The sequence below is a fragment of the Syzygium oleosum genome, unplaced genomic scaffold (genome assembly GCF_021117445.2).
Source record: "Syzygium oleosum isolate NSW1041296 unplaced genomic scaffold, Sole_v2.1 Sole_v2.10, whole genome shotgun sequence".
Lineage (NCBI taxonomy): Eukaryota > Viridiplantae > Streptophyta > Magnoliopsida > Myrtales > Myrtaceae > Syzygium > Syzygium oleosum.
This window is the reverse complement of record NW_026607494.1, coordinates 8638961-8755324: the sequence shown is the minus strand read 5'-3', so window position 1 is coordinate 8755324 and position 116364 is coordinate 8638961. Positions and strand designations below refer to the sequence as shown.

Here is a 116364-nt window from a genome sequence, read left to right as displayed (position 1 = left end):
AACCGAGTCCAAGATGTTCTTATTGGACTCGGCAACCCGCAAAAACAATAACATTCGGCCTCTTGTTCGCTTCGTTGAAACGAATTTGAGTCGCTGCCGACGCTGCTGCTCTCCATTTGCAAGATTGAGCTTGTAACTATGGGGGCGAATCAAAATAGGGTTTCAATTGGGGAGAAGATAGCCGGTTAGGGTTGCAAATTGAGGGATTCTCTCAATTTGGGGATTTAGGGTTCTTATTTGGGGGGAAAGAGCACTAAACTGCGTCGTTTTAGGGATGGGATGCTGACTGGACTCTCCGGCAAGCCACATCGGCTTAAGAAACTAATAAAAAAAAGGCCACGTCGGATTTCCGGCCAAACTGATCAGAGTTGGCACTGAAATAAGCATTTTTCAAAAAATTTGGCACTAAAGTGATCCAAATGAAACTTTTGGCACTAAAGTGAGTGTCGTACACAAGTTTTGGCACTTCTGCTATTCTTCTCCCGGCTTATTACCATAGTTGAAGAGACAAATCACGTTGAATGCTACCTCGTTTGGCTCATCACTTTGTATTAAATAAGGAAAATTTACTTAATGTAAGACTTTCACAATGTGAATACCAAGAAAAAAAAATGACGTGCGCCATCTCAAATTAGGGAACAAATGCAACATTATTTTTTGGGCCTCTATCAATAAAGTCCTAGTTTTGTTAAATCAAATCATTTTAGTCCATGATGCATATGAGATAGTGTTCAAAGGATAAGATGATGTGTCAAGGATTGAAAAAGAAAAAAAAAAGCCTTTCTCTACTTGCTTAAGGGACTTACTCAAAGAGCTCTGTTATAGACTAGAATCTGGTAAATTTGTCAAGGATTAATTGAATTTATTTTAGAAAATTAGGGTCATTTAGAAAGAAACTTATTGATGAGATCAAATTTGACAAATACCCGCATATAAGACTAAATTCTTGCAATAGATGGCAACTTATCATCACCTTTTTATTGGACCATGAAATTCGGTAAGAAATTGATATCATTGGTATATCAAGCATATATTCTCATTAAATGAAAATAATAGCATTTCACCTCTTCATACCCTTATATAAATGTGCCACACTTGTTCATCTCAACACATCACTGCTCTAGCTCACAAAGCTATCAAAACTCATTGTGTGAGAGAGAGAGAGAGAGAGAGGTTACAAATAGTTTAAGTGGGAATAGCCATGGAGGTAATAGCATCCAAGAGAATGGGGTCGATGATGCTTGTGGCGGCTCTGATACTGTGGTCATCCATCAACGTCGACGTGGCATCCGCGTCGTGCAAGCTAACTTGTGCGTGTATTGGAGCGCCATTTTGTATTCCCCAATGCTTCAGGGAATGCTCTGGTGAGTCTTTGACGTCCCTGGCATCAGAGCACTGCAATGTCGGTTGTTTCTTGTCTACTTGCCTTGACTACCATCCAGGTAATAATCTTTGTATTGAGATTGAAGATATAACATAACTTCTTATGAGATTCATAAAACCAAGAAAGTCATTGTATAAACTTGCTTCTTTATCGGTGTCTCATTATTATATTTTAATTATGAGAGGATGATTCCGTATTAAATCATTTTATTTCCTTGGACTAATATATTCTCTAGCTAAAAAAAATTCATTTTCAATTTTGATGGGAGTGACTTTTTAAATTTCTTGTTTCATATATGAACTCATATAGGCACCGAGAAGGTTGGAGTGGACGTGAAGAAGGTTAAAGCTTGTGAGGATTCATGCTCTCAAGGTTGTAAGAAGACCTATCCATTGCACTAAAGTTTGGAAATTTTCCTTTTTTTTTATAAAGAATGAAGGCAATTGGGTTGTGTAATGCCTTTGTGGTTTCATATCACAGGTAATAAATAATGCCTTTTTAATTATTTGCTTGGCTAGGAGGGAAGTACATTTCTTTTGAATTTCAATTGTGATAAAATGAGTTTGGTCTCAATTATCCGAATTTAGATTATGAGATACAAATACAAAAGAAAAGATAACCTTTAGAATGAATCGATGTTGGGTTTGTCACGAGTATGCCTTCGCACAATCAAAGTTTTACGATGTGCAAAAGAATCTCAATCTCTGACACGACATGATATGCAAGCACGATTCAGTGGTGTTGCAAACTAGACGATCGAAAGTTAATTTAAGAGTATGTGTTGATGCGAAAAAAGAGCCGTATATACCATTCACCATAAGTTAACTTTGAAGAATATGAACAGATGGCAATTTGCAGTATGACACGATATCGAATATTTTAGGGATATGTTCACCGGAAGTTCTAAAACTTGTCACGAAAGTGCATTTGACTTCTAAAACTTGCAAAAAGTGCAATCAAGTCCTAAAACTTATCAAATTGGATCTATCAAACCCTAAAGTTAACTCCATCCAATTTAGCTGATGTGGCATTTTTATTATTGTTTATCCTACATGGCGATGACGTGGCTTTTTTTATTATTACTTTGACACAAATTTTATTTAAATTCAATTTTAAAAATAATCTAAGTATTAAAAAAAAGAGAGGAGGAGAAGTCAGGCGGGGAGGGTTGCAAGCCCCCACAATCGTCGGGAGGGGCCGGTGAGTGTGGGGGACAGCAAGCGGGGGTTGCTGGCCTCCGGTGAAAATTTATCATACAATTGAAATACTCGTTCAATAGCACACACGTCCCCTCATCCACGAAATTAAGAGCAAATCAAGCGAGTTAATCTCAAATAATTTGACCTTGATTAGTGACCTAATCTCAAATAATTCCACACTAATTTTCAAATACGGTGGAGAAGACAAAAACAAGTTCAAGTCAACTAGAAATCTCTGTACATTTTTTATTTTTGGATAATGGTAGAGATGTGTACTTAACATTGTGGAGATATCGAGGATGAAGGTGTTCACCACTAGAGTGGGACGACTTTTAGTCCCCAAATTTCAAATAAATGAATATTTATTTATTTATTACTTATTTAATTCGAGGAAAAAAGAAATTAATAGTCTTCCCCGGAATCTCTAACCAAACTCTTTTAGACTTTTGTTCAGGTCAAGCACACATACACACTGTTCACCGGTCATGCCTTCTTCCATATTCGTATGACTTTCCAAATCTAACTTCTTGCTAATTCCAAGAAATTTTGACCAAAACAAACGAAAACTCGAAATTTAAATACTAAAAAGGGGGAAAAAACATTTTCCTGCTTTGAATTTTCCTCGAGACGAGTCGACGGTGGAGTTGGTAGAACAAACGAATTGCTAAGGGAACCTCTGGGGCTTTTCTTATATGTTTTTATGAATATTCAATAATGTTACACCAAAAATCCAGAGTAAGCTATAGCTTGTCGGCATCTCACGAGATCAACTTCCCACTTAATGCATGCTTTGAAAATGATACATTGAAATGGTCTCCCGAGTACGATATGGGATCAAATTATTGAGGGAGACCGCATCATATGGGGATTGAAGTTGTTTCTATCAATTGGTGGATTTTATTGTATACCATCTCATGGCTTTTTATCAAATGGACTTTGTAAGGGAAAAAATGACCAAAATTTCTAAATTATACCCATTGTAATACGTTTACCCCAAACATGGTAACATAAAGTCAAATGCTCCAAGCCTTCCAACGCGGCTGTCGTAAAGCAAAATGATTGGTCAACAATATGGCCATTTGATTATGTCCGTATATAACCATGGATAAAGTCGTTTGAAGCGACACTGGCGGTGCATTGGATTTTTCTTCTTCTTTCTAAGAATCCATTTTAAGCTACGTTTAGTTGCCAAGACATAAAAGTCCGATAACGATGACCATGCGAGAGTGCCAGCCACCACAGCAACATGAAGCGCCGTTCTTGGTGGCCAGCACTACTCTCTGTTTCTCTTCCCTTAACCCTCTTCTCTCTCCAACCGCACTTGTTCTTAGATTTGTCATTCCACATAGTACTTAAATTTTTAAATTTTTAGTACACGTAGTATTTCTATAAAAGCTATTTACCATAGTAGTCGGATGAGTTATTCTGTCCGAAGAACATCAAAAAATACTGTATATAATCATTTTTGTCCGATCCAAGCTACCAAGCACGGCCTTTAAGGCATAGCTCTCTTTGAATCCACCACTTTATGAAGAGTTTTACGTTAGAATTAGGCATACAAACACAACGAAATAGAGATTAAAGGTAAAAAAAGAAAAATTGAGACATAAGATTTTATCTTGATTCACCCTTCAACTAGGGTTACATCGAGGAGATGATTTCACTATAATTAGCGCTTCCCACATTTTTATTACAATTTTCAATTACAAGAGAAAGAGATTATATATAGACGGTACAGTAGCCATTCATAGACCCAAATTCAAGCTAACAATAAAATACGGGCTCAAACTATAAAAGTTCTCTGCTACCGCTGGGGCAACGACTCCCGCCGAAGCAGAACCTTCGTGATTTCTTATTGACGGGGATTATGAATCACACCCCCAACATCTTAAACCCCAAAAGGTACCTTGGCAGATAGCTACGAAGACGCTGTGAACCTCGTTTTGTTCCTTTGCGTGGATCTTGACAGAAGTCAGCCAATATTGATTTCTCTCGCCTGATCGGAAAAAAAAAAAGGGCTTAGATTCTCCCTCTCTTTCTCTCTCAAAAATACCTAGCTGTTCTCCTCGAAAACTTCAAAGTAAACTCTTAAAGTTCATGTAAACGCGCATAGCAGCAAATTTTGAATATTTCTCTCATAGCCCAAATGCACGAAACTAGACTCACCAGTTTCTCTATATATACAGAGCAAACCCACGGCTTGTACTCACAAGTTCTAAGCAAAGTTAGAGAGCTCGCTTTCACAGTCACGAGTCCAAATTTATCTCTCTCTCTGTCTCCCCAAATGGCCTCTAATATCAGCTTCCTTACTGTCGCCGTCACTATTGTATCCCTTCTCGTGTGCCCTGCGAATGCCCAGCTTTCACCGAACTTCTACGGAAGAACATGCCCGAATGTTCAGGGCATCGTTCGCAATGCGATGACGCAAGCCGTTCGAAGAGAGGCAAGAATGGGCGCTTCGATACTTCGCATGTTCTTCCACGATTGTTTCGTAAACGTGGGTAACCAAATTTCCTTCCTTTCATTTCTAAGTGTTGGTTCTTCAAACAACATTTTTAGATGCATTTTTTTATCGGAGGCTAAACTGGATTTTCTGGTCATCTAGGATATACTTAGGCATGTTAACCTAGTAAAGTTGAAATTTAGGGTTAAGTGTAATCCATATTGTTAAAATACATGGTTATAATGTGCCTTATAAAATTATAGTCTCGCTCAATCTAATTGCTTAAAGTTTTAGGTGGACATTCTATCATTTAGTAATTTTTTGGACTTTTAATATATGGGAACCAAAGGTTGGACCTATAATGACCCGAAAATACCGTGGTTGTCCCTATTTTTAACGTCTCAATAATTTTTTTTTTCGTCTGAACTTCTCGATAGAGTTGGCTAGGTAGGGAAAGAACATGAATTTTACGTACACTATAAACCAAAGAAGTATTGTCACACTATAGATTTGGTTAATCTCCCATTTTTAAATTTGCATGAGATTGACTTGGATTTTGGAAACCAAAGAGCACGCAATGAGATTATATTTCTTTTGTTATTAAATTCGAATTAGAAAGCCATTCTCTAAATTTGTTCTATTGGATAATTTAAACGAATCATAGATAAGGAAAAAAAATGAGACATGTTTCTAAGCGCTATAAAAAATAATACAAGGCAATTTTCTAGTTTGATTGCTTATTAATAATATATAATAACTAAATTATCGTAGCCAGATCTTAGAGTAGACTTGCATCTGACCTAAGACGATTTCTTCCACATGTATTCAATCCATCACTAATCAAAGATGAAAAAAAGATGAAATGTTAATTAAGCCATAAAATGCAAATTGTGACCTTCTCTTTCGATACAATTTTTTTAAATATGTCGGACTTCTTCACTCGCGTAGGGATGTGACGCATCGGTTCTTTTGGATGACACGGTCACCTTTACCGGAGAAAAAACTGCTCGGCCAAACCAAAACTCTCTTAGGGGATTCGAAGTCATTGACACCATTAAGTCCCGCGTTGAAACTGCCTGCAATGCTACTGTTTCTTGCGCGGACATCCTTGCACTCGCTGCTCGAGACGGCGTTGTCTTGGTGAGTATCTCATATATCCTAATCGTGAATAACCTTTTTTTTTTTTACGCATGATTTTCATACATAACATTTATATGGAGACCGATCGTGGTATGTGCATAAATTGTAATTACTAACTTTTAAAGTGATGCATTGCTTAACTTTACAGTTGGGAGGACCATCATGGACGGTGCCTCTAGGGCGGCGAGATGCAAGGACCGCCGGTCTAAGCGGTGCCAACAGCCAAATCCCGTCGCCTTTCTCCAGCCTCGCTGCCCTCATCTCCTCCTTCGCCGCCCAAGGACTCAATGCCCGTGATATGACCGCCTTGTCAGGGGGCCATGCCATTGGCCTGGCCCGGTGTAGCTCCTTCCGGACCCGCATCTACAACGACACCAACATCGACGCTAGCTTCGCTACCACCCGGAGGACTAACTGTCCCGCCTCTGGAGGCGACACCAACCTCGCGCCCCTCGACCAAACCCCGAACCGGTTCGACAACAACTACTACCAGAACCTTGTGGCACGGCGTGGGCTCCTCCATTCGGATCAAGAACTGTTCAATGGAGGATCGCAGGACGCGCTCGTCAGGACTTACAGCAATAACTATAGGGCTTTTACAAGTGATTTTGCGGCTGCGATGGTGAAGATGGGTAATATCAGCCCGCTCACCGGAACAAAGGGAGAGATCAGAAGGAATTGTAGGGTGGTGAACTAATGTTGAATGCACCAAACAAACAAACAAAATTAAGTAAGCTGGATTTTGCTAAGTGTTATGAATGTTTAATGTATGTCTATCTCCTCTGCATATTTCTTTTCCTGTTTTCAATAAGAATCATGCTTGTGAAGGGTTTGGTCAAGAAGTTGACAAGTTGTATTGCTTTGTTTCTGAATATATGTATTCAGACATCAAATCCAAGTGTTGTTTTCCCTACTCAATGTTATTTGGTCTAATACTCACAAATCGGAACATATCCTTTGGAATTTTTTGTAAGATAGACAGCTTGCTGACCCATTTGTTACATAGGTTATCCTCATCATTGTTTTTTTTTTTTTTTGGTAACCGAGAATCCACCACCATTCCCCGGGGACGAGCCCGCACAGGTAATCGGGGCACCTATACCTCGGGGGAGACTAGCCCAGCAACCCACCGCCAGGGCCCTCCACTTAAATTACAGAACCGAGCGGGGATACGAACCCTTCATCATTGTTGATATAGATAATTATTAATATTTGATTTTATTTATTTTAATTTGAGGAAAAAAGAAATGAATAATCTCCCCCCGGAATCTCTAACGAAACGAAGTCTTAGACTTTTATTCAGGTCAAACATACATGCACGTTGTTCACTGGTCATACGCTCTTCCATATTCATCTGACTTTCCAAATCTAACTTCTCTAACTTTTTGCAAATTCCAAGAAATTTCGACCAAAACAAACGAAACCTCAAAATTTAAAATACTGAAAAAAGGAAAAAATAAACATTTTATCTGCTTGAATTTTCCTCGAGCCGAGTCTACAGTGGAGTTGGTAGAACAAACGAATTGCTAAGGGAAGCTCTAGGGCTTTTGTTATATGTTTTTATCAATGTTCAATAATGTTAGACCAAATCCAGAGTAAGCTACAGCTCGTCGGCATCTTACGGGACCAAAGTCAACTTCCCACTTAATGCATGCTTTGAAAATGCTACACACTGAAAGTGTCCACGAGTACGATGTGGAATCATATCAACGAGGGAGACAACACCATTATTTCGAAGTTGTTTTCGATTTTCCGGGTTATGTATTTGCGGATTTTGTTGTATATCGTTTGACGACTTTGATCATATGGGTTTTGATTATAAAAAAAAAAAAAACCACCCCTGTGATACTTGTTAAGGAGCCATTTGAAGAAAGTTTGTGATTTTCAATGCACTGTTTTTCTCATGCAACTTTTTATAAGTCGAAACATTCCATATCAAGTATGCTTAATGAGTGTCAAGAGACATTCGTCGGTAAAGCCCTTGTTAGCCTAGAAGGGAAAAGTGCCAAAAAAATCCTAAACCTTTTGCATTAGTGCCAATTTAGTCCTAAACCTTTTTTTGGTGCCAATTCAGTCCTAAACCTTTTGCATTGGTGCCAATTTAGTCCTAAACCTTTTTTTGGTGCCAATTAAGTCCTAAACCTTTTAAATTGGTGCCAATTCAGTCCTAAACCTTTTGTTTTTGTGCCAATTTAGTCCTTCCGGCCAATTTAGACCGGAATTTGCCTACGTGGAGCCTTGCCGGCCGGTCGCATCACCGGCGCCGACGTGCGCCGACGTGGACAACTTAAATATTTTTTAATATTTTTTGAATTTTTCTTTTTTCCTTTTTTTTTTTTTTTTTCCACTTTTTTTTTGGTTGTCTTCCTCCTTACTCGGCGGTCGCCGGTCCAGACCGGCCGAGGCCGAGGCCGGCGAGGCGAGCCTCGCCTTGGTCGGGCGAGGCTCGAGCCCTCGCCGGAGGCCGCGGCGAGGGCGAGGCCCGACCTCGCCGGATCCGGCGAGGTCGGCGTCGACCTCGCCGGATCCGGCGAGGTCGGGCCTCGCCGACCAAGGCAAGGCTCGAGCCCTCGCCGCGGCCTCCGGCGAGGGCTCAAGCCTTGCCTTGGTCGGGCGAGGCTCGCCCTCGCCGCGGCCTCCGGCGAGGTCGGGCCTCGCCATGGTCGGGCGAGGCTCGCCCTCGCCGCGGCTCCCGGCGAGGGCGAGGCCGCCCTCCCCAGTGGCCGGCGAGGTCGAGCTCGCCGGCCAGATGAAGAAGAAACCAAAAAAAAAAAAGTGGAAAAAAAAAAGAAAAAAAAAGAAAAAAAATAAAAATTCAAAAAAATATTAAAATATTATTAAATTTGTCCACGTCAGCGCCACGTCGGCGCATGACGCGCCGGCCGGCAAAGGCCCACGCCGCAAATTCCGGTCAAAATTGATCGGAATGACTAAATTGGCACAAAAATAAAAGGTTTAGGACTGAATTGGCACCAATTTAAAAGGTTTAAGACTTAATTGGCACCAAAAAAAGGTTTAGGACTAAATTGGCACCAATGCAAAAGGTTTAGGACTGAATTGGCACCAAAAAAAGGTTTAGGACTAAATTGGCACTAATGCAAAAGGTTTAGGACTTTTTTGGCACTTTTCCCTAGCCTAGAAAGACGCCTAAGCTTGTTTTGACATCTCTCTTTAGCTTAATATCTTTGATTTCTTGATATTCAATGCTAATTTAAAGGAATCATGGTTCTGCATAAAGATCCTTTTTAAAATCTATCTAGCTATCAGGAATGCGCGAGTGAAAGAATGATTGAGACTCGCAGCGTCTAACAAACTCATAAATGGGAGTAAGTAGAGCATTCAAAATTGATTTGAGCCTTCTAAATCCGACGATAATGGGTCCGATTTCATTCTATTTTCCGAGTGCTAATATATTAGGGTTATATTTTCCTTCAGCCACTCATCTGATTAATGGGTTATAAGTTGTGAACATCATCCACATGCAAAATTAAATTATATAAATAGGAAATGATATCCATGGTTTTAATCCACCATCTCCAATCGAACATGGGCCTTACGAATGACGAAAGTTTGAAGCGTGGAAGCTCGACATATACGTTACGAAAGAATGTTCGAGACCTACGTGTGCTAACAAAGATTGGGATACCACAAATAATGGAAAAGCGAATATGAAGAGCACCATTTTCCTTAAGAGTTTTGAGTCATAAGGAAATAAGTCCAAAACATGTTCCATAAAACATTCTCTTAGAGAAAAACCGACACCTGAGAAAATACATTGGCCGCCTACGTTGCGTTGGTTCTCAAGACCACGGTGGTAGATTGGAAACAACACCGCACACAAAAAGGGGAAGAGATAGATCGAGCATGCGAGTCCGGTCGAGAGTAACGATCATCTCATGGCCATCGCCAACATCGCCCTTGTACGTGGAGATTGCCAGCAACACCTGAGAACAACGACCGCCATGGCAATGGCCAGCACCTCTCTCTCTCTCTCTCTTCCCCTAGCTCTCTTTTCTCTCTCCGGCACTTCTTTTTTCAATATTCATTTTCTGCATTCTGATAAAATCTCGGTACACGCATTGCTTGCTCTACAGCTATTATACCATCGTGATGAGTTATCGGACATTTTATCCTGAAGTGCATCGTCAAGTTCAAATGAAGCATATGATAATTTTTGTCCTGCGTAAGCTACCAAACGCGGCCTTTCAGGCACAGCTCACTTTGAAGAATCCATCACTTTGTGAGAGATCTGCAACCCTAAAAGTTGCGGGATTTATGAAAACTCCCGGATCATTTGCGAAAATAACTACGAAGTTAAAAAGAAGCTCCAATCTGTCCGTCGCAGCGCATGCTTTTTGGAGGCATTCACGATGAACATCTAGAAAAAGGTGAAAAAGAGATGGCTCTTTTATCTCTTTTAAATTGCATGCTTTCAAAGACGTTGTGAAACCTTATTTTGTTCCTTTGCATGCATCTCGACAGAAGCTGGCCTCGCCTTTATTTGCTACCCCAAAAGAATATTGATATCTCGCTGTTCTCGTCAAAGCAAACTCTGAGAATTCATGTAAACGCGTATAGAAGCAAATTTTGAATATCCCTTTCTCTTAGCCACATGCATTTACCTACTATTTCTCTATTATATGCAGAGCAACCCCAAGCTTGTAGTCACAAGTTCAAAGGAAAATTTGTCCAAAAAGTCCTAAACATATTGCACTTTTACCAATCAGTCATAGACTTTTCAATTTTGCCAATTGAGTCACAAACATTTTCATTTTTTACCAATTGAATCCATCTGGCCAATTTCGGCTAGAGATCGCTGACATAGACACCGGCCGTTTTACGTGGCATTATCGGTGTTGACGTGAATAATTTTTAATAATATTTTTCAATTTTTTTTTATTTTTCTGCCCTTCTCCCCTTTAGCCGACAAGTCTTGCCGACCTCTAGCAAAGCTTGCCCCCGTCGGCCACTGGCGAGGGCGAGCCTCGCCTAGATTTGGTGGGGTCGAGCCTCACCCAGCCATGGCGAGGCTGACCTCTCCATCGCTAGGCTCTCCCTTGCCCAATGACGGCACAGTCGGCCTCACCTTGGTTGGGCGAGGCTCACCTCGGGGGCGAGCTTCGCCCTCGCCGGCCAAAGGGGAGAAGGGCAGAAAGAGAAAGAAAAAAAAGGAAAATAAATAAATATATAATTTGAAAAAAATATATATTATTAAAAATTATCCAAGTCAGCGTCGGCGATGCCACGTCAGAGATTTCCGGCCTAAATTGGTAGAATTGACTCAATTGGCAAAAAGTGAAAAATTGAGAACTCAATTGGCAAAATGGAAAGGTATAGAATTGGTAAAAATGCAATAGATTTAGGACTTTTTGGACAATTTTTTCCGAGTTCAAAGCAAAGTTAGAGAGCTCACTTTCACAATCACAAGTCCTAATCCATATTCAAGCAAAAATAAGAAAGTCCTAATCCATAGTCAAGAAAAAAAAAAGTCCTAATCGATATCTCTCTCCCTCCCTCCCTCCCTCCATTCCCAAATGGCTTGCAATAGCCAGTTCCTCATTGCCACAGTCATCATCGTATCCCTCTTCGCGTGCCTTGCGAACGCGCAGCTTTCGCCAAACTTCTATGCAAGAACATGCCCGGACGTTCAAGGCATCATCCGCAATGTGATGACGCAAGCTGTTAGAAGAGAGCCAAGGATGGACGCTTCCATTCTTTCCCATGTTCTTCCATGATTGTTTTGTAAATGTGCATAACCAAAAATTCTTTGTTTTCATTACGGAGGCCAAGCTAGATTTTTTGGTCATCTAGGATATGACTAAGCATGCTAACCTTGTAAACTTGATATTTAGTGTTAAGTATATAATCTCAAGCTTTTTAAGTACAGGAGTTAAAGTGCCTATATCTATGTAGTCTCCCTCCATCTAATGACTTTTTTAGATGGACATTCTAACATTTAGTCATTTTTAGGACTTCTTTTATATATTAGAATCAAAGGGTTAGACCTACAATGAACCGAAACATTGCATTTGGTCCCCACTTACTACGTTTCCTTAAAATTGGCTAGTTAGAAAAAGAACAAGAATGTTAGGTATTACATTCAAACGAGATTATATTTCTTTTGTTATTAAATTCGAATTAGAAAGCCATGCTCTAAACTTGTTTTACTAGGTCATTTAAACTAATCATAGATAAGGAAAAAAAAAAAAGGAGACGTGTTTCTAAGCATTATAAAAAATAATACAAGTTAAAGAAATTTTTATAATGTGATTGGTTATTATGAACTATATAATGATTAGATTTGTTATGGATAATTAGAAATTTCTCTAAGATAATTTCCTTTGTTAGAGATGTTTTGATAATTTTTATTATCATTCATATCTCTCAAAATTGCACCTATATTTTACGCAAGTTGCACGCACATTGCACATATATTGCACGCATATCTCTCTTTAATTGTACATATCTTGATTGAGATATTGTCTTAGATATCGAAATATACATAAATTCCATATTTCCCTTTTCCACATCATTATTCTCAACTAAATTGTTGCAGTCAGATCGGACTTGCATTTGATCTAAGAAAATTTCTTCAACATGGACTCAATTCATCACTAATCATAGACGAAAAAAAGATAAACTCTTAATTAAGCGATATGGTGCAAATTGTGACCTTCCTTTCGATACAATATTATTATATATCTTGACCTTCTCACACAAGATGGGACGCATCAGTTCTTTTGGATGACAGCCACCTTCACCGGGGGAAAGACTGCTCGACCGAACCAAAACTCTCTTAGGGGATTCGAAGTCATCGACACCATTAAGTCCTGTGTTGAAGTTGCTTGCAATGCTACCGTTTTTTGCATGCGTTCTCTGCTCGGGATGGCGTCGTCTTGGTGAGTGTCGCATAATGATGATCAGGAGTATCTTTTTTAATACTCTGTTTCATGCATGATTTTGGTGTATATCAACTTCAAATCTCTGACCATATCAATTACTTAATAGTCATCCCTTGGTTTCATGATTGGATTCAGTCCATATTTATGGGATAAATTCACATTTTTTATACATAACATATTTATAGGACACTGACTATGTACATAAATTGTATGAGCTTATGCGATTGGAATTGTTATCACAATTGGGAGGACCATCGTGGACGGTGCGGCGGCAAGACGCAAGGATCGCCAACCTGAGTCGTGCCAATAGCCAAATCCCATCGCCTTTCTCTAGCCTCATCACCCTCGTCTCCTCCTCCACCACCCAAGGCCTCAACGCCCGTGACATGACCACCCTGTCAGGGGCCACGCCATTGGTCTGGCCCGGTACAACACCTTTCGAACCAGCATCTACAACGAGACCAACATCGACTCTAGCTTTGCTACCACCCGGAGGACTAATTGCCCTGCCTTTGGAGGGGACGCCAATCTCACGCCCCTCCACCAGACCCTGAACCAGTTCAACGACAACTACTACCATAACCTCGTGGCGACTTCTCCATTCATACCAAGAGCTATTCAACGGAGGATCGCAAGACGCGCTCGTCAGGACTTACATCAATAACTATAGGGCTTTCGCAAGTGATTTTGCGGCTGCGATGGTAAAGATGGGTAACCTCAGCCCGCTCACCGAAACAAAAATAGTTGAGCAAGCTCGAATTTGCTGAGTGTTATAAATGTTTAATGCATGTGACACGGTCCAAGGGAGCAAAGGACTCCGAGCCCGTCCATGAAGCCCCTTACGTGCATGGGACGCACGTGCATGGGACATGGCCCATTCGTGCATGGGACGTGGCCCATCCGTGACTAGGCGCGAACATCATCCGCGACCCTTTAGTTGCCTCTGACACACGACCCTACAGCTTCCCTTGGCAGATGTCCCTTGAGCTTCCCCACGCCCTAGGGCCTTTGCAACTTCTTAAGTAGTTATGTAATAATTGTATCGGTTTAAACACCACCGTCGGATCATGAGGGGATCAACAGATCAGAATAGATCCGCACTTGTACATATAGGGGACCCTCCCCCTTCATTTGTACATGCTCATTTTCTGCAAGAAATACAACTACGAAGCTTTTTCTCCATTCTTGTGAATTTGAGTGTGTGTGTGCAAGGCTGACTTGGGAGTGATCCTAAGGCCGCACAGGTGTGGGATCGTTGTTAATCAACCGACCCGTGACACATGTCTATCTTCTCTGCATATTTCTTTTCCTGTTTTTAATAAGAATCATGTTTGTGAAGGCCACAAGTTTTATTGCTTTGTTTCTGAATATATGTATCCAGACATCAAATCCAAGTGTTCTCTTCCCAACTCAATGTTACTTGGTCTACTCTCGGAAATCGGAACATAGCTTTCTTTGGGATTTTTTATATGGTAGACAGCTTGTGTGACCCATTCGTTACCTAATTCACCTTCATCATCATTGATTATAGCTTGAAAATTTGATCGACCATCCAAATCAATGATGATGCATCTTACTTGTAAAGAGATTACACAAGCTGTGCATTTAAAATTTACCCTATCTCTTTTAGCATGCAATTTACTAGACGAGCAAGTTCGAGTTTATAAATTCGAGGTCCAAGATAAATTCAGATTACGTTTTGTTTTTTTGTTTTTTCATAAATCCGATAAAGAACATATTTATTAGTTTTCCCATTATACATCAATTCAAATCTTGATCGCAACTTATGTTGCGAGTAAGGATCCTTGGCTTTCATGAAAACCAGGAAATGTATACATGCATATAAGATAAAAAGAAGAATCTGTTGAAGAAACTTTCTGCTTGAACTTGTCACAGAGTTTTTGATATTGAGGGATGAAACTTTTAATTTTGCTTTCTAATTTTTTCATAACCTGAATTACAAGGATTGATCCAGGTCCAAACTATTAGGGGGGCCAAAGATTTGGAGAAAGAAAAGTATCTTGGTCGAATAAGATCATGGCGGGCGATAAAATTGGTGAACTCCTATGTTTATTGAATATGTTTTTTCCTCAAATGTGTACAATTTTATAGTATTTTACATTTTAAGATGGTAATAAAATACTCGATAAATATCCAATTAATTAAATGAGGAATAAATTTTAAAAATGGAAGTCTAAAATATGCATGGTAGTCGTTAAAATTGTGATTAAAAGCAAATTTTTCTTTTGAAATTTCAAAAAATTCGCTATTTGGACCTCTATAGCAGTAAAGGGCCGCTGAATGTTTGGGGCCATGGCCCATTGGGCCCCTTTCACCTGTCCCTACCAAAACACTTGAAATTTTCACAATATACGATTTTTGATATATAGATTCATGCGTAACTTTTCCTCGTAATTTTTTTGAAATTCGAATAATATTTAAGTTTTGGCAGGAAAAATTAAGATTTTTCAATTTGTAGAAAGCGGAACCAAACGGGCGAAATTATCTTCGATAAAAGCGCTTACACGTTGTTTTTCCCGTGAAATTTCTAATCTTCCTCGAGCGTTGGAAATCTTGGAATCGATTCATTAGGATTCTGGTTAGTGGGCCTACTGCTGGGCCAGGCCCAGCCTCCCCAAATTCATGGGACTGGTCCAAGCCCAACCCCCTTCCCCCTACACAAAGTGGCATAGCAAGAAGGAAAATGAAATAGCAAGAGGATGTTGATCTTTCTCTTCTTTTTTTTCTTTACTTAGTTTATATATCTCTCATTTTCAACTCAAGTCAATCAAGACCGAGTGATCCCTACGCTTGGTACACAAGCCGAACTTACGCCACGGTTAAAACTGGGTTTTTCAGAGATTGAGAAGGGATAGGACAATCTGATCTTATGACTAAGGAGATGTTTCAAACCATTTGAGAGTAAGTCTTGACTAACTCGATCGGTCACCTCGATAATGAATAAAAATCAATTAAACTATTTCTTTTGGGAGTTATATAGAGATAAGCTAGATGTGATTCCATTGATGAAATATGATGAGTTCTATATATTAACGATAAAAATAGTACGTTTGATTAGCTCTAGGTGTATAAAAAAGCATCAGACTCTCCAAAATACATCTAAAAAGATGGTGCGAGGTAAGTTGAAACTATCAATTATACTCTTCCATTTTTTTTCTTCTTTTTGGTTTCACTAAATAACCCAAATAGATGTTGCACCCTCAAAAACTCTCAATCCCCAAAATTCTTGGTCCATTACTTTTTAGTCTTATAATTACATTTTTAATATATTTATCTTTGATTTCGCATTCAATCCATTCAAAACCATTTCTTCCAATCCAGCGAGACGCTATATCAACGTAATTCATTTTTCGTTCCTAATATCACTCTAGCACGTTGCATTTGTTTCTTAATTAAATATCGATAAAATAATCAACGTCGGTCGATAGCTTTTATAACCACGTTTCATTCTCATCCTGTGTATTCATTAACATCTGAACACGACTTGAAACTCAATTTCTAGTTCTAGGTCGTTTCAAATTATGCATAAATTATCTATAATCCAACACTCAAATTCTCTATTATATTTTTTTCAAGTGAAAAAATAAAAAATAAAAAAATAAAAAGAAGGAGACAGAGAGAGAGAGAGAGAGAGAGAGATATGGTGGTCAGAAGGTCCAAAATTGAACAGCGTGGACTCGAGCCCACGCCGTTTTCAGCTCTTATCTTTCGGCAACAACAACAAACAAATAAAAAAGAAAAAGAAAAAAGAAAAGAAACGGAGACAAGGAGAGAGACCCGCATTAATTGGAGCCCACTGATTGGAGCGTGCCCTCCACTCTCCCCTCCCCCTCGCGTGGGTCTAAACCTCCCCCTTCCATCCCCTCCCCCTCTCTCTCTCTCTCTCTATGTCTCTCTCGCTTTCTCTCTCTAAACCGTCCTAGTTTTGACACTGAGGGAGGAAGGGGGGAGCAGGAGGAGGACCAGACCGAGGAGGAGAGAGAGAGAGACGCAGTTTCATGGTGAGGAAGAGAGAGAAAGGGGAGGAGGAAGAAGAGGAGAGAGATCAAAGAACAGTGTTGTCATTCATTGAAGAGAGAGAGAGAGAGAGTCTCTCTCATCAGTGTGAGGTGTGAAAGTCCCACATGGCCTCCCTTCCCCCGGGGCCTCACCACCACCACCACCACCACCACCACCACCAACCGCCGCCGCCGCCAGCTCCTGCTCCAGCTCCAGCTCCGGCTCCTCCCGACTCCGACAAGGTCTCCCTCCTCTCTCTTCTCCCCTCCCTCCCTCTCTCTCTCTATCTGTGTGTCCTGTGCCGCGTCTCGATGATTAGATCTTCGGCGATCCAGCTCCGGAGTCCCGCCGCCGCGCGAATTCCGGGGCGATCTCCGCGCCCCGCGCGATTCGTCTGCTCTTTCCGTGCCGAGATCCGAGCTGGCTCGCCGGAGCGGCCGCGCTCGAGGTTTCTTGCAGCTTCCGGTCGTCATTTCCCCCCGGCCCTCTTGCGCTCGCTCCTCTTTTCTGGGTCGTTAGGCGATGATTCCCCTTTTCGCGAGGGGTACGGTGCCCCGTGTCTCGGGGTTCGGCTTCCCTCTTTTCTTGATCCTAGATTGATTCTTGCGGGCAGTTCGTGGTGAGCTTGTGAGTAGTGTTTGGAGGGGGACGGTGCTGAAACGAGTGCTCTTTGGAGCTCTGTAAATTCTTGGCATTTGCTAAAATTAGACAGACGGGTAAGATTGGGAATTCGCTGCGGCGGTAGACTTTGGGGAAGTGGGTCGTTGTCTTTCGGAGTACTCGGGCGTACCGTCCGGATTCATTTCCTTTATTTAGCTATGCCAGTCTTTTGGGTGTTGTAATTGTGATTCGCGACTCGAAAGATTCAGCTGCGGTATCTTTTGGGTTGCTTTTCTTGCGTCGTTTTCCCTCTCTTGCCGCCCTTATGCAGGGTTGCTTCCGGATGTCAATGTGCTTTGATTCTCTCTTATCATATCATTTTCTTTTGGTAAATGGAGCGACTTTGTACTGGTTTCCGATGCTTCCTTGTTACCTATGGCATCCTAATACCTTGCTTCTCTGGTTCATAGATCTTGCTTTCTTTGCACTTCGGCTTTCCTTATCCTTACATGCATGATGCGCACTGTTCATGGCGGTTCATCCATCTGTGTGGGTTAGTTCGTTGTATTGTTATTACCCTTTTGATGTGTCGGTGTTTGGCATTAATGTTCAAAGGCTGCATGCGGATTTTATGGTAAGTTTGAACTGCCTTTCTGCATGCGAAATGAGAAATATGCGGGCTACATGTAGTGCCGTTTTGCAAGCTGGCAACTCTCCCGACATTTCTGAATGCAATCGTGGCAATAGGACCCTGTGTTTTGGGTGTCATAGATGCATGCGTTTCTCTGGATATAGTCATATTTTAGTACCGTACCTTTTGGGGTAATGAAGCAACTGACAAAGATTAAAGGAAATGATTAAGCAATGCTTGGTTCATCCATCTGTGTGGGTTAGTTTGTTGTATTGTTCTTACCCTTTTGACGTGTTGGTGTTTGGCATTAATGGTCAAAGGCTGTGTGCGGATTTTATGGTAAGTTTGAACTGCCTTTCTGCATGCAAAATGACAAATATGCGGGTTACGTGTAACGCCGTTTTGCAAGCTGGCAACTCCCCCGACGTTTCTGAATGCAATCGTGGCAATAGGAGACCCCGTGTTTTTGGTGTCATAGATGCGTGCGTTTCTCTGGATATAGTCATATTTTAGTACCATACCTTATGGGGTAATGAAGCAACTGACAAAGATTAAGGGAAATGATTAAGCAATGATTGGTTTCAAAATCAAACTGGTGGCATCGACGGCTTGTGTTTATTTTGTGCATGCCCGTAGTCATCCCAAATTGAAGCTTCAGATATTGTGCAAAGTTGGTGTCGGTTACATGTAGGCATGAGAATTGATACCAAAGTTAAGGGGTCGATTTACTCCTTTGTGCATGTGATCTTGGTGCCTCCGCCACATAATCGTACAATTAGAGAAATCAATCCCAACTTAATAGCAAGAGCTTATTTTAGAACAAAAACCAATTCACTTGAGTGAGACAGATGAGAGTGGAATTTCGTGTGTAGGGGTGGAATCCGGAGAAAATCCTCTACACTGTTTAACCTAATTTAGTCTTTCAATAACCACAAACGCTAACTTGGATGCCGCATTCTCATAATCACTTTGTTTGAAAGTAGTCAATTGATGTACTTAGTTTGTGATCTTGAAATAAAGCAAGGTAAAAGAGCTGTTACTTTCTTATATTACATAGTGAATAGCCCGAAGGAATGCTTCCGAGCTTTCTGCAATCCCCTTAGCAAACCAACTAAGCCTCTATATCTAACAGGCCGCTTTCATGACAAGAGATGTACCCATTGCTGTTCCTGTTCCCGTTCCATGAACTGTAGCACCTAACATGAAGTGGTTAACTAACTAGGGATAACTTTGTTTGCATACCAGTAGCTTTTGTGTTGTGAGTTTTAACTGGATGCTTCTGCATAATTTCAGGAAGTGTCACCAGCTGTTTACGAGAGTAAGAATGCTGTAACAGGTCACATCATATCGACCACTATTGGTGGGAAAAATGGTGAACCCAAGCAGGTGAGGAAGAACTCGTCCTGAGATTTTCAAGTTTTAAGGAATTTCACGTTTAAAACTTACAACAAGAACCAATGCTAATCATTGCATCAGTGATGGACATTTATTGATTGTGATTGTATTTGACAAATCCAGCTTATGTTTTTTCTGTATCATAAAGGTACTGCACTTTGAGCGATTCTAACATACCCAAAAGGGAATAGAACTGTCAGTTATGAATTACTAGCTATATGGAATCTAAGAGTTTAAATTTGAAGACTTGAATTCTGAGTTCCAGAAGTGATTGTAGATATCGTGAGCTTCTATTATTGTTTTCCTGAATTTGACACCCAACTGAGTAATGCTGTTAATGTTCCCAGACCCTCAGCTATATGGCAGAGCGCATTCTAGGCAATGGATCTTTTGGAGTCGTGTTTCAGGTATATCATTTGGATTTTTGACAATTCCTGAGATCCTTATCTTTCATAAATTACATGCGGTAAGCATTTACATCTCAGGCACGATGCTTGGAAACTGGAGAGACAGTTGCCATAAAGAAGGTCCTGCAGGATAGACGATACAAAAATCGTGAGCTGCAGTTGATGCGTGTGATGGATCATCCAAATGTGGTGTCCCTGAGGCACTGCTTCTTCTCTACAACAAACAATGATGAGCTTTTCCTTAATTTGGTTATGGAATATGTCCCTCAGAGTCTCTACCAAGTTCTGGAGCATTACAGGAGTATGAATCAGCAGATGCCGCTGATATATGTGAAGTTATATACCTATCAAGTATGAAGAGTGCTGTCATTTTCATATCTGTCTTTGGTATCCTCCGGTCCTCGTCTTAAAAAATGGAATGTATATCGCAGATCTTCCAAGGGCTGGCATATATCCATTCCGTGCCTGGGGTTTGCCATAGGGATGTAAAGCCACAAAATATTTTGGTAAGGGGCCTTCAGCCTTTCCTCAATTTCTAGTTAAGGTTCTTTTTTTCTCGAATGAAATTGTCATTCCTGATATTTTCCTGCATATGTTCTGCAGGTGAATCCTCTCACTCACCAGGTCAAGCTTTGTGACTTTGGTAGTGCAAAAGTTCTGGTACATCCTTATCTTTGTCTATTATTTTGTCGGTCTTCTTTCAATAAATGAGAACAGGGGAATCTAGAGCACAAAAGTTAACCCCTACATTGGGTCTGGATCTGAGTGTATTTGATAACTTAATCACAGAGCAACTGTTTTATTTTCCCTGCAGAGTTTGAATTGCATCTTCTTCATTTCCAGATTATCTGCCTCTGTTTTGTTACATATATGTATATTAAACAGGTCAATGGCGAAGCAAACATATCCTACATATGCTCCCGCTACTATCGGGCTCCAGAGCTTATATTTGGTGCAACAGAATATACCACATCTATCGACATATGGTCTGCTGGTTGTGTTCTTGCAGAGCTTCTTCTGGGACAAGTTGGTGACCTTGGCTTATAGATTCGATAACATCTGTATCTGCTGCTCGTTAGTCCTGATGATTCCATTTTTTTTTTTTGTAGCCACTCTTTCCAGGAGAAAATGCAGTGGACCAACTTGTAGAGATCATCAAGGTGAATCCTCATTATCTGTTTTGATTGTTGTCTTCATTCACGCGTTCTAAGGGTTTAATTAAGGACCTTGTTGTAGGTTCTCGGTACTCCAACGCGAGAAGAAGTTAGATGCATGAACCCTAATTATACAGACTTCAGATTTCCACAAGTCAAGGCTCATCCTTGGCACAAGGTATTTATTCTGGTTTTTTATGCCAATATGGCATTTCCTTTCTGGTTAATAGAGACTATTTTAATCACTTATTCAGAGCTGAAGATGTCTTTGCACAAGTTTGCAATTAACATCCTCAATTCTTCGATTAGTTATCTGATTTATTCCATTTCCAACTCCGAGTGCCAAAATAGGTCAAGCATCATCCTCAGCATTCTTTTGTAGGTCATCATTAGATATGATGCTGCCAACATATGCAGCATATTCTAATAGATGAATGCGAAAGTTAGTATGGTCTGTTTTATGGCATTATAAGGGATGATATTTGGTGATCCTATCGCAGCTGTGGGAACAATATGGCAGCATAATTGCCTCTCCTAAGTTGTTTGTACATGTCATTGACAATCAAGTATAGACATTTGAACCATCTTTGGATCCTGTGTTCCGTCACAAGGTTCAAATATTACTGCTGTTTTGACTGTCACACACCTTTTTATGCCCTTGGCTGAATTATTCATATCTGTTATGACAAGTGATATTGAAAAACTTTAAGGAGTCCATCTTGTACTTTGGTTTTTCATGCTTCAGTAGTTAATAATCTTACATATTTCTTGGTCCAGATATTCCACAAACGGATGCCTCCTGAAGCGATTGACCTTGCTTCAAGGCTTCTTCAGTATTCACCAAGTCTTCGCTGCACCGCCGTGAGTTAAACTACTCTCTCCATTATTTTGATTTTCTTTATATGTATATTTTCACATGAGAATCTGTCGGTCTTACTTATTGTCAAGAATTGAACTTTGACGAATGAGTATTGAATGTATGCATGCTTTTGCTCTCTTGTGGGTTATTGGGAGCTAAGTAATTATATAGTTTCCTGAACATCTACCACTCCCCTATTTGGCTAATGTTCTTTTTTCGTTTAATTTCATTTCAGCTAGAAGCTTGTGCCCATCCCTTCTTTGATGAGCTTCGTGAACCAAATGCACGCCTTCCGACTGGTCGCCCCTTGCCCCATATTTTCAATTTCAAGCAAGAGGTTTGTGTTTTGATGGATTGACTTGTTCAAAAATTCGTGATTGTGTCTATGGCAGTTATGGATTATTTTGCTCTTATAGCAATGTGAGCTCACAACACGTAAGGATTATTTTGTTTTCATAGCAATGTGGAGTTTCTGGATAGTCAATGATAATCAAATGTAGCGACTTGATTGACTTGGACATATGATTTTTTTGACTGCCTGCTGATAAAGTTTCCTTTCATTTTTTGCCCTTATTCTGCTTTTTAAGTTTGCATGGTCCAACTTTACAAGCCACTCACTGATTCATTAAATGCACTTCAATTGTTGAAAAGTTACCGCGCTGAAGGAGGTTTTACCAATGCGACAGATAGTTAACCTTTGGTGCAATGACACATAGAGGTCTGAAAGTCAAAAGGGTGGAAACTGTATTCCATGAAATTAAACAAAAACAAATCTGCTCTTGGGTTGATCGGTTTTGTTGAAAACATGTAGCAAAGAATAAGCTGGTTGTGGGTTTAACTTGTTGACCTAACCAGATTGACTGTACTTTTTTTGTTTTTTTGGTCAAATGATTGACTGTACTTTGGACTATTCCTTTTTATCGTGTTTGTCCAACTTCTGCATTGATATTCCTTTTCTTTTAACAATTCATATTGACATTGCCGATGCTTAGAAATATTCGTCGAACTGGATCCAACAATAGAAACTATGTTATAGTCTTTTGACTGTAAGTTCTAAGTTGGGGCAAATAGTGTGAATGGAATACTCCTGTTTTGTCTGACATTTTGCCTGCTTCCAATCCATGTACAGCTGTCTGGGGCTTCACCTCAATTAATCAACAGGCTAATACCAGAGCACGTGCGACGATTGAATGGCCTCAATATCCCTCATCCGGTTGGTATGTAAATGGAAAGATAAGCTAAGTTGATTTTCCCCAGAGCTAAGGGAAGGGACGTAGGCAAAACCGCAAGAACTTTTGTGAGAGCATTCTGGTAAAATCAGCAGTTTTTCTCACCCTGCAAGTTGTATACATGTACCGTCTTTACAGCTTTTCTAGTGTCTTTTACCGTCTTTACAGCTATCTCTAGTGTCTGTATTTCATTTCAGCTAAAAATATTGTACTTATGTTGTAAATCTTGTGATGTGAAAGAGGGAAAAGAAAGAATAGAAAGCTTGTAGTCTAAATGTGTAATGCAATCAATGTTATGAGCTGTGTAGGGCTGTCAGACCAGAGAAGTCCACGTGGCTCCATTCAAATAGCGTGGTTATATTTTCTAAATGAATTTAGTTGGTATCAGATAGAAATGGTGACAATGAGCAGCTGTGCTAGATTCAAAGGTTGAAGTAGCTATATATCTTATTGTGTTGCCAGACATTTAGCTGTTCAGTCACTTCGGCTTCGTAGAGTGATTCCAAAAGACTGACAACTGGGATGTGTTTAAATGGTAATACTACAACAAAAAGATGTCGAGTCAAGACTGCTGTGGCAGTGTAAGTGGAGATATGAGGTGAGTGATGAAATGTGAATGTGATTATGCAGCCAGCATTTCTGTTATTGTCATTCAATAATCAAGGAAGTTTATTCCATTGATCGTTAAGTAGGGAAGTTGCTCTTACAAATTCAAACGTGGACAACTCTGCCGACTCTGTACTTCTGCAATTCAGTGACTCTTTGCTGTTGAAGAATTCTGACTCAGCTTTAATTGGGTGAATAGGCACAATAGCTGAGCTTATTGTCGTCCCTGCTAAATTTTTTCAGATGGATATTGGCCACCTTACCCATTCATGAGGTACTCAATAGTTATTTGCGATGATAAGCATTGATGAACATCGACACCAACCTGAGAAATTTAACTCAATGTCCGATGTCTTTGCTCGAGTTTTCCGATCTCTGAGGAGAACTGAGAATCACCATGAGGAGCAGCAGCAGTTCTAACTTTTCTGAGCAGGTTGGCCTACTTCAATTAGGTGCTCGTTGGTCAGGTTGTGTCAACAACATGGTCTGGTAACGCCTATCCATTAAGTTGAAATAACCATTGTTTAGATCATGCTTTACTGGTGAGATAACACGTAGGTGCATCGGGTAAAGTACGTTTCCATCGTAATTAGGATTACAGATTAATTAGCTAATGCCTTGCAAAGCATTATTGGAGCAAATGCATGATTTGAGGAAGTTTTTCTCTAACCTTGCCCTCACACTCACGGAATCGCATTGAGCAAGAGGAAGCAATGGACTGTGTGTGTCCAAGTCCTTGATAGTGTCCGTGTCTATTTAATTATTTATGGTCCAGTTGTATGATACATCTTATATGTACAATGCAGTTAGTCAGAAATCAATAAAATTCTGTAACAAATGGCAAACATTCGTCAAAGCTCCAGCCGAAGTTGTGAATTATATGAGAGCCGAATGGTTACGCAACATTATGGTTCCAAGAACAAAACCAAGTAGCTGACAATCTTAGCATAAATTGGTATTCATGTTTCAAGATGCAATTTTAACAAGATGAAGTCTCGTAACATAATTAGTTTTACTAGTAGGATTTTTATCCCTTAGTTCACTTTCAAAGTGAACCAGGGCAAAAGCGAAATTCGTTTCCAATACAAAGAGCAGGAAAAAAGCTGTGCCGTTCGTCAAAGGTCAAAGCAAAATCCCTGCATCCGCCAATGTTGACCCGGACACATGTTCACACTGCATAGATGTACAAAAAATTCACGGGCAATAAGATTTAACAGCATAAGGTCGACACAATCATTCGCTAGTTAATCATGAAAGTGCGCCTTATACCACGACTAGTAAGCAGTAAAAAGCAACCTTGCAGAGCACAGGTTTGTACTCTTGTCAAACTTTCACCTGACATAGAGACGGATCTTTGTTTACCATCTTCACCACCCAGAAAGCAGAGATATCAGAGTAACCCACTACATTGTTTTGCATAATATTACGAAGCCGTCTCATCTTTATGGCTCTCCGTTCCACATGCACACAAAATTCCATATGGAAGAAGCCGAACAAAAGCATGTGTATGCAATTTCTTACCTTATACATCCTATCCCTTTCACATATATGCGTCCACCAGGAGTGATCAAAAAGGCCTGAACCAATCCAGAGTGCAAAATTGCGGGATGTTTTTCTCCATATTGAATGCTAGTGCAGTGGGTTACTAATCTCCCATCCAAACGCTCCCGAGCAGTAGGAAGATGTACATATACACTGTGCACCTATACTACGATCTGACAATCTAGTGCTTTAAGCTTCCATGAATTGGTCCTTAAAAACTGAATGAGAACATGATAACTGTTCTTATGCATATCAGTGACTTCAGTTATATGATAACCTTCGCTTTCACACTCCTGAACGTTTACTGATGCCACTTATCGTGCAATAAACCCAAGCAAATGAATTGGACTAGTGACAACTGCTCCAGCGGAGAGAATGCAAAACATTCAGAGAGCAGTCTTTCATTGGTTTTCTTGAACACCTTCAAGATTGAAAAAAATAATTCCCGCCTCTTCCATATAACCAGCCTTAAATAACCTGTCAATCATGCAATTCCAAGCAACCTGGTTCGAGCCAAGACTTAAAACTTTCATTTTGTCTAAATGATGATGAGCCCCCTTGATATCACCTGCTCTACACAGACCATCAATGATAATTTCTCTCTGTGTCTCTCCGGTGACTCTCCTGTCTATTTGATCAGAACCTTTAGGTCCTCCAGGACTAACTGAATGGGTGGTCTCTCTCATAACTGGGTTTCGATCACCTTGAGATATTATGCCCCTTTATGCTCCACAGCAGCCCTCAATATCTTGTAGAAGGCCATTAAAAGATTAAGTGCTTACTAATCAATATCCTCCAATCACGCTGCATGATCCAAACTCAAAAGGAAACTTCCATCCTGCAGTTGACTTCCCAACCTTATCAAGCATCAACACTTCTACAAATTCCTGCAAAGGACACCATTGTAACTGACTAGTGATGATTTTTCAAAGTCTCATCATTAAGAAAACATGAAATAATGAGTATAATGAGCTTAAAGATTGATAGAGAGTGTGCTTTAACGAATAATGACAGAAATTCTCAATTTATCAGACCATTTAATTATTTTTACTATAGTAGACCAGATAAAAGGAAAAGTCTGATTCTTACATTAGAAAATTGCTCAAAGTTATAAGTCTAAATTGTATCTCATGATCCCTTGTTATATATCCAAATTATATTTGATCACCCCTTGTTTAAGGCAGCAACTTTGGACATGCCCCGATGGACATTTGAACCACATTGATGAAAGCCAAGAATTCGAAAAATGAGCAATCCTGGACCAGGAAAAGAAAAACAGATTAGGACATGTGTACCAGTGTATTGATTCAAAGAATTACATCGAGAAAATTTCAAGGAAACTCCTTTTCAAAATGACAGCCAACTATGGATTTCAGCACATCGAATAAAAAATTATTATATGTTCTTTCCTCATCCTAGGAGCACTAAATGTAAAACCCAAGAATGATGACCCAATGTTTAGGACAAAGAGCTTGACTAATGCTAGGCAAGAGAAAACCACCAAGAGCGGTACAAAACCTAAGCAAAATACATGTGCAAGCTTTCAAGCAACATTAGAATTCAATACGGAAGCAAATTACTTCTTAAGGCCCCGACCAAAGCTTTTTTATTTCTCTTTAGTATGGGAATGGTTGACCCCCCCACCACAGCTCTAAGCAGACTCTCCAACCACAAAATTCATTTCACCGTTCTCCTCCTAAAATCCCCATCGAGGGGAATTCATCAAAGGCGAGTCTAATCTAAGCCAAATGATGATTACGTACTCAAAAAGCAACATTCCCTTGTACAGTCGAGAGATCCTTTTACAACATCAAACAAAAACTCTTGATTGTTCTACCCAGTGCATAATTTAAGAAGCATTTCTTAACTACAAAATATGAGTGGATACACATCTGAAGAGTTAAGCTTAGCACAATTCAATTCATCAAACAGAGAAAATTTTATCAATTAACTGTCTTCTGAAAGCATAGATTAACTGTTGTCTCTCATCTATGTATCCTACTTCATGTTTGAAACTCGTCAACCCCACAAAAGACACCTTATTGTGTAATTTCACCGGGTAGCAGAGTTGTCTACTCACATGATCCGAAGCAAGCAAAGAGGGCGAGGCCACTGTTGTCGTGGTAAGATGAACAGCCATTTTGAACGATTTTAGTCCGGTCTTGACTATGTGAAAAAAGCTCGTACTTAATGCCATAAAAAAAAGAGGGGCATGCACCCACAACTGGTGCTGGTTGAAATTAAAGCTTGAAAGCAATCGTGACACTTTTGCTGATGGCACCACAGGTAGTGCAATTTTTTGGCCTGAGAAAGGGTGCAACTTCCACATTAATATCGTGCCAACACTCGAGCCATCAAAATCTTTGACTTGAGCTTTTTGGCGTCTTTCCTATATCCCGACTCCTTGAGGCCACTAAGAACAGCCTTTTGGGCAGACTTGAGTATTTTAGATCCACTTTCCAAGCAAGAAAGCAGTATCTTGTAAGCACTACGAAATCTCCCAACTTTACAAAGATTGTGCACAACTGATGAATAGGTAAAATCATCTTTAGTCTCCATAGTCTTGAACAATTTCATAGCCTCATTTATATAACCAGCCTTAAATAACCTGTCAATCATGCAATTCCAAGCAACCCGGTTCAAGCCAAGACCTAAAACTTTCATTTTGTCAAAATGACGTTGAGCCCCCTCGATGTCACCTGCTCTACACAGACCATCAATAATAATTGCGTGTGTGTAGGCATCCCACTCCAGACCACATTTCTCCAGTTCCTCCACCACTGTGTAGGCAGCATCTAGCCTACCTTCCCTACAAAGCAGATTAATCAGGGTATTGTAGGATACCAAATCAAGCCCTATTCCATTTTTCACCATCCGATGCATCCATTGATTCGCCTCCTCTATCTTACCAATCTTAACTAAACCGCCAACTGCTGTACAGTAACCAAAGCCATCAAAAGTATGACCTTGATTTGCCATCTGCAAGAAGATCTCAAGCCCTTGTTCGTACTTCCTAAACTTAAAGCAACATTTCATGACTGTGGTGTAGGTTATGGCATTAGGCTTTTCATCTGTTCCCAAAAGCTCCATCAACATTGTCTTCGCGGCTCTCCATCGCCCTGCTTTGCAGAGCCCGTCGATAAGAAGATTGTACGTCACTAATTCCGGAACAACTCCATGCCGCTGTAAATTTCTAAACAACATGAGGCCATGAATAACATACCCATTCTTGCACAGCCCATTGATCAGGATGTTGAATGTATCTTGACCAGGGGTGAGCTCGCTGAGCACAAGATTCTGGAACACCTTGTAAGCTTCGTCCGGCTTTCCCACCTTGAAAAAGCAGTGCATCAGTGTGTTGTAGCTCCACCGGTCGGGATGTATGCTTAATCTAAGCATTTCGTCGAACAGGTCGAGGGTCACCGACAAAAACCGCTTCCGAGTGGAACCAGCGACCAACGAATTATAAGTGATCACATCCGGGCTTATCCCGGCTTCCCTCATTCGATGGATAACGCCGAGAGCCGCATCCATGCTGACGAAACGACAGTAGGCATCGACGAGAGTGTTGTAAGTCACCACATTCGGCAGCACCCCTAATCTTATGGCGTCGATTAGGAGGACTTCAGCTCTCTGCAGCTGCTGGGTTTTACACACGGAAGCTATGCAGATGTTCAGCAACCTAGTCGATAACCCCCCCACCATCCTCTGGATTCAACACACAAGACTCGCATCACCGGCAACAATTGCAGCATACAACGCGTAAAGATTGGATTTGTCTTGTGGGTTCTTCCTCCCACCCTTTGATTGATCCTCCGCGTCCGCAACGACCCAGAAAGGCTTGACGCCCGGGCTGACTGCTGCGGCTGTTCTTGCGAATGCAGGGTCAGCTAAGAAGTCTCGAATTTTGTGGATCAAGATTGCGAGCGGCGGGAATGGTTAGAAGTTCAAGAATCGAGAGGCAAAGAGCTGAGACGATGCACCTGCTGCTACTGCAATGGGCTTCGCTTCGGAGTTGGATCGACTTTTGTCGGGACGGCGCACCCCCCCGCCCGAAGTCGTGCTCTTTGAGGTCCTCCTGAGCACCGGCGACGGCGAGCGCAGCAGCTGAAGAGACGTAGAAAGTCCCAGGAAAAGGGCCCAAACCCAAGATTTAACAACACGGCCCATTTCGACGGCGGGACATGCCGGGCTGGGCCTTTATGACAAGACGGGTCGGCACCGCACGGGCCCCGTGTCGGGCCGACCCGGGCCGTGGCGGTCCGGTAGCATGTTCGATAGAATCGATACTTACCTGCACGGGATCGGTGGTCGACCGAGAAGGCCCCATGACCACGACCTAGGTTAATAGCCTCCGTTGCGCTTGGGAAGGGCACTTGGCTCTGAGCTTAAAAGATAGAATTCGCGACGGTAGCACGTTTGATAATGGTGCGAATGGTAACCATTCTGCTCCAGAAATCAAATTCTTGCCAGAAATTGATTTTTGGAGGAGAAATCTGTTTAGTAAAACATGACTAATTCTGTTCCAGAAATTGATTTTTGGAACAGAAATCTGTTTTGATTTGTTGATTTTTTTTGCACCTAAAAAAATTTAAATTTTACTCAAAGTGAGTGGCCACAGGTATTATAAGCCATTTTGTAAAGTTTTGAAATTTTTGATTTTTTAAATTTTTTTTTGGGCACCTAAAAAAATTAAAATTTCACTCAAAGTGGGTGGCCACAGGTATTCTAAACCATTTTGTGAAGTTTTGAATTTTTTTTATTTTTTTGGGCACCTCAAAAAATTTAAATTTCACTCAAAGTGGGTGGCCACAGGTATTCTAAGCCATTATGTGAAGTTTTGAAATTTTTTATTATTTTTTGGGCACCACAAAAAATTTAAATTTCACTCAAAGTGGGTGGTCACAGGTATTTTAAGCCATTTTGTGAAGTTTTGAAATTTTTTATTTTATTATTATTTTTCTTTTTTTTGGGCAACTCAAAAAATTTAAATTTTACTCAAAGTGGGTGGCCACGGGTATTTTAAGCTATTCTGTGAAATTTTGAAATTTTTGATTTTTTTGATTTTTTAAAAAAAAATTCACCAAATTTCATATTTTCCCGAAATCTGACTTTTTTTTATTTTATGGAAATTTTTATGATTTTTTCTAGAATTTTTCAATTTTTATGCATTTTCTGAAAAAAAAAATTATGAGAAAATAAGGAGAATACATTCCGGAATCAAGAAGCTACAAAAAGTAGCTTCTATTTTTCTTGCCAAAAACTCATTCTGGAATCAAAAATGCATTCCAGAATCAAGAATGCATTCTGGAATCAAGTATTTTTAACAAACGCATTTTTATTTCAGAATGCAAAAATCGCTCCAGAATGCATTCCGGAAATTTTTTAACAAACGTCATTTTATTCCGGAATGCATTCCGGAACAAAATTTTTATTCCGGAATGCATTTCATGCACACCCTAAGTTTCAGCGGGTCATTTCATAAAAATTGCATCGAAATCAGCACTTGTCACTGGCCGGAGTAGACATTTTAGTAAGATGTATTTCATAAGAAGTTACTAATCAATGTAGAAAAATTTTCAATCCTGGTTAACAAGTCGTCGTGAATCCGCATCATGCACCAACACAAATATAAGAATGATAAAAATAATTCGAGTATAAAGACATTATTATAGTATCCGAATATATATTTTCTTAGAAAAAGATAATTATAAATGAATGCTTTTTAGTCTTTTGTTATAAGAATAATCTGCACAGAATATTGTAAATGACAAAGTTACCTAGGAAATCAGGGTACTTGAATAAAAAACTTCACAGCTCTAATAATCTGAATTTAAATAACCCCAAATAAATAAATAAATGAAGTCTCTTTACTTTTAAGAGTCACAATTCCTTGAACAATTGAACTCCTCATGACATTAGAGGATGTAAAGTTGTGCTTGAATGGCGTTCAAGAGATCTACTTAGTTAAGAGTCATTAGGTTAGGTTTAATTAATGCATTTTGAAGAAAACATACTTAGTAGAACTGAAAGCAGAATATGATGTAAAACTCATTTCTTTGCTAGATTGACACAATCTCAGTCAGCCTCCTTGATTACCAGCTCAGCATCTGAAACTACTCTTAGTCAACAATTTGCTTGGTGGGCATAATCTTACTTAACTGAGATTAAAAAATATTATAAAAGGTTTAGAACAAAAATTGGCAAGAAGTGATTAAAAGTTTAGGATTGAATTAGTAAAAATGCAACAGATTTAAGACTTTTTAGATAATTTTTCCGGACATTTTATATATCATCTCTAAAAATCTTGTGTATATATATAAACCTTGCAAGCTTTTGTCAGACTTGCCATGGAAATCATAGAGAGGATAAGAGTCACTCCACTATCACCTCCGCAAATTAAGGGGAGTGCAACTTTGACACGGTGTCCATGTCGTTGGAGTAGGTGAAATGTGCTGAAGCTGCCATTAAGTGGTGCTGAAGAGAACATCAGAGGATAAGGGAGGCTGTGAATTTACAGTTTATACGAATTTTGTCAACAAACTTCTGTGATTATCAATGCACTGTCTCTATAATGTTATGTACAATTGGCACATCGAAAATCCAGACATTTTTTTTTGTCAAGTTTATATAATGAGTGCTCTTAGGACATTTGTACGGACAAAATTATTTTAAGCAATCCAATCCGATCGTGGATGTTGTTCCCACTAAAATTCGATGGTCTATATTAACACAAACATCAGTATCATTCTCAAATTATAAGTGTGCTGCGTGTATGTACGAAACTGTATTAGACTGTGTGTCACGATGGCATATCTAAGCTGGAGTAGGCGTGAGATCTACCGGCTCTAAACGACGCAAATACAGTTCAGTACATGTAAAAACATCTTTCGTGATTAACTGTGCTTAGCTTAAGATGTCGAACCGTTGCTTGCTTGATGCATGAGCCAACGACAATCCTCCACAGGGCCGACACGTGCCCTGTCCTTGCCTCGCGTGCGTTGCGTTGCGCTTGCTTCTTTTTGGAGGGGTTCGTCCAGATTCCTGGACGATGCGTGGCCATCGATCCGCCATGTCAGTATTTCTCTCTTCCACGCCAAAATTCCTCCCTCCTCATAATTTCTCATATAATCCAATTTATCTGCTCCAAAAGATCTCCCCCTGTTTTTATTTCTCTTGCCCATTTCTGTTCTCTCACTCTGTTTCTTCCTCTGTTTTCAAGAACTCCGCATTCGGACCATCGTTCCACGGCTTTTCTTTGCTGCATGCTGGGACGAGGATGGCTCAGTTGATGTCTTCCGTGTGCACGGACGCGCTCAAATTCCATAACCCAGTTCTCAGCCTGTGCTCGCGAGGTCCATGCAGAGTGTCCGCCAAGGCCGGCGCATGGAATCCGCCGGGGTGCGGCGCGCGGAGAAGGGCCTGCGGGCGAGTCAAAGTGGCCACCGACGACTCGGCTTCGCTGTACTCGGTGGCTGATGACTATTACGCGGTTCTGGGTCTGGTAGTGTTCTCGATTCACCAGCTGTTCGTTTTTATAACGAGAGAAGTAGATCGAGTGATTGATGAGACGTTTTTCTTTTTTTGCCTTTTTCGAAGAAACAATTGGTGAAATGCGATCGGAGGTGGATGAGTATGATTCGACTAGAGGGTCGTATCTTCTGCAAATTGAATTTTCGGTCTTGTTCGTGTTTTATTATTAGTTTGCTGCTTGCAAAACAGAATGCCATCAATGGTGTGTGGAGAAGCTTATGATCGAATGTGGGAGTGTGGATTTTGATGTTGCACTTAATTACAATCCTTGACTTCAACTATTTTTATCGCATGCGCTCGCGATATACGATGTAGATCTACTAAGAGGTTTCGGGAGAACTCTTTAGAATGTTGTGAGAAATGTTCATTGATTGTTAAAGCAAGTCAAACTGTTTAGTATGCAGAATCTCAAGCGTTTGCAGAAAATAGAACTTTCATAGTCGCATGAATTTCCAAGTAGTTCTTGAATGAAGATTTGGAGTATCTAGCATTTCTCTGCTATCATCAACGTGAAGTCCATTAAGCAAGCACTTTTGAAGCTATCATAAACAATGTAGAGAGCATGCTTGCACCACGACTAACATTTAGTATATCTGAGTAGATTAAGCTTTCTCACTGTTAGTTCTTCAGTGCTCATGTCGATTACGCTTACCGCCTTCAAGCTATTTCGGATATCTACTCGATGGCCTGTGTTTTCTTTTCAATCCTTGGGTTGTGTACTTGCGACCAGTTCTGGTCTTATCTGACACATATCGGAATCACTGTTCATGTAGCTTCCAGATGCCACACCGGCGCAGATTAAGAAAGCCTACTATAATTGCATGAAGGAGTGCCATCCAGATTTGAGCGGCAATGATCCTGAGACCAACAATTTTTGCATGTTCATTAATGACGTTTATGCGGTGAGTTTCTGTTCAATATGCTCTGGTACTTAACGACTCATGCAAACAAATGCATATGTGTGTGAACATTCCTTCTTATGCTTCTACTGCAGAGCTTTTTCTTAATCTCCTCCTTTTTTCCGCCGCTCTAATTATTCAATTGCAGTGCAGGTGCTCAGTGACCCTGTGCAACGTATGGTTTATGATGAAATACATGGTTATGCATTAACTGCACTCAACCCGTTCTTGGATGACTCATGCCCAAAGGATCATACTTTTGTTGATGAGTTTAGCTGCATAGGTACGTGGCAGCTTATTCCTGAAGCTGTTACTTGAGAAGGAATCTCTAATCTCTATAGTCTTGAATTGTGCTTTTTAGCACCTACATAACTTCTACTAGCATGTCCCTTTGAAAATATGATGTCTCTTGAGATTGCAAGATCATGCGGATTTGCACATCGCTCATTTGATAGTTTGGGGTTTACCCAGAAAAAAAAAAGGACAACAAAAAGGAGATCATGTTGATGTTCCATATCTCTGCAAACTTCTTTAGGTGGTCAGGCATAAGAGCCATATGCAATTCACAAGACAATGATAACTATGTGGAGTTCTAGAAATATGTCTGATTTAGTTGTAGTTGGCCAGTTGGGTTACTGCATGTACCAATTTTACCGTGAAGGCATCTTGAAAATGAACATATCCACTGATATGGAACTTAAGTTATGTGTATATCGAAAGTAAAGAGGAGTTGCAACTGTTGTCATCTTGTGAGGGGCTTTTCTTTGGGCCTTGTAAATTGAGATTGAAGCAGATTCTTATACCTGGTCCGATCTAGTTTATCAATTGATGCTTCCCTGCTTGCCTTTTTCTCAGTCTATCCATTTAGCCCTCTTGGAGCATATGTTTCTGCGTCTGTAAATTATAGTAAGTACAGACACAGTGTATACACATTAAACTTCTAGTATCTTTCATGTTTTGCTAGGTTGTAAAAACTGTGCCAATGTAGCACCTGATGTATTTGCGATTGAAGAAGACTTTGGAAGAGCTAGAGTATACAGCCAGTGTGGTAAGCCTGAATTAGTTCAGCAGGCAATTGATAGTTGGTACGTATTTGCTGATTCTGCCTGTTCTTTTTCTGTGGATGGATTTTCCCTTTATAATCATAGCTGATGATGATGATTATGTTGGCATTGCTGAAAATGATCTTACTATACAGCTGTATATAGATATATCCAATTAGATTTCTGTGGAACTTATTGATTCCTTATTGATTGCTTTGAATAATTAGCGTGATCTGGGAATTTCACTGTCGCCTTTCCAGTTATTATTAAATGCCATCTCTGGTTCCCATGAATTGCACCCAACATCAAATGCCTTCGAGTGTGACTCCTATTGTTTTTTTCTTTTGCAATACGTTATTGGTATTAGGGCATAGCTTCTGTGCTCTTTCACTTGTTGGTATTTTAAATTGCCATTTTCAAAAGTTTTAAAGTTTCATTGACTGTCAAAGTATGTCTAGAGGATTTGTACTTATCAGATTCTTCTGTAATTCAGTCCGGTTAATTGCATCCATTGGACTTCTGCTGCACAATTGTCTCTTCTTGAAGATGAAATGCGCAGGGTAGAGAGAGTTAATGTAAGTTATCTAATCCACACGATTCTGTCCAGTCGACAATTACAGTGTCTTCCTAGACTTAGGATGATGTCTATGACACTTTTATTTGCTTTTCATTGGATAAATTGGTCCAACCCTTGCCTTTTGTTTTTCTTACTAAAGGGTTCTTTTGAATGATGACAGGTTGCAATGATGCTTTCAGGAATGGGATCTGGGTCTGTGGATGTCTTTAGAGTGGTAAGAGTATGACAGTCATTTGACCCTTATCATTTGCGATTGGTTTTGGGTGATGTCATTGTGTTCTGGAAATTCTAGACTGGATTTGGAGTATATGTTTTTGTCAACTGTATCTTCTGCATATAGCGCTGTTGATTTAGTGAGGATTTGACCTGCTTCCTTGTCCCCTATTTGAAGGGGTTATAATCGCTAAAGTTCTGCCGGATCTTGTCTGTGATAGAGAAATTAAGATAAAGACACCCGTTAGGTTTTCGATATAGAAAGTAACATACAGGAGAAGTGCCACATGAGAGAGATGCGTTGCTTTCTGAAAATAATGGCATTGCAGCAGATTTAAAGCTTCATGGATGCCTCTCCTATCGCTCTCATCATTCCAAATCCATATAGGGCATATCAAGAAAATGAATTTGCAACACATTGCTTAGTTCTCCAGATTAGGTCCTCTTGGTGAATTTAGTGCGACATGCAAATAAGGTTTTCATGAAGATGACTGAACTTGGACTTGTTTCTTTGTAACTCAAGCAGTTTGTGGCTGCTATGGCAGGAGCTGAATATTCCTTCAAAACAAATGAAATTTCTTCAAATAAGATCATTTGGAGAAATTTAATTTGTTTTGAAGAAAAATTCAGCTCCTGCCATAGTAGCCACAAACTGCTTTAGCTACAAAGAAACAAGTCCAAATTCAGTCATTTTCACGCTCTAAATTCACCATCAGGACCTAATCTGGAGAACTAAGCAATTTGTTGCATATTCATTTGCTTGATATGCCCTATACTGCTCTGGAATGACGAGAGTGATAGGGGAGTCATCCATGAAGCTTTAAATCTGCTGCAATGTCTTTATTTTCTAAAAGTAACATCATCTCTCTCATGTGGCACTTCTACTGTACGTTACTTTCTATCTCAAAAACCTAACAGGTGTCTAATCCATTTGGACCCCTTAAGGTTCCAGGGAGCACGCTCAGTGTAGGGCATATCAAGCAAATGAATCTGCAATAAATCGCTGAGTTCTCCAGATTAGGTCCTGTTGGTGAATCTAGTGCATGAAGATGACTGAACTTGGACTTTGTTTGTAGCTCAAGCAGTTTGTGGCTGCTATGGCAGGATCTGAATATTTCCCTCAAAACAAATGAAATTTCTCTAAATGATCTGATTTGTGCAACCTGCATGCTTGGAATTCCTTCCTTTGTATGATTATTTAGAAAAAATTCAATTGGATTAGTTCTACTCATTGATTACCATCTAATCTGTTGCAGGCGAGTTCTCGATGGGAAAAGAGGCAGGCAAAAGTCTTGGTATGAAGCCTTCTTTAGTTTTTGTTAAGCTATTTATTTTGTGCTTAAATTCTTTCCATTAGAGCGTTTCAAATGTTTCGTCTGCTTTAGTAAAGTCTACAAACAAAGCCACACAAGTTGTAGTCCAATTTAACGCACGCTGGTCTATATCCTGTGAAAAGTTGGCTACTCGGTTTGGTCGCTCTATAAGAGCTCGAAGAACACTTTGAAACTCTTTACACAATGAATACTCAATAAAGTAAATTGAATTACCAAAATATGCACGTAATAAAAAACGCAGGCTTACCAATTAAGCACCAAATAGTTGAAAATATGAATTAGGATGTCTTCTAGAAGGAATTCTGTTGTCTGGAATCTATGAGCTGCTGTCAAATGGAAGCACAACCATATCAACAGCGAAAAGCTTACCAACTAAAAAGAAATGAAATTCCCTAGTCAATTGCTTGAATTGGAAAAAGGTAAATCAGCATGTCAGAAAATTTTGGCCCCCCAACCTGAGTTAATTGTTTTGGTTTAGACAAAAGACATAAATTTGCCAACATAAAAGAGATCTGTAGAATGGGGTTCCAGGGGGAAAAGGGAAAAAAAGAAGATAAACCTGTTGAAAATTTAATATGAACATAGTTTGTACACAAGTTATGCAAAAAATCGACTACTCAGGTCAGCTCCCATAGGGTGATTGGCATTGTGTACAACACCCAGGAACAAATTCACCGCTATGTGGCTGCTTTGTGGTTACAGCTTCACACAGGCTAGTTGCTGCCTGCAATTCGTCAGATCTACATGGCTTGTGTAGTCAACTTTTTTCCCAGCTTGTGTACACTGGTAAAACTTACAGAATTTTTTGTAAATGTAACTGCAAGTTCATGAAAGGACGAAATCATTGTTGGGTAGTTAATATGTCCCAAGATATATCATCAAAAGGACAGCTGAACCAGTTGTCATGATTGCATACTAATGCTCTTTTATAACTACAGTGGAATCAGGGTACTCTCCCCTGTCCTAGAATTCCTATTCGAACAGAAAAATAAAAATAAAATAGTTGCTTTACCGTTCAAACAGCTCTTGTTACCTATCGGTTTGTTGATGCTTTGCTTATTTAGTGGGAGTGATGGTCAATTACTCCCAAACTTTTATGCAGGAAAAAGCTAAAATTAGAATGATGCAGCAAAAAGATTCTGGGAAATCCAATTCATACTGGAGTGATCTCTGGGGCAAACCAAAGGAGTACAGAGACTCTGGTGAGAATCAATTGCGTGTTACTGACCAGCCCTATTGGCTAAATTTCGTCCTAAATAGTGTATATCAGCCTATTCAATGCATCCCTTTTTCTCAATGCTTTAGCTGTATTAGACACTTTGCTTGTGCTGGTTGTCATTTGGAAAGATCTATATCGAAACACGATGGCAAGGGAGGCTTTGAGTTTGTATCTTATATTTAGGATTATTGTCAGTGTTCAAACAAGGAAAAGTAAAAGGAAGAGATCGTGGAAGCTTAACTAGGTGGCCCTTCACTCGTTTTGATGAACTGCATGACTGCACTCAGTGATACGGATGGTTGGAATTCAGCATGTGACGTCACCATTATGGGATGGATTCTGTTTGACAAGATTCACAAGTGCTAGGCTGTTCAAAATATTTCAAGCCTATGTCTAATCCAATCTGTTTTTCTAGCGCAAGATTACCTTTCATGAGCTTGTAGTAGAGGCATATAAGTAGATAGTGAAATTCACTGCTTCTTAGAAAGTCGATGCTCATATCTATTTTGTTCATTTTCCCGAAGAGGAGGAAATCAACAAGAGAGCGAGGCGCGCAGCTGCTGCAGCTCGAAGATGGAGAGAATATTCGAGTAGGGGGGCCGACAAGCCTCCTACCTTCAAGCTACCCGAGGCTGCATCCAACACAGAAAATACTCCGTAAATTTTTCAGACAGTTTCCCATTCATAAAATTTCAGTGCAAGTATAAGCTACAGTCAATTTATAGGAAGCTAAAGCTATATATGGAGTCCTCTTCCTCTGTAATTATATAATTCATGTGGATCTCCCGAATTGTAAGTGATAATGAATTCATGATGGGAAAGATATATACAGGTGATATTTACATTAAAATGCCTCGCTATGAGGTGACTGATTATGGCCATGTGAGTTAGTGGCTTGGCCATTTTAAGACAGAATATTTTTGAAGTTACGGACTGCAGTGTAAAAGTTATGGCAGAACTAGAGTCCATTCTCCTTTCCAATCCGATATATACACATTTGGCATAGCTGAAGTAATCTGATAAAAAAATTTCCAGACTCGCCCCTACTCTCTTCCAATTTTTGCAAGTGCATCCGCACATCTATTGGCTTCTCTATATACGTCTTGACCCTTGATCCATTGATGAGATCGAGTTCTAATCTGCTGGCGCTCCGCTATCCGCATCGATGCTTTTGATAGAATCAACTTTCATTTTGAAGCAACAGAGTCTTTGAAGATGCGATTGCTAATTTGCTAGGTGAAGTCAAGTTCCAGCGCTCTGAAAATGCCACTGCTATTGCTACCCTCTCTCTCTCTCTCTCTCTCTCTGTGATAATAGACAAAGAAACTAAACTATCTCCGCATAATGCCAGCTTCGCTCCAACATCCCAACGAGTATGAAAGTTTGCTCTGGAAAACAAACAAGGACCAAAACAACCATTGGCATTATCTGATGAAAATAGTTTGGATCCTAGAGACCTTGAAGTCGTTTCTGTTAACATGGTATGTTTTTTATTGCCCCTTTCAACTGTTGATCTAAAGATCATTCTTAAAGTATATTTATGGATATAAGTAGTTTTTAGGTGGTCCTAAATAAAGAAATTAGAGTTTCGTTAGTTTTCTTTTTTTGTTTTCTATAGTTTTCAATTCCCAAATTATAAAAAGTGGATTTTCTTGGGTGTTGCTAGTGCTCCAACTCACAGCATTTCATCTTTAGAAACTATCCCAATTTTGGTTAACACTTAACAATGCCTACCATGGATGTTATTCATTGCGGCACTCTCTTTCATTGCGAGCCTCATCAACAAGCGAAGTCGCTGTCGGTAGCCAGACAGCTGTGAGAGCCGAAATCGAGCATACCTTCGTTGAGTAGCCAAAGTTGAGCATCATGGGGTGATGCAATTTAGTTTGTCGTAACTTAAGTTTATTTCCAATGGTTTTATCAAGGTCGTGAGAGAAAGTGGTGTCAACATTCAGATCATGTGTTTCTTCAGTGCTTGGCTTAAATCCGACCCGATGTATTCGCATCCTTGTCTAAGGAGGCTTACATAGTGCTTTGATCGCAGACTTGACTTAGGAAGAAAGTTGCATCTGTGATATGAAAACCGAATGCTCCAGCTCGAGATAGAGTGTCCAAATTTATTTATGAATATTAGCCAGTATTAGTAAGTACCATAATTAAGTAATTATGATTTTATTAGTGTCTCTCGTATTCTATAAATAGATTTATAAACATACTCTTTTACAAAGTTATTGAGTAAAATGGTAGTCTTTGACTCTTTTCTCTCTTCTTCTCTCTTAAAGGACCTAGAATATTTACAATCATCTTTACAGAGCCGGCGACGAGCCCATTATTCTGCCTTGGCCTTTACTTGTTTCTTCGATAGAATCGACTGTCGTCAACTAGGAATCAGATTTGTGATGTTTACAGAGCATCGACTGATGCCTTCAACATTCCCGCGCGAGAGGGCGTCTTCTGTTAATTGTGAAGAGAAAATGCTATTCATGATCCTCTGATGTTAGCTTGTTTTCTTCTTGTGTTGTTCGTTGGTGTTTGCGCTCCAAAATCATGTTTGTTCTTTTACATGTACAATCAAGAACAATTCTTCAAGTTTCGATCTTTTCTTTTGTTTCGCTTTATTGGATTGTCGTAGATTCCGTGCCATTGTGCCGGCACATCGAAAGCATCTACATATAGTGCATGTAGGAGAAATTTTCTTGAATATCTTAATCTAGCAATTCCAAGGTCCTTGCACTTTTCGATGGAGCTTAAAATGATTGCATTCTCACTTCTTGGCTTGAGTTCCAGTTTGTTGTTTTCATTCTCACCTCTATGCTCGAGCAGGCAAAATTGAGCATCATGAGGTGATGCAGTTTTGTTTGCCGCAATTCAAATTGATTTGGTTTTATCAAGAACTTATGACAAAGAAGTGTCAATTTTTTGTCTTACGGACCGCATCCCTTATCTAGTGTAAGGAGGCTCGCGCAGTGCTTTGGTTGTAGACTTTGGAAGAAAGATGGACGTGAATGCTCATGCTTGAGGGGAGTGTTGAAGTATATATATATAGATATTAGTCAATAGTCATAAATAAAAAAAATTAGGAATTTGTTAGTGTCTTTCATATTCTATATATATAGAGCCATCGATATATTTTATCAAGTTATCGAGTAAAGACGTGGACTTTGACTAATTTCTCTTGTCCTTCCACTTGAACTTTTTAGAATATTTACAATTGTCTCTATGGAGCCGGCAAGGAGACCATTATTGTGCCTTCACCTTCATTTGTTTCTTCGATAGAATCGACTATTGTCGGCTAGGTGCTAGATTTCTGAATGTTTACTGAGCATCGATTGATGCCTCCAACATTCATGCGGCAAGGGGGCGTCTTCCGTCAATCGTGATGAGAATAGGCAGTTGATGACCGTCTGATGTCAGCTTGTTTTCTACGTCTTGTTCGTTGTTTGCTTGCGCTCTCAAATCATGTTTGTTCCTAGATATCAACAGTCAAGAACAATTCTTTAAGTTTCGATCTTTTCCTTTGTTACCCCTTCTTGAATTATTACAGATTCTGCGCCGTCGCGCCGGCACGTGGGACGCATCTACATCTAGTGTATGTAGGAAGATTTTTTCTGAATATCTTAATCTGGAAATTCCAAAGTTCTTGGACCTGTCAATGGAGCTTTTAAATTGATTGCGCTCTCACCTCTAACCTCGAGTTCCAGTTTCTTGTTTTTCATTCTGCTCCTCATTCCTCTCTCTGCTTTCCTTGATAACTCTAATTCCATGTTCAGGTCCTGGAGCCTTTGCTCTTTCGTTTTCCTTCTCCTCCTGCCATTCTTTTCCGGTTTAGTCTATGCTCTAGTTTACAATACAACTGCAGGCCTTTCTACTAAATGGATAGCCCCAGCACCTGGCAGTCCGTTCCATCGTTATATTTTTCCCGTGGAGCACATTCTTCTGAGTGGGCACAATGGCTCGGGCACGGCATTCACATTTGGCTTCTACTACCCTCCTGACCAGAAAGTTTGCTATCTTGGCATTTTTATTGCTCGCACCTGGGAATTGGTTGTAGGTCCGGCAATGGTGTGGTCTGCTAATCGAAACAATCCGGTTAGTGCCAACGCCACCTTGGAACTCACGGCAGAAGGAGATTTGGTATTGACTGATGTTGATGGATCTGTGGCTTGGTCTACCCACACTATTGGTATGTCTGTTTCGGGCATGAACTTGACAGAGACCGGCAATCTTGTGCTGTTTGATAAGAACAATGCCACAGTGTGGCAATCTTTCGATCACCCTACAGACTCACTTGTCCTTGGGCAGAAATTGAAGGTCGGGCAGAAATTGACCCCGGGTACTTCCTCAACAAATTGGACCGAGCAAGGTTTACTTTCAATTTCGCTGACTACTATTGGTTTATTTGCCCAAACAGAGACTGATCCTCCGCAGGTGTATTACTCTGTTCCGATAGATTTCCCAAACACAAGCGATGACTCAAATGGTATTGAATTTATCAAAGGATGTTTGGCATTGTTCATGAATTCCCCGACAAATGGGTCTTTGCTTTTTGGTCTTGATACATCTGCGCAGTACGTGAAGTTTGAATCTGATGGACATTTGAGATCATATCGATGGGATGTATATCAGTGGAGTAGAAGAGATGATATTCTTTTGCCAGATGATACGGGTTGTGGCTATCCAACGGTTTGTGGTAAATATGGAATTTGTAAATCTGACGGGCAGTGTAGTTGTCCAACATGGAGCGAGGGGATGAGCTATTTCAAGCCAATGAATGATAGTGATCCTAAACTTGGGTGTGCGGAAATTGTTCCTTTGTCTTGTGAAGCTTCGCAGTTTCAAACCTTGTTGGAGCTCAATGGCATTTCTTACTTCACCTCCACGCAAATCGCCCCTGATATAAGGAATACAGATAAGGATAATTGCAAAGAGGCCTGTGCCAACAGCTGCTCGTGTTCAGCAGCTTTTTTCTACGATGATTCAGGTTCTTGCTACTTAGTATCTCAAGTATTTTCACTTGCATACTTAACTCCTAGTCATTCCATTGCTTTCATTAAAGTACAGAATGTTAGGAAAAGGTCGAACACTCTTAAGGTAATACTCACTTATAGCGTGGGGTCACTCTTTGCCTTAATTATTTTTTATGTGGTCATAAAATTTCTAGTTCTTGGGAGGCAAGAAGTCGATGAAGTTGGAGAGGACTACCTTGAACAACTACCTGGACTACCTACAAGGTTCACTTATGATGATTTAATAGCCGTCACTGAGGGTTTCAATAAGAAGCTCGGTGAAGGAGGTTTTGGATCTGTTTTTGAAGGTACTCTGATTGACGGCACAAAAGTTGCTGTAAAACGGCTTGATGGGTTACGCCAAATCAAAAAATCTTTTCTAGCCGAGGTTGAGACTATTGGCAACATTCATCACGTCAACTTGGTAAGACTCATTGGAATTTGCGCTGAGAAGTTTCACAGGCTGCTAGTCTATGAGTACATGTCCAAGGGTTCTTTGGATGAGTGGATCTTTCATAAATCGAAAGGGTCGTTTGTGCTTGACTGGAAAAAGAGGAGGAAGATAATTTATGACATAGCTAAGGGCTTAAATTATCTGCACGAAGAATGTAGATGGAAGATAGTTCACATGGACATTAAACCACAAAATATTCTCTTGGATGAAAATTTTAATGCTAAGGTTGCTGATTTTGGCTTGTCTAAGTTGCTTGATAAGGACCAAAGCCGAGCTGTGACTACAATGAGGGGAACTCCAGGGTATTTAGCCCCGGAATGGTTGAGCGCAACAATTACTGAGAAAGTAGATGTCTATAGCTTTGGGGTGGTAGTTCTGGAGATAGTTTGTGGAAGGAAAGTATTTGATAGATCTCAGAATGAGGAAGACATGTATCTACCTGGAGTTTTTAAGAGAAAGGCCGAAGAAGGGCGACTGCTGGATATGATTGACAACACTTTAGAGGATATGCAACTGAATCGACCCCACGTGGTCAATATGATGAGTATTGCTGCGTGGTGCTTACAAGGCGATTTTTCGAAGAGGCCTTCCATGTCAATGGTCATCAAGGTGTTGGATGGAGTTATGGAAATTCCAGATACCCTAGATTATGACTTCTCTCATCGCACCTTGATGAATATTAATGTGATAGTTGGCCAGGAGAACATTGATATTGGTGCTCCGGTTTCTGTGCTACCCTCAATCCTATCCGGTCCACGGTGATCTTTTACATAACATTACTTCGATTTGTCTTCTATAGCGTCGTTTTGAGTTTTTGGCCATTCAATGTTGTTGTATTGTTGCCGAATCGCGGTCGAACTATTTCCTACTATAAAATGATACATGTCTGGACACTGAATTCAAACGAATTTGACGGACATTATAGTTGCTGATTATAGTTTCCATAGACAGTCAAATGAGTTTGAGTGCAATCATTTACAAACCTTATATGTTAAGAGTGCTTAAAGTGAGGTGGTGTTTTTTTTTTCTCTTGGCGAGGGCCCTCCTTATGCAGAGGACATATAGGAATCACACGGCATGAAGGAGCTGAACGAAGCGATTTTAGTCGTCGTCATCACTGCTTGAAATTGCCATAAATGCAAAACATTTTCATCTTGATTGGCCAATTTTGTGTATCACTTGAGAGATTGCGTGCCCGAATCCCTCTGTTCAGGAAGCTGGTTTTGGTTCTTATGACGTCCGTCCGAGCGCCAGGACGTCGCTGGTGATCCAACAACTGCCCTCCAAGTGAGGACGACTCCCAGCAGGCCCCCTCACTCCCTTGACCGCCCAACCCCCATATCTCTCTACATCGCCTCCTTGCCGTGAGAACTCGTCCACCAGGAATCGACCACGGCCGTTGATCGCCAAAAATCCAGATGGGGCCACCATATACCCTGCTCGACCTCAAATCAACCGATAGGCGAGGTCTAGGGCTCGCTCGAGCTTAGATCCAAAATCTGAGGCTCGAGTGCGCGGGCCGAGCTCGAGTTTGACGACGGCGAGGATGAACTGCGGCCAGGCTAGTGGAGACCGGAGGCGAGGGGCCATCGGCCTAGAGCAGAGGCTTTAATGGTGGAGATCTGTGGCTGAGGGGTTAGGAAAAACAGAGATCTCAGCGGCGGTTGAGGGCGGAATGAGGATGATCGGCTGCGGTGGTGGAAGTCGGCGAGGTGGTGATGGACAGACGGCTGGGACAGCGGTGAGGTGGTGGTGGAAGGCGGGTCACGGGCTGAGTCGACGTCCGGTTATCGTCGACGGCGGAGTGAAAGGAAGAACGAAGAGAGGAAAAAAAGAACAAAAAGAAAAGGGATATGTGCACTAGAAGTCCTAAAACTCGTCACAAAAGTGCACTTGAGTCCTAAAACTTTCAAAAAGTACAAATAAGTTCTAAAACTTGTCACGAAAGTGTAAATAAGTCCTAAAACTTATCACGAAAGTGCAAACAAGTCCTAAAACTTTCAAAAAGTACAATCAATGGAATGACTTGATTGAACCAATTTGACAAGTTTTAGGACTTGTTTGCACTTTCGTGACAAGTTTTAGGATTTGTTTGTACTTTTTTAAAGTTTTAGGACTCAAGCGCATTTTCATGACAAGTTTTAGGACTTGTTTGTACTTTTTGAAAATTTTAGGATTCAATTGCGCTTTCATGACAAGTTTTAGGATTTTGAATGCACTTATCCCAAAAGAGAACGAAGGAAAAATTGGAAAAACATATATAATTATGAGGCTGCATACAACTAGACCTGTTAAATGGGTGGATCGGGTCGGGTTTGGGTCGAGTCATAAATGGTCCGACCCAAATCGACCCATTAACCCGTTTATGACCCATTTATTCTTAGTGTAAATATCTCGACCCATACCCGACCCGACCCATACCCAACCCATACCCGACCCGACCCATATTGCTAAAACCCTTTTATATTTAACCTAATCTAGGAATACTTGTTTCTTATGATTTTTTTTTTAAAATTATACTGCTAAAACATTTTATGCAATACAAAGCTAGTGAAAATTTTTTATAATATTTTTTAAAATTGAGGTTCTGTTTGTTTTACGAAAAATGCGACATTTCTAGAAAATATTTTTCATAAAGTCATTATCCAAGAAAATAAAAAAATTAATATTTTTTATTTTTTAAATCGAATTTTTAATTATTTTTTATTTTTCTTTTTTTCTTTTTCCTTTATTTTTGGCCGATCGCCGGCCGCCGTGGCCGGCGACCGACCACAGGCGAGCACGAGCTCGCCGGAGGCCGGCGAAGCTCGTTCTCGCCGATCTGGCGAGGACGAGCTCGTCGGAGGCCAGCGAAGCTCGTTCTCGCTGATCTGGCGAGGCCGAGGCCTCGCCGGCCTCAGGCGAGGCTGGAGCCTCGCCACAGGTCGGCGAGGCTGGAGCCTCGCCGGAATCGGGCGAGCTCGAGGCTCGCCAGATCGGCGAGCTCGAGCTTCGCCGGCCTCCGGCGAGGTCGTCCCGCCCCGATGGCCGGTCGCCGTGGCCGACCACCGGCCGGAATAAAAAAAAAAGAAAAAGAAAGAAGAGAAAAGAAAAAAGAAAAAAAATAAAAGAATAAGAGAAAAAATAAAAATAATTAAATTTCGATTTTTTTTAAACATCTTTATAAAGAGAAAGAGAGTGTGTGGATGGGTCTAGTAGGTGGGTTGGACATGGGTTCCAAACTCAACCCATTTAGACCCATTTATCTTTAAGCTTTAAAATTTAAAACCAATTTAAGGTTGACTCTTTAAAATTAAGTGACCCATATATGACCCATTTATTTTTAAATGGGTCATATATGGGTTTAAGACCCATTTTGACACCTCTACATACAACACAGAATGTACTATGTAAGTTTTTCGCGCAGTTTCCCATTTATAAAATATCTGATGAAAATAGTTTGGGTCCTAGAGACCTTGAGGTCGACCGTGTCAACATGGTATGTATTTCGTTCCCCATTTCAACTGTTGATTCAAAGATCACTATTGAAGTATATTTATGGATATTAGTACGTAGGTATTAGGTGGTAAAAAAAATAGAACTAGAGTTTTGTTAGTTCTCTTTTGTTTTTTGCTTTCTATAATTTTCAATTCCCAAATAAAAAAGAGGCTTTTCTAGGGTGTTGCAAGTGCTCCAATTTGGGACAGTTCATCTTTAGAAACTTTCCCAATTTTGGTCGACACTTAACAATGCCTACCATGGGCGTTATTCATTGTGGGACTCAAATTCAATTGCGAGCCTTATCAATGAGCGAAGTTGCGGTCACGTATCGAGATAACTGTAAGCGCTAGAGTCAAGCATACCTTCATCAAGCAACCAAAGTTGAGCACCGTGGGTGATGTAATTTAGTTTGTTGTAATTTAAGTCGGTTTTCAATGGTTTTATCAATGTTGTGTGAGTAAGAGGTGTCAACGTTCATACACGTGTTTCTTCGGCAGTTGTCTTAAATCCGGTCCAATGTATTCACATCCCTTGTCTGAGACTTGACTTAGAAACAAAGTTGCACTCGTCGTATGAGAACCGAATGCTCTAGCTTGCGGGGAGTGTCGAAATTTATTTATTAATATTAGTCACTTGTATTTTTTTTTTTTGTCGGTCCTACTCTATCTCTCACTCACGATACACATTCAGACTTGCGCCCCACCTCTTGCAGGGCGTGGGCATCGAAACCCACATCTTAAACTACGCGGCCCCACCCCTACCCCCTGCGAAGGTGGGGATTCGAACTCCCCACCTCCCCCTTCTCAAGTGAGAATGGTGGCTACTGGGGTAAACCCCCAGTGGTTAATATTAGTCACTTGTAAGTAGGTACCATAAATAAGGAAATTACGATAGATTTATAAATGTACTCTTTTATCAAGTCAATGAGTACAATGGCAGTCTTTGACTATTTTTCTTTCTTCCTCTCTCTTAAAGGACCTAGAATGTTTACAGTCATCTTTACTAAGCCGGCAACGAGCCCATTATTCTGCCTTCACCTTTATTTGTTTCTTCGATAGAATCGACTATCGTCAGCCAGGAATTAGAGTTGTGAATGTTTACAGAGGATTGATTGATGCCTTCAACATTTACGCGCAAGGGGCATCTTCTGTTAGTTGTGAAGAGAATACGCTATTCATGATCCTCTCGTGTTAACTTGTTTCTTCTTTTGTTGTTCATTGGTTGTTTGCGCTCTAAAACCATGTATGTTCTTCGATATCAACAATCAAGAGCAATTCTTTAAGTTTCGATCTTTTCTTTTGTTTCCCTTTATTGGATTCTCATGGATTCCATGCCGTCGTGCCGGCACATGCGACGCATCTACATCTACTGCATGTAAGAGGATTTTCCTGAATATCTTAATCAAGAAACTCCGAAGTTCTTTTGCACTTGTGAATGGAGCTTAAAATGATTGCGTTCTCACCTCTAGGCTCGAGTTCCAGTTTCTTGGTTTTCATTCTGCTTTTTTCAATCCTCTCTCTGCTTTCTTTGACAATTCCAATACCATGTTCACATGCTGGAGCCTCCGCTCTTTCCTTTCCCTTCTTTTCCTGCAATTCTTTTTCGGTTTAGTCGCTCGAGCTTACCTGGGTCCAACTGCAGGCCTTTCTACTAAATGGATAGCCGCAAAATCTATTTGGTCTTTTCCACTAGGTTTGCCTTCTGGCTTTTCGCCCAATCTGCTGAGAAGAATTTATGGCTCAAACGATATGTGGCACCTACTTCACTGCCTATCCGAAAGTTTGCTGTTTTGGCATTTTTACAGCTTGCATCGGCAATCATGTGCATTTTCAAGGACCAGCAACGGTGTGGTCTGTCAATCGAAACAAACCGGTTGGTGCCAACGCTACCTTGGAGCTCACGTCAGAAGGAGACTTAGTATTGACAGACGTTGATGGGTCTGTGGCTTGGTCTACCAACACTACCGGTATGTCTGTTGCGGGAATGAACTTGACAGACACCGGCAATCTTGTGCTGTTTGATAAGAACAACGCCACGGTGTGGCAATCCTTCGATCTCCCTACAGACTCACTTCTCCTTGGGCAGAAATTGAAGGTGGGGCAGAAATTGACCCCGAGTACTTCTGCATTGAATTCGAACGAACATGGCTTTCTTTCACTTTCGCTGACTACTATTGGTTTATTTGCCCAGATAGAGACTGATCCTCCGCAGGTGTATTTCCCCTTTTGGATAAATTTTCTGAACACAAGCGATGACTCCAATTATATTGAATTTATAGAAGGAGGTTTGGCATCGGTCATGAATTCCGCAAGAAATAGGGCTGTGTTTCCTATATCTGATTCATCTGTGCGGTGCGTGAAGTTTGAATCTGATGGACATCTGAGATCGTATCAATTGGATGGAAAGAGGGGTGAACCAGGTGATCTTCTTACACCATTTCTTGGGGATTGTGCTTATCCAACGGTTTGCAATAAGTATGGAATTTGTAATTCCAAGGGGTAGTGTACTTGTCCAACGTCAAGCGATGGGACGAGCTACTTCAAGCTAGTGGATGTTAGAGATCATAGACAGGGGTGTGTGGAAACCGTTCCTTTGTCTTGCGAAGCTTCGCAGTTTCAAACCTTTCTGGAGTTTAATGACATTGCTTACTTCACCTATCGCACAGGCACGCAAATTACCCCAGGTCTATAAAATATAGATAAGGAGAGTTGCAAAGAGGCCTGTGCCAACAACTGCTCATGCAAGGCAGCTTTTTTCCGAACTGGTTATGGTTCTTGCTACTTAGTATCACAAGTATTTTCTCTTACATATTTGCACGGTCCTAGAGATTCCACTGTTTTCATGAAAGTACAAAATATTTCTAATGTTCCTTCTCATAGCCAAAAGTCAAACACTCTCGAGGTAATAATACCATGTGCTAGCGTTGGGTCAGTCTTTGCCTTGATTATTCTTTATGTGCTCATACGTTTTCTAGTTCTTAGGAGGCATAAAGTGGATGAAGTTGAAGAGGACTACCTTGAACATCTTCCTGGACTACCTACAAGGTTCACTTACAATGATTTACTAGCCGTCACTCAGGATTTCAACAAGAAGCTCAGCGAAGGAGGCTTTGGTTCTGTTTTTGAAGGCATTCTGATTGATGGCACAAAAGTTGCGGCGAAACGCCCTGACGGGGTATGCCAAATTAAGAAATCTTTTCTAGCCGAGGTTGAGACTATTGGCAACATTCATCATGTCAACTTGGTAAGACTTGTTGGCTACTAGTCTATGAGCATATGTCCAACGGTTCTTTGGATGAGTGGATCTTTCACAAATCAAAAGGGTTGTTCGTGCTTGACTGGAAGAAACGGAGGAAGATCATTTGTGACATAGCTAAGGGCCTAAATTATCTCCATGAAGAATGTAAATGGAAGATAGTTCACATGGACATTAAACCCCAAAATATTCTCTTGGATGAAAATTTTAATGCTAAGGTTGCTGATTTTGGCTCGTCTAAGTTGCTTGATGGGGACCAAAGCCGAGCTGTGACTACAATGAGGGGAACTCCTCGGTATTTAGCCTCAGAATGGTTGAGCGCAACAATTATTGAGAAAGTGGATGTCTATAGCTTTGGGGTGGTAGTTTTGGAGATAATTTGTAGAAGAAAAGTATTTGACAGCTCTTAGGATGAGGAAGACATGTATCTACTTGGGGTTTTTTAGAGAAAGGCAGAAGAAGGGTGACTATTCGACATGGTTGACAACCCTAATGAGGATATGCAACTGAATCGACCCCACTTGGTCAATATGATGAGGATTGCTGTGTGGTGCTTACAAGGTGATTTTTCGAAGAGGCCTTCCATGTCGATGGTCATGAAGGTGCTGGATGGAGTTATGGAAATTCCAGATGCCCTTAGATTATGATTTCTCATATCGCAACTTGATGAATATTAATGTAATTGTTGGTCACGAGAAACGATGATTTTGGTGCTATAGTTTCTGTGTTACCCTCAATTCTATCCGGTCCACGGTGATCTTGTACATAATGCTACTTCTGTTTCTCCTGTAGTGTCGTTTCAAGTGTTCAACCACTCAATGTTGTTGTCGTGCTGCCGAATTGCACTATAATATTCTTCATCTGGTCGGACCATTTCCTACTATAACATGATACATGTTTGGATAGTGAATTCGAACGAATCTAATGAACATTCTAGTTGCTGATTTTAATTTACATAGATAGTCAAATGAGTTTTGCAAATCACCACCGGACCGGCCATCAATTGCCATCGCTTGCCCCAACCCCACTCCGTCGACACAACCCCGCCTCCGTCTGAGCGCCAGGACATCGCCGGTGATCCAACAGCTCCCCTCCATGAGAGGACGACTCCCAGCAGGCCCCGTCACGAACCTGATCCAACGGCTCCCCTCCAAGAAAATAACGTGCAATTGACACGTCACACGTATTTGGCAGCATGTTAACGTTAGCCAAATTTGAAACTCGAACGGAAGGCGATTTTTGTTCGGACAAAACGAAATTCGGGTCAAAAGTGGGATTCAACGTAAAAATTAGTGCGTTTTTCTAGAATTAGGTCGTGACACAGTAATGGACAGAGGGAAGCGCTATTAGCAACAGGAAGTCACCGCAAGTGATAAAACCAGAATACACTTAAAAGATTGTAATCCGTCCAGTTTAATATGAAACTCTTTCAAAGAGTGTTGATATTCCTCGATAAAATTAATAAAAGCACAGAATGTCGATCATATCGAATAGCTCACTGATAACATAAGATGAAGCCCCGTTTCACAGGCTCTACGATTAGAAGCTTCAAATAGCAAAGTTTCTAGTAAGACACCCTATAAGAACACCCATTGCTTTCGAGTCTCGAGTCTCCAACGTGGAGGGAGCATTCGCCCCTTCCTCGCATTATTCCGGTATCTACTATTTGCATATCTTTTTAACATTTGAGATTGGGTCGTCAAGGGCATTAGATGGAGACGTTGAAATTCCAAGATGCAAGAGTTGCTCAGGAGGATGACGGCTTCGGTAACACCATTCCATTGTTAGGTCCACGATGATCCATGACACTGCTACTACCTTCTTTTGTTCATTATGTTCCAAAAAATGATAGAAATAGTCCCTGAATTTTGATTTAATGTGTAATGTCACCCATGAACTTTTAATTTGTTTAATATAGTCTCTGAATTTGGGTCCGATGTTTAATGTAGTCCCTAAACTTTTAAACGTTTTCATATATTCTATGTAATCGTTTACCAATAGTTCAAAGATCACATTTAATACACTAAAAGTTCTAGAGATAATATTGCACATTGGATCAAAGTTCTGGGATCACATTGCATAAATTAAAAGTTTAAGAACAACATTGCACATTGGATCAAAGTTCGAGGCCATTTGTGCTATTATCCCTTTTGTTTTTCAAGTTCGACCGTGCAGTGGATTGCCTAATCGCATTGTGTCGAATGAAGAGAGGGCTGTGTGTGTCAACCATACATAGGTTTCCCAAAGGCACCACAATACCGAGTATTAATCATTAACACGTGACTTCAGCACGAAATTAATATTTTGGCTTAAAAGTTTAGTTATACCAGAATAATCTTTTGAAAAAGACTTAAAAAAGGAGACTTGTAATTAAAAAATTCCAACTTATATCCATTTTTACGGACTATTTACTCCTTGTACATTGTAAGAAGAGATCATTACGATGTATTTTTTGTTTCTATTAAATGATTGAATATGTATTAGCCGTACTGTTCCTTTGCACTTTGAAAAATATATCCTAATAGTTGGGATATTATTAATTTAGTACAAAAGTAACATCATATACATAGTGGAAATTGACAAAACAAATATTAGATGTAACAAGAGCCGACGAGGTGCATGGGCAGAACATTCTATCAAACACAAAAATTTGTTAATGGGGTCATTGTCGTATCTCCTTGGCCATCACATTGACAAAGTCATCATGACTCACGCATTGAAAAAGTCATCATAAAAACGTCCGACGACTGTGCCACATAGGACGGTTAGTGTCCACGCCGGTGATTTCTAGCTAAAATTTGCCGGATTGACTATATTGAAAAATCGTCAAATTGTTTGGAACTAAATTAGCCAAATTGGATAGTTTATGACTGAATTGGGCGTGATACAATAGATTTAGAACTTTTTGGACAATTATTTCCAAATTCAGCGATATCTCCTTCATAGTTTAAGGTCATCTTGTTTAGTTTTTTTTCGGTCTGACATCTTGTTTAGTTTTTAGAGTAAGATTTGAGTACGCTGAAATTATTTCTGGAGATATCATGGAGGAACTCTTCTAAAACTTTCCTTTTCAATCTCTCTGTTCAATATTTTTACCACTTGCTTGATTCAAATATTTCTTCCTTTCCATCTTAAAATATCATTCTCATTTTACATTTCTTGTTGTAGGATGTAGCCTAGTTTTTTCTTTTTGGTCAAAGATGTAGCCTAGTTGAACATCTACTTTTTTTCTTTGTTTATTTCAAGTTGCTAGCAATTTCATTGTTTTTACTTATCATACAACCGAATATACAAAAAAATTAGTAAAAAGTTATTATCTTCTCATTTAGTTGAAATATGCATTCACTTTTTAGCTACACCTCGGGATAATGTTGACTGTGCTCTAACCTCCTAATCCTAACAACCGAAGAGTACGAGAATTCGCTCGGTAGCAAGAGCAAACAGGCGATATCGTAGTTGGTCATTCCATCGAAAGAATAATTTGGTAACATCTAATGAAAATGGCCGCCCCATGATCATTTGTAAACTTTGAACGTGATCGTTTGGAGAACTAGGCGCCTTTGTTGTCCGTTTCGAGTTGTTTATTCCACTGTCAAAATAACCTAATCAATGATGGAGCTTGGACAAACCAATGTTAATTGTCTTCACATCAGACGCTCTTGTTTCGAATTAATTGTGCTCCTCAATGTCGCTTTCACTGTCTATATGTAGCTTGGAATTGCATTTTGGAATCTTATTGAACTACGGATGCGTTCGGCAGTCGAGGTTGAGCGCATACTGTGAAGAAAATGAGTTCTTTTGGACTTCCCAATGGTGCTTACAATGACGGCAATTTCACCTTTAAATTGGAATACAGATGCTTGTTTCCGTCTCGTGGTCTTCTCATTCCTCTCCTGCTTCTTGTTTTTGATAATATCACACACTATGTTCACACCCTCTGGCCTTCTTGTTTTTGTCCTAACAAGCTTTATCAGTTTAATCAGCGCCCACACTGATGTTTATTCAACCGCAGGCCTTAACACCACATGGATTGCTGATGTTTCTACTCAAAATTACATCTTATTCTCATCGGTCCACGCTAGCTTTATCCCCGTGCTTCTGCGGAGCCACAATGGCTCAACATTTGCCTGTGGTTTCTATTACCAAAGCGATTCGGAAGTTTACTTCTTTTCCATTTTCATTGTTCAAATTTACCAGGATTTTGTCATCAATGGCAATGTGGCTCCAGCGATGGTGTGGTCTGCTAACCGGAACCGTCCCGTTGGAAATGGCACCACCCTGGAGCTCACAGAAGAAGGAGATTTGATATTGAAAGATACCGACAGGTCTGTCGTGTGGTCAACCCAAACTTATGGCAAGTCTGTTGCTGGGATCAACTTGACAGACACTGGAAACCTTGTGTTGTTCAATGAGAACAATGCTTCGGTGTGGCAGTCCTTCGATCACCCAACGGACATGCTACTCCCGGGACAGAAATTGAGGGTGGGACAGAAATTGACTCCTAGTGATTCCGCGACAAACACGACTGAACAAGGTTTACTTTCACTTTCTCTGACTACTGAAGGTTTGTTTGCACAGATAGAGACTGATCCTCCGCAGGTTTACTACTCTTGGCGCATAAATTTTCCGAACACGAGCAACGACTCTAATTATGTTGAATTCAACCAAGGACATTTTGCATTGTTTGTGAATTTCATGAGAAACGGTTCTTTGTTTACTGGTTTTAATTCGTCTGCGGCTGTTCAGTACTTGAAGTTAGAATCTGATGGAAATCTGAGGGTGTATCAGCAGCATCAAGATGAGTGGATCGTGGCACATGATATTCTAACAAGGTTCATTGGGGATTGCGGTTACCCAATGGTTTGTGGGAATTATGGAATTTGTGACGTACATGGAAATTGTACGTGTCCAGATCGCTACTTCAACTCAATATATGATAGAGATTCTAAACTCAGGTGCGCCGAAAGCATTCCTTTGTCTTGTGAAGCTTCGCAATTTCAAAGCTTTTTGGACATCAGTGCGGCTAGTTACTTCACCTTCAGGGCAGATCCCCAAAGCACCCCGGATCTTAGAAATACAGATACGGAGAGTTGCAGAAAGGCTTGTGCGAACAACTGTTCATGCCTTTTTTCCAAAATGAAGTAGATGGCTATGATTATTCAGGTTCATGCTACTTAGTATCTCAGGTATTTTCGCTTGCATACCCATTAAATTTGGCTCGACACTATATTGTTTTCCTTAAAGTGCAGAATCCGAGTGAACTTCAGATTTCTCCCGTTACAAGTGAACCTGCTGTTTCTCCCAATTCCGATAAACCTCCTGTTTCTCCCAATTTTGATAAACCTCCTGTTTCTCTCAAAAAGCGTAAAAGGAAAAATACCTTTCTGATAGTAATCATCACTTGTAGCCTCGGATCACTCTTAGCCTTCATCTTTCTTCTTGTTGTCATAAAATGCCTATATACAAACAAAGCTGTCAACAAGGTTGAAGAAGACAAAGGTGTCAACGAGGTCGAAGAGGACTATCTTGATCAAATACCTGGAGCACCAAAGAGATTCACCTATGATGATTTAAAAGCCATTACCGAGGATTTCCATAAGAAGCTTGGTGAGGGTGGATTTAGCTCTGTTTATGAAGGCACTCAAGCTAACGGTACAAAAGTTGCGGTGAAGCGGCTCAATGGTTTATGCCAAACTAAGAAATCTTTTCTAACTGAGGTTAGGAGCATGGGCAATATACATCATGTGAACTTGGTAGTACTTGTTGGATTTTGTGCAGAGAACTTTCACAGGCTGCTTGTCTATGAATATTTGTCCAATGGGTCCCTAGATAAATGGATCTTTCGTAAATTAGATGAGTCATTCGTGCTTGATTGGCTACAGAGGAGGAAGATCATCTTTGACATAGCGAAGGGCCTAAGTTATCTCCACGAAGAATGAAGATGGAAGATAGTTCACATGGACATTAAGCCCCAAAATATACTCCTGGACGAAAAATTTAATGCTAAGGTTGTAGATTTTGGCTTGTCTAAGCTAATTGATAGGGACCAAAGCCAAATTGTGACCACAATGAGGGGAACTCCAGGCTATTTGGCCCCGGAATGGCTACACGCAGCAGTTACTGAGAAAGTAGACATCTATAGTTTCGGTGTGGTAGTTCTGGAGATAATTTGTGGAAGGAAAGTTTTCGATGAATCTCAGATTCAGGAAGACATGTACTTATTAGGAGTTTTTAAGAGAAAGAGCGAAGAAGGACGGTTGTTGGATATGATTGATAAGAATAGTGAGGATATGCAACTGAACGGACCTCAGATGCTTGATATGATGAGGCTCGCCGCGTGGTGCCTGCAGGTTGATTTCACCAAGAAGCCTTCTATGTCAGCAGTCATCAAAGTCCTAGAAGGAGTGAAGGAAGTCCCAAATGACCTAGATTGTAACTTCTCATATCTCACCTCGACGAATGTAAGTGTAAGAATTGGACAAGAGAATGTTGAATTCAGTGCTACCAATTCTTTGGTACCCTCTGTTTTATATGGTCCACGGTGATAAATCCCAACCCTGTCGCATACTTCTCTTCTGCAAAATAATGCGGAGGGAATTGAGTTCTTACACACCATGATTTTGTCTATTTGTTCAATTGCACTATGATGTTCATGAACTGCATCATTCGATGACTATTTCCTACTGTAAAATATTTTATATCCCCTTGTTCATTGCTCTAAAGATTGAGAATGCATATTTACATGTCGATGAACTTTGTACCAGTTGAATTGCATGTCCATACGAAGGCAATTAAATGTATATAACTTGAATCATGTACTGTTAACTGCTGAGCATATATGATTTTTTAAATTTGATCGGTATTGTGCATATTATAACACAGTGCTATCTAAAACTTGAGAAAGGAATAGATCTCTGGAGAATTACTATTCCAGTAGATAAAAAAAATTATAGGAAAGGTATGATCCTGCCAATTCAATCTCTGTGCATAATTATTTCACACCTGTATTTACTTTTCACATATCATATTTGAAACTTTTATGATTATTAACTCGATCTGCTCTTAAGGATCAGATCTCTTCAAAAGCCCCTGACGAATCAAACTTAACAAACATCAATGCCTGAAGCATTTTACATCAGGATACGAGAATACCCTGGGCCTGGTGTCCTGGTTCCTTGAGCTGATGTTGGGAGCTAGTCTAGTCATGACATTCCCAAGTGCTTCGTCGTTTTCTCTAGGACTTTAGAATTAGAAGCTGGAGGCAAATACCCTAAAAAGACACTTGGTTGGTTAGTAACATCTCAACAGCTCGTCGAGCTTTGGCAGTGAGATGAGAAAGTCTTGCTCGTACCCGATGCATGTGAGCCCATTTCATCCGAACCATTAGGCTATATAGGTTCCACATGAGATCAACACGCTTCAGTGCATTAGATTATATGGGTTCACATGCTCCGGATCCAAATGAAAATTTTGTCTTCATGCCTAACATTTTTATGATTCGTACTGTTGGATCTTGGCTAATTAAGGGACTTGTCTCATTTTTTAGAGTGAAATTCTAATTTTTGTACAGTACAAATGGATTTGATTGCACTAATTTGTTAAGTTTTAAAACTCGATTGTACTTTCGTGACAAATTTTAAAACTTTCTATGCACTTATAACTTTTTTACTTGCAATGGAAAATGGAGGCAAGAGTTTCGATTGCAACCTAATTTAGCCCCCAAATAAGCAAACTGGGGCAAGAAGGGAAACCAAACAACATTGTTCGAAACGTTCTTTAATGACATCATCTCTCCGTTGAGTCACTGCAACGTAAGATTTTCAAGTACAGAAAACGTGATGTACTATAAATGGTTGATTTGTAAATGTTATGAAAATAAAATAATCGTTTGAAAAGTTGTGGCACTAAAATAAGCAACATACAACTTCTTCCAAGTAAACAGAAGGAGTTAAAACCCATAAGGACCCTCCAAAAATTGGGAGACATTTGGCTATGGGAAAGACTATAATGATCTAAAACTTCAATGGCAGGTTTACAGAGGGGCAAACGCATGCCTGCTTCTAGGCGTGTGAGGTAAATACATCATTCTCATCTGACCTGGTTATGGGCCTCATTGACGAGGTTGTTTTTTTTTTTTGTCGAAATATGGACGAGGTCGACTCAATCACAAAAGTCGTGTGCAACCCTATTATAAATTTATTGATAATATATTTACTTTTTTTTATTCTAATCAACATAATCTTTATTGAGAATATATAACTTTTTATAAATTTCAAGAAGAAAAAGAAATAAAAAAAATTAAAATATGTGGAATGGAGTGGTATCCACATAATAGATGAAGTACTGTTTATTGATAATCGGTAATTTAAGTAACAAGAAAATAAAAAAAAACTCGCAAGTCCCTTCATGGAGCATCAAAATACTTTGATAGGACTAGCCTAATGGCCCATGCATTGCAGGGGAATATTGATTTCTATTAATTACAATTCTTTTGGCTTTGTTTTGTCCGAAAACTTTTTTTTATTTAGGTTATCTGAAAACCTAATTCTATAAAATAAAAAATTAGAAAAATTAGACTCAATACGAAGACATAATTGAGGAGACCGCACTACTTATTATTTTTATATTTTCCCCTACTTTTTTTGTCCCAAAAGTACTTTTGACATTGAGTTCAATGAAAAGATTTAGTTCAAACCTTGGCAAATATTATGACATAGAACTTCTGTGTAACTAACATATGTTTACATTTAGCTACAAACTCTCCTGTGACCCAAATTTCAAGGATATATGCCCATTGCTTTTCGATTATAGTCCAGGCTATGTGGTGACTTGTACACGTGTGCAAAACATTGGGTACTGTGTTTAGTGCTAATGGTGTCATAAACCAAATTGTATATTAGTAGATCAAGTTCAAAGATTAAGATTTCAACTTTTATGGATCAAGGGATGAAAATGTAACATATTTTTCGTCTTCTCTTTGTTGCTCCCAGTAGCTAATAATGCTGATCGTGCTCTAACATCCTAATCCTATCAACTAAAAGTACGAGAATTTGCTCGGTAGCAGGAGCAAACAAGCGATATTGCAGTTGGTCGTTATATCAAATCGACAATTTGTAAAATCCAATGAAGATGGATGCCCCTAGGTTTTATCTGAAACTTTGGACGAGATTATTTGGAGAACCATGCGCCCTTTGTTGCCCATTTCAAGTTGTTAATTCCACGGAAAACATCACCTAATTGATGATGGAGCTCGGACAAACCAATGTTTGTGTCTTCACAGCACATCAGGCGCTCTTGATTCGAATTAATTATAGTCTTCAGTATTGCTTTCCCTTTCGGATGCCTTGGGCATTCAAGGCTGAGCGCACAATGCGAAGAAAATGAGTTTTTATTTTGGACTTCCCGATGGTGCTTACATGACGGCAGTTTCACCTTTTGATAATATCACAGCATGTTCACATTCCGTCTTCTGTTCCTCAAATTCCTCTCCTGCTTCTTGTTTTTGATAATATCCCACTATGTTCACACCCTCCAGCCTTTTCGTCCTAACGTATTTTTATGGTTTAATCGGCGCCCGAGCTGTTGTCTATCCAACCGCAGGCCTTAACACAACATGGATTGCCTCCGCATCTGCTGCCAATTACTTACGGTTACCTCTGGCCAAAGTTAGCGCGATCCCCCTTCTTCTGCGGAACGATAATGGCTTGCAATTCACCTGTGGCTTCTATTGCCAAGGCGATTTGGAAGTTTACTATTTTGCCGTTTTCATTTCTCCAACCATTTCCATCGCCAACTTCAGTCCAACGGTTGTGTGGTCTGCTAATTGGAACCGTCCAGTTGGAACCCGGGCCACCCTGGAGCTCACCGAAGAAGGAGATTTGGTATTGAAAGATACCGACAAGTCCGTCGTGTGGTCAACCAAAACTTCTGGTAAGTCTGTTGCTGGCATCAACTTGACAGACACCGGAAACCTTTTGTTGTTCGATGTGAACAACACAACGGTGTGGCAGTCCTTCGATCACCCTACAGATGAACCTCCTCCTAAAAAGAGTAAAAATGCAAACGCTCGTCTGAGAGTGATCGTCACTTCTAGCCTAGGATCACTCTTGGCCTTCATCTTTCTTGTAGCCGTCCTAAAATGCTTGTCGATGAGGTCCAAAAGGAAAAAGGTGTCAACGAGGTCGTAGAGGACTCTCTTGATCAACTCCTTGTAGCACCTAAGAGATTCACCTATGATGATTTAAAAGCCATTACCAAGGATTTTAATAAGAGGCTTGGCGAGGGTGGATTTAGCTCGGTTTATCAAGGGACTCTAGCTAACGGCACAAAAGTTGCCGTAAAGAAGCTCACTAGTTTATGCCAAACTAAGAAGTCTTTTCTTGCTGAGGTTGAGAGCATTGGCAATATTCATCATGTGAACTTGGTACGACTTATTGGATTTTGTGCTGAGAACTTTCACAGTCTGCTTGTCTATGAATACATGTCCAAAGGGTCCCTAGATAAATGGATCTTTCATAAATTAGATGACTCATTGGTGCTTGATTGGCAACAGAGGAGGAAGATCATTTGCGACATAGCAAACGGCCTACATTATCTCCATGAAGAATGTAGGTGGAAGATAGTTCACATGGATATCAAGCCTCAAAATATACAATTGGACGTAAAATTTAATGCTAAGGTTGCAGATTTTGGCTTGTCTAAGCTAATTGATAGGGACCAAAGCCAATTTGTGACTACAATGAGGGGAACTCCGGGCTATGGGCTATTTGGCTCCGGAATGGCTACATGCAATAGTTACTGAAAAGGTGGACGTATATAGCTTCGGTGTAGTAATTCTGGAAATAGTCTGTGGATGGAAAGTTTTCGACGAATCTCAGAATTAGGAAGACATGTACCTGCTAGGAGTTTTTAAGATAAAGAGCGAAGAAGTGTTACGGAAGTCAAGCGATCGAACAATAAATTTGACAGAATAAGAAAATAAATCGGACATCAAATTTACGTTATTCGGTCGTAGTGATCTATGTCCACAGGGAGAGCAGTACGAAATTCCACTATAGATCAAGCGATATAACGGAGATTACTACCACACTCGAGTCACTCAAACACTCTTAGTGTTTTCCAAGCTCTAATTACACATGATCAATCAAATAATGTTTAGCCCCACAATTCCTCACGAAATAATCTCTCAATCTCATGAAGAAATTAATTACAAATCTTACCACAAGATTTAATCTCTACAAACACTTGAACTCTTGGTGTAATTCTACGAACAAAACCACGGAGATAATCCACAAGCACTCGATGAAACGGCGCTTCAATATTTCTCCCTCTCTATCGTCCAACAGAGCAACCCGCAAATATATATATGTTCGTAGTTCCACCGCTTGAAGGATTGCAACAAACCGTCAAAGATGGCCACTGTACGTACAGGATAAGGAAGCAAAATTCCAGTGAGTTTCGGTCAATCCAATTCAAGTTGGCCGAATAATGTCCACACGTTGGACTTTCCAATTTCAACTCAATCCGAATATAAATCTGTCATTGTATTTCCTTCTCTAATTTTCTTCGCTGATTCTAATTTCATATCAGGAAATATCCAATTTAAAATATTCAGACCTCCACACAAATAATTCGAGTCGGGTTTCGTTTATCAAGCTCAAACTCGAAACATATTTTAACAAGAAGGACGACTATTGGATATATATGATCGATAAGCATAGTGAGGATATGCAAATGAATGGATCTCACGTGGTCAACATGATGAGGCTTGCCACATGGTGGCTTGCAAGTTGATTTTAGAAAGAGGCCTGCAATGTTGATTGTCATCAAAGTCCTAGAAGGAGTGATGGCAGTCCCAGATGACCTAGATTATAACGTCTCATATGCCACCTTGATGAATGCAGGTGTAAAAATTGGACAAGAGGATGTTAAATTTGGCGCTTCCAATTCTGTGATACCCTCTGTTTTATCTGGTCCACGGTGATCCATCCTGACCATGTTACATATTTCTTTCACTACTGGAAAACTGGTGCAGAAGGAATTGAGTTTTTACATAATATGATTTTGTCTATTTGCCTAAGCGCACTGTGATGGTGATGAACTGCATCCTATGTAATTGTTTCCTACTATAAAATCTTTTTATATCCCCCAATTCATTGCTCTAAAGATTGAGAATGCATATGTTAATGTTGTTGAACTTTGTACCAGTTGAATTGCATGTCCAAACGATGACAATCAGATGTATATACTATGATGACAATCAAATGTATATGACTCAAATAATGCACTACCGACTACTAAGCAGATATGGTTTTCTATTATTTTGATATGTATTGTAAACACCACGATACTGCTATTTGAAACTTTAGAAAAGAATAGATCTTTGGAAGGTTACCATTCCGGTGGATAAAAAGTACATGGACGGTATGATCTTACCTATCCAGTTCGATATTTGGGATCTTGTAGTGACACTCACAAGTGCTCAGTTCATTTCTCCATGACTTGAGAATCAAAAGTCGTATGCGAATATCCTTTTTGCCCTCATTTACAACAAACAAAAAGGAACTTGATTGGTCAGTAACATCTCATTAGATGGTCGCACATTGGCAGTGAGATGAGGAAGTCTCGCATGCACACAGCGTAGGTGAGTCACTAAACTTTTAGATTACGTAGGTTCCACATGGGACCTACACCTTTCAAATGGCTAAATTGAAGTGACCTCGCGTGTTTCTGATCCGCACACGAGTTGTCGCCTTCATGCTTTAACCTTTTTACCGACTCTACTGTTGCATCTTTGCTAATCTAGTGGCTTGTCACATATTCTAATTTTCCTGAAATGCAGACGGTAAAAAATAATCGGCTGCTGTTATTAAAATTTGCGCAGCTTGTGCCTTTTTATTGCGCTTAATCACAGTATTCCCATTAAGACAGGAAGGACTAAAGAGTAGAGATTACAGTTCACACCATGTGATTCATGATCTTTCCATGCTCAATCCAACTCCAAAAAAGCTGCGTATTGAACTTGGCTTTCTGAACTGGCAAAGTTAGCGGCACCCGCTCAAGCAAGAAGAAGCTTCACTAAAGCTGAAACTAATGCATATAGACGACCAACTGGTATGTGGGTCTACAAAGTGAAGTACAAAAATTATTTATCTACGTGTCACTGACAAAGTATGATAATCTCAAAAAGAAAATTAATTCTCACAGCAATATATTAATAGTATTCTGCAGAACAGTCGGTCAAACTATCATCGACATTCAGATTCAGTGGTATCACTTTGTGCTCGTGCGATTTTGTCCAATCAAAAACGAGAAAAAAAGGAGCTATTGTGAATTTGAATTGTCAGTAGAGGAGGGTGCTATAAAGTTCACTGCGCACATCCAGCAACAGCAACCAACACCGGGTTGCGTGCGCCAAACCTGTATTTTTTTTAAAAATTATTGAGATAAGTGCATTGGAAGTCATAAAACTTATCACGAAAGTGTAATTGAGTCCTAAAACTTTTAATGTCTTATGTTTGTTGGTCCCAATAGCTCCTCGAAATAATGCCTATTCGCTTGGTGGCAAGAGCAAACAAAGGCCATTCCATATGGTTATTCCGTCAAAACAACAATTTTGCTACACAGTGAAGATGCCCCTATATTTTATCTGAAACTTTGAACAAGATCCTTTTGAGAAGGGACAATGAAATAAATGGTCCCTAAAATTTGGTTCAATGTGCAATGTGGTCCCTGAACTTTAAATTTGTTCAATGTGATCCCTGAACTTTTAATTGGTTCAATGTGGTCTATTGAATTTTGGTACATGTTCAATTTAGTCCATGAACTGTATGAAAATGTTCAATGATGTCCCTGAGGTACAAGAATTCACTTGGTAGCAAGAGCAAACAAAGGCCATTGCAGATGGTTAATCCGTCAAGAGAACAATTTTGCAACACATGGTGAAGACGCCCCTATATTTTACCTGAAAGTTTGACCGAGATCCTTTTGAGAACTACGCCTTTCTTCGTCCACCTCAAACTGACGATGGAGCTCTTGGGACAAAACAGTGTTAGTGTCTTCCCATCTGGCGCTCTTGTTTCGCATTAAAAGTAGTCCCCAATGTCGAGTTGCCTTTCGAGGTAGCTTGGAATTAAGTTCATTGGAATCGTACTGAGTACGGATGCCTTCGGCATTCATGGCTGATTGCATACTGTGAAGAAAATAAGTTTTCTTGGACTTCCAATGGTGCTTAACTGCTTATATATATATTGACGGCCCTTCCAACTTTGACATGCAATTCTACTTCTTGTTTCCGTCTTCTGCTCCACACTCCTCTGCTGCTTCTTGATTTTAGCAGATACCACACTATGTTGACACCGTCCTGCCTTTTTGTCCTGACATATTTTTTGGTTTGGTCAGCCCCCGAGCTGACGTCTATCCAACCGCAGGCCGTAACACAACATGGGTTGCCAAAGAATCTGCTGTCAATTATATCCGGTTCCCTTCAGCCGATGCTAGCATGATTCCCATTCTTCTACGGAGCCATAATGGCTTGACATTCGCCTGTGGCTTCTATAGCCAAGTTTATTCGGAAGTTCATTATTTCGCTGTTTGATTGTTCCAACCAACTCGCCTTCTATTATGGACGACACGGTGGCTCCAGCGGTGGTGTGGTCTGCTAATCGGAACAGTCCTGTTGGAACCCATGCCACCCTGGAGCTCACGGAAGGAGATTTGGTATTGAAAGATGCCGATGGGTTCGTCGCGTGGTCAACCCAAACTTATGGTAAGTCTGTCGCTGGCATCAACTTGACAGACACTGGAAACCTTGTGTTGTTTTATGAGAATAACGCTGCAGTATGGCAGTCCTTTGATCACCCTACGGACACGCTACTCCCGGGACAGAAATTGAAGGTGGGGCAGAAATTGAAGGGACGTATCGAGAACTGAAACAGAACGATCACGCAGAAAACAGATAAAATAGACGATGCACGAATTTACCCAGGTTCACCCTCGATTAGGGCTACGTCCTGCAAAGAGATTTCACTATGTTTTTCGGTTTACAGCCACTCAACTCGTTACAATGATCAGAAAAACGAGTAAAATATATATATGCCCCAAACGGGCCCAAAACCTAAACCTATATGAAATCTCTTAATCTCGCACCATACGGGCTAGCCCAAACCCGTTGAGGTTTTGGTGCGCCCACTGTGGCGCTCACCGGCGAGCAGGCGGCTGACCGTCCGACCGGCCGGTCAGGCGGAACCCCGTCCCGAAGTGTGTGCGCCTGAACCCCGCCCGGCCCGGCCAGAGCGGCACCGGGACACCGTGTCGGGCGCTGCCCCAGAACCCCCGCGATGTCCGCACGCATGGGTCACATGTCGTCAGACAACACTTCAGTTTCCCTAAGCTCACGTGGGCGAATCCGGTGTGAGAAATAAGGGTCCCCGAAGTATTCGCCAACTCCAACAGAAATTGATCCCTAATGATTCTGCGACAAACATGAGCGAACAAGGTTTTTTTTTTTTTTTTTGGTTAAAGTAAGTAGAACATGAGCGAACAAGGTTTTTTTTTTTTTTTTGGTTAAAGTAAGTAGAACATGAGCGAACAAGGTTTATATTCGCTTTCTCTAACTTCTGAAGGTTTATTTGCTCAGATAGAGACTGACCATCCCCAGGTTTATTTCTCTTGGGACATAAATTTTCCGAACACGAGCAATGACTCTAATTATTTTGAATTCACCCAAGGAGATCTTGAGTGGTTTGTGAACTTCGCGAAGAAGCGGCTCTTTGTATTCTAGTTCTAATTTGTCTATGGCTGTGCAGTACTTGAGGTTCGAATCTGATGGACATCTGGGGGTGTATCAGGTGGACCAAAATGAGTGGCACATGGTAGATGATATTCTATCAAACTTCATTAACGATTGCGGCTATCCAATGGTTTGTGGGAATTATGGAATTTGTAATTTATTAGGGAACTGTAGCTGTCCGGATCGCTACTTCAAGCCAATAAATGATACAGATTCTGGACTCGGGTGCTCCGAAAGGGTTCCTTTGTCTTGTGCATCTTCGCAATTTCAAGGCTTTTTGGAAGTCAGTGAGATAACTTCTTTCGCGCACAGCAGAGATCTCCCAAGCGCCTTGGATAATGGAAGTACAGATACGGAGAGTCGCAAAATGGATTGCAAAAGGGCATGTGCGAACGACTGTTCATGCCGAGCGGCTTATTTCAATATGCAGATAGTGACACCTATTCTTATTTATATTCGTGCTACTCAGTATCTCAGGTATTTTCGCTTAAATACCCATTAAATTCGGCTATACACTCTTTTGCTTTCCTTAAAGTGCAGAATTCCCCGAGTGAAATTCCGGTTCCTAGTGGATCTCCCGTTCCTCCTATTACAAATGAACATCCCGTTCCTCTCAATACAAATGAAACTCATGTTCCTCCTTAAAAATACTAAAAAGGCATATATTGTTTCGATTGTAATCATCTCTTCTATCCTCGGATCACTCTTAGCCTTCATCTTTCTTGTTGTCAGCAGAAAATGCCTATTTAGAAAGAAAGGTGTCGACGAGGTTGAAGAGGACAAAGGCATTAACGAGGTCGAAGAGGATTTTCTTGACCAAATGCCTGGAGCACCTAAGAGATTCACCTATGATGATTTAAAAGCATTACCGAGAATTTCAATACGAGGCTCGGTGAGGGTGGATTTAGCTCTGTTTATCAAAGCACTCTACCTAACGGCACAAAAGTCACCGTGAAGCACCTCAATGGTTTATGCCAAACTAAGAAGTCTTTTCTTGCTGAGGTTAAGAGCATTGGCAATATCCATCATGTGAACTTGGTATGACTTGTTGGGTTTTGTGCCGAGAACTTTCACAGGGTCTCTTGATAAATGGATCTTTCATAAATTAGCTGAGTCATTCGTGCTTGATTGGCAACGTAGGAAGAAGATCATTTGTGACATAGCAAAAGGCATAAATTATCTTCACGAAGAATGTAGATGGAAGATATTCCACATGGATATTAAGCCCCAAAATATTCTCTTGGATGAAAAATTTAATGCTAAGGTTGCAGATTTTGGCTTGTCTAAGTTAATTGATAGAGACCAAAGTCAAATTGTGACCACCATGAGGGGAACTTTGGGCTATTTAGCCCCAGAATGGCTACATGCAGCAATTACTGAGAAAGTGGACGTCTACAATTTCGGTGTGGTAAATTTAGAGATAGTCTGTGGAAAGGAAGTTTTTGACGAATCTCAAAATCGGGAAGACATGTACTTGTTAGGAGTTTTCAAGAAAAAGAGTGAAGCAGGACAATTGTTGGATATGATCGATAGGAATACTGATGATACGCAATTGAACGGACCTCACATGGTTAGTATGATGAGGCTTGCCATGTGGTGCTTACAATTTGATTTCATGAAGAGGCCTCCCATATCGACGGTCCTCAAAGTTCTGGAAGGAGTGACGGAAGTCCCAGATGACCTAGACTATGAATTCTCATATCCCACCATGACGAATGTAAGTGTAAGAATTGGACAAGAGGATGTTGTATTCGGCTCTACCATTTCTGTGGTGCCCTCTGTTTTTTCTGGTCCACGATGATCTATATCGACCAAGTTGTTATGGCAAAATATGCAACATCGAGGAGGGGTGAAAGGTTGATAAACGAAACTTGATGACTTTTCGCGGAATAAATAGTATCATGTATATTCATGGAAGATCAGTTTGATATATGCAAGAATAATATGATGATATCAAGTGCGTTGCTTTTATCAAACAGTTATAGAAATAAGTAGATTGAGATGGAAGAAATTGCATGCATATCTTAAGTAGTTTTCATTTTGATAGTTGAATAATCAATTTAGCTGTTGTAGATAAGTGGTCAAATCACCGCAGATCTGGTCGCTCTTTCAATCCATTCTTCCAACTTCCGCAAATAGAGATGCTTATATTAGGAAATGATCATTTCCCACCGAGATAATGGATAATTGATTGGATTTTCAACTGAGCAAATAACAATAGAATTCCAGGCCTTTGGTTTGCTGTTAATATTCCACGAGACTTGGATTGATAGTCAACGAAAAATCTTAGTCATCAAATATTTTATCACGTGACAAACACATTTTTCTTAGGTGATATAGGGCCTGTTTGGTTGGGAATTTGAAAGCTACTTTGGGGCTCTAAAGTCCCTTCAGCAAATGCAAACCTATTTGGCAAATATTTTGGCAAGCTTTGAGGAGATACAATTGTATCTCCAAAGCCCTCTAAGGGACTTTGGTTGAATGGAGGGATGGAGGAGCTTTGGGGACTTGCATTTTCGGAATGTAATGTGTACTGTTCACGTGCACTGTTCATCTTCCCAACTGAGACCGACGACCGCCGCCTGAGGGGTCCGGCCACCTCCGCCTGGGGGTCGGCCGACATTCTGCGACCGCCGGCCTCGCGAGACCCAGGCAACGCTGCCTGAGGTCGCGTGACCTCAGGCGGCGTCGCCTGGGTCGCGCAACCTAGACACCGCCTAAGGTCGGCCGACCCCAGGCGGCGGTCGCCAGCCTCGCGCGATCCAGGCGACACCGCCTGAGGTCGCGCAACCCTCCGGCAGCGGTCGCCGGGGTCGCGCAACCCAGGCAACGCCTGAGGTCGCGCGACCTCAAGCGAGGCTAGCCGGCAGCCAGATCTGGAAGTCGAAGCTTGGCCGGCGGCCAGCCGGCCATGGCTCTTCCTTCTTTGCTTTTTTTTTAAAAATATTAGCAAAAGTTCTTCACAAAATTAATTTTTACCAAACGGTATTTAGACCAAAGTTACTTTCAAATGTGATTTTAAAATACACGTTACCAAACACTACTTGCATTTCGAAAAACCCTTTTAGCTCAAAGGTATTTGCATATATGCAAATGCATTCCCCAAAAGCCGAACCAAACAGGCGCATAGTCAATTGCTCATATCAGCTGTCCGTGAGTATATCCAACCTTCCAGCTAACAGCTGACCTACTTATTGCTGTTCATTGATCTTCCTAAGTCCATTAGTGCTCAGGCTTCACCAAACTGTTCACCTTTTGGACAAAACTGTTCACCTTTTGGGACCTTCAAGTCATCACGAACTTCATGTCCTTCCCGACTTGTTCACCCTCTAATATGGTCCTTCCAATGTCTGTAAGTCCTTCCACTTTGCACTTCGGATTACACAAATGGCAATAGAGCTTAATTTAAATTTATGTCGCTTGAACCAAAACAATATCTGCATTAATCGAGTCATAAATCATAATAGATGGTTTTGTCAATATCAAATTATGATGGGAGGTTTTCTCAACACATGTCGCGTACTTTTTCTATGCCAGAAATCTGGTTCGAAGGGAACTAAGTTTTTGCATACCATGATTTTGTCTATTTGCCTAACGACACTATGATATTGATGAACCGCATCACATGATAACTGTCCTACCATAGAATTTTTTTTATATCCCCCTGTTCATTGCTCTAAAGATTTGAAAATGCATATGTATATGTCGATGAACTTTGTACCAGATGAGTCGCAAGTCCATACGAAGACAATCAAATGGATTTTACTTGAATCATGAACTACCGATTGCTGAGTACCTTGGTTTTTAAAATTTTGATTGGAAGGTCACCATTCTAGTGGACAAAAAGTAGGGAAATGGTTTGATCCTACCAATTTGTTTTTTGAAATACCTACCTCGCACATGTATTTACTTTTCATAGACAATATTTGAAACTTTTATGATCTTATCGTGTCATGATCCTCGATCTGCTCTTACGACCGGATCTCTTCGAATGCCCCTAATGAATCAAAGTTGGCAAACATCAATGCCTGAGAATAATTCTACTTTTCATTGGCCAATTCGAAGCATTGTACATCAGGAAGGTGGACACGCTGGGCCCCGTTTCTGGAACTAATTTTGGGAGCTTGTCACGAGATTCTCAATTGCTCTGTTCATTTCTCTATAACTTTGGAATCACAAGCTGTGGGCAAATACCCCTGTTGCCCCATTTGCAACAGATAAAAAGACACCTTATCTAGTAACATCTTGTTAGCTGGTTGCGCCTTGGGAGTGAGAAGAAAAAGTCTTGCATGCACCAGATGCATACAAGGCCACTTCGTCTCAGCCATGCCTCGGATTCATACAAAAACTTTTCATCGTCATGCCTAACTTTTCTCCAATTCTACCGTTGCGTCTTTGCTAATCGAGTGGCTTCTCACGTTTGGGGGGTGAAATTCTAATTTTTCTGCCACACACATGGTAAAAAATAATCGGTCTACCGTTAACAAAGTTTGCGCAGCTTATGCTTCTTTATTGTGCTTAATCACGGTTTTCACATTACAAGAGGAAGTACTAAAAAGTAGATGACAGTTCACACCATGTGATTCATGATCTTTTCCTGATCATCATAATCCCAAAAAAAAGGCTGGGTATTGCACGTACGAGCAAAAAGGGACAGACCCAGGTTGGAGTTCACTTGCTTTTGTCTGCTGAGATTTTGCACTTGGCTTTCCAACTGGCAAAGTTAGTGACAACCACTCAAGCAAGGAGAGGCTTCTCGTCAGCTGAAGCAAATGCATATGGACGACCAGCTGGTTCGCGGGTCTCCGAAGAGAAGTACAACAATCATTTTCCTAGTATCACTGACAAAGTATGACATTGTCAGAAAGAAAAAGAAGTTGGAAAAAAGTATACTCACGGCTCTGCAGTTGCACCCAGTCAAAGTATCGTTGAAACTCCATTCAGCGGCATCACTTTGCTACAGTGCACGTGGATTCTTCTCTCTCTCTCTCTCTCTCTCTCTCTCTGAAGCTCCTGCAATTTTGTCCGTTCAAAAACGAAAAGCGCTCCTGCGAAGTTGAATTGGGAGATGCGGGGAAGTTATAAAATTCACTGTGCGGTCCTGGCGACAGCGACCAGCGCCGGGTTGCGAGCTCCCTCCTCTTAAAAAAAAAAAATAATTTGTCCAAAAGAGTTGTCATAATATTATTAGAACGATAATTTGTTTATGAAATAATTTTGTGTCATGATATATTGAATCATACCTTGAAACGGATATTGAACTATAATTGTGGAGCAGTAGCTAGAACTATCAAATTGGTGAAAATGAATATTGACATACCGTACTTTTCGTGTGGCACTCATAATTTTTCGATCCCTGAAAATTCATGATTGTTAAAGACTAACCACTACTTATGTTACTCTAACAACTTATATTTTCGATGAGAATCGTACTTGGCATTAGTTTGATGATGAACATATCTAGCATTGGCCTATGTTAAAGATAAGTACATCCAACGTGGCTAAGTGAAGCAAAACATTATACTCTTCCAGCGAAATTGCTATGTTGGTGCCCGTCTCGTCTCCCCAACCTTCTTCCACTTTGCTTCAAATCGAAGGTCAAGTTCATTGATGCAAGCAAGGGTCCCTACTGAAAATGAAGTATGACACGTGATAAGTACCACATCCGCATCAAAAGGTTCTAAACATAGATGCACACCAAATTGTTGCACAATGCTAATTTAATCAATCACCGATGACGTACGTCAATCAAAAAAGTACACTCTTCGAAAACAATCCAAGCCATGATGCATTTAAATGCTAACCACTGCCCTTTCAAGCTCCCAAAGTCAATATCAATGAGATGCTGTGCCCACTACATGACAGGAGCATTTGGCTAGTGGAGATGTTTTGACAAACAAGCAAAACTTTGCAAGTATTAAAAATATTTTTTTTATCGAATGAATCGGCCACGAACTAAACACATTCGAACCATTCAATTTGATGGGAGTGGACTTGCTTTAAGCGTAGTACCCGCGATGATTAACAATTAAGATTGATTCGGGGTGGATGGGTTAAAATCTCGATTTGTATATACCCGATTCACCCAATATTACAGATCCGCTCGATTAGGTACTTTCGGATACCTTGCTTTAGTGCGCAACATGGCACACCCCACTTGCCGATTTCAATAGGGCCATGACATCATGTAGCTTTGGATTTTAAGCTAAATGATTGCTTGTGGGTCCAATTTCCCTTCTTCCTTTTTCTGAGGATGAGACCATAAGGGTCCAATGTCAACCTCCCAATTTTGACAAAGTCTTTCTAAAAACGTTCTTCATCCCAAACGCAGGAATCTAACCGAACGTGCGATCAAGAAAAATAATAGAGACCAAGGGAGATTATTGCTCTTTCCTTTTTATTTACAATTACAGATTAGAGGATTTCCCTCCCCCCGCCCCCCCTCAAAGACGACACGAAGATGAAGATTGTGTGGTTCAAAATAAAGGCAAAAAGGAAAAGAGGAAAAGAAAAAATCCAAGATAAATGAAGCTAAGAGACATCACTTGGAAAAGGAAAAATGGAAAAGAACGAGGAAGATCGACGATGATGATCAGCCACTGTTATCTCACGGTGGACGCGACTGTGTGAGCCCATGACCTGAGATGGTCCTTCATGGCCATCTCGTTCCCTACAGCCGGCACTCTCCAATTCACCAGCGGATCCTCGTATCTCTTCCGCTGGCGATCCAAACCGTCCCACGCTTCCGACAAGTAGGGCCTCGGAACCTTAGCCTCATCGGCCTTCTTGTCTTGGACTTCGATCCTGTCGCCGCCGTCTCTCGATCCCAGTCTCTGCAGCCCGGGAAGGATCGAGACCAAGTCCAAGTCGTCCCTGTCCTGCTCGGAGAACACGAACCCCAGATCCATGAACCCCTTGAGCTCCTGGAACTCGAGCTCCGACAGGCTCTTGCTGCTCTTGCTCCGCTTCTTCCTAAACCTCCTTACGTTCTCTGATTTCTTCCTTCTCCCGGGTTGTGACCGCGACTCCTCCGCCTCTCCCTCGCTCTTGGTCGTCCCGTCCTCGCCCTCGAAGTCCGACACTTCCTTGCCGGAGAGGATGGTCTGGAGCTTCGGAGTGACCGCCGCGAGGAGGACCGAGTTCGGAGAGAAAGGGTGGGAGCCGAGGCCGCGGCCGCCCAAGAACTGGTCGCTCATGGACCTGACGTGGAGGGTCGGCGCGCGGGACAGCTTCGTCTCGAGGAGGAGACGGTCGTGGTCGTCCTCGTCCTCGTCGCCGCGGCCTTCATGAGAGGTTCTCGTTGCAGAGGAGGAAGATTTTTCGCCGAAGATGGCGCAGTGGAACCAGAACGAGTCGAAGAGCTCGAAGACTTGCTCTGCAGACATGCGTTGGTGTAGGCAGTACAGGGAGAGAGGGAGAGAGAATGAGAGCGCTCTGAAGAAGAAGATGAGAGAGACTAGGTCAAGGAAGAGGAAAACTCAGGTGAGGAGGAGGGAGAAAGAGAAGGGGGTTCGATATTTATACGTGGCGGATTTACAGGGATGCCCCTGAGTTCGACCTCATATTGCGCGTTGGAATCTTCTGCAAGGACCGCAGTGTAAAACGTTGGTGTTTTCTTAAGTAGGGATCTTCGAAGTAGAAAAGTCCGCGGTCGTTGTCACTGGGGTTGCGTTTCGTTTGACTGGTTTTACGAACTAACTAACGTCTGCCAGTAGTTTTATGGAGTATAATTCGTTGATTTGAAACTTGTGCCACGTGAGGGGGACGCAGGGAGAAATTTTTTTAGTGTTTCGACAGGGTGTTGGGTGTGAATATAAACGTTCTTTAAACTCTGATGGAAAATTAGGTTATCTTGAGAAATTGTTTTATTCGTGCGATGCTTCTTTGGAAAGTCGGATTATTGTGTTTTGTATCAAATAATTACTGCTCCGAAAAATTATGAATTAAAAAAGGCGGTGTTCTCTCGATCTTTCTCCCCCTCCTCCTTAAGCCAACTACCTTAGCCCTGTACCTCGCCGTCGCTATCGCCGTTGCCGCCTTTGAAACACCCCGACGGCCATGCTCCTGGCCAGACAAACTTGTGGTCGTTAATGGAGGATACGAATTTGGGGTCATTTTCACTTCAGAGAGAGAGAGAGAGAGAGAGAGTGGTAGGTGAAAGAGAGAGGGGTCAGGCATTTAAAATTGTGTATTTCGTCAATTTTAATATGATTAATGATGCTAAAGCTAGTTCAGGCCAATATGCTAAGATTATGACAGCAATCCTATTTTTCATATACTCTTCTCGGATTATCCAAGGAGCAAAGGAGCTCAAATTTATCAGGAGAATCAGTGGATGTATAGAGAGTGTCCATTAATATCACGATCTTCTATTCTTGTAACAAATATTTTCAGTCAATTATGCCAAGATAATTTTAACATTGTAAATAACATTAACACACAAAAAAACAAAAAAGAGATTCACCATAAATAGTCCTAATCAATAATAGTCACCATCAATGTTTTCATTTTTTTTTCCACCATGCTTTCCCTTGGAAGGTAATTAAGGCTGCTTGTGAAAATTTCTCCGACCAATGGTACTTACAATGCTAATCAAATCCAACTTTTTCATATAGTCTTAAGTAAATATTAGCCTCGCCGCCCCGTCAAAAAGCACGAGACAAAATGTCGTGTGAGGTTTTGCATCACGTCCCAAGGTTATAACCGTAATATCGGGTCCTTGTCGAGGGTGGAATGGGGAAAGAGGAATTAGCAACTCCAATATGCGAATGCTCTCTTTTGATTAGCTGTATATAATTGGACCCCCACGTCCCCATGACATGAGTAAAGGTAACGTCAATGCCCCACCAAAAATAGTTCGAACATCATGCGCGGAGAATTTACTATATTTGAAAAGCATATATATTAAACTGGACTTGTGTCATTAAAGTTTGTAGGTCTCGTGTGAATTTCACCACATCTGGCGATCCAGACTCGTCCATCCTCCTTAACTTTTTGTTCTTTGAAAAAGGAAAAAAAAAAAAAGACTTCTTGTCCTACCCTTAATTCTACCTAAAAGCCAAAATATTTCACCTCAAACCTAAGCAAAATGCTAAAATGAGTTAGTAAGGAAGAGAAATTTAGTGATTTAACTTTCGGATCGGTAACCAAGAATCTCCCTTGAATTATTAGTGGTGATTACTGATGGTACCTCACCAAAGCAAAGAAAGCTTAAGCTTCCGACTAGAGACATCCCGCCTGTTTAAGTGTATATATTTAACGGGCTGACAGGACTGTGTTTCTTATTTTAATGTTTCGGTACCCGCATGTTCAGTCGCATTAAATGAAGAGAGTTTTTCTTTTATCATCTTAGAAAATATCTTCGAATTTTACGTTTTAGAGTTCAGACAAAATAGTTTAAGGACTTATTTAGATTTATTGCTAAAATGAGTTAGCAAGGAAGGGAAATTTAGTGATTTAACTTTTGGATCGGACTAAAGGTTGCGTGTACTTTTTATTTGATGCGGATTTTTCACTTGATATTTTCTAGAGAAATCAAGCGTCAAAAACGAGAGAGTTCACGTGTGGTGTCAAACATAGAGACAAAAGCTGAGAGTGACCTCATATCTATCAACATGAAGGGCTGATTTTGGGAATCAACTCAACGGGTACACACACACTGATTCTTACATATACGTACACAACTATGCTGTTTTCCAAACTGGACGTATGATTGATGATGACCCCACTGTTATACGCTGAAGATACTAACCATACGTGTGGTGATTTTTTTATTTTTTTTTTATTGTGTGTCAAATTAGATCTCTCTCTCTCTCTTCAGAAATTGCATTGTATATGCTATTGCTCAACTAACCTAGATTATGATCATGATTATAAATAGGTAGGTATGAAGTTATGTGAAAGCTTGTACGTGTTGTGTACATAAATATTATACTGAATATTTGCACTAGAAATCAAATTTTGAACTAACGGTTGATTAGATCACATATAATCGCTGCACACGTCTTTCTCAAATAGACCTGATCAGTGGGCGGATAATTGGTCCACTGGCTTGGCTGTATTTGTTAGACTTGCTGGGTGGGCTCAGGCAAAAAATTATTGGGCCGACTCGTATATTTAGTTGAAAAAATATTGTTATATTAGTAATTGTGCGTGTACACTTTTAAAAGTTTATTTACACTATGGGGTAGAATGAGCACAAATTTCTAGTGTAGGATAAAAAAAAAATAGTACAACACATTACTTTTTTTAGCTAAAACTTTAAAAAATAAAAAATGGCCCGACGACCTGCCCGACCTACCCATATATTTTTCTCGTGTAGGCTTGGGCACTTGAGCAGACCCGCAAGTTCAGGCTTGGACAAGACCTCTAAAGGTTCGAGTCCAAGCAAGTCCGGCTCGAGCTCACCTAAACTCGACCAATGAGCATATCTACTCTCCTAAACCCAATGCCGAGTGTTTTAAATACAATTAACACATGGCATGGATCCAATTACTAATATATCAAATCTCGGAATGTATCATGCAAAAGGTTTGTCATCCAAAACACAATTTCACCATATGGTAAAAACTTCAGGAAAAAATCCTTTCTCAAGAGCACTTCAAGGCATCGTGATGTGAAGTATCATATGGGGGTGGTCCATGAATAGGATCTTTTAAGACAAGAGGGGCACATAAAAAAAGCAGGTGGTGCTGAGGAATCAAATCATTAAAGGGCAACATCCAAACAAAGTTTTTAACATTTCATGTTTGGTAGTGTAGCGTTAGGTATGTGATCGATGATAATGTTCCTCAACTCTGGCACGTTTCCACCATAAAAAAAAAAAATTATGGCACGCTTAACATGTGGATCGAGACAACGACCCCTCAACAAATTAAAGATCACGCGCTGCTCGATGCAGATGAATCGTGGGACTCCCCATGATTGATATTGAACAAGAACGGACAAAAACGGCGAAGACCTTTCCTTTTTTCTAATTTTTAAGAAGAAAACGAGGAAATTTAGGAAAATGTCATCCAACAGAGTTTCATGCGACATATATTGCTTCAACATGCATATAGAGGCTCGAATACCTGGAGCCCATGGATATCATGCAAATTCCATGAAATGGTTTAGTTCGGGCTTTTGACCTTTTAGCCTGTGTAGGTAGCCCCGACCATGAACAGTTTGGTGAGACGAAAACAATAATAAGATTTTTTTTCATCGACTTTCTTTTGATATCGAAGTTTTATCACCCCACGAATAATTTGCACGGAATTAAAGGCATATGAATAAGTAACCTCCAGTTTCAAATGAGTTGCACATCCCTAACACTCCATTCAACTACACTATTGTTATCAATAGAATTTTGGTATCAAAATAGATTCAACGAAAAAAAATCTTATTATTGTTTCTAACTCACCACTTGCGTGAAAGATTGTTTTTTTAGAAAAGAAGGAAATTTTGGGAAAATCATTGTATTTAGAAGGGAAAATTCCAAAAATCCCCATGACGTGGGACCGTTTTCACAAAGCTACTTTATTTTAAAATATCTCATGAAATTGATCACTTTGACATAATAACCCATGAGATCATCACCTATGAATATTATTTCCAATCGAACAACATGTGTTCGTCACACACGCGTTTCATGCTTGCCTGGATACTCTTACCCAAACTTCTTGCGCATAGGAAGCATCTAGCTAGGTTCGTTCTGTCCATGATGTTCTACTTACAAATGTTCCTGCATCTGTAGTGATCTTTCATCTCTAATTTTTCGATTTTTGCTCTAAAACTGTAGTCCTTTTCTCTTAGTTGAAAAACTAGGGCGAAATTGAGGATCAAGGTTTTCAACCGTGCATGTGAGCGACATGAAGGAAATGTGCGTCTTTTCAGACAAAAATGATACTAGGTGATACCATCCACCTAAATTTAGTAAAACAACGACGTATTTATTTCAACCGTTTCTAATTACGAGTATACATGCCAATCTCGTTCTCATTTACTTCATGATTCAACAATTGTCGCACGTTTAGTTGCCACTCCAATTGACTCGCCTTTAATACAAATTTTCAATAGTACGACAATGAAAGGTTGAAATTCGAGTCTTATTTTGTTAATTAGTTTTTTTAAGACAAGAGATTCGACGCAGATTCTTCCAAGCGATTTTGTTTTAGCATTACTGGTTTGCTCTTGATCCTGCTTTAAGTGCATCCATCATTCATTCAAGCATCGAGACAACATGTGTAGCCTTCTTCTTTATGGTATCAATTATAGCCAATGAAAATAGCCATATCTTGAAAGTCCAAAATTGAGTAAGAAAATTCGCTGGTTGTTATATTGCAGAGGAAACAAATCATTATAGTGAGATCAACATGCAAATTCTAAATGCTTTTTGTCAATATATGTATGCATTTGTGTATGTATGATAAAGTATCTAACGTCGCTTTTATATGAATTTTATATGCTATTTACATGTACGTGGTCTCCATCCTCCTATCGACTTTAATTTTTTTCAAAAAATCAGCGAAAAGTGTCGGAATAGCTCCTAAAAGGTGCTGACGTTGCTATCGTGGAGAAATACTTGATGAGACTCGATGGATGCTTTCTCAGACAACAAGAGCTTCGATACCAATTTAGAAAATCCAACATAAAAGTTTAAGCTAATAAGTTTAAGGTGATTTTATGTATATAAAGAACATATAAACCCTATAGACAGACGATGTACAATATATTAATATCCCCTTTTGTGTCCAATCCAGATTAGGAACGACACATAAAATTTGAGGAACGTGGAGCAGCACACTTGAAATAAATTGCTTCTGCCCAATTTATTTCATATGTGCCGCCCCCCATTATGGGTTGGACTTTTTAATATACAAGTTAAGTGGTCACATTTCCGGTGATTCTTCATTTTTGAAGGTCAGTTCCCCATCCAAGCCAACATTACCGATATCTCTGGTTAATAGTCTTGAATTCTTGATATATTGGCTCCAAAAGTTCATCTTCTTTCAAACGAAATGGTTGAATTAATAGTAGAGGGGCGGATGCGTGTGTTGATGCAAGACATGATACAAGTTCGATTCCCTTATGCTATTGCTACAAACGATCTTATGTTTGGATCAATCAATCGGGCTTCCGTGTCTTTATGTGGTCCATGAGATTTCGCATGGCATTTCATGGGGCCAGAGTTTTATCTATTTGAGTCAACTTATATTAAATGCCATGCATTTCACGTCCTTTGACAAGGAAAAAGGAGATTTCTGCATTTGATCTTATTGTGACACTGCGAAATCGGTCTTTTTCACTTGCCCATTGGGTTTTGTACCTCAAATGGAAGGTAAGGATTATGAAATTTATTATTTAATTATTTATCCAAAAAGCTAGGGTGAGCATATCGAACCGATTGAACCGAGAATTGCCCGGACTAGACCAAACCGGTTGGTTCTGGTCGGTTCCTGAGAGCGCAGATTCGTTTCCCGATTTCAGAATGAACCGGACTGAATCGGACCGCCCATTTTATTTATTTATTTATTTTATTTCTCGCGATTCTCTTTCTCTTCCCCACTCTCTAGTCTCCTCTCTCACAGACCGAACCGAACCACCCCTCTTTCCTTCTCCTCTCTCACGAGTCACGCCCCTCTTCGCCTCTTTCACAGAATTCATAAACCCTAAATCGCCTTTCAGCCTTGCTCTACCTCTTACGCCTCGCTCAACCTCTCGCCTCTCATATCTACCACTCACGCCTCTCAGCTCGGCGGAAGATGACTTGGATTTGAGTCGAAATCAATTTTCACACGTCCCAGGCGGTCCTATCTGAACGTGGGCTGTCGTCGTTAATGCCCAGAGTCGCATAGGTACGCATTGAGCCGCTGCGAATTAATCTACTAAAGCCGAGACGGTGGCTAGACGAAGACTTGAGCCGGATCTAAGAAGGTTCGTTGGAGTTTGAGGTGGAGGAGCGAGCGCTCTGAGAGAGGAGGTGGGTGAAGCAGAAGCGAAGAAGAAAAAGCAAGCTTGGGTTGATGAACGTATGAGAAATCGACGACAGTCCATGTGGGGAGAGAGAGAGAGGAAACAAAAATGACGATCTTGATCCGGCTCAAGTAGAAAGGAGAATGTCTCGCTCGTGGTCGTGGATCTTGATCCATATTGATTTCCCCGCACCAATTCTATTGGACCCTCCCGGGAACTAAACCGAACTGGTCTCAAGACTGAGCGATCTGGTTCACGATTCCAGAAATTGGGAATCGGGTCCATTTGGTCCGGTTCCTCTTACGTGAGATCGGATTGGATTGAAAGCCGATCACCCCTGCAAAAAGCCAGAACTGTCGTGGAGTAATTTATGGAATCCCCATAAATGAACCTACCACATAAATAGAGTTGAGGCCCATCTAAAAGACTTGGACTCACATCCATCCACGCGGTCAAAGCCCAAAATCAGTGTCTTTGAAGAGGGTCTCCAAACCCACATCATCTTAAAGTTTCTTTTCGACGATTCAGTGAGGATCTAGTACCTCACTTTTCAAATGACAACAAAATGAATTTTTATGTATATCCACCGCTAGATCAAATAAATTGAAGAAAGGTTTTATTATAGGTGATCATCGAGGGAGGGTGGGCAGTTTAGGTCCCGGTCGGACCCAGTAAGTTGCCTAGGCTCGCTCATAATAATATACAAATTTAATGTTCGGGCTATACTGGGCTTGGACCAAAGTTGGGCTGGCCAGCCAACCTCAAATGAAAGGTCGATGCTCAATCTCGTCCATCACAATATCGTTTATGGTCCATCAAGATAACGTTTTTATATCATAGCTCATCATATCCTAATACATCTGGTTGTAATTCTTAAACAAAATATCGTAGTACGCTATGCAAACACTTAAAAAATTTTAAACTAAGATGAGATTTAGTTAGGTCCTATTCAACAGTTACGAATGGAACATGGTGTCCAGAGATTTACCCCAACTACCACTCTACAACAGCCACAGGTTGAAGAGAAGCCCACTCCTTTTTTTTATGTAGATTTTAGGGAAACCAGACGATGAAGCATTCCTGGGTACACCCTGGACGGGCATGGCAAAGCTAGGACCCATTTCTTTAGGCACGTTTGAATAAAAAGGATAACTGGGTCTGGTTTTCTTTGCTAGCATTAGCATTATTAAATGACTAATCCTTTTAATTAATCGCTAAACTAAGTCTCGATCTCCGTCCGCACGCGACAAAAACACGGCTTTAATCGATTAAATTAATCCGCAATCTACCCAAGAAAAAGCTTAATAATCTAAAGCGATCAACGTAAGAAATTGTACCCGAGCTTTGTCCGATTCCTCACCTTATCCACCAACCTCATCACTTAGTTTTGATGAGGCTCCATGATTCCACATGTTAAACCCCACTCTACTTGATCAATCCCTCTTAAACTTTAATTAATTAAGGCTCGAATAATGATAATATAATAATTATTGAGCTTGCGTATAGGCTTGCACGTCCCCCAAAATAAACTACACAAACTGCCAATCTGTCACGCCCATGAACTCTCCTCCTGTTAAACTTAAACCCTCCCTTTCGCCTTCAATAATCACTTCTCTCTCCCCAGTTTCTCCGGCCGACCGGTGCTCCGTCGCGGGCGAACCGACCACAAATCGGCTCATGTTCATAGGAAGCTTCTCGTAAGAGGAATCCGAGGTTTTAATTTCGAGCAGGCTCATGGATAGGAGGTTCTACACCAACCCATTTGTGCACGATTATGAAGAAGACCCCGACCCCGAGCAGGGACCCGATTCGGCCTCCTCAGGGGACGACGCCAAGGTGAACGCTAGCGAACCGTCACAAAAGAGAAGGTGAGACATCTTGACGAGTGCCCTTTTTCCTTATAGAGATGTCCATGATGTTAACATTGACGGGGGTCGAATTCTCGTCGAGTAGGAAGAGCGTGAAGAAGAGAGTGGTGTCGGTTCCAATCGCGAGCGACGCCGAGGGATCGAAGAGCAAAGGGGAGGCCTATCCGCCCTCCGATTCTTGGGCGTGGAGGAAGTACGGCCAAAAGCCCATCAAGGGCTCACCTTACCCAAGGTACTTAATCTATCACTCATATAGCGTCAATTACCCTAAGATAGTCTCGTGTTCAAGTCCCTCTTTTTACGCACAACAAGAATCCTCCGCAATTCGCGACCACGAACGACTGTCGAAGAGACCGTGTTAGTGAATCAACGAAGCAAAGACGACGTCGTAGAAACCACTTTAGCCGCCGGCGAAGGTGGGGAAGTTGCTTGTTCCTTTTCGGTTGCGGGATCTCGGCGACAATGTCAATAGTGGGTGAGAGAGCTGGTTGGTTCGTCGGGCATAGTATAATACGCCGAGAGAGATGGGCTTTGGTTTGCAAAAATGCAGCTTAATTTATTGCCCATTGATTCATTTAGTCGCAGGACGGCTGATTCGAAAAATCAACCTTATCGTGGTAGTTGTGATGTGGTTAGTTGATGTTGTGTCACGCGCCATCGGCATTTGGGGGATGAACATGCTCCCTGTAAAGCTAGCCTGGACTTTATAGCATTTAAAAATATAGGAAGGAAAAAATGTAAGGGGCTTATCCTTGGGGGATTTTTATTAGGGTCATTGTCACGTACAATCTCGAGGGCACGAATAATCGCTCAAAATCTTATGGGTCAATCCGGGTGTCGGTCAGAGTTAAAGATGGAGTAAATGGCCGATAAATAGAATCGTTTGCAATTTAGTTGCGTAGAAGTCGGATCTACAAAAGGAAGTACAAATCGTTGGGAGGAATGACAGGTCGTTATGAGGTTAGGGCTCCAACGAAGAATTTCAACTTCAGTACACTTTGCTAATTAATGCGCCCATAGTTCCCTTGCTTTGCCCCCCGTTTTGTTCCACAGATTACGTATTAAAGCCCGGTTTGCACAAGGGATTGAAAAGATGCTCTACATGGATCTTGAATATCTTTAATTCATGCAAGCACTCGGGCAAACAGTAATGCACGGGACAAAATCAGTACCGGTTGCTAACCAACACTTTTTTTTTATCTAATTACCTTAGTATATTTATTCATGAGATATGAAGAGCTGTCTCGGTGATTTTTCGTTCGAAAGCGTGATTCTTATGAAGACTGTAATGTAGTCATCCTACATGGCATTTGAATTTTGTTTTGCGCAACACCAAAACGAGATTACTAAGTAGCAACAAGCAAGACATCGATCCACATTGCATTGCATGGCATGGGTGGTGGTGGGTGGAGAAAGTTAGCTGTAGCCAGGCGGGGGCTGCAAGAGAGAGGCGCGTGAGTGTCACGGTCGGAGTGGCGAGGAGTGGGATAAACTCGATTGCTTATTGCATCATCGACAATTAAAGAAATAAATATAATGTTTATAGCATAGAATAATGATAAATTTATGAGGTGCTTTGTTTGGAAATGGGATTGGACAGGGGATACTACCGATGCAGTAGCTCCAAGGGCTGCCCCGCCAGAAAGCAAGTGGAGCGAAGCCGCCTGGACCCCACCACCCTCCTCGTCACCTACTCCTCCGACCACAACCACCCCCTCCCCTCCTCCTCCTCCTCCAAGAACCACCACCACCACCACCACCTCCGCGCCCCCGCCGTCAGCGACTCCTCCACCTCCGCCTCCGCCTCCGCCGCGGACGCCGACGATCCCATCCCCGCCATGTTCGAGCCGGACGAGCTCTCGGGCTTCATCGGGGGCGCCCCTCTGCTCGACCCCGAGTTCGACTGGCTCGCCGACGTGGCCTCGACGTCGTCGTTCTTGCAGCGGCCGGTTTACGAGGGAGGCGCGGACGCGGCGCCTGTACATAGGTTGAGGGACGAGGAGGATGGGGAGGATCCGCTGTTCGCCGACTTGGGGGAGTTGCCGGAGTGCTCCTTGGTCTTCCGGCGGACCAAGTCAGCCGAACCGGAGGGAGAGAGCCGGAGGCGCGGTCTGACCGTGGTTTCCTGCGTCGGCAATGTAGTATAGCGCAGGTTTTGGTCGTCCAATCAACCGGGGTCTGTATCAATCAGACTCGGCGCGGGTCATGCGCCACGAGAAACGACACGGCGTCTCGCCGCACCGACGAATCTCTTTCCGGGACGTGGTTGCGGCGTCGTTTCATCCCATCGGGTCGTTGCAGCCATTGTAAACAGTAAAGAGCCTTACGCCATTTGAGGAGATGATGACAAATGAGAATGTTCACGTCTTACCCTAGTACAGGCCACCGATAGTATTTATGTTCCTTTTATGTAACAATTCTGGATTTTGCTGTGACTGGCAAAGCACTAGTTTACGGCTTTTGCACTTGCATTGCAACATTTGTCGAAACGAAATTGCTTACAATTGTTAATTTGATGTCACCTTCAGAATATCATTAACAATTCGAAGACGAATTTATATCCTAGAGGCCATCTTGTCTCACTCGCACTCAATCTTTGGTTCCTTTCGACCTCTCAGCGACTCGATCTCTTTCTCTCTCTCTCTCTCTAGCAACAGCTCTCCCCCTCATTCTCCCTGCTCGTTTCTTCTTTGCCGATGCCGATCATCAGCAACGAAGACTTCGGGATCTCAACAATTTAGTTTGATCATCGTTCGTAGTCAACATCTGCATCTCAAAGGTAAGTATCTCTATACATGGTTCTAAGAGAAACGGAGGCCAAGAATCTTAACTTGAATGGCCACATTCATTTTGCATCTTCGTCAACACTCACAGTAACAATTTCTTTTTGTTAATTCAAAGAGTACGTTTGTCCGTTGAATGAATACAAAAAAAGAAACTTAAAAAGAATCAACTGGTCCCGGGTTGACCCTAAAACCGAACCAGACCCACAAGGTCGGTCCAGTCCTTGGTCTTAAGCTCAATGCGGTCAATCCCTAGGTTAGGTGCTGGACCGGCTCAACTCGGACAATACTCATCCCTACGAATGGGTCCCAAAAATGGTTTTTTTTTCTCTTTTTCTTTTCATTCTTTTTATATTTCGGTTTCTTTTATTTTATTTTTAATATTTTTATACACATTTGACATATAAATTAAAAATCAGGTGTTAACATCCTTTGGTCGTGTGAAGAGATGGCTGACCTAGCCATATTTTGCTTTTGCATATAGATTACGGGCAAAAGTATACAAAAAGTGCCATAACTTGTATACGGCGATCACTTTGGTGCCATAACTTTTTTTCAGATCACTTTGATGCCAAGTCGGAGAAAAAGAGATCATTTTAGTGCCAATTTGGCCGGAAATCCGACGTGGCATTTTTTATTATTTTTTTACGCCGACATGGCTCGCCGGAGGCTGAGTCAGCGTGTACAGTCAGCATTTTTAATTTTAAATTATTTTTTAGCGTATACAAGACATTTTTAATTTTAAATATTTTTTTCCTTTTTTTTTTCTTTCCTTTTTCTTTTCTTTTCTTTTTTTCTTTTCTCCCCTCGCGGCCGGTTGCCGGTGGCCGGCCGGCCACCCGGCGAAGCCCGGATGGGCCGGGCGAGGGCGGCCTTGCCCATGGCCGGCGAGGGCGGCCGACCCTCGCCGGCGACAGGCGAGGCCGGCCTCGCCGGCCCAGGCGAGGCCGCCTCTCCAGCCCGGCGAGGGCGCCGCTCGACGCCGGCGAGGGTCTCCCTCGCCGGACGCCGGCGAGGGCGACCCTTGCCGGCGTCGGGCGAAGGAAGCCCTCGCCGGCGTCGGGCGAGGGTCGCCCACGCTCGACTCGGGCGAGGGCGACCCTCGCCGCCGCGAGGGTCGCGCCCGCGATCCTCGCCGGCGCGAGGGCGACCCTCGCCGGCGTCGGCGCACCTCGCCGCGCCGGGCGACCCTCGCCGGCGTCGGGCGAGGGTCGCCCACGCCCGACTCGAGCGAGGGCGACCCTCGCCCGCCCGAGGTGAGGGCTTCCCTCACCCGACGCCGAGCGAGGGCGGCCCTCGCGGGCCGGCTGCCTTGCACAGCGCCCGCGAGGTCGGCCGCCCCTCGCCGGCCATGGGCAAGGCCGCCCTCGCCCAGCCCTTCCCGGGGCCACCGGCGATCGGCCGGCGAGGGGAGAAAAGAAAAAAAAGAAAAGAAAAGAAAAAGGAAAGGAAAAAAAATATTTAAAATTAAAAATGCTGACTGTACATGCTGAAAAAATTTATTTAAAATAAAAAATACTGACTGTACACGCTGGCTCAACCTCCGGCGAGCCACGTCGGTGCCAAAAATTAATAAAAAATGCCACGTCGGATTTCCGGCCAAATTGGCACTAAAGTAATATCTTTTCCTCCGACTTGGCATCAAAGTGATCCGAAAAAAAGTTATAGCACCAAAGTGATCGCCGTACACAAGTTATGGCACTTGTGGTGTACTTTTGCCATAGATTACGTATTGACGGTGTCATTACCGCTATCAATCCAGTCTGCTACATAAGACTCCTTATGTTTCACTAGTGCTTCCTGCATCGCCTAATTCATACTTCGAAAAGTTACTATCAAAGCAATAGTGGCTTGGAGAAAAAGCAAAGCATATAAGCCAATCAAAACGATAACGAAGAAGTTGTGTGTCCAATAATAAACCATTGAATACAATGATACAAGACCAAAAGAGAACGCCGACTAAGAGAAGCTCTTAATTGAGAATAGAGACATGACTTGTTAACAAAATAGAAAAAAGAAACATAATCGAGAGATCTATATCAATTTACTCAGATCAGGTGTACTACTGCATGGGGAGAGATTCTTGGGATACTAGAAACCTTCTTCGAAAAATCCAAAAGCATATCCGAAGTAAAGTATTCCTCTAGGCCGATGTCAGAGAAACATGAGAAACCATTTCGAGCTTCTTTAAAATTCCTTTTAGCAGAGATCACCATTGTCTCCAAAACAAGCGCATTCCCAAGTAGAAACTCGATTAGCTCGATCACGTATGGTTCGGTCACGCATGCATATATCATTACCTTCTTGAGGTGGTGTGCAAGACAATGAAATGTGCCCTCAACTGAATACCAGTAACTCCTCCCATCAAAATTACAAGCTCGATCCCACGAAATTCGCTGACAAATAGTAAACAAAGTGCAAAGCTCAAGCATTGATAATTCAAATAAATTTAATTTCTAAAAAATTAACTGCTTATGACATCCAATATCCACAATTCAATCGCAAGGTAATATACTTAACGAAATTCAAAAATATATTCAAAGTAATGAAGAGGTGCCACTGTTCTTTATCCATGAAAGTAAAAATAATTTTCAGACCAAAAAAAAAATTTAACTTTTAAAGAAATATATCTCTTATTCTCGGAAAACTGTACTAAAGCAATATATGTCACTAACATCGTTTATCAGGCACCCGAATATTTAATGGATAAACATAATAAGGTGAGTGTCTCTAAAAAAATTGCAAGTTTCTAGTTCGTACCTGACCATCGTTGTTGTATGACGGATAGACATATATGGTAAGTGTTTCTAGAAAATGGCAAGTCTCTAATAGGTAAGAAATCCCGGGGAGGTGGCACTTTGCCAAATGAAGTATCATTGTCACAGACTTCCAGTTGAAAGATGGATGTGATTTATTCATCAGCTTCCATCTGCTGAAGACCTTGAGATGGAAAATTGAGAACCATTGGAGGAATTGAAATACTTAAAACACAAAACAGGAGAGACAAAAATTTAGAAAAGTAAAATAACAGCATCTGACCGATAACGCTTGATGTTCTGATAATTAAAGTAAATCAGAAAGATACAACAACTACCGCGCCTCCTCTAACTAAGTCGGATCAAATACATAATATAAACAAAGTGGATATCTCACGAATTGAAATCACTGCTTTAGGCCTTGAAAGCTACAGTTTTCTGCAAAGAGTAATTGATGGATCCAATTTCCACTACACATCAATGATTCTAGTCAAACAACTAGAATACCACACATTCCGCAAGCTGGAGTTATCATCCACTAGCCCTTCTAACTATTAACTGATATACACCTCCAGGTGATATACTTGAGTTTTGGAAGTATTGATACAAACAAGCACCCTTAAGGATGAAGGCATCAATCGATAATTGATACTGAGAAAAGACTCTGACGAAACCTTCCTTTATCAAATGTGCAAGATTAGATTCAGATTATTATTATCACGAACAACACAATGCTAAATTACCCAAAATAGCCCACAGATAAAGCAACACAAACAAATCAGAAAGATTAGCTGACAAGAAAGCACAAATATGGACACCAGAAAAAAGATCCATTGATATCAAATGGCAACATCATCCCTTCTGCGCGAAACATTTAGTTGCAGAAGTTGGATGAAATCAACCAAATGACAATGTTATAAGACAGAAACAAAAAAGACGAGCCTTATCTAAAATAAATAGTTTGCATTTGTGTTTTGAAGATTATGGTATACCGCAAGACTTGGACAGTGGACAAACCCTCCAGCCACTTCTGCCATTTCTCACGTCAAGAATTTCTATTCTTATATCACTTAAAAGACTTCAAATCATTTAAGTAGAATGGAAATCTACCGGTATAATCCAATTGCATTTAATAGGAATGGAAACCTACCAGCATAATCCAATTGGCCAGACTAAAATATGCAATGTTACGGAGCTTTCCCAGAAGTGTTTCGACCTCAACATCTTCCAGAAAGAAATCTCCATAACCATGGAAATAGAGGGCCGCATCATTAAGGGAAGACCCGCAATCCAAATTTACTCCATCCGGTTCCGGTCCATCCAGTTCAAGTGTCGAGACATTCGGACAGATTATCTTACTCGACGGATAAGCGATAAAGATGGCCAATATTTTGATGCCCGAACTAGCAAGATCCACTTTTTCCAGGTCTCTACATTGACGAACATTCAATTCTTCAAGTGATGGATGCCTATCTAACTTCAGAACTCGTAGGCCAGAGCAATACCGGAGAGACACCTTCTTCAACAACGGGCTACCCAAAACCAACTTACGCATCACCTCCTCGCTTAAAATAACATCACACATCCACAACTTTTGAAGCGACTTCAACTGAATCTGTTCTCCAAATTCGACATGACATAAACTCAAATTGAGCTCCACCAGACTACTAGTAGTAAAAACAGCACTCGGCACTCTGCAATGAAACAGCAATGCTCCCAATGGGGTATGATACCCCAATAGGTTAACATCGAGGACCTTCACCTTTTTCTTCAGCGCGAAGAATATCCACTCGTCCAATCTATCTCTACTTGACATTACTCCTTGATGGTCATATTCAGGATTAGGGGAGATACTCGCATAGGAGAACAACACGATACGGAGCCTATGGATTTCTGGGCTCTCGTGTAGCGCCAACACATGGTCGACAAAATTCCAGAGCCTGCTGCCGCCGTCAGCTCCGGAACGGCCACGGTCGCAGGTATGGAAATCGTCTTCCTGGAAGGACAGACTGCTCAGAGATGTCCAGAGGCCACGGAACGGCCGAAGCATCAACGATGCGCGAACAGCGCACCTGAACGGCAGGAAGGAGAGTATGTGGAGGAGGAGAAAGTCGGGCAAGCCGCTGATCCTGTCGACTGCCTCGTCCTCTTCGCTCTTTCGTGGGTCTGAACCGCCGGCTCTGTCTCTGACATCACCAGTTCTCTTCATGGCTTCGCTCACACAACTCTCAGGAGGCACAGGTGAATTCTTCACAGGGAAAAGCAAAGGACAGGACGGTGCGATCAACGCGAGCGGAGAGAAAACAGAGCAGATGTGGCTGCAACCGCAACGGCTCTCAAGCTTTCAGGCGTAATGCAAGTACCAAAGCCATACTTATACCGGGCGAGGGACGGTGATTTCATATTGGGCCGGCCCGATAGGCGGGGCTAAGCATGTTTATTTGCTGAATGATAACGGGAGTATTTAAATGAGAAATACAATATGATTGCCTTCTAACTTGATGTCTGATCACGTGGAATGAATGATTTTCCCTCTAAATGAGAAATGTAACATGATTTCCTTCCATATGAGAAATATAATATGATTTCCTTCTAAATTTGCAAAACCCTATTTGGGTTATTCATCCGAGTTCTAATTTGTGTCTTAACTTATTAGTGCAATATTCACGTACCAATATGAGCAATCTCATAAATAAAAGTATTTGCTACAATTCAATTGTAGATGGACATTATTCATAGATCTTTTATAGATGTATCTTTTATGATGCCCACTGATATAATATGTTTAGGACTAAATTGACAAAATTGACAAAATTGAAAGGTTTAAGACTGAATTGGCCGCCGTACAATAGGTTTAGAACTTTTTGGATAATTTTCTCCAACCATTTACGAGTGATTGGTTAAATTGACACACTCTACGACCCAAAAATCTCCAGGGTCCTAATATTAGGAAAAACTATCTCCATTACACAATTCAGAGTATCAACAACAGTGGTTAATTTGTTGCATCAGCGCAAGCAAGATCAAGCTTGTCCAAACCCTCACACGTGTCGAGGTTTAATTATCCAATATGTGGGTGCCTATCGATCTGAAGCTTCTAGAGATTATAGCATTCTTCAGGAGACGACTCTCCCAGCAATGGGCAAGCGGATACCATCGCACCCAAGAACTTCGGAAGAAGAGCTCACTGAACCAAAATTTATACCCTATTTCGGTTTACTCCCAAAATTAAACAGTTCAATCATGCAAATGGAGGGCAGAGCTTCAGCAGAGACTCAAATTCGTTTACAAACCCTAATTTTACCCTCCCAACCCCAAATTTTCCTCTCACGAGCCCTAATTTTCTCTTACGAACTAATTTTTCCCTCCAATTGAGTGACACAGAGAGAGAAATGCACCTTATTGACTGCAAGCAACGGCTAGCGATTGCGACGAGGGCGAGTGTGCAAGCACGGGCGGGCATGCAACATCGTTTTTTTCATTACCCGGCCATGTTGGAATGAGTGAAGTCATTTCGCACATCCACATGGATTGGGTTATTAAAAAAATTATGACATGTCACTTAAACTCTTTATTTACAAATGCCATTTTTTTTTGCTGGAATTTCTCAATGGAGACACTTAAGTGATTTTTTTTTTCAAAATTCGGCACGTAATTGAGCTGGCAAAAATTTTTGGCACTAAAGTGAGGCCGTACACAACTTTTGACACTTCTAGTATCCTTCTGCCTAGGATCTTCTCACTCAGCGTGATTTCCTTCGGTGATAGTTTACTAAGTGACTTCAATTGACGTAGTCCAAGTGGTTTGACATCACAGGCAAATAACTTAAAGGGTTAATATCACGAAAAACCTCAAACTGGTACACATGCAACAAATTTACCAAAAGCTAATTTTTTAATTACCAAAAACCCCAAACTGATACATCTGTGACAAATTTACCACAAACTAATTTTTTTACTACAAAAAATCTCAAACTGGTACATCTGTAACAAATTTACCCTCCATTAGTTTCCATTAAATTTGACCCTCCAAACTAGCGAGGCCTTGGCTTCACCAACCTGGCTAGCCTTGAGCTCGCCGGCCTAGTGAGGCCAAGGCTCAATCCTTGCAGATCTGGCAAGCTCGAGCTTCATTGGTTGCCTTCTATCGCCGTGGCCGGTCGAAGAAGAAAGAAAAAAAAAAGAGAAAAATTAATTAAAAATTTGATATTTTTAAAAAGAAAATATAAATATAAAAATAATTAAATATTCAATTTTTAAAATAATAAAATAAAAAAATTATTTAAATGAGTGCAAGGAGGAAAATCAAATCATATTTTCCATACAAAACTACAGAAAATATTTTCTAATTTATTTTCAGGTTTTAGTCAAACACCGGAAAATATTATTATTTTATTAGAAAATGACTTCCTAGAAAATATTTTTTTAGAAATGTCACATTTTTCGCACAACAAACGGAGTGACAATTTTTTTAAAAAAATTATAAAAATTATCCATTAGATTTGTATTGCATATAAGTGTTTTAACAATATAATTTTAAAAAAAAATCATAAGAAACAAGTTTTTCTAAATTGGGTTAAAATATGAAAGTATTTTAGCAATATGATCGGATCGGGTCGTCCAAATCAGGTTGGGTATGGGTTGGGTATGAGTCAAATATGGGTCAAGAAATTTACATTACAAATAAATGGGTCATAAACAGATTAATGGGTCAAGTTGGATCGGACCAATTGTGACTCGACTCAACCCACCCATTTAACATGACTAATTCCAGATATCATCCATGCAAGTTTGAATCAAGTTTTGATTTTAATCCGCAGATTAACCCCTTGCAATCTTCCAACACTGAGTGAATCCTGAAGGTCATGAAGTAAATCGGAAGTCCTGTGCTACAACGAAACTTATTAAACCGACTATTCCCTTGTAGAGAAAAGACGAAACTTAGAGCACGCGTCAGGTATCATTTATACTAGTAATAATCCTCCTTCCACCGTCCACACTAAACATCAATGCACCTGCTTTCTTCAATCCATTCAACGAACATGTTTGGATTAGCAAACCACGTCCATCCTCCATCTACCAAGAACGCAGGCATACATGATAATTTAGTGTTAGCATCAAGTGCCAATTTATGTTGACTACAGACTGCAACTTGATATGGCTGAAAAATCACATCAAGCCCTGTCTATCCTTTAAGACCAAAGGCAATTCTTTCGATCGACAGCTCGCCGATTTAACTTGTAAGAGTACTGAGAGGTGAGAGAAGGTCAAAGATCTCCAAGCAAACTCATTTTGCTTGAACATCAGTTTGTTTCCCCATTTGGGAATTGTACCATCACATTAGCTTCACATTTATTTTGCGAAATCAAGTCAAGATCTTTAAACTAAACCTGCCACAAAATATTTTCAATTCAATTTCATAGTTGATTTCCACTGTCAAATTTCCGACTGAGAAGCCAAAATTGACCACAAGGTTTTGATGGTAACATCATACGTGCATAGCTAAAGTGACAAGAAATTTGCTGGACTTTTCTTGCTCTCCCTTTTCTCATTCCATTTCCAAGTTGCAAACCAAATTTGCATATCCACAAAACTTCCTCTATCAAAGTCTAGGCTCTACTTCCAAAACCAAATTTGCATATGGATTACGTATTGTTGGACTGCCGTTACCACTATCACTTCAGATAATTACATGGCTTTCTTCTGTTCTAGCATCATCCACTTCAAACTTTGAAAAATTTACCATAAAAGTAATAGTGGCTTGGTGAAGAAGCCAACCAAAATGATAACAAGAATCGTAAAGTTGTGTTTCCAATGACACACTATTGAATCCATCGATTTAAGACCAAAAAAGGAAAGCCAGCGAAGAGAAAATGTTAACCGAGGATATAGACATGACTTGTTAGCATAATAGAAACTGCAGAAATGAAATAAAGCAGTACTTCTATGTTTGAGAAAACAATATCAACCCACTGTCATGTGTATTACTGCATGGGGAGATATTCTCGGTAAACTGAGAACCTTTTTCGAAAAATCCAGAAGCATATCCGAGGTAGGGGCCTTGTCCAGGAATATGTCTTTCGAATAAAATATCTCTTTTCGAGTTTCTCCAGAAATCTTTCTACTAGAGATCACCATTCTCTCCAAAACCAGTGCATTCCCAAGTAGAAACTCGATTAGCTCGATCACGTATGGTTCAGTCACGCGTGCATATATCATTACGTTCTTGAGGTGGTGTGCAAGACAATGAAATGTGCCCTCAACTGAATGCCAATAGCTACTCCCACCAGAATTACATGCTCGATCCCACATATTTCCCTGACAAATAGCAAACAAAGCGCAAAGCTCAAGCACTGATAAATCAAATAAATTTAATTTCTAAAAATTACACGACATCCAATATCCATAATTCAATCGCAAGTTAATGTACTTAAGGAAATTTAGAAATAAATTCCATGTAATGAAGATATGCCACTGTTCTCTACCAACGAAAGTAAAAATAATTTGAACTTTTAGAAAAAAAATATCCCTTATTCTCGCAAAACTGTAAGCTAAAGAAATAAATGTCTCTAACACCATTTATAGGCACTTGAATATTTGACGAATAAACATTCATGGTAAGTGTCTCTTGGAAAATCTCAAATCTCTAGTAGGTACCTGAATATCCTCAGGATTTGACGGATAAACATATATGGTAAGTGTTTCTAGAAAATTGCAAGTCTCTAGTAGATAAGAAATCCCAGAGAGGTGACACTCTGCCAAATTAAGTGTCATTGTCACAGACTTCCAGTTGAAAGATGGACGTGGTTCATTCTTCAGCTTCCATGTGCTGAAGTCCTGGAGATGGAAAATTGAGGAGGAACTGAAATACTTAAAACACAAAATAGGACAAACAAAAATCCAGAAAAGTAAAAGAAGAGCATCTCACCGATAATGCTTGATGTTCAGATAATTAAAGTAAATCAGAAAGATACAGCAACCAACAACAACTACTACGCCTCCTCTAACTAAGTCAGATCAAATACATAATATAAACAAAGTGTTTATCTTCTTTACTTCACCAATTGAAATCATTGCTTTAGGCCGAATTCTGGCATCCCTGCGCCTTGAAAGCTACAGCTTACTGCAAATAGTAATTGATGAATCCAATCTCCACTAAACTTCTATCATACTAGTCAAACAACTAGAATTCCACACATCACACAAGCTGGAGTTATCACCCAGCTGCCCTTCTAACTACTAATTGATATACACCTTAAGGATGAAGGCAACGATTCTGAGCAAAGACTCGGACGAAACCTTTCTTCATATAATATGCAAGATTAGATTCAGACTTTTATCATCACCAACAACAAAATGCTAAATTACCCAAGATATAGCCCACAAATAAAGCAACACAAACAAAGCAGAAAGATTAGCTGACAAGAAAGCACAAACATGGACAACAAAAAAAGATCCATTCATATCAAATGGCAATATCATCCCTTATGCACCAAACATTTAGTTGCAGAAGTTGGATGAAATCAACTAAACGACAATGTTATAAGACAGAAACAAAAAAGACGAGCCTCATCTAAAATAAATAGTTTGCATTTGTGTTTTGAAGATTGAGGTATAATGCAAGACTTGGACAGTGGACAAACCCTCCAGCCACTACTGCCAACCAGTGCTCACATCAAGAAATTCTAATCGTATCACTTAAAAGGACTTCAAATCATTTAAAAAGAATGGAAACCTCCCAGTATAATCCAATTGCATTTAAATAGAATGGAAACCTACCTGTATAATCCAATTGCCCAGAGTAAAATTTGCAACGTTACGGAGCTTTTCCAAAAGTGTTTTGACCTCTCCACGTCTCCAACCAGAACCACATAGGGCGACATCATTAAGCGAAGACCCGCAATCCAAATTTATCATGTCATCCTCCTCATCCAGTTCAAGTGTCAATATTTTGATGCCCGACCTAGCAAGATCCACTTTTTCGAGGCGACAATTACAAATGCTCAATTCTTCAAGTGACGGATGTCTATCGAACTTCAGAACTCGTAGGCCACAGCAAGTCTGGAGAGACAAATTCTTCAACGACGGGCTACCCGAAACCAAATTACGCAGCACCTCGTCGCTTATGTCAACATCAAACATCGACAACTTTCGAAGCGACTTCAACTGAATCTGTTCTCCAAATTCGACATTATATACATTCAACTTGAGCTCCACTAGGCTACTAGCAGTAAAAACAGCACTAGGCACTCTATAGTGAAAGGGTTCCGCCGGCACACCAAACCCAAGTAGGCAAACATGGAGGGCCCTCACCTTCTTCTTCAGCGCGAAGCAGATCCACTCACCCAATTTATCAGGCGGAAAAAAGCATCCCAACTCGAAACGGAACGTGTGGATTTCTGGGTTCTCGTGTAGCGCCAGCACATGGTCCACGAAATTCGAGACCCTGCCGCCGCCAGCTCTGGGACGGCCGCGACGGCGGGGACGGAAATCGCCCTCCTGGAAGGACAGGCTGCTCAGTGATCTCCAGAGGCCACGGAACGGCCGAAGCATCAAGGATGCGCGGACGGCGCACCTGAGCGGCAGGAAGGAGAGTATGTGGAGGAGGAGCGAGTCGGGCAAGCCACTGATCCTGTCGACCGCCTCGTCCTCCTCCTCTTCGCTCTTTCGCGGGTCTGAACCGCCGGCTCCGTCCCTGAGATCATCAGATCTCCTTCTCCTCATGGCTTCGCTCACACGACTCGCAGGAGGCACGAGTGAATTCTTTAGACTGAGAAACACAGGTTTATATCGGGCGAGCGATGGTGGTTTCGATGGTTGTCAATGGGTCGGGTCGGATCGGCCTTTCATGATACCCTACTCGACCCGAAAAGGGTCGTGCTTGACCCGCCCCGAGACCCTGTTCAGTATACACTCCAAAGGGATGTGCCGGGTCGGGTCGGGTCGGGCCGGGTCGGCTTTAATTCCTCCTCTGCTCAATTTCTCTTGCAAAGTCCTCCGTCCCGAATGTGGCTTTGGGGAGCCTCCTGGTTCGCATGCCAAACCGTTCACCTCCCCCAACAAATCAGGTGTTTTTGATCAAGAAATCTATCTTCATGCTCATCACCCACATCTTGATGTTTGAGACCCATGTCTCCAATTCTCAGTGGGATCCTTCTCTGTGGGTAGATAATCTCCTCTTCATTCAAGCGCAGGACCCACCTTGTTCAATCCTTCTCGGTTGTCTTCCTCCACTGGCTCTACTATGTCTCATGATTCAACCCTCTACCGGCGCACAAAACACTGTAGTTTGTATCTGCATCAATGGCATCTCCTTGTGGGACATCTTCAGGGTCGTCCCTGGTTCAGAAATCGGCCCCGAGGAGGAATTGCAGGTTGTCATGGACCAGAGGAAGAGGAAGAAGATGATCTCGAAGAAGACTAAGGTCCAAATACCCGTATCTAAAAGCCTTACCCGAAGAAGACTAAGGTCCAATCCCAAAATATCCCAAATTTTAGGGCCGGACCGAGCCGGTGCAGGCCGGGCCGAGCCGGCGCTGGCTTTTTTGACACCCCTAATAGGCGGGGCTAAGCTTGTTTATTTGCTGAATAATATTGGGAGTATTTAAATGAGAAATATAATATGATGGCCTTCTTAATTGATATCTGATCGCGTGGAATGAATGATTTTCCCTTTAAATGAGAAGTATGATACGAGTTCCTTCTAAATTTGCAAATCCCTATTTGGGTTATTCATCCTAGTTTTAACTTGCGTCTTAACTTATCGATGGGGTTAGTGTAATAATATTCACAGATCAATATGAGTAATCTCGTAAACAAAACTATTTGCTAAAATTTAATTTTAGATCGACATTTTTCATCGATCTTTTATACATATTTAAAGAAACACGAAACTTCCTATTGTGTTATACTTCTTTAGGTGCACCTGGATCAGTATGTAATCAATGTTCACGATTTTGTTAATCAATAGACGCAAGAAAAATAGAAACTGCATGTGTAGTTAGTTCATATAAATGGTTGCTCCATATATTTTGATGCTAATGACGAAGCTTTTACGTCTCCAGTAATTTTTATGCCAGTCATTAAAGACATTAATTGCGAGGTTCTTATTTTACAGTAAGTTAAGGACGGCGAAACGTGGATTTACTAGATACTACCCAAGGGCTATGCACGGGATACATGTAGTAGATTCATTCATTACACAACATTCAGAATGGAAAAAAGTTATCAAAATTGGTACTATGAGAGTTCTTTAGAAGTAGATTGTTCGTCTTCTTGAAAATTATTTTTGTTCTCTTCCTACATACAATATGTGATGGCAACGGTCATTCTCTTTCGATATGATAGATGCTTTTAAAACCACATGATGCACGCCGAAAAAATTGCCAACTTGATAAGCCCTTGAGGCAGCACTTGAGATATATGACTACCCAAATTGACTAGCATAAATTTGAAAAATCTTGTGGTATAACTAAAATGCTTTTTTGTTCAAGTAACAGTTATTGATAGCCTCGGGTTGGTGCTCCTTCGACCTTTTCAAATCCTCCCAAAGTCATTGATAAAATCAAAAAGTGTTTTTCGAATACTAATGCCAAATTACATGAAGTAGACGTTTCTTATTAAAAAAAGTTACATACAAAGAAAGTCGTTGATAAAATTTTCCAGTTTAGTCTTCTATTTTAATGAATTTCCTCATTAATTTCTTTCAAACGTTAAAATTGTAAAACCGTGAAAGCAAAAAACCATCTACCACCTTAGAAAAAGAAAAAAAACTGCTTACATTTATTTACGAGATGCACGTGGCGCGTCTAGAAGTTAAATGTAAAATAATAGGACCGTTATATAACCATCTTCCATTTTTCTTTATTTCCATTCCACGAGATTGGACACCAATTTAGAAGGTAATCAGATCATATTTCTCGTTTCAATACTCCCAGTATTATCACCAAATAAACAAGCTTAGCCCTTTCCATAAAAAAAATAAAAAATAAAAAAAACCAAGCTTAGCCCCCGCCTATTGGGCCGGCCCAATATGAATTCACGGTATAAATATAAAGAGTTTCCTTGTGCCTCCCGCGACTTGTGTGAGCGAAGCCACGAGGAGAACTGTTGATCGCAGAGACAGCGAAGAGGATGAGGCGGTCTACAGGATCAGCGGCTTGCCCGACTCGCTCCTCCTCCACATACTCTCCTTCCTGCCCTTCAGGTGCGCTTTCGGTGCCTCCTTGATGCTTCGGCCGTTCTGTGGCCTTTGGAGATCTCTGAGCATGCTGTCCTTCGAGGAGTGCGATTTCCATGTCTGCCGTCGCGGTCGTTCTAGAGCTGGCGGCGGGTTCTCGAATTTCGTGGACCATGTTTTGGCGCTACACGAGAGCCCCGAAATCCATACGTTCCGTATCGAGTTGGACTTCCATGCGAGTGGCTCTCCTAACCCTGACGGTCGTGGAGTAATGTCAAATAGATTGGATGAGTGGATATGCTTCGCGCTGAAGAAAAAGGTTAAGGTCTTGGATGTTGCCCTAGGTGGCTGTGCTAGGCCGTTGGGAGCAAAGCCAGCTCTTCACTATAGAGTGCCGAGTGCTGTTCTCGGTTCTAGTAAGCTGGTGGAGCTTTTGTAATATCGAATCTCTAGGACAGATTCATTTGAAATCGCTTCAAAAGTTGTCGATGTTTGATGTTAATTTAAGCGAAGAGGTGATACAAAATCTGGTTTCGGGAAGCCCGTCATTGAAGAAGGTGTCCCTCCAATGTTGCCATGGCCTACAAGTTCTGAAGTTCGAAAGGCACCCGTCCCTTGAAGAATTGAATGTTTGTAATTGTGTTGACCTGGAAAAAGTGGATCTTGCTAGTTCGGGCATCAAAATATTGGCCGTCTATGTCGGTTATCCCCTGAGTAAGATAATCTGTCCGAATGTCATGACACTTGAACTGGATGGATTACAAGATGATGTAAATTTGGATTGCGGGTCTTCCCTTAATGATGTGGCCCTCTATGTCAGCGGTTTTGGAGATTTCTTGTTGGAACGAGGTGTCTTTCTGGAATATTATGAGTTCAAAAGGCTTCTGAAAAAGCTCCGTAGCATTGCACATTTTACTCTGTGCAATCGGAGTATACTGGTAGGTTTCCATTCTATTTAAATGATTTGAATGTTAAGTGATAAGATTAGAATTTCTTGATGAGAGCTGGCAGTGGTGGCTGGAGACTTAGGTACTGCATGATAACCATTCCTGCAGTTCTGTCCAGGAGCGGTTTTTGCTCCCAAATCGAGTTTTGGCCGAAAACCCGTTTGTTAACGCAATTTAATTTTTCTATTTCCGGGACAAGTTTTTGTCCCAACTCGTTTTGGACAAAAAATGAGAAACAGAAAAAACTAGGTTTTTCGTTTCGGACCAAAAGTGAGAACTCATTCCCGAAGAAATCGATTTTCTTCAACACATCTCTCTCTCGTCTCCTTCGAGCTCTCTCTTACCTTGACTCTCTCTCTACTCTCTTCTGTTGCCGTCGACGAGAGGAAGCCAAGCCACTCGTTCGCTTGCTCCGACCGAGAGGAAGCCGGGCCGCTCGCTCCTCGCTCCACGTAAGCTCCGATCGTGCGCAAATCTCTTCTCATCTCTCTCTTTTCTGGATTTGGAAGTCGCCGTGATCGAGGGTCGGCTCGGCCTCGCCGTGGGCGACGGTCGAGCTCGCCGTTTTCATTTCTGGACCAAAAGTGAGAACTCATTCCCGAAGAAATCGATTTTCTTCAACACATCTCTCTCTCGTCTCCTTGAGCTCTCTCTTCCGCCCGACTCTCTCTACTCTCTTACTGTTGCCGTCGACGAGAGGAAGCCAAGCCACTCGTTCGCTTGCTCAGGCCGAGAGGAAGCCAGGGCCGCTTGCTCTGCTCCACGTAAGCTCCGATCGTGCGCAAATCTCCTCTCATCTCTCTCTTTTACGGATTTGGAAGTCGTCGTGATCGAGGGGTCGGCCGGCCTCGCCGTGGCGACGGTCGAGCTCGCCGGCCCAGGGCGAGGCCGCTCGGCCTCCCCGAGGCCGAGCGGCCTCGCCCGGGGCCGGCGGTCGAGCTTGCGTCGCCCGGATGCACGCAAGGCCGGCGGCCTCGCCATGGGCGGCGGTCGAGCTCGCCGTCGCCCGGATCGGGGCGAGGCCAAGCGGCCTCGCCGTGGGCGGCGGTCGAGCTCGCCGTCGCCCGATATCTGGGAAAATTTTGGTTGTTTAGGATTTATGGTAAGTCGGTTCCGTCGCTTGGATTCCTTCGCTTTTGGAGTGTTTGTTTCTCAAGAATTTGTGGTGTGTGGACTCGAAGATTGCTAGGGTTTGGGTTGGATGAGATTAGTCGGTTCGCATTAACGTGCTCGGGATATTGAATGGGGACCTCTTAATAAGCCGAAAGATGTAGAAGTCGCGATGCTTGGGAACATTCGACCACCGAACAGTTGCTCCATAATTGGTAGCGAACTCCAAATTGGTGAAGTAAATGGGTTTCTATTTTGAAAGCCAGTGTTTCGCCCGATTTTTCACCGATTTGATCGGGAATTTTGCGTCGGGTTCGATTTCCACTTCTTCGAAGTGTTCGTGTCAAAATTCTTGGAGGTTCAACTCGGGTATGCAATTTCTTCTTTGAAATCTTCGATGGGAGTTCTTCAACCGTTCAAATTTGCGAATCTTGTTGATTTAACTCGATGATTTGTGTTTTTAAAAATTGATGTGCATCTCCGAAGTCTTCCACTTTGCTTGGGAGTTGTCCGAATATTATGAATTACGTGATTGGAGGAAGATTTCTATAGAATGATTTCGGTGCAATTTTTTGAAACCTCGTTCAACATTAGCGTAGGTTTCCCCAACCGGATGGGGAACAAGAATTGCTAACGAGACTTCATAAGCATCATTCCCCTTTGGAATGATAGCTAGCAAAAATGCAATAATATTGTAGTAAATTTAACTTCGCTTTCCATCCCCGTGACTTTGCCTTTTGCGCATGACCATTCGTGGGAGTTTGGTGTTCGTTGCTTTCCCTCGGTCAGTTTGGGAAAAATTTGGTTGTTTTTAGTGTTTGATTCGGGGGCTGATGCTTTCGTGATTGCTTTGTATGCGTCCCCTGTTTTGTCAATTGATTGAATTGTTGTCCTGGGATTTGAGCCACCATAATAGACCCGTAGATACCAAAGATGTTTTAGCATTATGTCTTAGGATGATGCTACCAATGCTGTTTAATTCTTTATAATGGCATTTCGGAAGCACATAAATCATGCTATTCTTCAATGTTCTCACTTCCACGCATTTCCTTAGGGCATGTTCCTTCTATTGCATTTTAAAGTAAATACCCGCCTAAATGTCTTAAGCGGTTGACAAAGTTACACGAAGAAATTTTGTGCCCAAAGGCATGAGGATGATGTTTGAGTTCGTCGAGATTAGTTGCCTGTATGAAACTTTAACTAAATATTTTTTCAGGTACAAGGCACTTTTGCAAGTAAAGGAGAACTCGGGAGGGCCACCTGGACTTCTCTCCACACTCTAGCGCTCTCAGTGTTCTTAGCAAATGAAGTCTGGTTTTTACTTTCCTTTTCGTTTTCCATTTATGAAATTTTACCTGAATATATCAGTATACTCCTACATCATTTGCACTTCTGCTGAGTTCTTCTGAATTTCTCAAACAATAAAGTTAGCGCTAATTATCTATTAGAACACTCAACATTAAAGCACATGTACATCGAATGGTTCAAATTATAGATGATATGGCTCTTTACATCAAATCTTCCGCATTTGAATTGGTACACCATATGATGTGCTTCATTTGATGTTCAACCAGTTAAGGGTAAATGGCATCCTAAAAGAGGCATTTGTGGCAAAGTGGATGAGGCTTTAACCAATTTGCTTGTAAGCTTATTGGTTGAAGAGGTAAAAAAGGGAAATCGCACCACTACTACCTATAACAAAGTAGGGTGGAATAACATAGTTACCGAGTTCAATAAACAAACAACACTCCGGTTTACATGTAGTTCGGTTGAAGAACAGGACAAACAAATTGAGGAGACAAGATGGGAGTTATAAGAAGCTTCTTTCACAACTGGATTTGGATGGGATCATGTTAACAAAACGATTATTGTGGAGGATCCAAGTGTATGGGATGATCACATCAAGGTATCAGTTTACTTTGGTCATTTTGTTCTATTTGTGGATGTATGTTTTGATGATGTCGCTCACGTATGTCACTATTTTTTGAAATTGCAGGATAACATCGAATGGGCTAAATTCCGAAAGGATGGGTTTCCTCAATATCCCGATCTGTGTATCGTGTTTGGCGATACATATGCTACTTGGGATTACGCGGAGGAAATGCGAGAATACTTGGTGGTGTCGGAGGGGAAGACAATGGTAGTGGTGGTGACAATGGTGGTGGTGCTTTGGAAGGTGATCCAAACGAACTTAGTGATGGAGTCTTCACACCTGACGTGAGTGCCACGCAAGTTCGTGAGAAGCATAAGTTGGATAGGACTCCAAATTCCAGGAGGAGGAGAAAGAGTAGCACATATGATATTGCTAGCACCTGCAAAGCTATTCAAGATATGATCAAGTCTAAGGCGAGTCAATCAACAAGTGGCTCCATCACCTCACATGCCCCTCCACCCGAGAACCCCTACTCCATGGGAGCTGTGGTTGCCATTTTAAATGACATGCCTGACTTAGAGCAGAATCTTTACAACAAAGCTATGAACCAAGCATGCCTTAGTGCCAACTGGAGAGAGGTTCGTCCTATCTTTACCTGAAAGGAGACGCGGTCTTCTTGAATCTATTTGAATAGATGTTGAGAACTAAGATGACTTTTTCATGTTTGTTTTATTTTCACTTAATGACTTGTGTCCTTGAGATACTTTGGTTTGGTTTTATTTATGGAACTATGATGTCTTTGGTTTGTTTTTAATTATGCAACTATGATGCCGTGGCTATTGTTAATTATGGAACTATGATGACGTTGTGGATGCTGTTGATTCCTGACTTATTTGTTGTGTTGGTGTTCTTCGTGCGAGGGCATAGGTAATATGGAGGGGGGTGAAAGTAGCAGCATTAATGGTCCAGTAGCATTGGTTGAACCAATTGAACAGGTCTTCGATGATGTTGAACTTAATTTACTGAAAGCATGGATGTGTGCTGTTTTGATGAACATGTCTATGCACACCAGAGAACCCATTAGGGACAGTAAATTGTCAGGGCCTGAATGGATAAGAGAGATTCTTTATGGACATTCAGACATGATATATGAAGCTTTTCGAATGGAGAGACATGTTTTTCTCAATCTTTGTGATTTAATGAAGGAAAGGGGTTGGTTGGTAGATAGTCGATATATTAAGGTAGACGAACAAGTTGGGATATTTTTATCTATGATTTGTCACAAGAACTCGAATAGAGATTTATGTGAGAGATTCCAACATTCGGGACAAACTATCAGCAAATACTTTGCTAAAGTGTTGCAAGCAATTCTGAATTTGGCAAGAGAAATTATCGTACCACCTTCATTTGATGTTGTCCCAGAAGAAATTCTTATCAATCCTAAATATAATCCTTACTTCAAGGTACGATTTGCATACATTCCTTTACATCGTCAGTTACATTTTGTTGATAATCCTGTATAATGCTAGTCTTTGTTGAAATGATAGGGCCGATAGGCGCTATTGATGGCACTCACATTCATGCTTCGTACCAGTGTCGAAACAGATCCCATTTAGAGGCAGGAAAGGAATTACCACTCAGAATGTGATGTGTGTTTGTTCATTTGATATGAAATTTACATTTGTGTATGCTGGTTGGGAAGGCTCTGCCAACGATTGTCAAGTGCTCTCGGCAGCACTCGAGACACATCGCTTACAATTTCCTCGACCTCCACCATGTATTTGCTTATTTTTCAAGAGATAATTTTCTTTATAATTGTATTGCATTTGTGAATCATGATCAATATATGAATACCTTTTGATAGGCAAATACTACGTGGTAGATTCCCGTTATGCTTGCAGCTCAGGATTTTTGACTCCTTTCAAAGGCGAACGATATCATATTAATGATTTTAGGGGTAGAGTGAGGCAAGCAAGAACAACAAGAGAATTATTCAACCATAGGCATTCTTCACTAAGGAATGTTATTGAGAGATCATTTGCGGTGTTAAAGAATCGCTTTCTCATTTTAAAACACATGCCTTCATTTTCAATTCAAAAGCAGTCATGTATTGTAATTGCATGTTGTGCTATTCATAATTACATCCGTGATCAAGACAAGATGGATAAGAACTTTTCTCAATATGGTGATTCAGAGTACTCGTTTGGAAGTGCACAAGATGAGGTTATTGACGATACATCAATAGAGGAGGATATCGAGATCAACATGCTTAGGAAAAGAATTGCCAATCAATTGGCAATTGATAATAATGTGGCGGAGATTCCATGAAAATGTGTTTCCGACTTTTCTAATGTATTTCCATTATTTTGTATTTGAGGATTTTTTATGTTGGCTCTTGTAATGTGACGTGGCATTTTGGGATCTCCTATATTGGCTCTTGTAATGTGATGTGCTTGGTTTACTTTTCTCCATAAGCTTTTGTGATATTATGCGGAATGATGCATACTCACAAATATTGAGAGCAATTATCAAGAACGATGGTGGTTGAATGTCAAGACCCGTTCAAAGGTTCTTGGCCATTTGCATTAATTTGACTGGAATTTGTGTGCGGGCGTACGTAACGTTACGAATCCAACGTAAAATTTAATTTCAAAACTTCACAATTTGTGGCCACCCGTTTTGAGCAAAATTTTATTTTTTTTAGGTGTTGAAAAAATTAAAAAATTAAAAACATCAAAACTTCATAGAATGACTTAGAATATACATGGTCACCCATTTCGAAAAAAAAAAAAAAAAAAAAAATTGAAAATTTCTCGAATGGCTTATAATATCCGTAATACCAACTTTGAGTGAAATTTAATATTTTTTTAGGTGATGAAATAAAAAGCAAAAATAAAAATATCATTTGGGCACCTCAAAAATTTTATATTTTACTCAAAGTGAGTGGCTAGAAGTATTCTAAGCCATTATGTGAAGTTTTCAAATTTTTGATTTTTAATATTTTTTTGTACCTAAAAAATTAAAATTTCGCTCAAAGTGGGTGGCACAGGTATTCTAAGTCATTCCGTGAAGTTTTGAAATTTTTGATTTTTTCACTTTTTGATTTTTTTTGGCCTAAAAAATTTAAATTTCGCTCAAAGTGGATGGCCGGTATTCTATAAGCCATTCATGAAGTTTTGAAATTTCTAAAATTTTTAATTTTTTTTGAAAATCTCAAAAAAATTAAATTTCTCTTGAAATGGTTGGCCACATGTATTCTAAGTCATTCTGTGAAATTTTGAAATTTTTAATTTTTATAAATTTTTTTAGGGCATCTAAAAAAATTAAAATTTACTCAAAAAGTGGGTGGCCACAGCTATTCTAAGCGATTTTGTGAATTTTTGAAATTTTTTTATTTTTTGTTTTTAATTTTATTGGGTACTTAAAAAAATTTAAATTTCACTCAAAGTGGGTGGTCACATGTATTCTAAACTATTCGTGAAGTTTTGAAATTTTTGATTTTTTTGGGAACCTAAAAATTTTAAATTTCACTAAAAGTGGATGGCGCAATATTCTAAGCAATTCGTGAAGTTTTGAAATTTTTATTTCTTTATTTTTTTGAAAAATTTCAACAAATTTCCTATTTTCCCGAAATCTGAATTTTTTTTATTTTCTCAACATTTTGATGATTTTTCTAGAATTTTTCAAATTTTGGGATTTTCGGAATTTTTTAAAGATTTTTATGAATTTTCAGATTTTTTATTATTTTTATTTCATTTCTAAAAAATGGATTTACATTCTGAAATAGAATTTTATGTTGTTTATCAAACGGGTTTTTGTTTCGAAATAGAAATTTCGTCTTTAATCAAACGGGTTTCGTTCTAGAAACAGAAATTTTTGTCGTTATCAAACGGGTTTTTTCCCAAAACTCATCCAGGAACAGAAATAGAAAAATCTATTTCTGGTTCAGGAACTCATTCCGGACCAGAATGGTTATCATGCGCTACCTTATTTGTTTAGTTTGTCCATTGTCCAGTCTTGCACTATTAGCTTAAATCTTCAAAACACTCTTTCTCATAACATTGTCACTGTTGCCATTTGATATGAATGGATCTTTTTTCTGTTGTCCATATTTGTGCTTTCTTGTCAAAATTCAGCAGTCATTCAATACCAGTTTGAATAGCACTGTGGTAGATTTATCCATCTCAAATTAATGGTCGAATTTTTTTTTTTTTTTTGGGTCTTATTGAGTCTATCAGGTCACGACCTGCTTGATGGACAGCTTAGCATATTGCTGGGACTTGTTGTCAGCCAACCTTGTTGCTTTGTTTGTGTATTTTTGGGTAATTTAGCTTTTTGATGTTTGTGATGATAAAAGTCTGAATCTAATCATGCATATTTGATAAAGGAAGGTCTCATCAGGAGTCTTTACTCAGTATCAATTATTGATTGATGCCTTCATCCTTAAGGGTGCTTGTTTGCATTAAAGCTAAGTATATCACGTGGAGGTGTATATTAATTAATAGCAAGAAAGGCTAGTGGGTGATAACTCTAGCTTGTGTAATATGTGGCATTCTAGTTGTTTGACTAGTATGATAGAAGTGTACTGGAGATTGGATCCATTTACTCTTGGCAGTAAATTGTAGCTCTCAAGGCGTAGGGGTGCCAGAATGATTTCAATTTGTGAAGTAAAGAAGATATCCACTTTGTTAATATTGTGTATTGATCCAACTTAGTTAGAGGAGGCGTCGTTGTTGTATGTTTCTGATTTACTTTAATTATCGAAACATCAAGCATTATGGGTCAGATGCTATTCTTTTACTTTTTTTTAACTTTTTGTTTGTCTTATTTTATGTTTTTCTTGTTTTATGTTTTAAGAATCTCAATTCCTCCAATGATTCTCCAGGTCTTCAGCATATGGGAGCTGAACAATCAACCATGTCCATCTTTCAGCTGGAAGTCAGTGACAATGACACTTAATTTGGCAAAGTGGCACCTCCCTGGGATTTCTTACCTATTAGAGGCTTGCGATTTTTTAGAAACACTTACCATATATGTTTATCCGTCAAATCCTGAGGATATTCAGGTACCTACTAGAGATTTGAGACTTACCATATATGTTTATCCGTCAAATCTCGAGGATATTCAAGTACCTACTAGAGATTAGAGATTTTCGAAGAGACACTTACCATGTATGTTTATTCGTCAAATATTCAGGTGCCTATAAATGGTGTTAGAGACATTTATTTCTTTAGCTTATAGTTTTGCGAGAATAAGGGATATTTTTTTTCTAAAAGTTCATATTATTTTTACTTTCATTGGTAGAGAAGAGTGGCACCTCTTCATTACATGGAATTTATTTCTAAATTTCCTTAAGTACATTAACTTGCAATTGAATTATGGATATTGGATATCAGAAGCAATATATTTGTTTAGAAATTAAATTTGTCTGATTTATTAATGCTTGAGCTTTGCACTTTGTTTGCTATTTTTCAGAGAAATACGTGGGATCGAGCGTGTAATTTTGATGGGAGGAGTTATTGGCATTCTGTTCAAGGCACATTTCATTGTCTTGCTCACCACCTCAAGAATGTAACGGTATTTGCATGCGTGACCGAACCATACGTGATTGAGCTAATCGAGTTTTTACTTGGGAACGCACTGGTTTTGGAGAAAATGGTGATCTCTACTAAAAGGAATTCTAAAGAAAATCGAAATGGGATCTTATATTTAGCTGACACCTCCGGCCTGGAAAAGGACTATACTTCGGATATGCTTCTGGATTTTTCGCAAAAGGTTCTTAGTTTACCGAGAATTTCTCCTCGTGCAGTCGTACACGTGGCAGTATGTTGATATGGTTTCTCAAATGTAGAAGTACTTCTCTATTTCATTTATAGAGTTTCTATTATGCTAACAAGTCATGTCTCTATTGTCAGTTTACATTTTCTCTTAGCTGGCTTTCTCTTTTGGTCTTAAATAGATGTATTCAATAGTTTATTATTGGAAACACAACTTTACAAATCCTGTTATCATTTTAGTTGGCTTCTTCACCGGGCCACTATTGCTTTTGTCTTAAATTTATCAAAGTTTGAAGTAGATGATGCAGGAAACATCGCTAGAACTGAGGAAAGCTATGTAATAATCTGTATTGATAGCGGTAATGGCACTCCGGCAATACATAATCCATATGCAAAAGCAAAATATTCAAATTTGGTTTTGGAAGTAGGCCCTAGACTTTAATAGAGGAAGTTTTGTGGATATGCAAATTTGGTTCCCAACTTGGAAATGGAAAGAAAGAGAGGGAGAGTAAAAAACGTCCAGCAGATTGCTTGTCACTTTAGCTATGCATGTATGGTGTTCCCATCAAACCCTTGTGCTCAACTTTGGCTTCTCAGAGTTGGAAATTTGACAGAAGTTTAGTTTAAGGATCTTGATTTGATTTCTCAAAATAAACTCAAAGCTCACGTGTTGAAACAATTTCCCAAAATTTCCAAATGAGGAAACAATCTAATGTTACTTTGCTTGGAGATCTTTGACCTTTTCTGACCTTTGAGTTGTCTTCCAAGTTAAATCGCGAGCTGCGGCTTATTTCGATTGTGCTCGTGTCTGATGTCGCATTGTATGGTCTCAACAGAAAAATTGCTTTTAAAGGTAAGGGCTTGATGTGATTTTTCTGACATATCAAGTTGCAGTCTTAAGTCAATAAAATTGTCACTTGACACAAACACTGTATGCTTGCGTTCTTGGTAGTTGGAGGATAGTCGTAGTTTGCGAATTCAATCATCTTCGTCGAATGGACTGACAAAAGCAGGTGTATTGAAGTTTAGTGTGAATGGTGGAAGGCTCTTGCTAGTACAAATGATAACTGATGGGTGCTCTAAGTTTAGTCTTTTGTTTACGAGGAAATAATCGCTTCACACATATTTGCTCGTAGCACATGAATTCCTATTTAGTTCATGACATCGAGAATTTAGTTAGTGTTGGAAATTTGCAAGAGCTTAAATTAAATCCAAAACTTGATTCAACCTTGCATTGACTATACCTGGAAGAGAAATATCATATTTGATTTCACTTCTTGCACATCCGACCGAAAACGACGGGCATCTGACTAGATGTCACAACTTATGCGAGGATTCACCATTAAAGAAAATAAAAGGAGCAATGTGTCACGACCTACCCGTCCAAATTCTGATTGGTTAGGCCAAGAGGTATTTTTGTCAATAGATGTAAACATTAAGTGGTTCATTTGATAAACAAACCAAATAGTTCCTTAATCCAAAGACCGAGACACTCCTGAGCTTCATACCTCATGCGACGAGAATTTATCTAAACGAAGCATTCCATTGGAGTCGCCACTAGCCATGATCAAGGGTCGGCTAAAAACCCTAATTAAGATGTGGAAATGTTGTCTCGATATGCGCAAAAATCAGAGATTCTAAAGATCGGGGACTTGATTACACTAATGATCTAACTAATACCCTTTCGGTGCCTAAACTTGAACGTTCGCAAACTAACGTACCAAGCAGCCTATCAAAAAAGCTAAGATTCCACCTAACTATGCTAAAAATGGAAAATAACAATCAATGTATTAAAGGTGCACAACCAGATAATTACAAAGAAAATAAACAACCAGCGACCTTGCATCATCCCTAAAAAAGAAAAGGCAATCAAAAGCCCTAGTAAAGCCCTAATCGCTTGTTCGATTTTTTTTGAAGATTTTTAAAGTTTCTCAATTTTTGCAAGTTTTAAACTAAGTCTAGAATGAAATAAACACTAATATATAGTGAAATTAAGCCCAAAAGTGATTTATGAACATTTCCTAATTTTCTGGATTTTTTGGAATTTTTCCGAATTTTTAAATTTTTAATTTTCTGAACTTTTTTAATGTTTTTTGGACTTTTTAATATTTTTTGGATTTTTAAACATTTTCGAATTTTTTTGAAATTTTTAAAATTTTAAAATTTAAATTTTTTTAATAATAAAATAACAATTCCGAACCGGGTCCCTTGACCCGATCCGCCCAGCTACCTGACCCGGCACTCCGACCCGCCCGGTATCCCATTTAAATATTTCTTTTCTGATTTTTATTTTATTTTTATTTTAATTTTTCCTCTTTTCTTTTTTCTTTTTCTTTTGTTTCTTTTTCTTCCCCTTCGCGCCCGTGACGCCGCTCCCCAGAACGCTTTCTTCTTCGCTTCTTCACCGAGAATGTCTTCACGCCGTCACTAGGATTATGCCGGGAACGCTCAACGCCAGCCGTCGGCTCGGACCGCCAGCGTCGACGACGGATGCTGGCCTTACACCATCACTGCCGGCCAACATTCCGGCGACCAACTCCGGCCACAGAAATGACATCGACGAGCAAAAACTCGATTACCCGGCCCTCAAACTCTCAACCCCAACGACAGATCTTAAGACCAAACAAACGAACATAAACACACATGAAATAGAGATACAGGGCTAACGATCGCAGCATCAGACCGCAAGCAACGCCGGCGTTGGGAATAGATTTCCATGGCCGACTCGAAGGACGAGAGATATACCCCAAAACCGAGAGAAATCACAAAGAAAACACAACGTCAGGCATCAATCGAAAAATATAAGAACTAATCAAGTATAACAATCGAGTTCCAAGCACCGACTTCACAAAAACAAACTCGGAACTTCGTTTAGACATTTCGTCGAACAAGTGGTGGGCGAGTTCAAACCGGTGCTTAAAGCTAAGTTTCGAGGTGATTTTTGGCTAGAACGTGAAGCGTGAGGATCTAAGGAACCATATCTCATCACTAGATTGTCTCAGTTTGCGATAAAACACTAAAAAGCCACGTGACCAGATTCAACGTTTTAAACCTAAACAGCTTCATTGAGACATTTTGTCGAACAGTTGGTAGGCAGCTGAAAAATGGATCCACAGGTCCGATTTTGACGAGGGCATAGCCTTTTTCGACATATGACGTTTAAACCAACTTATTTGAGCTTGAAACAAATGTAAGCCGCCATTGATGGGGCCGGCCGACCACTGAGTAGGCTCGGTGTGACCGGCACTCGAGAGGCGGGGGAGGGAATGGCAGAACAGAGCAAGTGGAGACCGTGGCTTACCTGGTTCGAACTGGCTTGGGCGATGCGCGGCGGTTGGCTGGCTGGTTTCCGACGAGTATAAGGACGCTTCCGGCGAACCACCAGCGAAAGGGATGACTTTTTTTTTTCACTCCCCCACCCTCTCGGATTCACTCTCGACCTTCCTTCTCCTCTCCAAAACTCCTCTGTTTTTTTTCTTTTCACCTTCCTGTCCCGCGTGGAGCTCCGACGGCCGAGAATGAGGGGACGGCTAACTCCGGATCTCAATGCACGGTGGAGAGGGGGAGGAGATTCGCTCTGCCACCTCCTTTCCGAGTGGGAGGCTGGAACACTCTCCTCTCTAAAAAAGACCCCTCAATCCTCCATTTTTCCTCCTCTTCCGCCCCTTCGTTCTCTTTTCCAGCAACCCTCTTTATCCCTGGACGTCGGTCCTTTTTCTTTGGGACCACTGATTACCTTTTTGACATTCTCGGCGTCGAGCGATGCCCCCTGCCGCTGCGCGACCTCCCTGCTGCTGCGCGTTGCTCGTCCCTGTACCAACATTTTTCTCTGGTCCCCTCTGCCGAGAGATGATAAAGGGAAAAGAAAGACAGTCGCGGGCCGGGCCAAAGGGAAAAGAGAAATGGGCCGGCCCGCGTGGGAAAAGAAATAGGGAAACAAAGGAAACGAGCGGACCCGGTTAACTCGAATCGGGTCGAACCGACCGAATTTTTTTTATTTTGATTTCTTTTTTTTTTCTTTTTTTTGATTTCTTTTTCTTGATTTTTTTCTTATTTTTTTTAAAACAAGAAAAATATGTCTAATAGACCCCATTAATGTCAATGTACCTAATGTCTATATGCCATGTGATTTAATGAAAATATTTTTGCTTAGGGGCAAAAATCAGGTGTCAACACTATGTATTAACTGTAATAGGAAAAATTATCTAAAAAATCATAAACTTATTGTACGGCAACTAATTTAGTTCTAAAATTTTTAATTTTGCCAATTTAGTCTTAAATCTTCTGATTATTTGTCAATTTAGTCTTAAACTTTATCATATTTCTCATTTCAATGCTCCCATTATTATTAGGGGTGTAGAAAAGAACCGGGAACCGCCCGGAACCGGATCGGCTCGGAATTGGTAGTTCCTAAGAGAACCGGTCCGGTTCCCGATTCTAATAATTGGAACCGTTGGGTACCGGTCTAGTTCCCAGTTCCAAGTGTGGAACCGCCCACCCGTCCACCCAAATCGGACCGGTAGTATAATAATATATTATATATTTATTTAATTTTTATTTACAAAAAAAGAGAAATCTTAATACCCTAAACGCACACGACTCGTTCAATACTCGAAGCTCAAAGTTTGTATCAGTAGCAATTTTTAAGTGCCATTCAGTCTTTTGAATTAATTATCAGGATGGTGATAATCTTTTTCTCTAAGGAGTGTTGATGATCCTCATACATGTGATTATTTCGCAGATTATAGGGGACCATATGCGGGAAATTGTATATCTCATCTCAAATGGAGTGATCCCGTTGAACATAGGAAGAGGACATGTAGTTAGGCGTCTTGTTCGGATGGTTGTACGTACTGGCACGTTACCAGGAATAAAGAAGGTGATGGCAGAGAAAATCATGAAGGGGCATTTTTACTATGACTCCTGCATCGTACCATTTTAGATGGAAGGCTCACTTGTCACTTGGACAAGAAAGAATTGGTGAAATCAAATGCCAAAGGACAATTATGTACACCGAAGATACATTAGACATGTGAAGGTCAAAGCGGAAGTAGCATGCGGTGAATACAACCCACCAACGGGTGGGAATTAGACCGACGAATTTTCTGATTTTTCCGGGGAAATTTTGTGGGACTAGTTCCATGAATCCACCTGGGAACCCGACCGCCGGTCTGGTTCTCTGGTGAGTCCCTGTAACCAGTAGGGGGTTCCCGATTTCAATTTTACGGAATAAGTCCTTAGTGGGCGGTTCCCGGTTTTAGGGTAGGAATCGCCCGCCCGGACTATGCTCATCCCTAATTATTATCAGCAAATAAACAAGCTTAGTAGTTTCCATAAAAAAAAAAAAAAACAAAGCTTAGCCTCGCCTATTGGGCCAACTCAATATGAACTCACGATATAAATATTAAGTTACAGTATTTGCATTTCACCCGAAAGCTTTTTTCCTTGTATTTCTCAGACTTGAAGAGTTCCCTTTTGCCTCCCACGACTTGTGTGAGCGAAGCCATGAGGAAAACTGATGGCGGCTTAGACCCGTGAAAGAGGAAAGAGGACGAGGCGGTCGACAGGATCAGCGGCTTGCCCGACTCGCTCCTCCTCCATTGTCACGCCCCGAACCCACGAACACGATAACATCCCACCTTGGTCGTTATAATGCGACAAATCAGGACTCGTCTTTGATCCAATCAATTTAACTTACGATTAAGCGCATGCAGAAGCGAATTTCAATCACCCAACAACATTCAATAAACGGGATAGTAAGGAAAACAATTGATACACAACACAACGAAGCCATTTTTATAAATACAACGTTAACCCATGGAAGATCCAATATACAAGCCTAAGTAAGGCGGCTTCCTAACAAGACCACAGACAACAAAAAGGATTGGATGGTCGGCTTCACTTAGCTTCGCTACCAAAAAGGGGGCGGTCAAAAAAGATGGGATGTCCTAACCCATCATCAAACCCCGTGATACCCTGGTGGCGTCTCCGGATCCGACTCCATGTCATCCAGATCAGATAATAAGTAATTCGGGTCGGACTCCACTTTGTCCGCCTCAGAATCCATATCATCGGGGCCAGTATCCGGATTGGTAACAGCTCTATCCTGAGGTTCGAAATCCATGAAATTCCAAATCTCATCACCAGGACCAACATCAGGAGGTCCATTGAAGCCCCTTATTGGGCCAAACCGTCTATTGCCTCCCTAATGAACCAGGCAACAAATTCATGCGGTTGCCACATCTCAAGCCCCTCGTCAACCCAAACAGTTGACATATGCTTCTCGTAAACTCTACTCGGTTCCATTGGAAACTCTACTATCATTGTGCCTGTATCCATGGGCACGCCAAAACGCATAGGAGGGTCGCTCATACTTGGGGGTCTGAAAATGGTTAAATAACAACAATGAGATAAACTCAGCGAGTTAACAACCTAAGCCTCGATTATGATGTTAACTCATTTCGGATGCACCCAAAACATGCAACTCAGCCTGACATACACAAAATGCCATCACACAATCATAGGTAACCTTACATTGCCTTGGCACACACCCTGCACGTTATCAATCTCCATATATAATCATCATACAACAAGCATATAATGCAATCAGAATACGCAGCAACTTTCCTATGCACAATGCATCCACACGTGTCCCAATTATAAGGTGAAACCGCTTCAGCCCGTCTCATACCATGTCTCACAATTTCATCCCATAATCAAGCGCAATGCCACCACAATCTTTCATGCATATTCTGAATACTACGGCCGTACAGGGCACGGCACAACCCGCGTTATTCACATCAGGTTGGCGGTCTTCCGGTATAACCAGGCATCATCCCGCCCCGTCGGGCATGGCATCGTCTCACCCTACCTCAATGACGGCATCCCATAAATGGGTTCATTCCGAATTCAATTTGCGAACGACTTCATCTCTCCTGCCCCTGCGACGGCATCTAATTACGAAATTGAGAACACCTGTTAAGGCCACGGCCAAACCCTAGGTTGGTGGTCATCCGGTATAACCGGGCACGGAAGGAACCTTTAGGTGATCATGCACACATAGCAATCACTCAAGTTCCATTGTTATCTTTCTCAATTAGCCAATGCAGACAGGATCCGTGCTAATATGTCAAAATATTACAATTTTCACACGTAAAAATGCACTAGAATAATCACACGTAATAATGTATATGTAATTAGACCATCAAACTTGGCACGGTTCCATATTTAAATATCCTCGTCCTATTCCACTCATAAAATTTGATATATAAACTCGACACCTCGGGATTTGCCGTTCATAAAATTTGATATATAACCTCGACACCTCGGGATTTACTGTTCATATGTCAGCAATTCCATCCTTTAAAATAGCAATATAATTCATTTAGTTAAACAAACTAATTTATACGGCAATTTCCAATATAGGCATCATAATTCAAGCCTAAAATAATCACAATTTATTATTAAACTCTACACAAAAATATTAATAAAATATTAATATTTAAATTCCGAAAATTAATTTATTTAATAATGAAATATTAATTATAAAATAATCCGATAGCTTATCGTCAAATCCTAGATAGCTTATCGCAATATCTTTGATAGCTTATCGCAATATCGGCGATAGCTTATCACTAAAAATTCGATAACTTATCGCATTTTCTCGATAACTTATCGAGTCCGCTTATCACTTATCACGATAACTTATCGACTAATCATTAATTAATTAGTACTAAATATAATTAACCTAAACTAACTCATCCTAATCAAGTTTAACATACTAATCAAGGGATTAGGGCGATAAC

At 40.7% G+C, this 116364-nt stretch overlaps 10 protein-coding genes and 5 pseudogenes across 12 annotated transcripts; 11 read left to right on the top strand and 4 right to left on the bottom strand.

Annotated features, from left to right (window-relative positions):
• Positions 1-4807: 4807 nt before the first annotated feature.
• Positions 4808-7064, top strand: LOC115692395 (peroxidase 4-like). The gene is made up of 3 exons (XM_030619239.2): positions 4808-5080; positions 5975-6166; positions 6315-7064. Exons 1-3 carry the CDS (start codon positions 4868-4870, stop codon positions 6861-6863), a joined length of 954 nt encoding a protein of 317 aa, XP_030475099.2. The 5' UTR covers positions 4808-4867; the 3' UTR covers positions 6864-7064.
• Positions 7065-11700: 4636 nt separating this feature from the next.
• LOC115692406 (peroxidase 4-like) lies at positions 11701-13835 on the top strand (annotated as a pseudogene).
• Positions 13836-17008: 3173 nt separating this feature from the next.
• Positions 17009-23750, top strand: LOC115692389 (shaggy-related protein kinase eta-like). Its single transcript, XM_030619232.2, has 12 exons — positions 17009-17330; positions 19613-19705; positions 20062-20121; positions 20200-20472; positions 20553-20627; positions 20725-20781; positions 21007-21147; positions 21231-21281; positions 21358-21453; positions 22053-22136; positions 22370-22471; positions 23264-23750. Exons 1-12 carry the CDS (start codon positions 17214-17216, stop codon positions 23357-23359), a joined length of 1245 nt encoding a protein of 414 aa, XP_030475092.1. The 5' UTR covers positions 17009-17213; the 3' UTR covers positions 23360-23750.
• A 1212-nt stretch (positions 23751-24962) lies between these two features.
• LOC115692387 (putative pentatricopeptide repeat-containing protein At4g17915) lies at positions 24963-29642 on the bottom strand. Of its 3 annotated transcripts, XM_056315118.1 has the most exons (4): positions 27592-29642; positions 26601-26767; positions 25491-26398; positions 24963-25142 (listed from the first exon to the last, which is right to left on the bottom strand). In XM_056315118.1, exon 1 carries the CDS (start codon positions 29214-29216, stop codon positions 27840-27842), a length of 1377 nt encoding a protein of 458 aa, XP_056171093.1. In that variant the 5' UTR covers positions 29217-29642; the 3' UTR covers positions 24963-25142; positions 25491-26398; positions 26601-26767; positions 27592-27839. The 3 variants fall into 3 exon arrangements, with proteins under 3 accessions (XP_056171093.1, XP_030475088.1, XP_056171094.1); XM_030619228.2 differs by having other exon boundaries at positions 24963-26398; XM_056315119.1 differs by lacking the exon at positions 26601-26767 and having other exon boundaries at positions 24963-26398.
• Positions 29643-32607: 2965 nt separating this feature from the next.
• LOC115692396 (chaperone protein dnaJ C76, chloroplastic) lies at positions 32608-39179 on the top strand. Its single transcript, XM_030619240.2, has 9 exons — positions 32608-33015; positions 33818-33946; positions 34097-34226; positions 34908-35028; positions 35480-35561; positions 35724-35777; positions 37033-37071; positions 38213-38312; positions 38854-39179. The coding sequence occupies exons 1-9, from the start codon at positions 32791-32793 to the stop codon at positions 38988-38990; spliced, it is 1017 nt and encodes a 338-aa protein (XP_030475100.1). The 5' UTR covers positions 32608-32790; the 3' UTR covers positions 38991-39179.
• A 3197-nt stretch (positions 39180-42376) lies between these two features.
• Positions 42377-44551, top strand: LOC115692405 (G-type lectin S-receptor-like serine/threonine-protein kinase SD2-5). Its single transcript, XM_030619246.2, has one exon. The coding sequence runs from the start codon at positions 42389-42391 to the stop codon at positions 44549-44551; it is 2163 nt and encodes a 720-aa protein (XP_030475106.1). The 5' UTR covers positions 42377-42388.
• A 4452-nt stretch (positions 44552-49003) lies between these two features.
• On the top strand, positions 49004-51171 carry LOC115692404 (G-type lectin S-receptor-like serine/threonine-protein kinase SD2-5; annotated as a pseudogene).
• Positions 51172-54754: 3583 nt separating this feature from the next.
• On the top strand, positions 54755-57069 carry LOC115692403 (G-type lectin S-receptor-like serine/threonine-protein kinase SD2-5; annotated as a pseudogene).
• Positions 57070-60042: 2973 nt separating this feature from the next.
• LOC115692402 (G-type lectin S-receptor-like serine/threonine-protein kinase SD2-5) lies at positions 60043-62507 on the top strand (annotated as a pseudogene).
• A 2639-nt stretch (positions 62508-65146) lies between these two features.
• On the top strand, positions 65147-68115 carry LOC115692401 (G-type lectin S-receptor-like serine/threonine-protein kinase SD2-5; annotated as a pseudogene).
• Positions 68116-72672: 4557 nt separating this feature from the next.
• On the bottom strand, positions 72673-73818 carry LOC115668702 (uncharacterized). The gene has a single exon (XM_030590109.2). The coding sequence runs from the start codon at positions 73697-73699 to the stop codon at positions 72917-72919; it is 783 nt and encodes a 260-aa protein (XP_030445969.1). The 5' UTR covers positions 73700-73818; the 3' UTR covers positions 72673-72916.
• Positions 73819-81835: 8017 nt separating this feature from the next.
• LOC115668771 (probable WRKY transcription factor 69) lies at positions 81836-84702 on the top strand. The gene is made up of 3 exons (XM_056315487.1): positions 81836-82135; positions 82221-82367; positions 83736-84702. Exons 1-3 carry the CDS (start codon positions 82002-82004, stop codon positions 84280-84282), a joined length of 828 nt encoding a protein of 275 aa, XP_056171462.1. The 5' UTR covers positions 81836-82001; the 3' UTR covers positions 84283-84702.
• Positions 84703-86643: 1941 nt separating this feature from the next.
• Positions 86644-90004, bottom strand: LOC115692400 (F-box/LRR-repeat protein At3g03360-like). Its single transcript, XM_056315603.1, has 3 exons — positions 88825-90004; positions 87018-87314; positions 86644-86727 (listed from the first exon to the last, which is right to left on the bottom strand). Exons 1-3 carry the CDS (start codon positions 89881-89883, stop codon positions 86644-86646), a joined length of 1440 nt encoding a protein of 479 aa, XP_056171578.1. The 5' UTR covers positions 89884-90004.
• Positions 90005-93418: 3414 nt separating this feature from the next.
• LOC115692386 (putative F-box/LRR-repeat protein At3g18150) lies at positions 93419-96397 on the bottom strand. Its single transcript, XM_030619222.2, has 3 exons — positions 95453-96397; positions 94331-94510; positions 93419-93991 (listed from the first exon to the last, which is right to left on the bottom strand). The coding sequence occupies exons 1-3, from the start codon at positions 96395-96397 to the stop codon at positions 93638-93640; spliced, it is 1479 nt and encodes a 492-aa protein (XP_030475082.1). The 3' UTR covers positions 93419-93637.
• A 2369-nt stretch (positions 96398-98766) lies between these two features.
• Positions 98767-108667, top strand: LOC130139116 (uncharacterized). The gene is made up of 3 exons (XM_056315469.1): positions 98767-99790; positions 107668-107847; positions 108258-108667. Exons 1-3 carry the CDS (start codon positions 99341-99343, stop codon positions 108612-108614), a joined length of 987 nt encoding a protein of 328 aa, XP_056171444.1. The 5' UTR covers positions 98767-99340; the 3' UTR covers positions 108615-108667.
• The last annotated feature ends 7697 nt before the right edge of the window (positions 108668-116364 follow it).

Bases quoted from the DNA above. Each gene is read 5' to 3' on its own strand.
- LOC130139116 (XM_056315469.1), top strand. From the start codon at position 99,341: ATGTTTGATGTTAATTTAAGCGAAGAGGTGATACAAAATCTGGTTTCG. The intron at 99,791-107,667 runs GTAGGTTTCCAT...ATGATTCTCCAG, and splicing joins TGTGCAATCGGAGTATACTG to GTCTTCAGCATATGGGAGCT. The intron at 107,848-108,257 runs GTACCTACTAGA...GCTATTTTTCAG, and splicing joins CAAATCCTGAGGATATTCAG to AGAAATACGTGGGATCGAGC.
- LOC115668702 (XM_030590109.2), bottom strand. From the start codon at position 73,699: ATGTCTGCAGAGCAAGTCTTCGAGCTCTTCGACTCGTTCTGGTTCCAC.
- LOC115692400 (XM_056315603.1), bottom strand. From the start codon at position 89,883: ATGAAGAGAACTGGTGATGTCAGAGACAGAGCCGGCGGTTCAGACCCA. The intron at 87,315-88,824 runs GTAGGTTTCCAT...ACTATTTGTCAG, and splicing joins TGGCCAATTGGATTATGCTG to CGAATTTCGTGGGATCGAGC. The intron at 86,728-87,017 runs GTTTCTAGTATC...AGTATGAATTAG, and splicing joins TTTTGGATTTTTCGAAGAAG to GCGATGCAGGAAGCACTAGT.
- LOC115692386 (XM_030619222.2), bottom strand. From the start codon at position 96,397: ATGAGGAGAAGGAGATCTGATGATCTCAGGGACGGAGCCGGCGGTTCA. The intron at 94,511-95,452 runs GTAGGTTTCCAT...TTCCATCTCCAG, and splicing joins TGGGCAATTGGATTATACAG to GACTTCAGCACATGGAAGCT. The intron at 93,992-94,330 runs GTACCTACTAGA...GCTATTTGTCAG, and splicing joins CAAATCCTGAGGATATTCAG to GGAAATATGTGGGATCGAGC.
- LOC115692396 (XM_030619240.2), top strand. From the start codon at position 32,791: ATGGCTCAGTTGATGTCTTCCGTGTGCACGGACGCGCTCAAATTCCAT. The intron at 34,227-34,907 runs GTACGTGGCAGC...ATGTTTTGCTAG, and splicing joins TGATGAGTTTAGCTGCATAG to GTTGTAAAAACTGTGCCAAT. The intron at 35,029-35,479 runs GTACGTATTTGC...TCTGTAATTCAG, and splicing joins CAGCAGGCAATTGATAGTTG to TCCGGTTAATTGCATCCATT.
- LOC115692405 (XM_030619246.2), top strand. From the start codon at position 42,389: ATGGTGTGGTCTGCTAATCGAAACAATCCGGTTAGTGCCAACGCCACC.
- LOC115692387 (XM_030619228.2), bottom strand. From the start codon at position 29,216: ATGGTGGGGGGGTTATCGACTAGGTTGCTGAACATCTGCATAGCTTCC.
- LOC115692395 (XM_030619239.2), top strand. From the start codon at position 4,868: ATGGCCTCTAATATCAGCTTCCTTACTGTCGCCGTCACTATTGTATCC. The intron at 5,081-5,974 runs GTGGGTAACCAA...TCACTCGCGTAG, and splicing joins TCCACGATTGTTTCGTAAAC to GGATGTGACGCATCGGTTCT. The intron at 6,167-6,314 runs GTGAGTATCTCA...TTAACTTTACAG, and splicing joins CTCGAGACGGCGTTGTCTTG to TTGGGAGGACCATCATGGAC.
- LOC115692389 (XM_030619232.2), top strand. From the start codon at position 17,214: ATGGCCTCCCTTCCCCCGGGGCCTCACCACCACCACCACCACCACCAC. The intron at 21,282-21,357 runs GTGAATCCTCAT...ACCTTGTTGTAG, and splicing joins AACTTGTAGAGATCATCAAG to GTTCTCGGTACTCCAACGCG. The intron at 22,137-22,369 runs GTGAGTTAAACT...ATTTCATTTCAG, and splicing joins CAAGTCTTCGCTGCACCGCC to CTAGAAGCTTGTGCCCATCC.
- LOC115668771 (XM_056315487.1), top strand. From the start codon at position 82,002: ATGGATAGGAGGTTCTACACCAACCCATTTGTGCACGATTATGAAGAA. The intron at 82,136-82,220 runs GTGAGACATCTT...CTCGTCGAGTAG, and splicing joins GAACCGTCACAAAAGAGAAG to GAAGAGCGTGAAGAAGAGAG. The intron at 82,368-83,735 runs GTACTTAATCTA...GGGATTGGACAG, and splicing joins AAGGGCTCACCTTACCCAAG to GGGATACTACCGATGCAGTA.